We start from the raw sequence: 138,498 nt of genomic DNA on the forward strand, positions 1-138,498 counted from the left end.
CAAACTGGTTTAGACTGGTTTCTGCCTCCTACCGAACCTCCAAACCGATTTAAACCGGAATCGGAGAGACAAAATTTTGACCTGATTTTTGAAAAAACCCTAAGGCTTAGCCTTTCCGTTTTTTCGATTTTCGGGGGTCAAAAATTCAAGAAAAATCCGGTTTTCGGTGGGTTTTCACCGGAATATTCCAGTTTCAAACTGGTTTAGACCGGTTTCTGCCTCCTACCGAACCTCCAAACCGATTTAAACCGGAATCGGAGAGACAAAATTTTGACCCGATTTTTGAAAAAACCCTAAGGCTATAGCCTTTCCGTTTTTTTCGATTTTCGGGGGTCAAAAAATTCAAGAAAAATCCGGTTTTCGGTGGGTTTTCACCGGAATATTCCAGTTTCAAACTGGTTTAGACCGGTTTCTGCCTCCTAACGAACCCCCAAACCGGTTCAAACCGGAATCGGAGAGACAAAATCCTGATTTTTGAAAAAACCCTAAGGCTTATAGCCTTTCCGTTTGTTTTTTTTTCGATTTTCGTGGGTCCTCGACAAGAGAGGAGCGGTGCCGAGCACAGGCCCAGCACCGATCCTCTCGAGCAAGCCGAGAGGCCGACGCTGTGAACAGAAGCCAATTCGACTCGTCTCTTGGCTGCCGAAACATAATGCCGCTATTGCCCGGGAAAACGGCGGTAAGGCCGATTCCCGAGCCTTGACGTCACCTGTGACGGAGCTTGGCACAATATTTGGTTTATTACTACGCCAATAAACAAGGCGCTCGTAGCCCAGGTACGAGAATAAAATAATATAAAAACAAAACGAAGGACGATACCACAAAGGGTTGAAATAAGTCTCAGCTACAGAAGGGACGCAAAGACTCTAGAACACAAACAACAATAACGACACATATTGGAAAAAAATGACACACCAAAAAATGACATAACATGCAAAAATGACATACACACAATTATATACACAAAGAGACAGAATTATGCAAATGTGCAAAGTCCTGCGTGATTGGGCCGTACAGTATCCAATCAGAGGGTTGTCCGGTGAGTGACAATGGAAGATAGCGAAAAAACGCGAAATCTACGAAGTGAGGACGCTAAGTCGCGTTGGTTACATATAGTCCTGTGTGATAGTCCTGAATCAGAGGCTTATAATATCAAACAAAGGAGACGCGCATCACGGCGCATATATACAAGTTGAAAACACGACAATACGACAAGGTAAAAGTGGGTCCTATGTGATTGGCCTACGAATAGACCAATCAGAGACCATAACGCGAAACCATAGAAATATCCCAAGTATGCGCTAAAGGCGCGGGGCTGTAAACAAAACAATACGATAAAAATTGAAATTCTTCTAAAGCATCCTTGGATACATTTATTTTCTAGATCATACAGTTTCGCCGCAACACTGGTTTTCAATACAAAATACATTCGGTGAAGCACTTGCAAACTGCTGTTGGCCCACCGGTTGAAAAATGCAGATTTAGCTTATACTTTACGTATAGTATAGCAACTTAGGAATTTACTAGTAAAAAATGTTGCTGAATTCTCAGAGGAATTGCTTTTTTTCTCGGAATCAGTATGTTGGTGAGGGCTACACTAAATGCCTTGGCGGACCGGATTGTGACCCACGGGCCGCCCGTTGCACAGACTTTATACTAGACCCCTTCAGTTCGAACTCAAGTATTCCTGCTAATAAATAGAAAATAAGTGGAAAGATGGTTTTGTTGCAAGAAGTTTATTTTTTATTGGCCACATATTCGTGGGGAAAACGGCTTAGGTAGATTTGACGTAACCATTATATCAGCCAGGCAAAACCAATTTATTGCGGAACTTCGGAACTACTTTACTTGTCACACATAAGCAAATTGCAAAAAAGAGTTAAACCAGTCTCTAGTAGTGGTTTATAAAAACTTTTTAATGCGGTTCACTATATTTTGTGATAAACTTGAGGTATTATCTATTGAAAGATGGAAAAATATTAGCTGTCAATAATAATGCCACATCTTAAAATTCGGGTTTCAGAAAACGTTATTTCAAACCAAAATGCTTGTTGTTTATGATGGCAAAAATAAAATGACACTCCACTTCTTTTAATTGACTCGTCCATGGAACGAAAGGAGTGAAAGCAATTTCAAATTTGCTGGCTAAACACATCCACTTCATATCTGGTAGTGGTTTTACGAAACTACACGCTAAGTTAGCGCAACCAAATTTTGTGGTCAGCTTCGACCAACGTAAACGCGGAGCACAAAGTGCATTCCCAGACACAACACCCACAATAAGTTAGATCTCGTCACATCGCTTGCAAATTAACCAGGAATGTATCTATCTTCGGACTTAAAACTGTTTCTGTACAATAGAGTGTAACATCTTAATACCATTGACAAACTTGAGAAACATTACAGACTTGAGAAAAACATTGCTAACAAACAAGTTTGATGGCTATGTTATGTTAAAACGCGCAAAGGCATCCTAAATCTTTCACGTCCCTCCCCCAGGTAAGACAAATCGCAAACGACGAGATCTGGGCCACGCAAAACCAATGAACCGGTTGTGACGTACTAACACAACTGAAGCGTGTCCATGCTGATGTGGCGAAAAAACACATGTTTACTGTGTTTTTAATGTCTTTGTTACACAAAAATAAACATTTCAGTTTCAATGCCAACCTATTTTGAGTAAATGTAAAGTAATAGTATGATTTTTTGGTTTAAATAGGCACTTTATATTAATTGCATGTACAATCACGTGACTTTGTTTCCGCACTCTTCGAAACGGTAAACAATAATACACGTTGACTCATTGGCATTTTTGCTTTTGGACTTCGTTGTTGGCAATCTAGTTGCAATTTGCCGATAATTAACAACAGTCTGTTTTAATTTAACACAGAACCATTTTGTGTTACAAGTTCTTCAAGTGGAACTGAACTATGAACGATTATTTTCTTACTGAAATAAACTACTGGATACTAACTCCAGTCAGTCTATTTTTCCGGGCAGTGTTGATTCTGATTGTGTGCACCACTTTTCGTCGTCTATGGGTTTACAAGAAAAAGCGAAATCGCGTTTGTGTGGTTGTACTTGGCGATGTTGGAAGAAGCCCAAGAATGTCATACCATTCATTATCATTAGCACATCATGGATTCAATGTAAATTTAGTTGGATATTGTGGTACGTTTGTTTTCAACCCAAAATATTCACTACACATTCTTTGCAAATTGGTTTCTCAAAGCATCTCTTGTATATAATGAAGTAGATGTACACCCAATTGCAACCAAGTTTTAAAATCAAGGCTCACATTGTTTATTGAAGTTGTTGTGCATAATTAGATATGACAGATTTTTCTTGAACAAACTTTTATCACATTTTAGAATCCACTCCTCATAAACAGATTTTGGACTCCGAGAAGATAGAGCTTGGAGCATTAACACCTTGTCCAACAATTGGAGGTTAATACATGTATATAAGATCAATACGGTTACATGTAAACTTAATAAGTAAGAGTGTGTTAACAGGAATCCCAAGATTGGCTTCATATGTCTTTAAAGTTGTGTTCCAAAGTCTAAATTTGCTTTGGGTGATGGCGTGGAGAGTTGATGCCTCTGAATTCATTCTTGTGCAGGTTGTTATGTGAAATAGAATATTTTACAATCTTTTTCATATCCCCAGTGCTTGGACTTCACTTTAAAAAATTGATGGTGGTTGAAATATCAATGCATTTGTATTTTTACCTGACCTTTTACATTCAGAATCCTCCTTGCATTCCAACTCTTGCAGTGTGTCTTATAATGAGTGTGTTCAATGGAAGCAAACTGGTTATTGATTGGCACAATTATGGATATTCAATCCTTGCTTTGTCCCTAAACAAAAACCATTTACTTGTAAAAATCGCCAAACGGTAAGTATTTGTGATCATTGATTTGCATCACTAACACAAAACAGAAAAGTTCTTCAGTTGTAGCCAAAATGGGATTAGTTTCCTAGACAAACATGTGTAATGTTTTGCAGGTATGAAGAAATATTTGGGCAACTTTCATCTGGAAATCTTTGTGTTACCAATGCAATGAAGAATGATTTAAAAAAGCGATGGCATATATGGTAAGTTTCATAAACCTGACTGTTTCAGACACTGCCTTTCAAACACCTCCAAAATGTTAACAAATGTAAACTGCAATCAATAAAAAGCAATACTTGCTGGTCAATTAAACAGATTGCTTTTGCCCAGTACTTGGTAACACATTCTGTTTTGCAGTGCGGAAGTGATGCATGATAGACCAAGTGCAAGATTTAAGCAACTGACCAATGAAGAAAAGCACCAAGTAGACAGAATTTAATTGTAATTTTTTAGTCCTGTTTGTGTTTTAATGAAAATATTTTATTTAAAGCTCTTTACAAAGCTGATGAAGACCCACCCGCAGTTTTCCGCTTTAAGGAAGAGTGATGAACAGCAAACAAGATTTACAGTCGTTAATAGCGATGGCAGCGTATCATTTAAACATGACCGCCCTGCATTGATCATTAGCAGTACAAGTTGGACAGGTGAGATTTTGACATTTATCACCTTGTTTTCCATTCAAGTTCGCTAATAAAATCAGTGACAAAACTTTTGTAACCTGTGTGGAATATATTTGACTAACAGTAACTACTCAATTCCGCAGTAACAATGAGCTCTGACATCCTAACACTTTTCAATATTTTGTTTTCAGATGATGAAGATTTTTCTGTCCTACTACATGCATTGCAAAGTAAGTACCAACTTAAAATCGGTGGTTGTTGCATACGTATAAATTTAATGGGGTTGACCTTTTCACAGTGTATGAAGATTATGTTTGTGGTGAAAATGGCGACCTACCTGACTTACTATGTGCCATTACAGGTATTAAGTTTGTAGCATTTGCTCTTAAATGAACCCAAAAATGACAACAGACGTTAAGGAAATTGTTTGTCGTCGGACAAGTGAACATAACCAATACAATGAACAATCCATTATTTTTATGGATAGGTAAAGGACCCAACAAATCTTATTACCAGAAGATAATTGCTTCCAAGAACTGGAAACATGTACAAGTTATAACACCTTGGCTTGAAGCGGAGGATTATCCAAAACTACTTGGTACAGTGTTTAGGATTTTATCCAATGCTTTACTTTGTAAATACCCAGGCTTGCATTTTGTTTGAAAAGCAGTTGGTTCTTTTGACACATTATAACTGCTGAATTTTTTACCTCGATTTGAAGTGCCATAACCAAATTCGGCAGAGTTTGCAAGCTTTAAATTAATATAGTGGCAGTACAAATTATATTGTTGATGTTATGTTGTTGACTTCAGCTTGTGGAGATCTTGGTGTCAGCTTGCATACATCATCCAGTGGTTTGGATTTACCCATGAAAGTGGTGGATATGTTTGGTTGCTGTTTACCGGTTGCAGCTATAAATTTTTCATGGTAAGCTATGCCACATGAACTTTTTATCTGTAATTTAGGGGTATGTGCGTGACAAGCAACATGTGCTCCCTTGTCATTATTGAGTATGTTTCGAAAACCTGACAGTGGTCAAGCTTTGACAATTTAAAACAAGGCATACATTATTTGACCACTGCCAAGAAAAAAAGAAGGCTGTAGACCAGGGATGGGCAATCTTTGTTACTGTAGGGCCAATCATGAATGTCAAAATTGGATCGCGGGCCACACATGTGCATAACACAAAGTGATTTTGCTTTGTTTCTTACCAAATATGCTCAACTACAAGTATAATTCGTATTTGATTCAAGCCACATTTTGCCAGATCGCAGAAAACTAGCGCCAGGCGCATTAATCAGCTCAAAAATATGTAATATTGAACTCGTTTGCCAGTATTTTTGAAATCCAAGCATCTTTGCGGGCCGCACAACCTTTAATGAAGGGCCGCATGCGGCCCGCAGGTTGCCCACCCCTGCTGTAGACAGATTATAATATTTAATCATTAAAGGGAACACCTTCTAATAGTCTGGCCTTTTTTACAGTTTGAATGAGCTTGTCCAGGAAGGGGTAAATGGGTTTGTTTTTGAAGATTCCCTTGAACTATGTGAGCAATTCCAACAGGCATTTGCTGATTTTCCGCACAATCAAGATCTGCTTAATAAATTTCGAAGCAACATTAAACAATTTCGTGAAAGGACATGGAATAATGCTTGGGACGAAATTGTTTTACCCTTGTTTAAATGAAACAAAATTCTTGCTGTTTTGTGTGTCCACTATGCAGTTAAAAGAACAATGTTCTAAGTGCTATTTCACCTTACCTTTGGAAACATTACTACAATAAAATGATTATCATACATGTACTTTACAAATTGCACAATAAGCGATGAATACAAACACAGTTGGAACAAGTTAGAAATGCAACACATGTTACACAAATCTGTAGTTCTATTTATTGTAAAAAATTGAAACCAAGGTTCGCCTGTTACTACTAAAATTATGCTGATGAGCAAATAGTTTTAAAATGCTAAAATTCATGGGGGTGTGTGGTTAGCACCAGTGTGGTATAGTCACTAAATTATTTTAACTATACTTTTAACCAAAGACTGAGGTGCCAACCAACGTTTCACAGTTTCACACCTGAAACCTTGGTTGGCACCTCTGTGTTTGGTCAGTTATGATTTTGATGCTAGTACCACCAGCAATCAATATTACAACATAGAAATTATACTCATGCACACCAATGTATTTTTTTAATGGAAAGAAATGTAATAAGATATCTGTACAATAGTTTGAAGATCAGTTGTGATAATATCCCATATTTATTGATCCTTCTTTGCAATATCATCATACTTAGGTGGAGCCTGTGCTGGTGTGTCATAGCCTGGTGGCAAACTAGATTGTGATGCTTCCATGGCTTTTCTTCCTGTAATTGCAACAAAATAGTCAAGTTTACACTGCACAGCAATTAAAGTTGCACCCACCGATAAACCAAATTATCAAGTCATAAAATAATTATACGTTTTTGACTGAATTTACACTTTCTTACTGCAACTGGCCAGTTTTATCTTGCTAACACACCTTTTCTAAATCTACACTATTTCTTTTGAGGGATAAAACAGCCATTCACCAAGCATATAAGCTGCTTGGAACTGAACTAAGTAGAACACTGGCAGTTCTAGGTCATTTTAATATATATAATTTATGTTCCATTTACTAAATAATGCTCATAAGGGACCTGTCTGTAAACAAAATATTCGCCTGATATTTGTATTTTATATCCTTTTCAAATAAATAATATTTTTCACATGATACCTTTCTACCGATTACAATCCATTAAAACAATATTATATTATGTAACTTACTTTCATCAGGGTTCATGTTAGCATAACCTTGTTGGGGGTAAGCTGGTGGGTTAGCAGGACCAGTGGCCTGCTGCGGGTACATAGGTGGGGCAGTTGGGGGGTACATATGGGGTGGGGCAGCTCCTCCGTTTTGTGCTGGGAAGTAGTATGCATTGGATGAACCAGCAACAGGAGCACCAGGCACTGAAGCAGTTGGGTAAACTACAGTAGTGGTTTGGACTTGATACATTGGCTGGGGAGCTGCAAATACAATATTGGTTAGTCATAACCGCAATACAGTTGCCAATTTTGGTTGTTTATCCTCAAAGCTGAGGGTTGAATTGTACAACATTGGTGCACAATGATTTCTTCGTTGATGGCTGCATCACATTGGGTCTTATTTTACTAGTGACTGTCATTGTGTCTATGTTTTGGTTTATACACTGCAGTAGTTTGAAAATAGGATATTTTTCTCAAATCCATGTAAGCCCAGATTGATGTCAACCTAATAGACCTTGTAAGCAAAACTGATTATGACATACTATTTGTATTGTTATGCTTGTTGCCTGTTTATTTACCATTGTCCGCATGTGTCTACAATAAAGCTGACATACATCTACTCACCAATATATTTCCCCTAATCATTTAAAAACTAAAAACTTAGCAGTAATGGAGACAAAGTATATATATAGGTTATGGCTATGCTATACATTCTGACAGCCAAATAAACCATAAACCACATCAAGATTAATCTTTTCCAACAATGAGGTTAGTTTTGGTTTAACACACACAAAAAATGTTTTTAATTAAATCACTTACGTTTTGTTGCCAGTTTTACTAGTTGCTGTCCAATATCTATTGCTCCACCACTTTTAAACGTAATTTCAAAAAATGCAGAACCTTCCCAGCCACCTACAAAACATTCATACAGTTATTTTCATGTGGCCTACTGCAATCACTGCTACACCTTGTTTATGACTTAAATTGTGTTTGACAATATCTATTGATGCTACTTTCTTAAGTTGTAATGAAAATTTAAATTCACATTTGCATATTTATAATAGCAAAGTGCTCAAATAAATACAACTTTTCCATTTACAGTTTAAAAAGTACGTAAATATTGGCATAGAAACACATAAATGAATTTAATGTTTCAGTACCATGTTGGCATGACAATTGGACAAGCACTGTCGTAATGTTAGTGTACAAAATATCATAGTCATAAATTTGGTAAACCTAGATTTATTGTGTTTTTTTTCATATAAAATTTCCTCTCGATAACACAATACTTACCATTTTTCTCGGCCACAATTTTTCCTTGAAGAAAGTTAGCACCGAACACAGGTTGCTTGATTTCAAAATCCTTTATTTGCCGAAAAGGCATGCTCAACTCCTGCATCATGTCACTGCTCTTGCTGTTCTTGAAAATTAACTAAACAAATGCAACCAGGTTGTTAAATATGTCTTGGTATAGATAAGTTTTAGGTAACATTACCAAGACTAGAGTTCATACATTTTGTCGAATGCACCAAAACCCTTTGTTAACAGCTTGCATTTTAAATGGGAATGTATATAATGGGGATAACATAATTATCGACCCCAATATTTTACAAAGATATATGTATACTAGAGATTAACGGTAACTGCCTTTTTGTCATCGGACCGCAAATAAATGGCACCTTTGTAATTATGTTATTTTTGCTTAGCTAAAGGGTGACAAGCATTGCCCAATCACTGATTGGTTTCAAGACAAGTTGACTTCTTTGATGTGGTTTTCAATAGTTTCATTTTTACCTCGATATGTGTATGTACGTATACAAAAACACGAACCACAATTTGTTGGCAATTTGTCACACAATCACCTACTGCTTGCATTATAAACAATGTTGGAGTCCTTTGACTTTAAAAAGGTATAAATTTATGCCCTTTACAGTGAATAAAATATCGGCTTTAAATATCGGTTCATTTCTAATCAGTATAGGCCTTAAAACCCAAATCAAACTTTTTTTAGGATGTAAATGGCTTCATCATGGAAGTTTGTATTGCATGTGGCGGCAGGCATAGATTTCTAAGGTGACACGTCACAATGTTTAGTTGGAATCAATTGAAACAATAGCATGTTTCTAAAACCTGGTACGGACACCTCTAATTTTTTGCACAAATCAATGCCTGGTTGTGGTGTGATCTATTAATAATAGATAATTTAAAATTACTCTATAATTGGTGAGATAAACATTTCCAGTTTTCGATCCTTTCATGTGTTCATTTGAGTGGGTAAACTTCTTGAATGTGACATTAACATTTTCTTCTTGCCGGATAATCCTTGAAAATAAAACCAGAATGAATAAAATTCCAGTCAAACACTAAATTGTAGTTATTTTGACATATATAGCCATAAACATATATAATATACTTATTTAGTATGCAAAACATTTCTGTATCGCAAATTTCAGGTTTACGTCATCATGTTTAAAAAGGTAACATGTTTACAAAAGCCATCAAAATGTACTTGCTCAGAAACAGTGTAGGTTTAGGTGCATCAACAAATTCTTTTATAGTTCAAAATCAAATCCTGTATGAGCACAGAACATATTTTTGCTGTATGATCAGGTTTTTAAATGTTTTTAGTCAATGCTCCCTAATGTTAAAAACAGTTGCAGGTTTCAGGACATTTTCAGTATTATATGTGACAGAAAACGATTAATTATGATGTATGATGATGTTAATCATTTTTCCATTAGCTAATAAAACTATGAAAAAATTTATAGTTTTTTTGAACAACACGAGCAACACTTACATTTCTCCAGGGCTCAGGAAAAGCTGTGTCCCAGTGCACTGATTCAAAGTCATGATTGCGTTGATTTCCACAAAATTCACAAATAACAAGCAAATTTTAACACTGCAAAGCAATCTTATAAGTCACACAAATGCTAATTATGACTTTTTGAATATCACTGACTTTTGCGAGTATAAATGGTTTCTTTTTAATTTTCAAAACTGTACCTAAGCACCTGGTAGCTGTTACACAATCGCATCAGGAAAGCAAACACAAATATTATGTTCCGCTTCGCTGGCTTTGTGATCATGTGAATGTTTGTCACGTGATTTATTGTCTCTTGTCGTTGTGCGTCATTTTTTAACACATATATGTTCCCAGTCCCAAGATGGATTTCAAAATGATAGGAAAAACTATATATTTCCAAACGTAATGTGGACAAATGCATTGTCTATTTTCTTTGCTCAGAACACTTTGCTTTAATTTTTTTGTCAGTTTTTAAACCTAGACTATTTACAGACTAGGCTAAACTCTAAACAACGATTCAAAGTTTACAGCATCCAGTTTAGCAAATTTCGGCTGTTTAATTCGGCAGATCGGGATGAAATAGTGGAACTTCATCTTAGCAATAAATCAAAACGAGATAAAATATGTCCCATTCTGCTATGCGAAATCAACTACTGATAACATACAAACCGTTGCAGAGTAGGCTAGGCTACTTCAAGAATCCAGCTGGTATGGTAAGATAAATGCTTTCACAAATCTTTCTGTCGGGCTAAAGATTTTAAATAAGAATGAGATCACATTTATTGCGAAACAATAATAATAAATAAATCAGTAAATCACGTCGCACAAACGGGAAACGTACACTTTCACATTTAAGTTGAACTGCTTCATCAATGCAAATAACAGCGTAGCCCACATTGGAAACATTGTGCATGATAGGGCTTTAATGGAGTGAAATGACATCGTAGCATATAGGTTTGTGTAAAGAAGTCAAGTAGGCTAATGCCCGCCTGCTGTTAACATGGTGTTGGGCGCTAAAGTTTGACAAGCGTTGTGTATGGAAAGGCCGTTTTGCACGGTGAGCAGACAATAAACAACATTCAAAACAGCATATTACTTTTTTTGCTCTGCACGTTGGAACTTTTGACCACAGAACGCTTACTTCATTTTACATTGGAGCCATGTTTGTTTACATCATACCACTAACCCCAATTCTCTTTAACACAATTGAAATATTTCAAGCACAAAACGGTGATATTGTTGGAAAGCGGCGTTGTTGCATCCGACGCCCACCATTAAAAACTGTCGAAAGAACTTTCTCTCAAGTCTCAAATTTCCGCTTTGTTACGTGAATTCTCCTCCCGTGGATTTAAACCTTTTCAACCGTAACTCAAGACGTTGCTCGTCACCTACATATCCACCCTGGGAATGTTATATCGCACACCTCACAGTTAAGGGTGCAGCACCACTGAAACACGCAATTGCAGGGCTTTTTAACCACCACAACTGTATCCTTGTAGCCCCGGTTGCAGCACAAATAATCACACGAACCGTTGCTGGCATCGGCCCCCTCGGTACACCATCGGTCTTTTGTCCCATAAGAACCGACGTCAAGGTTTTCGTCGCAATAATCCTGCTCCCTTTTGGCTGCGTAGACCAGAAATGTTTCGTTGAGTTTGTTTTTGCCTTTTCCCCGTGGCCGCAGCTTGGTCGTCCCCTTCCGAGTTCTGCCACGAACCAGCAGCGCATTATCGTAGCGCCCTTTCAGCTGTTGGCTGATCTCTCGCAACGGCCGCATGGTGTCCCAGCAAGCTATCAAGGTACAAGAACCGCTCAGACCGTGGCACTTACATTTTCGTGTAATACTTTTTGTCACCGCCTGTAACAAAACAAACAATAAAGTTACCATTTTTTACAGAAACCTTGAAAAGATAACATAAAAATTTGTATTTTTTCACCTGTGTCAATTTTGTGTTGTACATTTAAGCAAAATCCAACATTAGAAGAGTATTATTTTCTATAAAAATAAAAAAACGTGACAGAAAAACACGATAAACAGGACAAACAAGGCTGAATCCATTCTTAACTTATTTTTATTCAGAAAAGGTAACCGGGTTATGCAACGACGTTCTCTTGCCTAATCCACCAGGTTGGGCTACTAACAAAATAACTCACGACAGACAAAGGTTGATAAATACCGATGGATGATGTAATTAACATTTTGCGAATATTGAGTTCTTACGTTACTAAAATTTCCAATGCGCCCAGCAAACTTGAACGACCAGGTTGGGAATCCCCTAAACAAACACGACAGGTTCGAATAGAAATCGTACGAAAGTCGCACGAAACGAAACCGCAAGTGTGAAGCTGAAATGAAATTCAAGTCTGTACGTGTCAAACTCTGACGTACGGAAGCGGGTAGTACTTACCAAAAAGCTAAGCATGGGGCTAAATCAGCGACCCAACAAAAACAAGGTACATGTGTAGCTCAGTATTTGGTGTCTCCCAACTAATCTGTCATTTGGTGTAAAATCTGACAACGAGTGCACGAATCGTGATGAAACATTTGTGCGATTTCTATCTTCACCGCAACACGAGAGTATGACGTATTTGTAGCTTTCATTAACGTCAAGCGAGCAGAATTTGATCCGAGTGGTTTTGTTCGAATCCACAATTGACAGGCAGCTTTGCATTTCGCTGCGAGATTGACGTGGTGGCGATGTCAGAACGAATTTTAGTCACGTGGTTAGAACTTCGCTACAGTGAGTAAAGAGTATTCTAACTTTTTCAACAAATAGCCAGCATTTGCAGTGTGATTGAAATTTCAGCTTACTTCGCAAAATCTTGAACCATCTTCCAAAATAACTGTCTCATAAATATAATTTATCGTTTGAACACTATATAACAGCGGTTAGTTACGTTTTTTGTAACATTTGCTCATTTCCTAATGAAAAAATTATACGTTATTTCTTATTGAATGCCAAAGAAGCGATATCCAAACCAAACATCTGATATGTTTAATCTTTCTGAATTTAGTTTTTAATCCGAAAAGAAAATATTTTAAGGTTTTTCTTTGTCCTCGGAGGACAGTATATATTTCTTGAAAATAAAAGATACGTTTACCAATATCATGATGATGTGCCCATGTACTAGGCAAATCAAATTAGAATCGTACATCTGACATTGCACAATTTAAAGTATTTCCTTTTTAGTTGCGTTTAAAGTCTATTTTCCAATTTTTTAACCCATACTTGGCTCAATGCAGCTAATTGGAAAAGGCATAAACGTCTACAGGAAAATACTATCTAGATTTTTTTTGATATTGCCCTAATACAAAACATCAGGAGGTCAAACTTACAAAAAGAATGTTACGGGACGCAGAAACAAACTTCGAAAACCTCGCATGCGGACAAAAATTCGAAGGTAAAGAGAAAAGCCTTTGCGGAAATGTTACATCAGCAAAAGAGCGAGCAATCGTTTCCAGAAAAGGTAATCGTAATCTTGAAACAACACTGGTCAATATCCAAGCCAAGTCACTTAATTATCCACTTGCACAACGACCAAGCAGACGTCTAAGTTATTTTGCCAACCGCTGAGTCAATGTCTCCTTACCACAACCCAAGAAATTAGACCCAAGCAATGGTTGTCTTCATTCTCAAGACATCCAGTACACAAAAGACTTGTCGAACGGCAGACAACGAGGCTGAGGACTGGCGTGCGACACGAGAGGGGTTACTCGGGGTCATGGGGACTTGACCCCGGGTCAAGTACGCCTCGTTGTGTCACCTAACAGGGTTAAATCAATTTGGGCGTAATGCCCGACAATGTGGTGTCAATCCAGGCAGCTGCACGAAGACCGGGGGCGAAATGATGTTGCATTGGGGACGGTAGCGTCACGTGATAGTGGTAATATTACTCCCATGGATTGCAGTTTGAGGAAATTCCCACTGAATAGGATTTTATGTGAGATTGTGGTATGGTTTAAATTGCTGCGATGTTTCAGGGAGAAAGAGGTTTTAAGTAGAGATAAATCTTTGATTACAAGAAGGCGCCTGGGGGTCACAAACACGTTCAGCCAAGGAATTGCAAACAATTGGTCTTAAACATGTTTTTCACACAACATGATCATTACCATACATTTTCACACCAAATAAATAGGCAAGAATTTTTGTGAGTATACGTGTAGATTCGCCATATCTTACATGTTCCTTGTGCAAAATCGATATAAGGACCGGAATTGTTAGCAACAGCACAACGCACCGGTAAAACATACTGTCGTACACTGAGTATGGGCTATCTCCACGAAAAATGTGATAGTGTATTTATCAGTTGTTAAAAGCAAAAGTTGAACTGTATTTGCTCTATAAAAGTTTCCAGTGATGTGGGCAATATAACCTTGAAACAAAATCTTGACCTTCAAATCGTCGAGTGCTGTTTACGGCATTCACGTGATTCAGTTACAACCAATCAAAAGCTTCCCACGATAAATAACCCAAGATTTCCTAAAAGTCACGAAAACTAAAACCTAAACTTCAGGTAGTAATGCGTTCGTCATGGCCAAACGATCACAATGGGTAAGTTGTGTTGTTGGGGTTTGGTGCAACCATAAACGTTTCCAAATTATTCACCTTCATAAAGCATTTCTATAGTGTTTTTCACGCCGTCTTTTTGTTCGCAATAAAAGGGGTATTAGCTATAACCAATAGACACCAAATTCAGTTTATTATATTTACCATACCCATGGGCGCCGGCACGTAGGGGCAAGAGGAGGCACTTTTACAATATTTTCTCGAAAAACGTGATGACTGAAAAACGATAGTGCTCTAAGAAAGGAAGTTAGAATAGTCAAAAGAAATGTCTAAACAAGCGACTTTAACGATGTGTGCATTGTTTACGTATCTGGTGTCGTCTCCATAGCCTCGTTTTTATTCATTTTAAACGGAAAAAATAGGTCATAGTTGCGTGGCTGTGCGGGGATTTTTCATCGTTGACGCAATTCTACTGCATATATTTTATGCCATGTGTACATAATTACTTCATATAGTAATCTATCCCTGCAAGTGTGTATTTTTATGAATCTATCCCTGCAATGTGTAAATTTGAGCCCCCTGGAAAAATTTCTGCCGGCGCCCATGACCATACGAACTGGTATGCAAAATACAAAGCGTAGCAAAATGTATAAAATCCACTTTTTCTTACCACACGCCCTGCTTTGTAGTTGTGGCGATCAAGAGCTCCCAGCAAAGTTTTCCGGGTATCTTTGAAGAACTCGCTCGCCAAGGAGTCGCCCACATTAACATTGTCACTTAACCTTGCGTCATAATAAATCTTTCCCTTGTCTTCTTTCGGTCGCCTTGGTCGCTGGGAACGCACAGGCGGTGGTTCGAATCCCGAGTTGGGAAGAAACATTCCATTTTTCTGTTTCGACAGAAAACATGAATTCACTTTAACGAAGTACAAGGTAATTTACCGACAATTTAAATCCGAGCAACAACGGCGTATTAAATATCCTTTAGGAGGCTTCTATTTCAATAAGGAAAAAAATAAATTCTATGGTGATGTGTTTTTACTTTTAAGATTTATCAAAAAAGTGGCATCAAATAGTCGCTCATAGTCTATAAAGTTAAAATGGCTTTGTGTAAACTGATGTACATTAGATACAAATCGGTACATAACTTACCGCAGTGCAAACTGAAGTTGGTAAAAGACCCTTAGTACAGGTTTTCGTGAGTTCATAGGAGACTGCAGCGGCAAGAATTGCTTGAATGTAAGCTTGTTCTCTGCCCTCTGAAAAAAAATAAAGAGATTCGGATAACAGTTGTGACAATCAGTGTATATACGACGGTTTTAACTTGTAGAAGGCAAAAGAATGTTTAATTGTCATTAGTTCGAAACCCTAGCTTATCTGATTGTAATCATATGGCTGTTGATCTTTTGAGGGACTTATTCGTTATCGAAGAACACTTAAATAGCAATACACCATTTTATAACGAGTTATACAACTGCACTCTAGTCTCCAGGTGGCGCCCAAGAACACATATCATGGAAGACGAAATACGAAACGCAAAAATGAAAACATCCCAATATGCATAAAATCTTAGCAGCAAACTTTTGTATTTTTCTATTTTTAAGGTAAATGTGTTTTCTTTCCATTAGAAACATAAAAGTGTTCAAACCAATTTTTACGGTGAAGGTTTTTATCCTGGAACAAAACGATGAAAATATGTCTCCAAACAAATGGAGTTATGCAACAAGTATAATTGGCACCAGCCAAGTGTTACGACCATATTTAAAAATTAGGGGGTTTTAATTTCGCCAATGTAACAAAGTACATTGACAATGTACATTGCTTGTCAGAAAATTTTGGATCAACTTGCACAAGTGCTCAAAATGTTGTCGTAAACGGTGCATGCGATTTTGAATGGAAACCAACGGCCATCCTTTGGCCTTTCCAGCAAATGCGCACGCACTGTTAAGCCTCCAGCTAACACTCGAAAATAACATCGAGTCCAGGTGTCCTGGCACGCCGAGACTTCCCTTCCTACGACCCGTGTCGCGTGCCAAAGCTGCCCGTGGAACTCAGGCGGAAGGATTATGAAGGTGTGGAAACATAGCTGTTGGTTACAAGCCCGACAACAAACCTGCGCCAAGAGACGGAATGCTAGGCGGTGCCTGTTTTGGGTTTGGTTTGGTTTTGGCAAACTTTTTTGCTATCGGAGAAAAGCATGGGTTCGAAGAAAACCGATTAGTTTTCCGTTTGCATACCAAAATTTGCAAGTTTTTTTATGCAATGCTACTTCTGAGCTATATGCAAACTAAACAGTTTAAGGCTTGAACATTTTCAATGCTCAGAAAAATCTATGTTGCGCATAAACCAAAGAGTGGACATTTAATGTTGCTTACTATGATCCTCGACATACTCGGAGAGCTTGTAGATGTGGCGGGAGATATGAAAATAACGTGTAAATCGAGCAATGTCACGTATGTAATTATTCCACACTGTTTCAGAACTGTGAACTCTGGATATACCACATTTGGCGGGTTTTAGTTCAAGGATTTTAACGATACAATTTCTTGGAGAAAAGTTGTTACACTTTATTGCACAAAATCACACTTGCGTTCTGGTAAAAGAGTTGTTGTTTTTTCGCTGAACTTCCGTGGGGTTCTATCAACAGACTCCTCCTGGTCCAAGACACACGACACCCGCTAATGACATTGTGTCTTTCGTCAAGGTCACAACCTCAAGCGGGGCGGTCAAGCAGCGGCGGCAGGTCGGTCAGCTCACGTTGGGAGGTTCGATAATGACCGCAAAGGGTTTTTGACCGGACCTAAAGCGTTCCCATACAAAATTCCGGCTTCAAAAACCGGATCTCCTCGATTGTGGTGTAATTTTTACTCTCAGCGAATCTGACACCGAGTAACCCCGCGATAACGTCGGGTCGCAAGTGACCCCATACGCAGAGGTCACCAAAGGCTGTCTCAATATCATAAGAGAAAGCGCTCATGGGGTTAATGATTTTACGGGGGTCTTGGTACCATACCCGGTGGGGCCTTATCCCCCCAATCCATCGCCTCTGATTATGACACCTGTTTAGGGGGTCACGGTGAGTAAGCAAAGGGTGGGTAGATTGGGGCGGCGTTCCAGGCGTTGCTGTCTGTCACCGACGCGCCAAAGAGGCCAGATCGGCAGATAGATAAGATTCTGCCGCATCGTATTGATCAAAGACGAGAAAGGCAAACCCAAAGTCTAAATCTGGTTTCGGCAGCTTCCAACGCATGAACACTGAGAATTGGGGAAGACGTTCGCGTGCGCAATATTTTGGGGTAAATCAGCGTCGACACTTGCAATGGAATCTCGTGTGTCAATGTTGGATTTTGACTGTTTACCACAGCTACACCCTGAGAGCTTCTGTTCCTGTTTTACAAACTGACGGAAGATGCTATGTACTCAACTGCATTTTTTCGCCCAAGCTTTCTTCTATTGATACATCGCGTAATTCTAAATTAGGTATCAGATTTTTTCGATGTAGTAAGATTTGTAATCACATTCCACTGCTGGTAATTGTTGCCTAATACCATGGGAATGCTTCGCGGGGCAAAACAGATGGTAGTTTGACCACATTTTATCTGCAAACAACATTAGACCTGTTGTGCTAATTTTGATGAAGTGCCATAGCCAAAACACAACAACGGAAACCAGCAAATATGGGGCGAGATTGGTTAAAAATGCAGACTTGTGACAGATTGGCACGCTTCACCTTTGACCCCGCCGTCCCGCGTGTCAAACCAAGACGCATTTCAGGAATTTAATCCACGACTTACTGTGCAGGGGTCACCGATTCAATACAACGAGGTTTCCTCTAAAGCACTCGACGGGTATTTGTGTTTTTTTGACATTTCTGTTGGAAGCAAGTTAATGAATTGGGAGTGGAGGTATCCGGACGGCAACAGTTTGCATCACGTAGCCTACTTAACCTCTAAAGAGAAACTGCCATCCTAACTCGACATGATGAATCTAATAATCAAATTACAACCACTTGGTTTCCAATTGTGTTTTTTAATTTGCATTGCGGGTGTAGAAATGTTTTTTCTTGGTTAAACAGATAAGGTCATCGTATAACTTTCAACTTTAAAACAGAACTAAAATTAATGACGTATTGCCTCGAAAAACTTTAAAATTTGCAAATGGCTAGATCAGGGGTGGCCAACCGGTCAAAGACAAAGAGCCACATTTTTTAAATTGGGTTACCACAAAGAGTCACGTTATACTCACACACACAATTTCCCTCGTACAGACCACGATCCAGTCATTTTCAACAATAAAGGGTTTGCACTATCTGACACACACGAACACTCAATTCAACGAATCGCATAAACAAAAACGTGCGATGAGCTCATGTCTGGTTTGGTACAAAAATATTTTTTCTCTGCCATTTTGAAGGCTAACTTAATAGAAATTGTTTGCTCAAAAGATCGTCCCTGATGAGAAACTTTGCGGTATTTCCGTCTAACGCGCATGCGTCCCACGCTTAGGCGTGGAATTTTACAAAAATGCAGGGTGCAGAAACTAAGTTCAATGCGACGTCACTAATGCATGCAACAGAAACAATCGCTCAATTCAGACCCAAGACCAGGAGACAAACTGCCTATAAAATATAACGTTGGTCATCACACGAAAAACAATGGATTAAAAGTTTTAATTTAGAACATTATTTATTTTGGAACACGGTGTTGCAAATATTGCTGCTGCTTTGTGTCTCATTCGCATTGTACGCAACAATGAGAAATCATTCATTGTTCAACAATTGGATATTTGTCGTCATAATCAGGCCATTTGGCAGGTTGCAGTTTCAAGGCAAGGGGTGTGGCTATGGCGATAGTAATTTTGTTCAAAAACAAAATTGTAATAGGTTTACTTTACATTTAACGAGTTTGTTCCAGATCGCCACAAACTAATCAAAAATTGACGGTGGCCCCAAACTTCGACAACAACGTAAGAGCCACATAAAACCAGGCAAAGAGCCGCATGCGGCTCGCGAGCCGCGGGTTGGCCACCCCTGGGCTAGATGTTTGTTGCATTTACGGGTACCACAGAACAGAGCATAAGGGGAACGTGGTCTCAATTTGGCCTTACGTCGGTTAACAAATGGCAGGCTTAAAGTGGAATAACAGTTACTAAAACTTTGTTTAAATTTTGAATTCAATTCGTCACATAATTTGACAACAATTACGTGTACACGGTCTAAAATGCAGAAGAAATTTCCCATTTAGCTGTGCACTATTGCACTACAGCCTTATCCCTCGACACCCTTGGTAGTTAAGAAAAAAAGAAATCACTGCTTCAAATTACAGGTCAAAAATATTCAGATTGTCTACGTGAGAAACAGTATGCCCCCAAAACGTGCGCAGTCATTCTTTGCCGTTCTCATATCATAAGTTTTCCTTACAAGCAATCTGACAAACCTGTCACAGCCCGTCAAATTTCGCATGTAGGGTCAAGATGGATCTTTTATTGGGCGGGGACTGACGGGTGTAACCCATTGTGCGTCATAATGTACTGTGTGTAAACGCGACGACGTCACCAACGTCAACGTTCTAGAACAGTGCGGAGGACAATAAGCGACGGTGGGCGACAACGCACGATGTCCAAATACCGGGACACGTAAATAGGAGGGATTCTGTGTGCGTAATGTCCAAACTCTAAACCGGTTATGGATCACCTACCAGTTTTCATACGGTCTGCGCAGGGGGTTTCCCTACAAAAAAGTGATTCATAAAATTCACTGTCAGCGGTTTGTTTGGTCGCGTGAAAGCCATTGTGTGAATATAGGTATTTAACTTGGGCGGCATGATGGTAGATTTCTAGGTAGCCAAAAAGTATTTTTTGCTTGACTAATTCGTTTTGGGTATTGGGAAACGAGTAGATTTACGCAAATTGTTCAACATTTTTTCCTATCCCGTTGCCTTCGTTTTTTTTTCTGAAGCTTTTTGGTTGAACGATTGGAGTTAGATACACAAAAAAGAAATATAACAAAAAAACTGAAACACACTAACACAACTAGTTTGTCTGAGCTGTCATATCTGGACGTAACAGAACATCAATTGTTAAGTAACTAAAGCAGGACCAATTCATACATAGTACGAAAAGAAGGGACTTTGCTTGAAAAGACGAAGACCGTCATTGCATTTTGCGGCTTTTCGTTGGTATACATATACTTTTGTGGATAAAATCGAAACGAAATGGGTAATATGCGCTCAACTAGATTATATTATTCAAATTGAATTCGGTCTATAGGATTGACAAAAACGGTCCAATCGTGCGATAGTGACGTCACTATGCAACGTTTATCATAAATTTGCTATTTCGTGCGTCACGAGGGATCTTCGAGTAAGACGCGAAATAAACTATTACTTTTGTGAAGATTTGAGCAGAGGCAATTTGATATGCTAGTGAAGGAATTTATCTTTCTATTGTCGTGCCATTGACCAAAAAGTCACGCAAAAACGAAACTACCTAAAAAAGTACAACCTGTTTGACGTCAATTTGCAATTTCTTGAGATGCAACAATCACGGTGTGCAAGAGGCGCAAAATCTGTGTAGAGCAAGAAAAACTTATGCTTCCAGAAATAAATCCACCTCATTCTGGTATTTTAATGTAAATAAAAGGCAAACAAAACTTGTTCAAAAAAACAAGAAGATTTCACTTTTTTTTAAATGGAACTTTATCGCTGATAAATGTTTTGATAGGACTGTTTTAAATTTAACGCTTGAACCAAAAAATGTCCTGTCCGATTTTGTCACGCCAATTGTTTCTGAATCAATTCTCATAATCACGGCGCCCAACGTGGGAACATAATACTAAAGCAAATACTAAACAGATAATACAACACACTCGACGGGCGGAACGGGACCACCGCACCAGACAAAGTGCGCTTCATTGCCGAACCTTCAAACGAGCCTCCAAAAATTACCTGAATCCTTTAAGCCAGACTGATCCAGTAATTGGACACCACCATCAGTCTTATACGAGATTGGGATAAAAAAATTGAATTTCAGTTTGCTAGAATCCATTTAGTAATCGACGTGCTTTTGTCGGCCATGATACATTAGTTCATTGACGTCAATAAATCGTAAAGTATATCAAAGGACGCTCAATAGCTTAGAACCTAACTTTAAAAAATCTGTGCATTCTTGGTGTTGAATTCACGTGACGTGGTATGTCAAGACGTCACACATTTTGCTCAGCAACAAAAAAAATTAATACAGTCTTTTCGTCGTCAAATAATTGAACTTTGTGACAACGAAAGATACGTAAAATCGTAACATCTGATGTTGTTTTAAATTTTTCATATCTTATCGTTTTCTGTACCAACGTTTCGAATACAAAGAGTGCTGTGTTGGAGAAGCCCTGCGGTCGTATTACGTGGCATTGCATCACAGCTTAAAGAGTGGGTCAAATTTCAATTCTCGCCATTTTGGAATTTACCATATGACAGTTTGAAGCTTCGATCAAAATTTATCCCGTATCACGTTTGCTGTTTATAACAATTGACCACATTGTCTATTGATTCTAAACGCTATTTAGGATGAATAGACATTTTTTGCACCCAAAAGGAAGAAAAGAAAAGTGACGTGAAGATATATTTTCGTTCGTAAATAAAATCGAACAATCGGAAAAAAATATCTTTCCCAAAGAAAGTATGCAAGTAAGATGGCGGATTTCGTCAAAATGCTTATGATTGGCCACCAAAGGCTTTTCTTGTACTAGTGGCATGTACACAATAATCCCCCAAACGGCCAACAATATGGTATATCCGGGCAACACGTTTAGGGGTTGAAATTGAAGTACTTGCACTTCGCAGTAAAGCCAAATGTCAGACAAAACCGCACCTCGGCAGATTCTTATCACTTCACAAAACCGCTTCATGCATCTTCTCACATTCCGGTAATCCCCACAAACCACCAAGTAGGGTGGAGTGTCGAAGCCCCGCCCTCCGCTTTGGATTGGTCGCCAAACGCCCATGATTGGCGTGCGGGCGCGTCATAGCGGTAAACAGTGGCACCAGCCGTGCCCTAATAAAGCAATTAGTCTAGTGAGTGCAGCAAATTTGTGGTGCAGCCATCTCCACCCAACATGGGTTAATTACCCATCGGGGTAATTGGCGTAAAATGGGTTTGGGGGCGCTGACATTTACGGCAGGCATCTTGGGGGGCGCAAAACCGAACATGGCCATAAAATTCAACTCATTACACCCTAGAGCAGAAAACAGGAGAAAGATAATGTTAGTAAAATGTGAAACCGATTGTGAATTAATTTTAAAATTTTCGTGGGAAACTTCGCTGCAATACTACTCCAAACAACTGGCAGCAGTACAATAGGATTAACAAAATAACGCCACTTTAAATTTAAGCAGGAAAATACAGCCAAAAGTTTTACAGATAACAATACGAAACTGAAGGTCTCACAAACCGAATTGAATCAGCAGTCAACTGACACATAATAAGCCCCTGTTAAATATATTTCAACGCCCAAACACACGCAATTCGGCTTTGGGCGACTTTAAAGTACTCGCAAGTAGTTGGAATTTGATCTTACAAAAATATCTTAAACCACAACACAGAAAAGTCTTACTTGATTTGAGCAAAGGGGCGAAGGCATGTCGACGTGCTGTGCCTTCGTACGTGGAACAATTCCATCTGTTGTATCTGCACAAAAAGAAATTCAGGTCCAAAGGGAAAACTTGGTATGCATGCAGTGCCGGATTAACCATTAGGCAAAGTAGGCACGTGCCTACAGGCTAGTCAAAAATCCAGGCCACTTTTTTGATTTGGCAACACTGATAATTCTAATTTTTTAGTTGGCAACCCTGATTTTCGGGCCACTTATAAAATGTGCCTACAGGCCAGCAGACCCTTAATCCGGCACTGCATGCATGTTTATGGGATAGTTTGGTCACGCTCGGGCTTGTATAATTTCTGGGTTGAAGTCGACTCGGGGTTTCCGTTAAAGATAACACAGCAACACACAATACAAAAATAAATAAAACGAGAATAGATTAAAAAAATAATAATCCCTGGCAACGAAAAGACGAACGTTAGAAAGGAAAATTGAAACTGTGATTTGAAAATCGATTTTTATCGGTTTAACCAAAGCTAAAATTAACGGAAACTGCAGACACGAACTTCGACAGAAGTATTGGTAACTTAATAGCCAAAATGGCTTTTTTTAACGCGTGATTCCGAAATCACAGCACTAGGAAATTTTAACCGCCGGTAGGTAATTGCAATGATTTTAATTATTTTGTTTAAATTTAAATAACAAAGTCCGGCAAATCGTTTAAAAACTAGGATTTGAACTTCAAAAAAATATAATTCACATTTTTGAAGCATTTTGGTTAACCTAGGCTAAACTTAACTGGACAACGTTCAAATATCTTTCTACATACATATGAACAAAAAGTTTGACCCAGCATTTCTAGAATAAAAGAAACAAACCCGCATTAAACAGTAAAAAAATGAAATGTTTTTTTTTTATGGGACCCTGCACGATTTTTACAATTTGTTGGTGATAAATAATGTACCTGAAGCTGTACTTGCACTCCTTGATGCCCAGCTTTATACCATCGCTTATCTTGTGCATTATGGACGGATACTTAAGACAGAATTGACGTTCATTTGTCGTCAGTGGGCCTAGTGAGTTGCAGTAAGAAGTCTGGTTCTGCCGTGGGTCGTAGGTGGGGATAGAGAGCAACCTACACAGAAATCATATAGTTTATCATTGCTCCAAATATCACCAAGTTTTAACATTACGAAATTCATAGAATATATTCATGTTTTTGTTAAAACATAGTGATACGCAAGGTAAACAAACTATCAAACAATGCTACGTAACATTAGAGATAAGCCCACCAAAATTTGAACAGAAAACAGCCATTTTTATTGAGTGAGAGAACCCTTTACAATTAAACTTTTTATGCAAACCCACTAATGCAGCAACAAAGAATGTGGCACATTTCAGTTGAGACATGTTACCTCAAGCGCATCAAACGAACTTCGTACCCCGATGGCAAACTTTCCCTGAGTCGGCATTCGATCAAGCCGCGTCTCAGACATTATTATTACGTTTGGCGGTAAACAAATGGCGGTTGCTGCGATACTGGTAAGCCCACATCTTAACTCTGACTCACTAATGCGACGATAACTACGACAAAACATAACTAGAAGACTGATCTACGACAGCTTGATGACGTCATTCTGCTGACGTCATATAGTGAATATATTTGCGTAGATTACAAAGAGAGGTAACTACACAAAAAGTGTATATTGTGCTTTACTAAAATGACATTATTGTTCGATGACGTCATTCTCCTGACGTCAGAAACTTAGTACGTAGGCTGACGTCATACACTTACATTCGCCGTAGTTAAATTAATAGGCTTCTTTACGAAAGTGGAAGGACAAGAATCATTAAATCGTCGGTTGGGTTACATGAAATTATTGTTTGAAGATGTCATTCTTTTGACGTCATATGGAATGATAATTTTTGTCGTTTAATGTTCACAATATGATAAGTAATTGTGGGAACGTCTAGTAGTGAAACATTAGATTGCCAGCATGTTGGACAACTAGCTGTTGCTGAGCCCAGATGCAACGTTAACTAAGAAAGCGATAAAGCTTTTACACCATGCGCACCGCATAAATAAATGGCGAATCCGTTCTTCACTTAAATCAAACAAAATAAAATATTTTAGGTCGGAGCTTCAATTAGGCCCGAAGACACAGTGAAACCAAAATAGAACACTTCTCTGCCTGATACCAGGGTAAACATTCCGAGGGGGGTAAAATAGAGGGTGAATTCTGACGTTCTTGGGACACAGTTAATCCCCACTGACACAGGCACATTGTGACTTAAGGAAAGGGGTCAATATTTGGGAGGCCGCATCAAGGGCCCGGAGTCGGCATTTCTGTAGCACCGGATAAAGTTTATTGGTTCGGGCATTCGGCGCTACGGAAAACCGTAAAAAGCGACGCTTTCCCACATCAAAATCGCGCAACATGAAAGGACCCGACGAGGCGTCCGGGGGGCCAGACCGGGTCATGGCGGAATTAAAAGTTTATCACCAATGCTAAGTGACCGATGGAGGTTGAGATACCGTCAACGACGGAAGCCGAATCGTCAGCTGAAAGCGAGCAGCGAATCCCACCCAACCCGCGACTCTTTGATCGCGAAACTCTTTGTGACGTCAACGCAAATAGTGATTTACGCGATCACGTGACGATCAGGTGGCAGCTCCCAGCTGAGAGTTTAAGCAGTGAATTTCCGTTCAAACACATTTTACCCTATGAAATTGTTAATGTCACACTTGTTTAAAATGCTTCATTGTTTCTCGTTTCTTTTGACAACAGAGATTGGGCTGATCCAGGTGCCGTATAAAAAGATATAGCGCTCAGTCTCGTCGACCACAACTAACAGCGTTTTCAAGTTTAAACGGCAATAAAAACAAGCTGGCATTTACCAAACCGGAACAGCACCTGTCAAATCTCGTGCGTTTTGTCTTTTACATCCCACATCAATTGAAAATGACCTCACATAAAATTAAAATAATGATCATTTTTCTTTGATCGTCTCGTTAATACACATGTTAAAGCGACATGCCGTGAGGTATTAACCCTAACCTTACATAAAAACCACTTTCAAGGATTTCGCACAAATCCCAGCCATGAATTCAGTTTAACAGGACAGTTTGAAAGAGATGACCTCGGTTACAAGGGGGTTTCGAGATTTAACTACGCTAGACGTTCACCCACGCTGGGCAATAAACTAGCCACAACCAAAGCGAATATTGTGAGATAAATATGACCCGGTGAAGATATTAAAGCTTGGGTCGGCGCCAAAGTTATTTTTGTTTCGACGCCGGGGTCGTTGTGCCCAGTTTCGGGGTTAACTAAATACAGTAAAAAAAAATCCCAAACAGTTTACGAAAAATTAAACAATCCCTGTAGCATTCAACGTGAAAATAATACAGGCAAAGTTACCTTTAAAAATTAACTATATTCCTAAACGCTTCTTTGATGACCTTGTATGGTATTTAAAAAGCGTTTTACTTCCGATTTCGAAATTTGGTTTTAGGTATAGTGACATCACAAACGCATGACTATTATTTAAGTAAAAACGTCGCAATGAATAATCAAAAGCAAATTTGCACTTCAAAATCAGGGTGTGAAATTTTGATGATGGATTAAAGTCAAAAATGCGTACGACCGCCCACACGCTCACTCTGTGATGTCACAATCGAAAATGACACGGCTCTTTAGAAGTTTACTGGCCAATAGATCAATGTCAATACACTGGCAAATCTGACCAGGAGGCCATTACCCCAAGATTCCGATTCACCAACGAGGGAAAGAGTTTCGGGAATTATTTACTTTATCCCCTCTTTTACAGCCTGGATCTTCGCCAAAATGGCCAGTTGTTGTTTGGCTATAAAGTCGACCAGTAGACGATGTCTAGCATAGGCAGACGGGAAATTTACGTGGGCAAAGACAACTGGTCAACATACAGAAGCCGACGGTAGGTTTTAAATACTGTATGACGCACAAACGCGGAAAGAACAAAGAAATCAATTTTGGAATGCATCTTTTTTGTAAAACAATAACAAAGTGTTGGTTACACGACAATAAATGAGGAAAATCCAGCCATATTGCCATTGACATTTAGGTCATATTTGCTTGTTCCTTATAATCCTTAATGTAGTCTATGGCCCCATGTTCATTTTCGTAGGAAACATTTTATTAGTGTGAAATAAAATGACATTTTTATGTTCTGTGTGACAATATGAGCAGTGAAGTTGCAGAATTAGTAATGTATTTATTCTACTTTCCTAAATGACACTTTTAAACGACGATTTTTATTGAAATGTCTCGCAATGTAACCTACCAGGAGAGCCTGTATGCAAAGCGTTGCCTAACACCAGTCTTATATAAAGTATAAAATAGTTTGTCAACTTTAACCAACTCGCAAATATACGATCCTACAACGCAGTATATCATATCCCAGTCAAAATTACGATTCCAAAACTTTTCAAAAAAAAAAAAAAGACACGTAGTGCTAACCAGTGGGAGAAAAGAAAAAAATATGATGTTTGTGCAAATAAGGCGACCAGGTGCTCAGAGGCAGGTGAACCACAGGGCGTGGGCAAAAGTTAAGGAATTCGCCGAGAATTAAATAAATGGCCACCGAAGACGGACGGCGGTTTGGGATTGACCGAAAGGCGCCAAACAGGCAAAAATAAAGATTGACGGCGCCGAAGAAGGTACGAGCCCCCGTGAGCGTATTCGGTCTGGCTGCAATCGCGTGATACCCCTAAAATGTGTATCGCAAGGATGTGCAAATGGGTAATTACGATTGATGGTGGGAAAAGGAAGCATGGATCTGGGGTCCAAACCCCACACTAATGGGGTTTTAGGGGACTGATGTTGGAGGCAGGGTGTACAAGGAAATTACAACGTAGACTGCAGGGGTTAAAGAGTGTTTAAAGTTACCTGAATTTTTTGTCTGAATTTTTAGCTCCCGTGTTTCATTTACTCAAATACATCCAGGCAATGTGGCTTTCTTGACTTGTGACCAACAAGGCAAATATGCTAATGCGGCGTTCAAAAACGTGTTCGTTAGACTGTGTGGGTTAGATATATTTTTTCGTGATATTAGTTTGTTGTACTTTTTGTTTTCAAATGACTAAATGTTGTCAACTTAAAGTCAATTTTAACAAACACTCTTGGGTCAAACATAGCAAAAAAATATTATCAGAGGAATTCGGCAATTGTGGCCAGGGGTTAAAAACATAGCATTGACTGGCCTGGGGGATCAAAGTAAAAGAGGGCTTTCAAATCCAACATGTGCTTGCACACAAATATACGAAAAAGCCTTCCCTACTCCAAAGGTTACAACCTCGCCATTAAACCAACGAATTCTTGAGATTGCACTCGCACAGGTGCTACTGGTGTCGATTTAATCGTAACACAACAGAACATGTGTACACGAAAAGACATTATGGGTTTACGACGCAAAGATTTGCACAGATGTTCTTCAGTGTTGACGGAAGGTAATCGACTTTTAAGTCACCACCAAAGTTACTCCGCGATTAAACACAGCTAAAAGCGTCACGCACTTCAAGATGTATTAGGTAAAGCTACCGCTGTTCAAGTCTTGCACATCCAACTTTGAAACTAAAATGCTGCGATTTTCGAGGGTAAGGAGTAAGAGTTTTAACAATTTTCAGGTCAAACATGAATTATTTTTTATTTTGTCAGTTAAACCGATATGCAACACAAGTATTTGAGGAATTTTGTAAACAAATTTGGAAAACCCACTGGAATTTGAATTTTTGGTGGGAAAACAGTGTCATTACGTCATTATTCAAATTCCTCAGCCACATACCTTAACTATTCCACATAAAAACGCACTAAAAGTAGCATTTGGTTAAAACATAAGAACGTGACCTGTCCTTGATGTGACCGTAAATTAGGACCACTAACCCCGTCGTAAAGCAAAAATCTTGCCGATCTCAGCATCACAAACGTCTAGACAAACATAACGGCTGTCAACACCGCATACGGACGTGCCAAGAGAAGATCAGCGGCGGCTTCCAACCAATGCACTTGTTCATGCAAAGACTTTCCCATGACTAACGCATAGGTTGGACTCTGCTATTTTAACTGCTGGGTGATTTTGACGGTTGCTTTAAGACGCGTTGACAGGTCGGATTTAGTAATAAGGCTGTATAACGGTATGGGACATAAATAATTTTTAAGCCTAAAAGCTATTGAATTTTAATGAACGCTGGATAGTAACATTACCCTACAGAAACGCAGTAAACTGTCGTTAAAGATCAAAACAAGCTACAGATGTTTGTCTAGATCGGTTTTCTGCTTATTCGATTTCAATAAGCGAAACAATGTTCAGTTTCATCTAAGACGTTACCCACTTCGTACTTTGTAGAGCAGAAAAGTATCTTGTTATGGAAGTGGGCGAATTTCAAGCCAGTTATATTAATCCATTAACGCACTTGCTATTAGTACGAACAAAAAAACAGTAAGGAACCCCGGCAGCGCTGTTTTGCTTTGTACAGGAGCACCCAATTCCCCACAACACATGTTTTTATTTCTTAAACGGCAGTAGTGTGTCCACTGAGCCAAAATAAAATGTCAACCTGGTCTTTATTTATTTAAATCCTATTTTTTCAATTCAAAAAAATAATTTTAGACCAGTTTTAAAAGCCAAATATCTAGCAAAGCAGTCTCCATAAGCATATACCTTTAGTAAACCTGTTTGGTGGCATAAATTTTATCAGCGGCCGCAGGTTGTACGCCTCTGAATTGGTTAAATTGAAAAATTGAAGAAACACGTTTCTTTGACTTCAAGATTTTTAACACATAATTTCACACACACATGCTCCTTACCACCAGTTGCTTTCCGCTGACAGGACAATGCGAATGATACTTGCAATCACCCACACTGTTCGTAGAGTCTTGCTAATGTTCATCGTTAACAATAACAGTTTTCACAGCAAAAAATACCGGCAGTAGTTTGTCTGCAAAAAATGAGAACTTTAAGAGGGACCAATAACATTTAAATCACTAAAAAGGCATATATGGATGTTTTGTGCAAATTTTGGACCCTGTGACTTCTGCTGTCTTCTGTTTCGCCAATAAATCCCGGATTGTTTGGCTATTTGCAACATTTTCCAATCCACCTTTATTTCTTCACAAATATACCAGGAAAGTTTGGACAAATATAAAACTCAACCGATTTGCATAGGATAAAACCACACGAATTTGTGGACAGATCAACAAACAAAGCTTAATAAACTATTTTATTGAGTTTGCAGCAGCCAAAATGAACAAGGACCAATTTTTTACTACAAACCCAACTTCAAGATGACAACAGGCTTTAAAAAACTGACTGGCACCATTATTTACCGCCTGGTAACTGACTGTTGATTGACACGTGGAAAGGCGTGATTGGTTAGGGGTGTGAGTTGCTTTTTTGGCGAACACAACGGAATGTTTCGTGGGGCTGTTCACTACCAATTAACACCTTACTGCTCAAAAGGTCTTGGTCTGAAAAAATCGCAATTTCGTCATGATGTTGCAGATCCTGCCTCACTAAATGACTTTATATCAAGCAAAATTATTCCAACTGCGCGCACTAACGTGAAAGGAAAACCGAAATGAAAAGACACTTCGAGCTCTATAACAAAATCAATATATTTTTCAATGCAACAATTTAAAAAGATGTGTTCAATAAAAAAATAAAAAACTATACACAGTAGACAAAAGGTTATTACTTAACACTACAGCTGGTAGCATCTGCAATCACAGACTGACATTATTCAACGCAACATTTAGGTTAAATTCAAGTGGATAAGTCAAATAAAAACTTCTAAAGTTTGTACCTTGCTCCGTGCTGTACATAAATAAAGTCCTATTTTTGCATTAGGCCCAAGTAGGCCTGGTTCGCGTCCAGTAAACCATATATACCTTTGCGCGCGATTAAACAAACACCAAACATGCTTACAGCTGTTGAAAGTAATTGGATAATCCAATAAAGAAACCAAACCCCCAGCCATTTGCTTATGAACGGAAATAAAATAATAAGGATGATAATATCTCATGTTGCAATGTGGTTTTGCTGTAAATGAAGCGAATTTTAGAAACTTGCGTTTTGAACTTTTCATCTGCTCTCTATAACGGTGGTTCCCAAACTTTTTCATATTTTTTTTAAAACGGTCCCTTTGTCATTATTTCGAGGGCTCGCGGTTAGTGGTGCACCGAAGTTTCGGTTGGCCGAAACATTTCGGCCGAATACGCTGTTTTTCGATGTTTCGGTTTCGGCCCGAACTTTTTTGGAAATTAGGCCGAAACCGAACTTTTTGATTGCATGGAATTAATGCCTAAACTATCATTTTCGCCTATGCGAAACGTAATAAATTAACTAATTGTTGTGTTTATAAAATACGAGCCTCATTGTCTACAAAATATTACAAGTTTAGTAAAACTTCCGCAGTGTGAAAGTGATTTTGATTTATCATAATTCACTTCACTCGCATCAACGACGCAAGGTTCAGTTGGAAACATTCATATAAACGGGGATTTTAGGTTCGGCCTGATTCGGCAGAAATTATTCGGCCTCGTGGCCGAATATGCGGTTTCGGCCCGAACCTTTTTAGGCGGGTTCGGTGCATCACTACTCGCGGTCCTTAAGCCTAAATGTGTATTTCATACAAACGAAAGTTGATTGCGGGATTTTAGCCAGTTATGCAAAATTGCGCATAACAATCATCCAAAACAGCATGTGACATCACAAACAGGACAAAAAAAACATTACGATTGTGCGCGAACAATTGCATTTTTTGATAGTTGTCATTCAATAAAGGCCATTGTTTAGCAATGGAGACAGTCAATTCTCAATTCTACTTTGATTTAAACTTATTTAGTGGCACAAACTGACGCCAAATAAGATTATAAAATTACTTCAACCGCTTCGCGGTCTCCCCAAAATTGCCTCACGGACCCCTAAAGGACCGCGGACCCCAGTTTGGGAACCGCTGCTCTATAACGAGCCTCTCTGAATTCCATTTTGGAAAAGGGTATCGCAATTTTGAAGCCATCATTCAACGAAAAATTTCAACAGACACAAAACGTGACAAATCTTCAGTAGCGAAGTTATTAGATCCAAAAACAATAACGTTCGTGATAATACAACCCTTGTCGTTCGTTGACTGTGTACTTGCACGTTATTGTTTTTTTACCATTTCTGCAAATGATGTACATTTCGCTTCAACATTTATACAACATCTGCATGCCACATAAAATAGAAATTTAGTAATGTTACAAATAGATGAAAAAATTAAATTGTAAAATCTCTTTCATGTTTGAAGCGACGCTTTTTGTGTTTTACATTGGCACAAAATCGCCAACCGAAAAACGAATAAACCCGAATATTACTTTACTATTCATTCACTGATACTCAAATATTACACCGATACTTAAAATATTTCGTTGTAGCTCATCGTGTTTGGTGCGTATAACGTAACTATTTTGTCAAGTTTTTGAACCCAAGAGCACTAAACCTGTCAACAAAATTATGAAAAAAAGCAACTGGAAAATAGGACGTTAAAATTCATACGCGCGTTTAAATTCAGACCAATTAGGAACAGTTTATCTTTCAAAAATCGTTTCTAAACCCTCTTAGCCATAAACGAGTACATAAAGAACATAACCTACTTTTAAGTTCGGAAGTTTAGAGTTTCGCTTGTGTTGTGGTGTGGCGAGTGAAGTGGTGTTTATGAAGACAAATTTGGGATTACCAGGCGCTTGCGTGCTTAGCTCCTGTCAACGCCTATTTCCCGGAGTCAGTCAGACAGCCAAGCGCTTGCAGCCGATTCCAACACACATGAAAAGCATTCTTTTGCCCCCAACGGCGGTTATTTATCTGTTTATGCCAAATTTTGGCAAGCTTTCGTAAATTTTGTCGACAAAGTTTTTTATCTGGACCATTTTGAACTTTAACCTATATTGTGGTCGGTACGGAATGAAACGTATAACACTACTGAAAGTAACTATAAAATATATAAGTTTTAGACAAATAGGCTGGGGTGTGAACTTTGCCAAGCGCAGTTAAAACAGCAAATCATCACAGTTTTGACGTGGGTCAATAAAAACTTCATCAAACGCCGGGTAACGTTGACTTCCGTTTAATTAGGTTGATGGTATTTGTCATGGAAAGTATTCACGGACCCCACGCAACGCCAACGCATTTTTATGACGATTAAACAAAATGACTTAAAAAAGTTGCTATCACATAAAAACTCAGAATAGTTTTATTTTTCAGAAACAAATATTTAGAAACTGATAGAAAAGAATTTTAAAAAACACACTTTTTTATTAGCTTTTCGTGTGTATCTAATGTCATTGTGTTCAACGGGTTGCGCTAAAAAAACATTTTTTCAAAGAAACAAAATTATACCATTTAGTTAGAACAAACACAAAGCGAAATTTTTCAAAAAAAAAAGCAGTCAAAAAATCGCATAACTTTGACCTAAGAGAGAGACAACGAAAGAAGAGTAGCCTAATTCAAACTTAGGAGAAACGGGTTGCTTGGGGAAAACGCTTCTATCTAACTCAAGAATATCAAACATGACCTTGAATCAACTAAACCCGAAAACAGACAAGGACAAATTGGATTATGTACGTGCAGGCCCAAGAGTTCGAGAAGTCAATGCAGGGATGTTGAAAATGTTTGTCCTAATTCGTGTTAACCAGACGAAAGTAAACAAACAGTCTACCTAAGCCAGCATGATCAAACATATTAAAACCCTTTGATCTTCCAAGGGGCCATTTTGACTGGCAAGTGTGCAGAATTAATCGTGTATATATTTTTGTGCGAGAATTGCCTTCTTTAATCTCTTTTACTGTTATACTGATAGCAAATTGTGTTGAAACTACAGTTTATGCGCAAAAATTGATTACTAGAATACTTAAAATAAGCGAAGAACAAAACTAAAACATAGTCTGAATTTTAAGCCAACATGTGCATTAAAATTCACACAAGTTAGGCTTGAGCATACAAAACTTAAAGCAACTTCTACAACAATTTCAGCTCAAAGCGATTTACATTTCAAAATACAGGCAGCAAAAAATAAACAGTTGTACATCACAAAATAATTTTACTGTATAATTGTAATATGTTGCAAAGCAAATCTGCCGCGTGTGTCAATTAAATGGAACTTATATTGTAGGCAAGTTATCAAAAAAAACGTATTTAGCGAAATCTTTGTGGACTCAATAGCAATTAAAGTCTTGTGCTGTAAATCATTTCTGTGACTGTTAAAGCTTCAACATTTACATACAGTTGCTTAACGAGCAAAGCCATAAGACAGTTTCTTAAAAGAAATAACTGACATGGACTGACTGTATTTTTTCCGTTTTTTTGAACTGTTATCCGCAAGCTATCGCATGATGCTAAAGTTGTTAGCTATAAACCCATTTTAAAACAGGCTGCCCTTTCTTGTAGCTTGAAAATATGAGAGATAACTTGCCTGTAGAATTCAGTCTCGAAGGCCTTACTTTTTCGAACATATTCGAAAATTTGTAACATACCGCGTGCAATATTACAACTTTTCCAGAAAGATGGTACTTTACCATAAAAAACTGATAATAACATACAACAAAAACCTAGCATCAGACCCCTCGCGCAGAATTTTAAAACAAAGCATTTTCAAGCTTGCTGCTCGATTTCAGCAAAGTAGAACTCCCGTGAGCCGAGCAACCGTTCAGCCATCCCGTCTCCCCGTACATCTTTAACAGATTAACTTCGTGCTAACTAGTTTCCTTCTTAACAGGCTATGTGTCATGCCAGGCTACTGTATTTGCTTGTGTCGACAGAACAAGAACGGAATCACATTCTCGCGGTTCGCCGTATTTGCCTTCGAATACGTTGGATAATAATGCCCCAGGACTACATACAAAGGCAATGCGGTGATTGGAACGCTCGTTGTGCTGTACTTTTTATTTTACGTTAAAATATCAGTCTTTGTTTGCAGTTGTACTTATAACATGTGGGCTCAAAATAAGGATGAATGAGTTTTTTGTGGAGTAGGCTACCTCGAGTGTACAAATAAGTAAAACCACAATATAGACGGCGGTAGAACAAATGTAATTTGGTCTGATTAGATGTTTCCTAAATCTTTGTGGGGTTCGAACCCACGGCTGACAGACGGTTCGTAGTAAAAGTTTTTTGAATAGGGGCAAATCCACGCAATATTACACGCTGCATGAAAAACTAACAATATCCATAAATATCGCAAATTAAATAAGATTTAAAGCATTTTGAAGAACCAAGATCCAAAAACAAATCTAGTTCAAGTCCAAGACAAATGGTTGAAACATAAAACAATGATATAACGACATATTTTTCAATACTTCATCTGCAGATTGGAAAAACCAAGCGGCAAAGAAGATTTAACTGTTCTTGCTTTCCAATGGTTTAGCAGGCAGCAACCTTGCCGCTTAATTTTTCAATTTTGTTTTTTCCATGTTTGGCGCATGCGCCACACAAGTGTCGAACGCGAGACCGATGTCGGTCAACAAACTTAGCGGGCAAACGGGCCCCGATTTACCGCACATTGCGTCACCTGGCCTTGTAATGGACTAATTATCGCCCAAGCGAAACGCATATGGCGGGTAGAGAACTAGCTTCTGTTTTGTCTAAAGCTCAAACATCGCGGGAATAATGTTTCAGCACGTAAACGGTTGATGGTTTTGAGGCTCTAAAATCTAAAAGCAACATGTTTCGTGTATAAACTGGCCACGACAATAAATTCGGTTCTTTCATCGGTAACCTTTGTTGTATCCACTTGAAAACAATCAGACAATTTTAACACAAAATAAAAATAAAATACACCAATAAAATGCTACTCTTGTTAAAAACAAGCTAAACAATTTAGGAAAACTATATAGAACGCAAACATTCTTTAATCACAGTCATAATTATTAGATACGTCTCTGCTACTAATAACACAGGTAAACTATTTTCGATTCCGCGGCAAAAACGCATCGATTTGCGGCGGCAATCGCTCATCGACCCCAAAGCGGCATAAAATGAGCAGCTCGGTAGCAAACACGCGATCTATGTTTGTCTTGGCGCTAAGTGACAGCCAGGTTGCGTGGTTCCTCGCTTGTCTTTCGTCTACCTGTTCAATTGATTTTGCGCAAGGCATTAAATACCGGAGGGCCTGGGCGATGGTGAGGGCATGAATTTTTTCTGAAGATGATTTTTTCTTCTGTGTCGAGGTTAAGACATTTCAAAAGGTTAAAAGCGGAAATTGTAAACTGATTTGAATGTGAGTAAGTGATCAACAACACGTTGGGTGTTGGCCCATATGGTATATTGTACCAAATCGTGTTCTAAATATTTAACAGGGAAAAAGCACAAGCAAATGCATTTAACGTTACTACAAAACTGCTTTTGTTTTACTTTACAGAAAGACAAATTACAAGAAACTTTTGTTGCAAGCTGTGTAATTTGTTGAATTGATTTTCAATTTACCCAAATGTAAAGCAAACGCAGTTTTAACAATTTTAGTAGTATTAAAAATTAAGTAGTATAAATAAATGAAGGATAGATTTGGTTGGGCAGAAATTAAAATACCCTACGACTATAAACAAAATCGAATATATGATATACTTTACTTAAAGGGGAATACAAATTTTAGGCCCGAACCGCCTCGTACGGAAAGAACAAGCCAAGATCCTGACCGAAACTCGAAAAACTTGTTGGTAGACACGACCAGTAAGCAAAATGTCATTTTGTCATTGACTACAGTATCTTGGAAACAATCCCTTACTCATCGTTTTTAGATGTCATAGCAAAATACGCAATCGATCGAAACTAGTATGACATAATAACGACACCAAATACGTCATTTGTCATCATCTGGTTTGATTTCGATAACAGGTTGTCGATCTGGGGAAAATACTTGAATTTGTAAAATGGTCGCCCCTTTACACGCGTTTTATCAGTCATGTAGATTGCCAAACCACTTAATCAGCAAAGATCATAGTCAGCACAACTAAACACAAGTAGTTTTCCGCTAAGTGGCGCCAACAAGGACATTTTGAATGGTTTATGCCCACGAATGAAAACCTGTCAATAACATAAGATCACTGAGGTAAATCATTTCCATAAATTATGAGGTAGCCTATACGATGTTTGCATTACATAGGAAATAAGTAATTCGAAAAAAAAAACTTCCGTTTGAACAACCCTGAAGCATTTATGTAGACCCGTGATCACGGCACATTCATTTCTAAATCATAGTGCGCCAGGCCAATATTGAAGGCGTTACAACGAATTAAGCTGGTCTCCCAAGCATATGGCAGGAAAACAACAATCTAGCCTGCGGTGGGATTTGAACCCAAGATAAGAGCCTCTCCGGGGTTAATTTAAAGTAACGTATTATATATTAGCAAAATTTTGTTCTGAATTTAACTGTGGTCGTAGATATGTCAAGAGAACTATGTTACTGAATTGATGAGGTCTATTTGAAAATCGTGACGTTCCTGTAACTAATATTACGATTTTTCTGTCGATATATAATCATCCTATTCTCGCCTGTCTATAGTGTGAGAAGCCATCATGGTATATATTTAACACTAGTTTTCGGAGCAGCGGTAGTTAAATCTATATTTTAACCCCACAAAAAAGCGCGTCAATTCTCGAAGCAAACTAAGGCACAAAAGTCGTTACTTAAACGTTTCTGATCAGCATTGTTTTCCATATTATACCACCACTCCATTCATTCAGTTAAGGTATACGGATTACGGTAAAACCCCTTTCCTTTTGAACCCTAAGCAAACAACAACATTGTCAAATCATTGTTTCAAGGTTGTCGCCACAATAAAGCTAAACACATACAAACGCCGTATTAATCGCCTTGATCTAAAAACAAATTGGACAAAAACAGATTATGACGTCACGCACTGTTGACAGAATGACGTCATCCATTAGGTTACACGTCATTACATAGCCCGCATCCGACGGCGCAAGAAAGGAGCTAATGGTTTCGTGGCAGGTAAACAAATGTGGCGACCGCATTGCTATGTAAATTCTGTGTGACTGTGTGGTGACGGACCGCTCTTGGGGGAAACAATACAGAGTGTTTAGGTCACGTCTATGAACCCGGTCTAACACTTTTCAGCTGTTAAACGTCAAGTCGAAAGTCTGTTGACAGACGCTCCATTTGCGGCGAGCAGAACGCGATATTTCCGATGTAACTTAACGCCCGGCACAATAACGCCAGGCTAAATCATATTTCTCGAACAAACTGGCCTTTGTTGGCATCGCGCGCACCTGGACAAGGAAAAAAACTGTTTGTTGCAAACTTCAAGCTGTCGACGCGGAATTTCAGTGCGGTTTTATGGTGCTTTCGATTTTTGCTCGGAGCCGGGCTTGAAACGTGTTTAGTGTTTGCATTTGAATTTCCGCCATTGTTAAAGTTCGTTTGTCGTTGTTAGTTGGCCACTGATCCCAATCCCACCACTTTCACGCATTCCGAAACGACTTATAATTTCGACTTTAACCGACAAGGCCCGATGGTATTGATTTATTTATGCGGCTTTGTGACAATTTTCTACCACGTATTTTACTGCTTGACTGTTACTGTTAAGCTGATTAATTCATTGCGACTTTAGATCTAATCTTATTTCTCACTATAAAGAAATGCAATAACAGTTGAATTTCCACGTGACAGCAGGCCATACACACTCATAACAAAACAATCACGTGAATACTTTGTATCGAAAAACATATTTATAACCGTAGAATGTCCTATTTTCGCATAACCTCAGCATGGTTACCACAACTATGCATGTACACATTTTTTTACTTGAGTGCTTCGCAGCCGGTGTGCTGCAAAAAAACTGGCTAAACTTGTCCAATGATTCATGGCGCTTTGCCCAAACATAAAAACCTGATCAGAAACTTTATAATTTCATTTTTACACCAGCAAGGAGCAATACAACGATTGTTTCCATTCTAACAAAAAATTCAAATATGTCATTAAAAACACCTCTGGTGAGTACAAAAAACGTTTGCTAAGTATTGCTTTACTTTACCTATTACATCTATAGTTGACGATTTTATGTCTGGTTTCGGGCTGTCCTCACGCAAGCATTTAAGTTCAAAAAGTCTTTAAAATTCTAAGTTGTGCAAATTTTTGTAAAGTTGCAAAGAAGCCTAGTGGTCCCGTATTTTGGTGGCAAAGTCATGTTCTCTAGCGCCAAGTAGCGGAATGTAAACACCTGTTTAGCCTTGATGTATTAAGATTTACATTGTAAGTTTTATCAGAAAAAGTTACACTAAAATGCAACTTTCCCACCGTATGTTCTTCTTTCCCAAGTGATAAGTTTCAAACGCACATTTGACATTTACAACACCAATGCAAAAAAAACTTTCGACATCTGACCTAAAGTTGAACAAATATCTTTAAAATACAGGTTAACACAAAAATTGCAATCCGAATAACTCCGATAGCCTGTTCCAGAATTCTGGACCCTCTTTCAACCTACAAGATAGCTTCAAATTGCGAGATAACACAAAAACTTCGTATACATAACTCCAATATCCACTCTAGACCTTACTTTAAACCTCCAAGTACGATATTTTGTCTGTGTTTAAAGTTATGAGAGAAAAAATATGAATTCGGGACAAAATTATCACATGAAAAGTTGAAGAAACAAAAAAGGCTTTTCATTCCGCACCTGCTTGTTAGTAAACATCTCAAGTGCCGAAAACACTGCGAACAATAGATTCCACACAGTCAATGTCAATTCGTCGTTTTTATCAAAGCACCTCGGAAAATTAGTGTCACTTTCGCCTGCTTTCTCACGCCAAGTCACGGCAAATTTACTCGCCATGTTTGGGCCCTTGTTACCAGGCGACCCGTGACCCCGTGGCCAACGGCAAATGACAAAAGCCAAGCTGTACTAACGCCAATCCATTACAGACCTCCGAAACCTCCAGGTGGTTACATCACAGTAGGATAGTGACGTTCAATGGATAAAGTTTACTATTTTGTTCAGCTAAATCTATCTCGGGGAAAACATAAAGAAATTGACAACTGGTAAATTCATATTCCAAGATTTTGGACAGTGGAATATAACAGACCTTTTTTAAATTAATCAAATTAAATGAAAGTTAAATATTAAAATTCGGGGCAGATTTATGCACACAACTCATGGTCAATTTAAACACATGGTAAGAGATGGCTGATTGCTTTAAGATTTCAATAACATTTCAAAACTTTACTTTTATTGAAGTTGCAAGGTTTACACCAGTTTGGTGATTTTCAAAGCTCGCATTATTTATTAACTCAAACTTTACCTAATTGCTAAGAGACAAACGCAGGCATAACCAACGCTAATCAAAATTTTGAGTTTCCAGGTTCAAATCAGCGAAAAATGTTGATGACTCGTCAGTTCGAATTTCAACTCTTACGAACTTTTGCGCCACGCTTACTGGGTCGCATATATACATCAGCCTCCACTAGAATATGCATAAACTAGATTTATTATTTTGTCCAATGTTAAACTGCAAATAAAAAAAACTTCTCTGAAAACAACAGAGCACAGAATTCACGACTGACAACCATCGAAATTCTGGTTTTCCGAAGTTTAACCTTTGAAGACATATTCTTTTTGAATTCTCCAGCATTTATATGCGTATCAGGAGGAAAAACGCAAAATTAAAACTAAATCATTCCAAGCGTTTCACAAAACAGCCTGGGAAAGTGTTTTGGTAAACGGGACGATCCGGATGACCCCAGGTCACGGGTCATTGCGCATCATCCAACAACACACAAACAATGCGCCGACAATTTTTAGATGGGCCGCGCTCCAAGGAGGATGTTGTATTTAAGGTTCACTCATTTCATTTGACGCCAAAATTCGGCAAAGGGTATTAAAACTCTCACGGTCACCGATGAGAATCAAGTCTGTTTTCTCATGATAAATGGTATTCGTGGGGATATTAGGCCTATTTGGCTGACGATAGATAAGTTTAAAATATAACTATGAGCAAAATTTTCGTATATGTCTAGTCTATCGGTGTCAATCAGCGGGAGTATATAATTTTACTTTATCATAAGTTTTTTTGAGGCTTTGATTGAATTATTTTTTTAAAGAGGTATATTTTTTTCTCTACTCGATATTTTTATCAAAGCGAAGCCACATTCTATGATTGTAATGTTTGGTAAACATCTGATCAATCTTATGTGTTACAATTTTTCGTGGTAAGTCATTTATTCGATATTACACTTCGCAAAAATTTAAAATTTATCTTGCTGGCCACCGGCTTTACCCGCAATCTGGAAATTTTCTGTTCACATTTGCACCAAAAAACAATTGCTTAGACTGCAGTCCCACCTTTGCTACTATGTTTCAAAGGTTTATACAACTGTTATTTCATTCATGTAACTATTACCTGAAACCCATGACAACTCCTGCAGTACAATATAATCCTTATACATTAGTTCTTTGCCAATTTCGTTTCGATCCTACTATCTTCCTTTACTAAACTTCAAAACCTATCTTCTACACTTAAAAAAACTATCTGTTTTAGTTTGAGAGAGAAAATGTGGAAGCTGATGGCTATATACTGTACATGATATATACTGTATACTGTTATCAGTGCCTAGAATATATATTTCGTGTAACCATGTGGACAAAAACATTATCTCAACTTACAGTTTGGTCTAGAGTCTGATGATGCCTTCTCGCCACGAATGCAGTGATCTTTCAGCTTCTGACTTAAACATAACAACACCATTAACTCTCTTTAAACTTATCTTTATTATTGCACCACGCCGCTAAAAATCCTTAAGCAGTAAAAAGATTTCACTTCTATTATAAATTTCATAAATTTTAGTATCCTTGTACTTATAGGTTGAAAAAACAAACAAAACAAAATGTTGTAACAAAGATCTAAAACGAATGAACAAATAGATTTAGCAAATACAGTATTAAGAATTTTACTGGTCAAACCTGTGCAGTTGTATTTTACATAATTTTCTGAAATATTACGGAAATTGGCTGCACAATACATCAGACAATTAAGAAACGTTACCTAACGCCCCTATTCTGCTCATCACACGTATTTAATCATAACCAATGATATCACCATTATAGAATGGCAGTTCTTTTACGTCAGAGCTAGTGATGTCACCAACATGTAACAACAGTTACATTATGTCATAACTAGTGATGTCACTATCATGTATGCCAACAAATTTTAATTTCAGCTTCTTCAAAGAAACCAAAAAACAAACCTTTAGTAAAGTGGGACGAGTGTTATCGTGGTTTGGGGAAAAAACGAATAAAGACGATCATGCACATAAAAGTTGCGCACACAACTGCCAGGGCAATCCACAGCCACCAGTTGGTTCCTTTCTGAAGATGTGCTTCCAACCGGGTGGATTCATGTTTGAGCTGGCCCAAGTTTTTGTCCGTTTTTCTGGTGGACTCTTCTAGAACCTGAGAAGCCACAAATACACTGTGATGTGTTTTTTTGAGGATTTTAGATAATTATTGTGGCTATAAATGTCTATGTTTCTTTAAAATTTAGACACTTTCTACTATAACAGTAAAAACAACTGTTGAAAAAAAATCTCTGGCATTTTTAAATGGTTAACAAAGCTGTCATATATCATGATAAAAAACCTAAAAAATACCAGGTCATATTACCACTAAGTGTTACATTCAACCAAGAGAAATACAACTATAAGACAATTGAAAAAGCAACTATAAGTTCAAAAAGCCTTGAAATTTAAATTTTAAGTACTGCACATTGCATGTGGGGCATATGGGTTAAATCTCCTGACATTTCCTGGTAAACATTGGTCGGACCATACTGGCATTTCCACTTAAGTGAATTCATTTGGCATTAAACGGTTATTATCACAACTACCAAGCAAATTTTAACATTATACTTTGCTTTATTTGGCTTGGGTGCCAATATGGCTATCATATCATGTAGATGGGTTTGTTTAATTTTTATATTTAGACAGTATAGAACCATTGTGCTTATTATGAGTCCAGCAGCCCACCTTAGTGTTTGTCAGTTGGATCATTTTTAATTCAATTCATTTCCGACTGTGGTAGGATTTGAACTTGGATATGTGTTTCATATTTTTTTTCGGACACAGAATACTTTATTTCCTTTCATTAGAATTTAGTTTACCTCACTGATTTCACTGGCTGGAAGGTGTGTTGCTAAAATTAGTAATCAACTTAAGCAAGGAACTTTAGGGGGTTGAGACAGGAATAGAACCCAGAACCTTTTAAGTGCAACAACACTTTTACAACAAAGGCACAAAGATTTTAGCAACGTACCTTCATATCTTCTTTGATGATTTTTCCTGCAATTTGTGTGTTGTCCTTCAAGTGTCGTGCCAACTTAACCATTTCGTTTGCTAGCTGCTCATGTTTCTCATGTTGGTGTGCGATGTTTTCTTCGATTTCTTGTGATGCAGTGCGACCTTCCACTCTGCATAAGGGAGTGGAATAATAGCTGATTGGGTAAAACCATTCTTCACATTTAAAGTGTACTTACGGGCGATGCCGAAGTTCAGTGTCTGGTGAAGCATTTGTGGACTAGAAAGAATAGTTTATTTAACAACATTGCTATGGAAGTCTTTCACAGAGTTGAAGATATCACGAGCAAGTACCTTGCTATTACATTATACATCATGAGCCAAATAATACCAAGTTAACTTATTTCAGTATTTGGCATAAAATAACCAGCTTAATTTTGACAATACTAGACACCATGAAAACAGATTGGTTTACCACTTTGTAAATTAAAATCAAATTTTTTGATAATATGAGCACATTACCTTCCAAAATAATTCTTTCTTCATTTCCCGACTTTTTGAAAAAGAATCAACTTGTTTTTGTGCCTTTTCTGAGAACAATTTTTATCTTTGAAGACAAATCATGAGATAGTTTTAATCTAGAGAAAAACGAACCTTGCATATGCATCTTGTTAAAATCATCAGAAGCTTGATTTGTTTGGCTGACTTTGCTTTCAATCTTAAGAGACTGTAAATTTTCATCAAAATGTCAAAATAATTTACATAGCCTAGTACAGAAGAAGTGTTTAAAATCAGGCTCTGTTTTTCTGATACTGTATTAATTATCATTTACATCATCCATCTTATAAAGTGCATCAATTTTCATCATTAAAATATAGTTTTTTACATTGAAAATGTCTTACTGTGGTTTTCGCCATAAGAAAATCTTTGAAATCAGAGATTTTACTTTGGTACTTGTCCATTGTTTCATCAGGTATTCTGAAAAATTAAGAAGTCTAATTTGTATTTCAAATATACACGGCAAATAAATTAAGTGCAAATGACCAAACAATCATAAACTGAAACTAGTGACAAGTCAATGCACAAAATATTCAGGCATATTTTAAAGTTTAAGGATAATGAATTACCAATTAAATAAACTAACTATGTGTTTCATTTTTCTATTGTTTCTGTTCCATTAAAATAAAAGATTTGGTTATATTTTGGCCTAAACTTATATTTTTGGCCTAAAATTACTTTCATTGATACTACTTTTACTTGAGACAACAGGCTAACACTTTTTAGTATTGAACTTGTAGGCGTACCTGTCTTCTGTCTCTTTTAAATCCACTAGTTTGTCTTCCAAGGCCTGGATGTACTAAAAAGCAATAAAAACATATTCCAATAATTGCTATTTGCACACCATGTATATCTAAAAGGATGTGGCACAGGTATTGCAAAATGCCATACAAACCAAGACTCAAATTTACAGAATAGTTTCACAACACCGAAGCATTGTTTTCACCGATTTCATTCTTTGTTCTTGATTTTCTGAATACTTGCTCATAATGTCTTCACACTTCCGAAAGATTCTCAGAAGATCTGCTTCCACAGGATTATCAGAAATTGGTGGCATGTTTAGGCAAATAGAAAATTCCCTAGTATATTCCTATGACAAAATTTACTTGCATTTGGCAATGAAAATATGCAACATTAAAAAGTTCAAAAAATCTCATGGTTGAAAAAATGTCTCAGTTTAAATTATTAAAACATTCAATTCTGTGCGAAAGCATAAGAGCAACCAGTTACTGAGGATAACATACAAAAAGCTAATCTCATAGAACAGTCCAAGAAGCAGTGCAAAAAACAAATATTTAAAATCTTTCTTGAACTTACACATTGCTTAAATACAATCAAAAATATCAAGCACCGAAAACACATAGACCGGGGATCGGCAACCTTTTAGGCGATGCATACCAATTTACATGTTATTTCAATGTTTTAATAACCTCGCGTGCTAACATTTTTCTAAATATTAGTGGTTCGTGCCAGCTGATATCAATTATAAAGAGAAAGCGGAATATTTTGTGTATGTAAGGCTGAATTTTACGACAATAATATGATAAAAACTGAAAACAAGCACTGCAACAGGTTAAATTGTTACTTCAGTATGAACACGCAAATTGGTTGGCGTGCCATGAAAAAACACCTCGCATGCCAAAGTTGGCATGCATGCCAGGGGTTGCCGACCCCTGACATACACAGATTCAGAATTTTTACACACACATACACTTTGTCATGGTTAAAGCACTGTAAAAGACAAATTTGCCATATAAGCTTGCTCTGATTTCTTAGTTCTTGTCATTGCATTTAATTACAGTTTGCACAAACTGTTCATCAACAAAATCAGTAAACACTATGTTGATTTGTTTTGCAACATCTGGCTTTTTAATCCATTCCAGGATGCCATTGTATAAACCACAATCATTCTCCCAAGACTTTAAAGTTGCCATCAAATGAAATAAACAAGTTTTCAAAACGGGTGTTAAAACACCCTGCGAAACATAACAAGCACCTTGGGTCTTTTCTGCAATTCCAGAATCTAAACACTTTACCAGTTCCCCAGTGGTTTGTACATTTGGCCATGGGTTACAAATAAGCTTTTCAGACCACAAAAACTCATTGGTGGTTTCTTTTGCATAGAACACAATAACCTGCTTTCCAGCTTTCAAAAGGCTCGACAAGCTTGTTGCATCAAAACTATTTCGTCTCTCAGCAAGTTTTGCCCCAAAGCAGTCAGTAATCATACTTATTAACTTTGAATTAGATTCTTCAGTAAAACCCAAAAGGTGATTAAAGTCAAGTATTACGACTTCAGAAGGGTGGTGGTGCAAAAACGACTTGATTTCATAAAGCACAGGTTTAATCTCATTTCCAAACAATGCATGTACAACACACAATTCCTGTGTTTCAGGGTGGGGTGCAATTCGCAGATCAAAATACCGAATACCTATGTTGAGTTGTCCTTCAAAATCCAAAGACTGTGTAATGCTCCAATTGTATACAGCCGGTTTTACAAACTGAAACATTGGTTCTTCCCCAGGTGACAATGGTCCATTGCGATCAAGATAAAATGCACCAGAATCGTGCGAGCCTGGTATGGCTAGTTGGGAAATCGGCAACTGCTTTTGGGCTTCGCTGAGGTTTTTCATCCAGTCCATGATGCAGGGAAGATGTTAATAACAGAGTTACACAATATTTACAGATTTTACAAAAAAACCTAAGTGGCAAGATCAGCTGTAAACAGAAGTTTAAATTCAAATAGTACACAATACATTCAGTCATTAGTACAATTATCGGAAAACATTTGCAATAGAAGGTAACTTAATTCAAAATGCAGTTGCACACATCAAAAAGAACAGAAAATACTTAAAAACAGTATTATGGCATAAAACTGACACCAAATAAAATGTGTTTATCATGGTAGTTTAGTTAATACACTGAAACACAACAACTGCATTCAAAGGCATTGTTTTTTTAGACAAAAATGGTCCTCCACAGATTTTCTGATTAAAAATTGTCGATTTAAATGTTGATCGGTAAACAAACACACATTAAACATTAATTTTGTGCCATACTTCAAAAATATTTTGTGTCATAAAATTGTGGTAAACAAAAAAGGCAACTTAGACACAAAAAGTTTCAATGGAACTTCTACAAAAATAAGACACCAATAAAAAAATGGCACTCTTGTGTTTAATTTTTGTTTGGGCAATCCACTTGGTTGTCTGGGCTTGCTTCTATGAAAGCTTTGTGCTCCTGTAGTGTTGCATTTATTCTTGTAATAATTGGAAAATCCTCCATTTTAACTTTAAATCTGTTTGCATTGTAAACCTGAAACAAAATGGTTTTAATAGTACAAACATTTGTCACTGCCTCATAACTTAAACTTCAGGTCTTATTACACATCCTTTGCCTTACAAAAGCTTGACAGTATGAAATGAATTTATGCTGCCATGATTTAATTAAAAGTGGTTAAGCATTTGGCCATAAAAAATTGGTCTGAATGAAATGTCACACTTTTTGTTAGACTTTAATGTGCAAACAATTTCATAAACAGGGAACTCAGAGTAGAGATGGAGAAGTTATCAACAGTTAAGAAAGATTGCCAAAACGTTCAGCTGAATTAATGGAAATAGTACGAAAACAATCTGGACTTTCAGCCACCCGTAGATGAGAGGATATGGGCTGAATCCTCTTTATTTACATTAGTAATATATTTATGAAAAAAAAACTAACTTGGGCAAGTAAATTCATACTAGGTTAATGAAAAGAAATAATATTAAACGTAGTATTGTTTTAAGAAGTACACAATAGTTAGTTTATTCACCTGAGGAACTAAACAAGCATCAGCCATAGTTATATTGTTGCCAACGCAATATGTCCCAGCAGTCATGGTTAGCATTTTCTCCAAAGCTTGAAATCCAACAGTTATCCAATGGTTAGCCCAATCAACTTTAGTTTCGCCAATCTTTTGCAGTACAGAAAGATTTTGCAAAGGCTGTATTCCAGAAGCAATGGTCTAAAATATAAAACAATTCAGTTAACATGTTGGTAACATTATCTGCACATGGTTATCCATTAAAATGCAGATAACGCAATGATTTTGCAGAAAACTTCTTTAAAGCAAAATACACAACCGCTTAGAAACTACTTGATGATGTGCCATAACAGCAGCCAGGGCATATTATCAATATTATGCTTGCTGAACAAATGTTTCAGCCTAATGTTTGTATTGTTTAACTGGTGTAATGTTATATAATGGAAAAATCTGATTAATAGCAATCTTTACCCATTTTTTTTATTGCATACTGAACACTGACATTGAAAACTTCAGTCTACAACTATCACACACCATATATAACAAGAGTTTTTTTTGTCCTTGCTTATTCATAAAACCATTCAGCAATGATGTATTTGCTGAAGTGAAAATGCAAATGAAATATGACTGACATACGGACTTAAATCTTTTTGAAAAGTTGCAGGAACAGTGTATAAAAAATAATATTACTTTGAACCAGAATATTACAAAGACATGGTTTCAAAATTATCAATTTTCAACATCTACCTCACATAGTTGTCGAACTTTTGCACGCTCTGCAAAATCATCTGGCAAAAGTGGAGGTCCCTGACTTTTAAATTTTTCCTCAATATATTCCATGATTGCCATTGACTGTGATATAACATGGTTGTCATCCACCAATGTTGGAACCTGCCCAAGGGGGTTTACATCCCTATGACAACGAGTAAATAGCTCAGTTGTGCAGTTACTGTTTTCTAATCCCATTGCTGGTGTTTACTGATTAAGAGTCACCGATGTAAATTGCCATTGAAGTATATTTCTTTTATTCTGTGTTTATATGTAAAGCCCTAATACCAAAGCACCAAAAAAGGCTTCTTGCAACTTTACTTAAAATAAGTCCTACTGCAAAAATGTAATACCATATTTTTGTTATCCCTTAGCAAACTAATCAGCTTTTCTTCATCAACTATAAAGCTATAGTTAGAACAGATAAATTAGATAAGGGTGAATCTTAATATTGAGGATACCCACAGTATTGACAATTGGACTCAACTATTGAAATAATACTAATAACAATGAGATGTTTTTGTTCTAGTTCGCAAGCTTTGCTCATGCTTTGCAGTACAGCTGTGACTTCAGGTCACAATCTGATCATTGTGAATGATGCAATAATCAAAAACATAATAGTTACGACCCAAATCTATATAAAACACAAGTTGTCCAACCCATTGTTACACGATAGAGCTCTATGAATGACATATTGTGTCCAAAATAATAAAGCAGGTATAGGGAAAAATACATAAATTTACTGATTTCTGCAAACTGGTGAGCTTTAACGTGAATTGGATAGGCCAAATTAAATAAAACTTTTGGGTTCTAACATTTAAGCATAATAACTAATAATGCTTGCTGAAGGGTCACGTCTTAATCTGCGGGCCCACTTGGCCCACCTCATGCAATAGAAAAAAACTGCGGGCCAACAGTTTTTATACTTGCGAGAGACGCGACAAGCACTGGGTTTAGTGGGCCCGCAGATTTTTCCTGCGAGAGAAGCGACAAGCACTAGATATAGTGGGCCCGCAGTTTTTATACTTGCAAAAAGTGTGCCATGCGGGCCCGCAGTTGTTTAATTGCATGAGGTGGGCCAAGTGATCCAAGTGGGCCCGCAGTTTTAGACGTGACCGCTTGCTGAATGCTAATATTTAAAGACACAAATCCTTTCTTATTATTAGACAATATTTAAAGGGAAAGTACAATTTACATTAAAACAATGGGGTCTGGTATCATTGGTGATTAATGTATGGATATCAAACCGGAAATTATGTACCACAATTCGGTCCAGGAGGTGTACCTGTATTCTGGTTTATGTTGCATTCCACCATCTTGCACAAGATGAACAGGAACAATTTCACTTTTGATTCCCTTTAGTGCCAAACAAATACGAACACGCCATGAGCAAGTGCTTCGCCAATATGAATACAATTTCAACGACATGATGACAAACGTGTTTACCTGCAAATCACAAATAAGAACACATACAAAGTTTTACACGGTAGACCACAACTTTGCTACAAATTCTTGGCCAGTTTACTTTAAGTTAACTTCGTTACTTCGGTCGCAACAACAACGTCTTTCATGTGAACGCTTCGATTGACGTTGTCATAATCGATTACTCAGCATTTTTTCCCGAGCTATATCAAAGTCTACAGAAAACACCCGACTCAATATTACAACTTAAAGGTCAAAATTGAAGTTATTGGTTATTGACACAAGTGCGTATATCTTGCAAATGTTAAAAATTTCGAGTCATGTCCATTTGCACATACATCTGTTGCAATGTGTTACATATGACGTCATTTAACACTCATACACACTTTTTACAATGGAGAGCTAATTGATGACCACGAAAATAAAAATAGTTGGGTAGTCCTGCATTATGGGGTAAATAAAATTGCTTTCTATTAGTTTTTGTAAAGAACTTTGCGATCAATCAAGAAAAGTTTGGTGAAATGCGTAAAATATTTATCACATTCACATACATGACTCAGCTAGTTTCAAAAAGTGTGGCTGCCTTGTCAACAACAGTTTCGTTTCGTTGAGAAATGAGATTAAACGTTAAGAATTGAGAAGGTTGTACGTCACAAACTATCAAGCAAAATGTCGGGAGTGGATACCCTTGTAGAAATGGGATTTCTGCAGAACAGAGCGTAAGTGAAAACCCAGTTGAATGGAACTACTTAAAAGGCATTAAAACTTGTTTGCAGTGAAAAAGCATGGGCCATCATGGGCGAACGAGGCGGTGTTCAAGCCGCAATGGAATGGTTGCTTCAGCACAATGAAGATCCAGATATAGATGAGCCATACAAACCACCAGAAGGAAATGTTCTTGGGAAAAATGAAGGCGGGGAACCATCAGGTAATATCAACATTCAGCAATACATGCTTTCTTGCAATGTCCTTCAATTGTCGCCCAACTAAAAAAACTACAGGCCCCCTTAGCCCATTGCTTATAATAAGGCAGCTTAGCCTGTATAACCTGCTTGTAGGCCTTTGGCCTAGTTTAGTCTGCTAAGCCCTCGATTAGCCCCTGTTTTGGTTTGGGGCTGTGCAGGATGTGCAGTTTTGGCTTGGCCGCTAATAAATGTAGTTCATTAGCATTTTTGATTGGTACACACTTACTCAGCAAGTAGATTGTTTGTACAAAAACTTACATTGCTTGTAGTTACTTCGGAAACATCAATAAATGTAGAAGAACAAGAACAAGCTCCCGAACAAAAAGCCTTGACTGCTGAAGAAAAAGCACAAAAGTTTCAAGAGTGAGAACTTTGCATTAAACATTTGTAGTAATTTTTAACATATAGACTATTACAGAGTACAGGAAAAGATGAAGCAAAGAAGGCTGGAGCGCGAAGAGGAGGAGAGGAAAAGGGAAATAGAAAACGAAAAAGCGAGAAGAAAACAAGGACAAGACATATCGAAAATTAAGGCAGAGTATGAAACATTGGTGATAAATATTTTGGTTTATTTAACCTACTCTGTTGGTTTGGGCTTTGATTAACTGTAGCAAAAACTTTATACTAATGATTGTGGGTCAAAAAGTCATACAAGACTTTTTTAGATGTTAAAATGTTAGTACAAAATATACAAATGCCATAAGATTTAGATTTGTATTCCCTGTCCCTGTATTAGATTTGTATTATGCCTGGCAGCAATCGTTTATAAATCTGTATTTAAGTGTAATTTTCAATGAGACAATCACTCAAGTTCTAAGGCAACCAAGGCTTGTATGACGTTGCAATCACTAGACTGTTGTATTTGGGAATCATATTAAATAAATTTGTTTCTTGAATTCCAGCATCCATTTTAAAGAAGCACAACGATTAGCAGAGATACGAAAGCGTGAAAAGAAAGAAGACCTGATTGCACGGCAAAAAATTAAAGAACAAATAGCCAGAGACCGAGCAGATAAAAAGGCCCAAGAAGAGAAAAGCAAACAGGCTAAAGTGGAACAAGCTGCATCAGTGGCAGCCTCTAGCCAACAAACTTCTTCCCCAGTCAAAAAAGACCACACACATGCCAGACTACAGGTGCTTAAAATGTTTAATTGTGGTTTCATGTATTGATTAAAAGCCACACTTAAGCCCTGCTAAACTTTTTTTGAAATTAATTTAACCTGGACCACAGAGCAATCCAAACATTCTTCTTACAAATATGTTCTTAAAACTTGTCACCCGGATGTGAAAAATATGCAATTGCCTGAATTTATTAAACTGCAATAAACATGTTTTGTTGTTAACTTTCAAATTATAAATTCTGTAATGTTAACTGATCCACATTACTTGTTTTTATAGTTTTTGAAAATAAGATTTAGTTTATATTTTTTAGATTAGTTCTATAACTTATTTGGTATGCTGGCATAACAATAAAATATAATAGAATTGTATAATGTTCTAAATTGCATATTCCTTTCCATTAGCAATTCCATAATGTTCAGGGGACAGATTTTTGTCCGGTGGTACTAAATACCGCATGTGGCCGCATGTGACCGCATGGTATACCGCATGCTACCGCATGTGACCGCATGTTATCACACGGCAGGAATCTGTGAAGGACTTAAATATGCTTTTACCAAAAAATAATTTTGCGGACTTTTGAAAGCGCTGACGGTTAGAGCTATTAGGGTTGGGTGAAGGTTTGAAATTAAAATCAATCTAGAATCTGGTCTATTTTACCCCTAATGGGGCTGGAATTCTTACATTTCACATAACATGGTGTATTTTAAGAGGAATCAGATGCGGTCACATGCGGTCACATGCGGCCACATGCGGTCACATGCGGTATTTAGTGCCACCCATTTTTGTCCACCTTGGATGACAAGCTCTGTTTCTGTAGATGCGATTACCTAATGGCTCACAGATGGTTCAGCAGTTCAATGCTCAAGAACCTCTTTCAGCCGTTCGCCTGTATGTGGAGCTAAATCGCAAAGATGGCAACACCGATCCTTTTGACCTTATGACTGCTTTTCCTAAAAAAGTGTTCACCTCCGAAGAAATGGAAATGCCTTTGTCAATGCTTGGTGAGCTGTGTCAGAAATTATTTAGCAAAAATTAAACATAATCACAGTTAATGTTTAAATTAACACACCACCAACATAGTTGGAATTTTTAAAATAAGTCTGATTTTTGCAGGTCTTTGTCCCTCCGCAGTTTTAATGGTAACGAAACCACACTGATGTCTAAAGCAGCAGTACAGTGGTGGATTTTATACAACAGCAAAGCCAAAGCAAACAAGGGCACTGCTGACAACCATTACTGGTCTTTGAATACCAGAGATATTTAAAATGCAAATCCATGATGCCATCTTATCAACATTCAAATTAGAAATGTCACCTAAACGGACCTCATGTTTCCTATTTCGTTGGTTTAGTTTACAGCTTACCTTTTAACATATACAACATGCTTGATTGTTCATTTTAAGTATGTTTTGAGGAATAAATAAGAAATTCACAATCGATAAATTTGCAGCAAACAGTGTTTTGTTGTGTGGAAATATTTCATCCACGATGCAGAGCAGGTTTCAAGTTGAGGCAGCGATTCCGATGTGCTAAAATAACTTGTCAGAAACAAAGTCAGGCGTGCTTTTTCCCATCCTGCTGACTTGCAAGGTTCAATTATCTATTGGAAATGAAAATCCAAATAGTCTAAAACAACAGCTCAGAAAGAAACACATGCCTTGCCAAACTATAACTTACCCTTTCCACTAAATCAATGAAGTAATCTCGTATCTCTTTAGTCTTATAAAGGTTGGCTGCAATGCTGACTATTCCACGAGACAATTGACGGAATAGGCTGTCACACCACGAACATAATTCTGAGGTGCTCTATGTTAAAAAAATAAGTTTATGCATTTAATTTTGAGTTGAGTTTATTTTGCTTGAAAGGTTAGTTTATTTTCGTTAACATAATGACACAATTGCACTCGACCACCAACCAGACAAAGCTATGCAACATTATAGTGTTATGGAGCCCATACATAGGAAATGCACTTGGTAAATGAGGGTTAAATGTACTGCTACCTGAACCACCATTACAAGGTTTAATGTGACTGGGGTGACAAGAAAAAAAAACTGATGTTGGTGCTTTGTGGATAAACACAGGTGGTGGGTGAAAGGGGCCTATAAATATCAACCACCCATATAAGGGAAAGAGGGTGGGTTCTAATAGAAGCTGAAACCCTTTCAGATAGGTTCAGGGGCAGGAAGAAAGAACCCACACAAACTCCCAGTGAATAAGTACATTTTTGTGAAGAAGTTGGTAGTGTTTTTCAAGTTGGTTGGGTCTGGGTATGGATATTTATGAGTACCACAAAGCAATGGCACATTTTTTGGGGTACAAAACTTACTTTTTGGATTTCTGCACTAACAGCTTGTTTGTGGCGATCAAACACCCTCTGATCTGAAATGAGAACTTTTACACCACGAAGTTCATGAAGAAAGTCTCGATCCAGTTCAATGTCCGGACAAGGTGTCTCTAAAAAGTTTGCATTATGCTGGGTAGCACAAATACATCACTTTGTACCAACCTTCTGTTGAAGCTGTCCAACTTTCAATTAGGAATTTTGAACATTGAACAAAGTCATTTAAGTTCAGCATCATTAGTTTGCGTTTGGAGCATTCAAATCTTTGACTGGACAGAAACACGATGGCAGCATAGTTCCTGTTGCAACCATATTTGTCAAAAGAGTTCACTACAAAGTATAAAAACTGTGATACCATGCTAAGTTGTTTGGCAACAAAAAATGTGTCTGGATATTTTCCACCAAGCTTCCAGATAATTCCTCCATCACCTTAAACACTCTTCTGCAGTTGTCAAACTAAAAGCACAATCTATGCACAAAAGATCAACAACTTCCACAAAATCAACAGAAAGAACATTCTAACCTGTCGTTGGCAAGATTTCAATTTTACACCAGTTTTGGAGGAGATTTCATCCAAGTCTCTTCTTGTGCCTTTGCTTAACTTTTTTCCAAGCAAATCTCGAATCACTGTTTCATCAAATTCATAATACCTGAAACCAGCTTGAGCACATTACCACTTGTTTACACACACGTACTTTATAGTTAAGTGCATATTAATCAAAAATGCCCCACAAGTTTCAATACTTCATCCTTAATGCCTTGTTCCACCAGTTGCTATTTTATTAGAATGCAGTGGTTTGTACCTAATGGTAATAAAACTTTACTAGGTCATGGCATTTAGTGTTTATTACAGGATCTTTCCCGTAAATAGTAGGCATCTTCTGTCGACGATCACTGATTAAATAGTGAATTATCTGTAAAAATAATTGACGAAGCAACAGCGCTTCCTAATGAGAATCAGTCAACAAATGTTATTTAACGATATATATTTCACCCGTAAGGGCATCATCAGTCGTCTGTCAAACAACAGGTGTAGTCAACCCTGATGATGCCCTTACGGGTGAAATATATATCGTTAAATAACATTTGTTGACTGATTCTGATTAGGAAGCGCTGTTGCTTCGTCAATTATTTTTACTTGGTCATGTGATGAATTAATTCACATTTTGCCCTGTGAATTATATTATGATGAGACAATACTACTAAAAGTCACCAGGCATTCTTGCACTGCGGGAACATTTTAAAGGGCTACTCTAAAATACACAATCTACGCAATCTACTAAAAAAACTAACTAATATGTTGACGGTTAGGGCTATTATGGTCTGGGTGAGGATTTGTAATAAAAAATACCATATAATTTAATCTCAGATACCTTTTGGGCTTAATTTTCTTACAAGTGTTAACATGCGGCACCATACGGTATTTAGTACCACTCTCAACACATATGTGAATATTAAGCCTAAACTGGGTATCTAAAACTAAATTATAGCGTTATTTTTATTGTAAACCCTCACCCAGACCCTAAAAGCCCTAACCGTCAACATTTTTAAAAGTTGCATACGTTTTATAAGTAGATTGCGTAGATTGCGTATTTTAGAGGAGCCCCATTTTAAAGTACAAAATAGTGAAGGCAGCAATAGGTAAATTAAATTGGACTGTTCCGCAGCTTTATTACCATTATGTCTACACATGTAATGTAAAGCTGTGAGGTTGACTAACTTTGTGATTAACTGTGTTTGTGAATCACTGGTAAGTTGGTAAGTAAGTTGATTAGAAAGAGTGTTTGGGTTAAACAACATTGGTTCAATCATTCCAAAGTTTCTGTACTGATCAAGAATGTAAAACATAGATTGATTTCGGCACGCAGTAGTTTTCTCCAGGCCTTTGGCTTTCAAAAAACGCGAAGTGGCGACTTCAGCTGTGGAAGTAAACAAAAATATAAGAGATTGAAAACGCATTACAAAGTATTTTATTTGCTCTTACTGACCTTCTAGCTGCTGTAGCCACAGTTTGAAGACATCAAAGTCAATATATGTGGAGTTTCCAACAAAAACATCAATATCAGGAAGACTTTCCATCGTTAAAATAATCCTTGCAAAATGCAGTAACAAATTTCGTGAAGCTGACAGTACAGGTTATTTACCGCAAGGGTATTTTGTTAATCATAAAAATCTAACAAAATCAAGGTAGTGATTTATCTTAATTAAAAACCTAATTTACGTTGTTGGGCAAAAGTACAATGGTTAATGTCTAATGCAAAGCTAATGCTGTATATTAGGTCAAAAAAGCACAATTTATTTATATATCTCCTGAATGTCTTTTAAATTTTTAAAAAGCTTCTCTTTAGCGACACCGCTTAAAACCCTTGACGACAAACATTAACAATTTTTGAAACATTAACAAATTGTTTATTTACTTAATGGTAAACTATTTATCCAGCGGCATGAGTTCTCCATTAAACAGTTTAAACAAAGTGCGAAAGTCCCCATTAGCGAACAAACAGTTTGGGTGAGTAAAACTTTTATTGTTCGGAAACCCTGGTCGAAGATGGTGTTACCTGTTGCTTTTGGCAATAATGTGATGACGTCATAGCGACTATACTGTTAGCGACTACACATAAAACTTTATTTATATTTGTCTTGTCTATGTTGTCAAAATCAATGTCAAAACACTGCTGATGTACAAGTGTTAATTTGCAAAAACATACTGCTTAGTATTACAGCCTGATGGCAAAAATACATTTGTTGCTATTTTTGGTAACCTCAAGTTATCAATCACATACATAATAACGATGTACTAATACAGAAATCGTCCTGATCCACGCATGCTCAACAGACGATTCCAGCCACATATATTGACATTAATTAGCTGACAAATTCAGCACACACTTAAATCAGTATGTGTATTTATTATTGCAAAACCTTTCGGAAATCGATTTCGCCCAAATATATGGCATCGTCAGTCCTATAAACAGGAAATAAACAGATAAATCACGATATAAAAATGTTACATGTTACAGTAATATTAAAAACAAACAACCTTTAAAAAGACTTATTTTTAGCAAACTAATAGCTACACATTTAGAATTTGTTACAACTATTGCAGAAAACCTAACATGCCATTTCGTCCAACCAATCTAATCGAAGATCAAGATTTGCTGGATGATGTTACGTCACATATATTGTCCCAACAAAGACCCAAACAATCATTGAAAGCCATGAACAGTGAAGGACTACCATCAGTCAGTTCATCTGTTGAGCGGCTTTCTCCAAGAAGATCAATGCAATCAACAAACTCTAAATCATTATCAAACCCACTGGGTCAAGTGAGAAAATCAAATCCCTCAGGTGGTTGTTTGCCTAACAACTAATATAGAAATTAAGTATTCATGTGCAAGAGGCGTGTTTAAACCTGTTTAAAGTGTTTTAAAATCTTTTTTAAGTCTTTTTATGTATAATGTTGACCAATAATGTGGAAATGTCATTATCATTTTTTTAAATTGAAGATTTAAAAAAAAATGTGGTTACGCCTAATTACAGGGCTTGTCAAATCATATTACATAATATACAGTATATACTTTAAGCTGGTCCACTTCTCTTTTTGTTAGTTTTCTTTTTTGACAATTGATTTGTATAACATCTGCTCATACAGGACCAAAGGCACCTAATGATTTGGAGTTACTTTCAACAATGATCAAGAGAATTACACAACTTGAGGGTCAGGTTTCATATTATTCTAAAGAAGTTGTGGAGAAAAACAAACAAATCAAGGTGATGGTTTTATGACTTGTGTCTGTACTGAACATAAAATGTAATTTCACTCAAATTTTACACTCTTAAAGTTATAGTGAACATAATTTTGTATCATGAATATGAATATACATACAAAACAATACCGTTAAATAAAGCAAACAAATACAAGTATTTAAATAATGTTTACAAACAAAAAAATATCATATTCCAGTTGAATGATAATTATCAAAAGATACAGTTCTTCAGAAAGTACATAAAACAACAGGAAATGATACATGTCAAATCTGCTTATTGTTTTTCAACTAAGTGTTCTGTTTTTTAGAGTCTCGAAGATCGCGTAGCTGTGTTGACACAAAGCCAAATCAGTGAAGATTCATCATCAAGTACAAGTTATGTTGACAAACTTGAGGGAAAATGTGCTGACTTGCAGGAACAAATATTTGAAATGGAGGTATGAGTTTTGGGTTATAAAATATACAACTCCTTGTGTTCAAACATATATCATGCTTTTTGTAGGCATTTCTGGCGGATTATGGTATGATTTGGGTTGGTGACAAATCGGAGACAAGTTCAGAGGGTAAGGATGAGGAAGAAAGATTGCCAGTCGCTCCCAATGGTACTTGGAAACCAGGTAGACAACATAAACAACAAAATTTAGAGGTTGTATAAAGTCTGGTAATTTGTTCTATTATATAGCGATGTCTGTGAAAGCACCAAGTTCTACTTTCAATCTGGATTATGATCTTGTCCTAAGAAACATCCAAGATTTAAACGTCATCGCCGGAGAAGGTGTTTCGAAAGTTGAAAAAACCAAAGATGGAGCTCGATTGAAGGTTAGACAATTTCTTTGTTGGTTTTAAGTGTTATTAGGAAATTTTGGCAATTTGCAGCTTCCAAGTTGAGTTTTCTTAACCTGTTTTTAATACATGTCTGTACTGAGGTTGTACAGTAAATATGATTTTTAGAATTGAACTAAATACCTTTGGCTGGTGTGATGCATTGTGTGGTACACATTGTGATTTAAATTAAACACAAATTCTAACCCTATTTTTGACATTGTAAGTTTGTTCTCCCCATAGATGCAAGAGACGGTTTCAATGACTTTGTACGCAAACGGGATATTATTATTTGATGGCCCCTTCAGGTCATTTAAGGAGCCTTCCACTCAGCGTTGTCTGTCTGATATCATGGATGGTTATTTTCCATCAGAGTTGCAAAAGCGATTTCCGGATGGTGTTCCAATAAAGGTAACTTCCAACTGTAGTTGTTTTGTTCCAAATTCCATCTTAAATAGTGTTAATAATTTCACATATTTTAACCTGAGGATTTTCTGAATTCAGGTAACAGACCGACGTACAGTGGAATACACAGACCATAGACAAGCAGGGGGTTTCCCCGGAATAGGACGTAGCTTGCAGGATCGCCGCATAGGCACAGTTCAATCACTTTTGTCTTCAAACTCAGGTATGTTGAGATGAGATGAGTTTATTTCGTTTGATCAACATAGCGACACAACAGCACTAAACAATCGACAAACTGGAAATAGCTACAACGCCTAAAACTACCTAGCCAGTGTTCTAAAAAACAAGATTAATAAAAGTTGCACCGTTGGGCATTCTGTGCCCTATAAACTGTCTGTGATGAGCTAAATACATCTTGACAAGCAATTTTTCCATTCACGTTCTCCATTAGAGGCAGTTACATTGTATGTTCGCTTGTTTCATTTTTATTCTTGATGGGCGCGCAACGCCAGAATGTGGTATACTCACAATGAGTCCGCTGTCGATCTGCAAGCAGTGGTGTAGCCAGGGGGGGGGGGGGGGGGGGGCAAAGGGGCCATGCCCCCCCCAAATTTTTTGAAATTGTACTCTTCAAAAATAAATGTGCTATATCCATTTTTTAATTGTTTGTTTATGACTGAATAACTGAGAGAATGTTAACTAAATTGCCAAACAATGATTATTATCGAACAACAATGGTCATTTACACATTGGCTTTGGCATTAATGAGTGTAAGAGTCACTTGTATTTAGTTGGCTTTGGTGATAGTCTTGTTGAAGTAATATAGCAAAACATACGAGAAATAGCAAGAAGTATAAATAGTAAATACCAAATATTATAGTTTATTGCGATGTCTAAACCAAAACAAGCAAGATTGGATGCATTTTTTTCTTCAAAAAATAAAGATCAGCAGTCCTTAGAGGAAACACCTGTAACGCCCAGTGTTAGCAGTGTTAGAGTTACTCAGGAAATAAGAACAACAGACGATCTTGGATTTATTATGAAACACCATTCGCGGTTAGCCGATGATGAGAGGTATAGACTTCTAACATCTGATGATATAAAAAACGTCCCGCTTCTTGATACTATTAGGCAAGGTCGCCGCAAGTTTCTCAAAGTTTGGCTCGATGATGATAGGTTTTCGGATTGGTTGGTCTACACTCAATGCTCTGATGGGGGCGGTTTGTGCAAGATTTGTGTTCTGATGCAAGTACGTTTAAAACATGGCAATCTCACTAACGCTGCTTTTGTTAACAAACCTTGCACTCACTTCAAAAAATTCATCGAAAAGGCTGTTGCTCATCGTGATGCTAGTTACCATCGACAAGCAACTTTAGAAGCAAAAAGTTTTCTTAGAAGCATGGAAACTAACCAAAATGTATCTGCGAGCCTGGATTCAGAATATTCCAGACAAATAAAGGAAAATCGAAACATAATGGCTTCCATCGTTAAAACGGTGATGTTCTGTGCTTCAAACAACATATCTTTGCGAGGCCATTCGGTAGACAACGGAAACTTTATGAACCTTCTTAAATTTCGCATCGACGCTGGGGACGAAACTTTAAAAAGCCATTTTACTCACATGGCTGGTAATGCTAAATACACTAGCCCGACGATACAAAATGAAATTCTGGGTTTAGCAAAAGGTCTAATTGTTCAAGACATAGTCACTGATGCCAACCAATCGTTTTTTTCTGTAATAGCCGATGAGTCTTGTGATATATCAGGAAAGGAACAGCTAAGCATTGTTTTGAGATACACGAAAGCTACAGAAGTGTATGAGAGTTTCATCGGTTTTGTTGAAATGAACTCGGTTTCAGCAGAATCGATTTCTACAAGTATTTTGTCTCACCTTACCAGCACAGGATTGGATTTACAGAAACTTGTCGGACAGGGCTATGATGGAGCGTCAACAATGGCAGGTCACGTGAGTGGTGTGCAGAAGCGGATTCGCGACAAGTACCCTCGTGCATTATTTGTTCACTGTGCTGCGCACTGTTTAAACTTGGCTATAAATGATCAAAGTAAAGTTCCAACCATCAGAAACACCTGCGACATTATTAGAGAGACCATCCGTTTTTTTAGAGAAAGTCCTAAAAGACGCACATGTTTAGGACTTAACATCCCGTTGTTCTGCCCTACCAGATGGTCTGAAAAATACAAAAGCATTCGAATCTTCAAATGTAATTTTAAACGTATACTCGAATCACTTGGCGCCTTGGAGTGTGATTCCAGCGGTGATACAAGAGCAAAAGCATTTTCGTTAAAATGTGCTCTGGAAAAGTCTGGAGTTACTTACGCCGTGTGTTTGATTGGGCGATTTTCGGCACTCATTGAACCGTTGGCGCGGAAGCTTCAGGCTGTCGGAGTATGTGTGCCAGATGTGAAAAACTTGATCACTTCTCTTCAAAACGTTCTATCTCAAAACCGCATAAACTCGGACACTGCGTTGGATATTTACAAAGAAGCTTGTGAAGTATTAAATGTACAACAGCTGACTACACCCAGAATAGCCGAGAAACAAGTTTATCGCGACAACGTCAACGCAGAATCTGGACCGCAGTATTTTTATCGTGCAGTGTATATTCCTTACATCGAAGGTCTGAGTAGTTCGCTTCACGAACGATTTAGTGACAATTCCTCATTTTTTAATTTGCTATCGATCATTCCACCCAACAAACCAACCAAGTTAGATGAGATTGAGCGTTTATATTGTTTAGATAACCTTGAGAGCGAAGTTATTTTGTGGAGATCTTCTCTAAGCTCTCAACTCAAACCCGAATGTTTTCATGAACTTCTTTTGAGCGCAAACGACTATCCAAGCGTTCGCAACATAGTCCAGATCATAATGGCGTTGCCGGCAACAACTGTTGAAGCTGAACGTTCTTTTTCGTGTATGAAGCGGGTCAAGACATGGTTGCGCTCAACGATGACTTCCGATCGCCTTTCAGATATATGTGTGCTGCATTGTCATCATGAAAAAATCAGCGAGGAAAAGATCAATCAGATTGTGTCAAATATGGCTGGTAGTAGGCGAAGAATGAACTTTTAATCATACCGTTGTGTGCAGCTAAAGCAATGAAGATAATTTTTTTGTGTTATTTGCCTCAGAAAAATTGCTGTTTGTGGGCACAACTATGTCGTTTTTCGTTTTCGTTGAATGTTATTTTACTTGTAAAAAGTCACAAAATATTGGCCCCCCCCCAAAATTTTCCGCTGTCTACGCCACTGTCTGCAAGTTTACATTGTTAGGCCGTTGACTTATTTTTATTCAATTTTTCGAGTAATGAGGATAGAATTAAAACACAAATACACGAGACGAAAATTGTGGGATTTTGTTGCGGGGAAAAAAATTGTGGGAAAAAGTTCCATGGAAAAAGCTTTTGCGTGAAGTCGCAAGTCGCCGCAATCCAAAAACCTAATCCCAACTATGGAGGGACATAACACAAAACAATTCGAAAACTATATCTGCGGATCATGTAAAATGCCGACGGTGGACGTATTTGGTCCGCGGGCCGCACTTTGGACACCCCTGCGCTAACCATTTGGCAACATTATCATGTTTGGTATTCAAACAGACAACAATGACGTCACTGGGGCACCACGTGACTCAATGAACGTCGAGAAGTTTCTTGATAAGCTTCCGAAGTCAGTGATCCGTGACAGCAAAGTGGTCGACGTTCGCTCTACGATCCGCGACGTGCTGGCGCCATCTGGTGATGAGAATGTCAGTCGCTCGACAGAGATTGTCGAAACGGAACAAGTCAAAGAAATGCAAGAGAGGTAAGTTGTCTTTTGTTTCATACCACGTTTTCGTGTAACAATCTTTAACTCCTATGAAACCTATTGTCATTAGGTTCCAACATCATTTTTTAGGTGTCTTCAATATGAATTAATTTAACTTGCAAGTGTTCTGTTTGGCCGAACACTTAACATCTCACGTTAATACCAAGTGAATGGCTATTCTGGGTAATATGGCAGAAGCCATTGTTAAATTAAACTACTGGACCCTGTACAACAACAGTACGTTACTAATTGGCTTGTATAATGTCCCCATTGCTGTAGCTTAAGATTATATTAGTTCTTCAATATTTTCTACTGAACATCATCAGAATGAATCTCCCTGAGAAAGAGCGACCGCCAAGTGCTCGTGACGTCACCACAGTGCGAATTAAGTCGGAAGACGGAAAAAAGACATTTGTGTTGAAAATGAAATTCACAGACACTATAGGAGACCTGAGGAAATACATCGATAAACAAAGGTAAGTGTTGTCGAAATAAAGTGATATGATAAAGTGAATCAGGAAAAACCTGTTTTAGTACACTATAACACGGACATAAAAAACTTAAGTCATACCCATAACTGTCAGAAACTGATGACATCAGCGATCATTGAAACATCTTCACTTTATATACAAGATCTCTTGGAGTTTCGTGTTTAATTAAACATGGTTTTATTTTCACTAGGGGTCGCCACGGACGCACTTACGACATTCTCTCGGCTTTTCCGCGACAAATCCACAAAGACAACAAAAAAACACTGCGAGAATCTAATCTCGTTCCCAACGCAACGCTTCATCTAAAGCCGCGCAAGTGATGTCACAAAATCCATGACGTAGCATGAAAGTGGACTCACAACAACTATGGATGTGACGAAACAAGGCAGTTACGTAAATGCGTCACATGGATTTCTGCAGCAATTTAGCAAACTTGGCTGGTGTATAGTATGTAGCGGGGTGTTTATGGACTGCAAATTCCATTTCGCATTTTGAAACATTTGTAGCTATCCGTGTATCTATGATGCCATATTAATATGACGGTCGCGAGTAAGCAAGTTGCTAAAAGCTTGGAAAGACAAGCATAAGTTCGTTTTTACGTCTGAAACTGAATTTTTAAATCTGCCCCATTTGTATTTTTTTTTTTCTTGTGTAAATAAACTGAGAAAGTTAGTTTCGCATAGTGCAATCATCTGGTGTAATCGAATATTTACCTTGAACCAAACAAACGTAGTACAAAATGTTTTTGTAAAAGATAACTAATTTTCGATTTTACAGATATTGTTTAAATATCAAAGCAATTATAGCCTACTCAATTTAAGTTTTTTGTCGTTTGCCTTTTTTAATGTTTGCTGTAATAAAAAAATGCTTGCAAATGGTTGTAAAAATCCTTGGTCAGTATAGTAATGGTTTTTATAGTTTGACGAAACAAAACCATGGATTTCAAAGCTCAGGCTATTTCGTAGACGTGGTGAGTTCAATCGATTATGTTTAGAAGTATTAGAACACATGAAACAATCTACAAAAACGTCAACCACGGTTGAACCTCGTCTTTAATATTGCAGTTATATATATTTCTCTTTTATTTAAAGTGATAAATAGCATAACATCTCTTGATTTCGTGCCCCAACTGTGGAAAAAAATCTTGACCTGTGCACAGTCACGCACTGATGATTGATACGCATGAGTGCGTACCATTTGGTTGTTGTTTTGGTTAGAACTTGGAATATTACTACGGCTTTTATGTTTCATTTAACTGGATAAATTATAAGTACAAAAGTCTTTCGGGAAATGAGTGGGTTAAGTAAAGAAGAGTATCTAAAGAGGTACCTAAATCCCAGTGAAGGTGGGGATACAAAAAAGAAGAAACGCAAGAAAAGACCTAAAGTTTCTGCAAGGTAAAATCAAGTTTTGGCTTTTTTGTCAGTTCACATACTGAATCTGTTACTACAATTAAGTTACAATAATAAAGTGACTATTTTCATGCATGTGTGTAACAATTTAACACTTATTTATTAACAATTTGCAAGGTTTTTTTTCAGGAATGGAATGGGAATGAAAATTTTTGATGATGATGTTTCACTGAATTCAATCGCACCCCAAGATGAAATAGATGACGTGGAAAACAAACTATTGGTTTGATTTAATCTATAGATTATTGGGCCATAAGTAATTTATTTTAGGTTTAAGGTGGTTAAGCTGGTTGCCTTGAAATGAATGCCAGGTGTATTTTTATTTGTAATTCTTATTCATTCAACGAGTTACTCCTGATTTCAAAAACTCTTGTTTTCAAATATAATTTGACATAGTGTTTCTTGTACAGGTTGAAGATGAAAAACCGTTGGTGGAAGAAATTGATAACCGCACTGAAATGGAGAGAAAGTTGGATGGATATCGCTCAAGTGGTCTTTGGAAGAAGTTGGGAGCAGATGAAGAAGATACAAATGAAAACAAAAGGACTAGTGAAGATAGTGACTTGGAATTGCCAAGGCATTCAACTAGACATGACTCTGACAGTGACGATATGGACTTACCTAGAAGGCAAGGCAATTCGAACGACTCTGATTCACAAAAAAACATTAAACCTCGCTCAAAGCATGTTAGTAAGAAACGCCGCAAAAGGCATGACACCGACAGTGGTTCAGACATACCGAGAGTACGAAGGACTGCGTCTTCTGGTAGTGACTTGGAGATTCCAAGACAGAGTAAGCGACATCATGACTCTGACAGTGATTTGGAACCACCAAGAAGAAATCGTCATGATTCAGATAGTGACCTTGATTTGACTAGGGAAAAATCTAAACGACGTCATGACTCAAGCAGTGATTTAGAGTTGCCAAGAAAATCAGCATCTTCTAAACGAAATGACTCGGACAGTGATTTAGATTTGCCAAGACCTGGACAGAAAAATAGAAAACCTGATTCAGAAGAAACACACATATCTCGAAAAAAGGTTTGAATGCTCTATGCAGTCCTGAAATTAATTTATATGTATGCACATTTGAATACTACAAACAGTTTTTAGTTGTTTAATATTGTTTAGACTAGCACGACATTTAAACAAAGTAACTTACTGCTAAAAAGTATGTACACATACTGTGCAACACTTTCACAATATCTCATGGCATATTTTGAGCTGTGATTGACTTCCGTATTTTTAGCATGGAAACATGATGAGTGGAGGGAAAGGAGGACTTACATCTGTTGACTCACTTCGTCATGAGATTAAACAATCAAAAAAGAAAGAAAGCGACCTTCAAGAACTTGCCAAACAATATAAGGATGAAAGTAAGTTATATCACTGCATTTTATCCAAATCCAGTTTCGCATTTATCGAAGTGAAAGACGTTTTAAGACAAATGGGTTGGAAACACAGGGCTTTGAATGTCATATATATTGAAATGAAAATGTTGTATTTAAGTTGAACTTTTAAACTTGATTAATGTAGAGTATATTAACCAGGCCCAATATTGGCAGTAAATTACATTGTTATGACAACACTACACTTTGTTTTGCTACTAGCTACTGTGTATCGCGAACGTGGTACTGGAAAAAAGAGGAACATTCAGAAAGAGAATGAGCAAAAACAAGAGGATGTTGAAAAAAGAAAACAGAAGGAAGAACAATATGATGCATGGGGAAAGGGGTAAGATGGTATTTTTGTGATCATGGCAAACATTTTTTGTTGATATTTGCTTTATTACCTATCTTAAAGTTCGGTCTTCACAAAGTAGCATTCTAAGTTTCATTTAAGCCATTTGGTCTAGTTTGTTGGCAACCATTAGCACTGTTTGTAAAATTGGAAAAAAACTTAACCAAGCACTTTTGTTACAACAGCATGAAGCAATCAAAACTGAGGGAATCTGCCATTGCAGAAGCTTTACATGAATCTAGCAAACCTCTTGCCCGCTACAATGATGATGAAGACTTGGATAGAATAAGAAAAGAAGCTATGCGAGATGGAGATCCGATGGCTGCCTACATTAAGAAAAAGAAGCAAGCCAAAAGCAAAACTGCTGGTACTTTATACATACAGACAAATGGTTCTTGGTTAAGCTTTTCTATGACAATTTCATTGATTGTTAATACACTTAAAGCCATGGGTTGTACCCTATACTCTTATAAGTAATTAAAAAAAAAACTTGGTTGCCAAATAAAACTTACTAAACCTAGCCACAACCTTTTGTAGAGGATGTAATGGTGTACCAAACAATGCACATACTAATCAACTAATAGATCTTAGTGTTCCTATGTGTTAAAGATCCACAATTTTGGAGGAATTATTACTATATTGTGGAGTACTGCTTATAATAACATTTTTTAAATGCCAAAGTGTCAAACAAAGGTGCATACTTCACATGTGCCAGGCACAACATTTCTATAAACCCAACTGATTTTTTATATTTCTAGACCTTCCAAAGTACAGGGGTCCTCCCGCACCTCCAAATCGATTTGGTATTCTCCCTGGATACAGGTGGGATGGTGTGGATAGGTCCACTGGATTTGAGAAGAAATACTTTGATAGCATTTCCAACAGAGAAGCGAATAAGAATGATTTCTACAAATGGAGTGTGAATGACATGTGACATACAAGATGCCTCAATGTTTTAATCAAGGTCTCAAGTTGCATCAAGCCGTCCATTGCACCTGAAAGTGGTGTGGCAATAGTTGGATTTTAAGACATTACACAAATAGAGGTCATTTGGAGATTTCTGGGATTGAGAGTATAACTTGTACATTAGTCACTGGTTATTGCTGGCTTTTATTTCAGCATTGTGAGAATATTATGAACTGGGACACAATGTAACTGTTACTTAACCCCCACAAAAAATAAATTCGAAAAATAAATAAATTCGAAAAAATATCTTATTTTTAGTGAAGATGTAATTATTACTGGAAACCTGCATTTGTGAATAAAGGGTCAATAACTAGGAATATTTGTGGAAGTGAAAGTCTCTTCACTAGACATTTAGGACTGCAGAAGTAATTATACAAACCTATAGCTTGACAACCAAAACCTGCAAATTTGTTACAGAATCCTGTTTATCAATACAGCAAGAAATAGTATTGATTTGCTAGTCAGGTATTTCTGGAATCAAGCTTTAAAACATGGAAGCTTAATGCTTTAGGCATAACCTAATGCATCACAACTAGCTTTGTCTGCAGAACACAGCTGAATAACCAAAACAACATGAACTTTAGCAAGCGGTATGTGTAGGTTATCGGAATTTATTGAGCGCGTCAAGCTTAAACTGATGCTTGGATTGGTGGTTCATAGCTGTCGCCAACAGTACGATCAACCTTTGATCCAGTGTCGTCTCCACTCTTCGTAGGTGCCGACTTGCCACTGCCTTCGCCGTGCATCTCCATAAGACGACCAACTATACGTATAAAAAAGAGTTAAATAAAGTTAATAAAAAAGGTAAAATACACCAAGTATGGATGAAGCTTGTGCCAGACCCAAACTGCAAACAGTTGGTCTGAGAAAAAAAACTCCTACATTACAATTTGTCAAACAATTCCATATAACTTGCAACAAAAATATAACAAGCATGTTAAGCAAAACAGAACATGTGCAGTTTTATCACAACCAGGCTAACCATACCAAAACATCTGACAGGCACTGGAAGATTTAACCATGCTAAAAACGTTTTCCCAATGCACAAGGGTCGAATAAATCAGCGCTCTTTAACCTGGGTGCATGGTTACCCCAGGGTACACAACAACAGTCATACAGGAGTTCACCAAAAAATCTATAAAGGTGTGTAATTTGCAGTGTTCACATGATACCAAAAATGACACCACCTTAATCAGTTTTGTTCTCTTGAATAACATCAATTTACATTTTCATTTCGGCACGATGACCAGAAAGCCCCTTGAGAGATACATTAAGCACAAGGGTAAAGGAAAGAAAAACAGTCAGTGGTGGCCGGTGGGATTCAGCCGGTTCGCACTGGTTCTATAGAACCGTCTCACAAAATTTTATGAGATCAGTGAACCGGTTAGCATTACTGGTTACTGTCAATGGACTTTTTGTAACAGAACCGGCTGACAAAACATTTGAATCCCACCACTGAAAACAGTTAAAGAGCGCTACATTATATTGCATGACAACGAAAATCTACTAATAGCAAAATAAGAACTTACTGTCAAGTTTTGGTTTCTTAAGAATCTTCACTTTGCGAATATGCACATCATGCAGGGGGTAAATTCCCTGGCAAGCCTTCTCAATGTCTTTGGCAATGGAATCAGGGATAAGTTTATTAACAAGATCGCGGAGGTCTCCCATTGAAACTTCACGAGTCATTATTTCCACCATTTTTGCACGAATGTTCATCACCTTTTTAAGAGGACATGATGTTAAAGAATAGCATCAAACAATTGCAGCCATATATGGAAAACAGACTTATAGAAATTTATTTGCAAGTCAAGGTTTACAATTAAGACTAAATGGTAAAATTCACCACATATTCAAGGGGTAGTATGTCAGCAATATAAAGGAAGCAAAATATACAATAAAAACAGTTATAATTTAAACATTTTGCCCCTATGGAACATTAAAGATGTGTTAAAAACCAACATAATTACACTACTATTGTCTATTTACTAGCATTGAAAAATGTATCTGAAAGTAAAAAATCTTAAAGGGGTATTTTATTTTAAAACTCTAGTCAAGTAGTTTCGGCGCCTTATGTGTACAGACAATCCTACAAAGGAGTAACAAAGCAAGAGTGAAAACAATGTGTGGCCTTTTTAAAATAAGATCATCTCACACCTGTGCATGCTGAGCATAGGATGTCTTTTTGATTTGGTTGTTACGCTTGTGGGTGAAACCAATGCAAAACATCCTCATCTTGTATCCATCAGTTGTAGCAACATCCACAGATGCTTCAATCAGTGTCTGCCACTTCTTAATCATGGAGCACAACTTGTCTCTGTTTTTGACATGACCATTAGACTACATATAATACATCTAAACATAGCTGGATAAAATGACATATATAGTCAACAATGTGATTTTAAGAATGCACATTTTCAATGGCATTAAAATGGTATGATTAAATTCATTTCAAAAAAACACATTATATGTAGTAACAATGTAGGTGTAGTACCACAGTACCACATTTTCCAATGGTAAAGTGTTGAAGTTACTTTTGTGTACACATCTATAGTCAAATGTCTATGGTGAAATATTGTTTTACAGATTATTTCTACAAGCTCTGTTACTCATTTTTGTGATAAACTTTGAAACAGTTTCATACCTAGTGAGAAGCATGCCATGAAAGTTAGTGAGGCAATGTTTTCCTTGAATGTCTTCGACAATCAGTCGCATCTTTCTGTATGTTGACTCGTCACCATGAAGATCAGCCTGAATGTATAGCACGTAAAAAAATAACTTGTACTGCATTTTGATAAGTCTTAGTTTTTAATTTTTTTACATAACCAAATGGTTAGTGCAACTGCCTAGTGGGTACCAATCTTAGCCTCTAATCCTCAGTCATTTGTGTTTCACTGAGCAAGAAATTTTGATCAACATTTTAAATTCCTCAAAAAACACTGTCCATTTTAAGTCACACTATATTACAGTTGTTTCTGGTTCCATACAAATACATTATTAAAATCCGCACAAAAAAAATTCAGAAAGAAACCTTGCATTGCATACCTGGTTGCATTCAAACACACGTCCCTTCAAACCATCAGCAGCGATTTTGGTTCCCACGGTCCTAGACACCAAAGTTTTGCCGATCTGGCGGTGTTTGAACATGGCAGGGGCCTTTACATCGTACCAATCCTTCTTAGAGAACGGATCGACGCTGCCAGAAACAAAAACAACACACTTGTAAAAACGTACCTTTTCAATTGAGTTAAGATGTGATGAAATTATCCAGCTAAATCGTGTATTAATATGCATCGGCGGACTATTATTTCACGAATGTCTGTTCTGAAAAGCTTTAATTTTCCAAATTGGTGAGTAAAAATCACTTACATCTTCTTCTTTCCACCCTTTTTGCCTCCCTTCGTAAGGCGCTTATTCTTTCCTACAGCCATGTTAGCCCACTTATTGAAAAAGAGCTAGCAGGAGTTAACGTGAGAATCGTCAATGTTTCAGCCAAAATCCGAAGCTACACAGTATTAGAATAAACGAGAAGTGAGAAAAGTTGAAACTTAGTACTGTTATAATTTTTATGATTGTGAGTTAATTCTTGCGAGTGAACTAAAAAATGACCTAAAATACGGCACTTTTGTTTACCAACAAAACAAAAAAGCACAAACAAGGTATTTTTTTTCGGGTGGCCTCTACCACTCGGGATAAGTTTTTTCACATGTGGGTAACAAAAACTGGTTGCAAGCTTTCCAGTTTCAACTCGTTGAAAAACGATGTAAGCGCTAAGCACTAGGCAGGGCTGGAATACTGTTTCAACTTCTGTTAGTTGACCTTATCTTTACAAATAACGACCGATTATTTTACTGCAATGGTTCAGCATCTTTTAATGGTCAAACTTTGGTAGGAAAAATATTGCTATAGTTAGAAAATTTCTTTCAAACTTATTGTCATTATGTTAAAGTTGGTTGTATGTTAGCAATAATTTGGCTATGAACACAGTTATAAAAATGTTTTTGTGTAGCTAATGTCTCAAATCGTAGAGCATTTTCAACAATAAGTTTTTTATTTTAATATTTTGCACATACTTTGCACTGTGCATGAACATATTTGTTTTCAATTAAGATCTGTGTTTCACTTTTGTATTCACCTCTTTTTTAGTTGATTTTATTAATAGCAGCAACACAAAAAATGTTTCGCTTAAATGCTGCTGGAGGACCCGGTGCTCCACCTTCCAATGAAGAAATCCGCAAAGCCAAAGAACAGGAGTTTCAGCAAGTCAAGTTTAACGTCACATTGTTCCTTTGTGTTTGTGGTTTACTGAAGACAGCAGCATTTGCGTATGACAAGGTGGCATGATTGGATATTACACAGAAGCAACAACAATATAATGCTGCAATTCTTCTTGAATGTTGTGACAATAATGCTCACAAAACGTATGTGAACTATGTCTTGTGCCAGTGTTATGTCATACACACATTTATACAAAAAATAGTAAAATAAAAATGAGTCAAAATTATGGACATTTTCTTTCAACACATGATTTTCCACCCTCCTCATACTCTAACTTAGAGATCCACATCTGTTGGAACGTCCCCAATGAAGCAAGGATTGATCCACCAATCCAAGGGGAGTACTTTCTCTCAACACTGCTGCTTGTACAGTTCACTTTTAATCTCATAGTTGGAGGGGTTTTGCTTGAAAGCTCCCAGTTTAATCTATCCGTGAAACCCTAAAAAACATTACAGGTGTTAGCAATACTTAATACTACAGTACAGTACGAATTGTTTCAAATACTGTCTGAGACTTTTAGCACTGTGTGATGACCAACCAAGGCGAATATGCCAATAGTGGTGCATTGAGGGCAAATAACCAGATGACTTTGGCTGTAGTCAGGATTTACGATTTCTATTTAATTATGAGCTTAAACAGGTTACGTTACATAGTACTTACACAAATCATTTCTTGTCATGTCTTACCTAAGTAGATATTTTTCACTGGCAATACTGCCGACCGATTAGTCATATTATGAAAGCAAATTATTTCAAATAAACAGAATAACAACAACAACAAAAATTAAACACACAAAGGGTGCCTAGTTTGTGCATCACTAGAGTACTTTTTTACCTTAATTCAAATCACACCCAAGAAATGGAATAATTCACACATGTAAAGAATATTGATACAAGTTAAATCCTAACATGTTCATTGTTCACTTACTTGTAGCAATGTGTTGCCTCCTGTCACAATGACACTGTTGTACAGCCCAGGTCTAATATCCACGTCGCACATGTTTATACAACTTGTGACCACATGAGGGACACCAAGCATTGAATTTGGTGCAGCACCCCTGACATTTATGGGGTTAAACAAGTTTTCAACAACAGACAATCGCTCGGGACCAAACTCATGGTTAAATCCATTCGGGAAGTAGTATGGCACCTTAATAAAATTGTGAAATTTTGTTGTTGATATCAATGTGCACTTCAAAACATTAAATGCACATGACATTTGACTATTCTACACAGTCACTGTCACGAACATACATTGCTTCCCCAAAATAGTTAATGCTTTGCTGACAAGTTAACTTGCAAAACATTTCATAAGTATACTTTGCTAAGTTTTTTTTTCAGTAGAATAAAAATACATAAAAAAAAAAAAACTAGTATTTTACTATACACATAACTCTCAGCTAGAATACCTTAGCCATGTTCATGCACTCCATTTCATTGTAAGTGGTGTCTGAAACTTGAAGGATTGAGGCAGCAAAATCTTTAAGTGTATGATTAAGCATGTAGCGTTTCCAAGACTCTGTTACTTCAGGAAGGTTTTTCTTCTTTTCCCACTTTGCCGGAGCATCTACTTTAACTTCCTCTTTTGATGCCACCATATAATGCGGCACAACATCGATATTCATTGATTTTAGCATCTCCCTGCATTGCATCAGTACAAAATCTCCAGCTAGTGGTGATTTAACAAAGCTTTGTTGCAATACAAATCCATCATGAACAGGCACAGCACTTGTATGGGTCGCTCCACTGTCTAGAATTACACCAGTGTATCTACCATTTGCAAATGCAGTCAACACTGGCGATTTGCAAACAAAGAAGGCTGGGGCATTGTATTTTTCAAACATCAGTTCTGCCAGTTTTTCTCTTTTTTCACGACTGTTCCATGCTGGCTCGGTGACAAGAACCGGGTGTAAATCTGAATCGCTGCGTATATAGTTTTTGTAAGTGTGATTAAGAAGTGCTTCAAATGTGTCCCAGTCCTTGATCATTCCATCTTCCAGGCAGTTTACCACCTCCGCACCCTTCTTTGGATAAAGTAACTTATTTGTGTCTATGCTGAGTTTTTTTTCAGGCTTAACTTCACCACCATCAGTATCCATTTGATCAATCATCTCCACACCAATGGCAGTTGGAAAATCAGCTTTTGGGCAGTCTTCCCCAGCGTACCCAGCACGGACAGTATGTGATCCCACATCAAACACTAAGGCTCCAACCTCATCTCCACCATACACACCACCACTCATATTTATGATTAGATGTTTACGTTACTGACTGATTCCTGAATATAACAAATAGTATGATAGTGTAACATAAAAGCAAAAATTATAGTTTTGACCAAAACGGGGAACACCAAACCGCGGCCTGTAATTTCAGTTCATTAAGCCCATGGTACTTGAACTTTAAAATAGTAAAACATATACAATATTTTGTTGAAACTGTTCATCGATGTTTTCATATGAAACATTAACACTTACAGAGATCTCCTGATTACTTTCTTTCTTTGGACTAATTAGATTTTTGGGTTGAATTATTGTAGATGAACTAGTTTTTTTGGTTTTTTCCGCGAGCCTATGTTGAGTCTCTTTATACAAGCTTGTGTTACCAACTGCAGGTTTATATTTAATTGATGAATTGTTGTTTACTAAACGTAACTTAGCACAACATGCACAATTAGTTTCACCTGATGGTTTTGCGGAATTACCACACTTGAATTGAAAGCTATTTACTTAAGCAAGAAGGACAAAAAGGGCCGATTTAACGTCAACTGTGGTTACGCGTTTATTTTTATTGTAACACTTCCATATGTCGAACAATTTAAGCAGTATGTTATGCTTAACTTTCACGTACAGATTTCAGACAAACAATAGCAGTTGTTTATAAATGAAAGTTAGTTATTTAAACCTCTCTTCAAACTTCAAATGCTACAAAAATACACTACTTCGTCATTTCACACACCTCTCATCCGACTGCTTTATTTCCCGCGCAATCGCTGTTGTGCCCAAAATTCTGCCAAATGCTTATGTTGAGTTGAGTTTATTTTTCTCAGTGAAAAAATCGTAGCAACACAATTGCACTAAATTATTCACCTTGCCGGAGATAGCTGCGCAACGCCGAGATGTTAAAGAGCGCGACAAAGTGGAGGGCACATTTGGTGGAGAGATGAGAAGAGCGCTTTATATGCAAACTATTGCCGTAATTTTCATGTCACCACAAATATCCAAAGCACTTTTATTGTTAAAAAAACGAGTTCGGTACATCTTATAAATCTCATGAACAAACTCATTAACATAAGATCGCGTAAATTAAAATAGACGATGCGCACAAAACTTATCGATGGAGACAAACGTCTTATTAAGGCGGTGTTGGCCTAGTACATGTATTTGCTGAGGATAAAACTGTCATTGCACATTTAGTACAATAAAGTTAGTACATTGAACAAGGGAGTTGCTAGGGAAACAACAGCCATTGCACACTTGGCACAATGAAATTAGTGCATTGAACAAAGGAGAGGTACATGCGAACATGCGGATACCATGTAGTCGCTGGACATGCGTCGTCCTATTATGGCAGTGGTTCTCAACTTGTTTCAGGCCATGGACCACCAGTTAGTTAAATAACTATCGTGGACCAGTTCATTATTTATTAAGGATAAAGTAAGCATCCACAACAAGCATATTTGCTTGAAAAATATTTTTTCAATACAGAATTTTGAGAAGTGATATCAAACAACTGACAGATGTCAATAAAAGGCCAATAATTTGGTTAAGCTTTTTATCATACTGAATATTAAATAAACTATATGCAATTATTTTCAATTTATCACCAAATAATATTAACATAATGTGGACACCCCAAAATGTCATCATGGACCATCAGTTGAGAACCACTGCTTTAAGATTAAGAGTTGAGACTAGGGTTCCTCTATTTCCCGGATTTTTTTATTCCCGGGAATCGGGAAATAATTTTTTCATTTCCCGGGAATTCCCGACCGAAAAAGTGCCTATTTTTTCGTGAATAATTACGTCATTGCAACTGCTAAAATTAGTTTATTTTTACTAGGGGCATCTAATTAGTCATGATTTTGTCGTTTAAAACTATATTTGCAAGCTTCTTTAACGTTAACAAGATTAGAAAATTACGAAAAATAAATTCGTTATTTCTAGTACCGCTAGGTAGCGCATTTTCGCGAAAATAGTTTACCACCTCGTATAAAAACGTTTACTTACTTTGTGATTAAAATTACAAAACGCCATATTTTGGTAACAGTTAGCAGAAATTTGAACATTTACGTTATTATTTCACAAAATTAACACGTTTTTGCTTAATTGTCTGTTTCCCGGGAATTCAAAACAAATTTCCCGGGATTCGGGAACGTAACTTTGCCGGGAAATCCCGGGAATTTCCCGTCGAGACATTCCCGGGAAGGAACCCTAGTTGAGACTTGTCAAATTTAAAACAGTGCTTTTTGGCATTTAAAATGACACATATAGTCTGAAGGAGAGATACATGTGAATGTGAAAATACATCATGTAGCAGCTGTACATGCATTATATCATTGAGGTATTAGGCCTGGAACTTGGCAAATAAATACATACCCACAGTATAAATAAAACAACCATGAGACTCGCAATATTCAAAGTAAATGTGGAAAAAAAGCCTTTCTTTTTGGAGGATAACTTGAAAATGTTTCCTTATACCAAGCATGTGATATCATAGCCATGTTAGCATGAACTACTGTATTGTATGCCAACAAGGCCAACCAAGAATGGCACTGAGGAAAAATTATTATTGCTGTAAAAAGGTAAATCAATACTTCTGCAAAGTAGTGTGGACAAGAAACATATTCAAACATTCCTTTTTGTGGAATTCCATGTGAATCCTGTTTGCATCCGCCTAAAGCAAAGGTATTTATTAAATTTATCACAATTCCTTTTGTGCAAAGTACCATCAATATAACCTAATCATATGCTGAGGTCCATTAAGTGATGGTTCAATTGATAGAGCATCAAATAGGTAACAATATTCAAACAAAATGTATAGTTTTTTCTGACACTAGTTCTGAGGTATAGATGCTCATTTGTAACACCAAACAATGAAGATGTGTACTTATTCAATGTAACCAAGTACTTATTTAATCTATCACCTCAATTGTATACATATATATACGACACAAAGTTTTGTGTATAACACAGTGTAGTTAAGGTGATAGTGTATATAAACTACAGCAAATTACATTTGTAAACATTCAGTATTAATCCTCCTACCTTTCTTCCTCAAGTTAGCTAGTATAACATGACTATTGTGGTGTATGTAGGATGCTATGCAAAATCCAACAATAGCAATATAATGGCGAACTTGGAAGGAGCCATTTGGCAGCTTATGTAGTGGCAAGCATTCAGCAATGAGTGTTGGAGGCTAAAACATTTTTTTGTTAACATAGGTTAAAAATTAAAGTAAAGTTAACATGGTCAATTGATATAGATAATTTTTCCACATTTCATTTACTGAAACTAGAATAAACACACTAAGCATAGATTTTGATATATGTCTCTTGACCCAACTAAATGCCTTATGAATATTACTGCATATCATATGGCTCATAAAATCAAACTAACAAATTAAAACATTGTATTAAACTTACTATCAGAAGATAATAAACAAATCCCCACAAATAGTGAATTGGTGTCATCTTTGCATTTTTGGAGAATACACTAACAAACAAACATTCATACAGTCTCTTTGATGTATGAATTGTCAGCAAAACCATTACCATGATCACTGAAAGTTGATCACCTTTTAACAAAAAATAAGATGTAACAAAATATCTTTACAGTAAGATTTTAAAAGTTTTAAAAACAAAACTACCTGACGAACCATCAAAATCTACAGGCCCTTAACCATTTTTATGCACATTTCTAAAGCTATTACCATAGGCAGCGAGTTTTGCAAAAATGCAAGGTGGCGGACTTGAAATATGACGTCACTAATGCGTGCCACCACATGAGCTCAAACTCAAAGCCCAACAAACTTCCCATAGAATGCAACGTTTCTTAAAATCATAAAAATGAAATTTTTGAAATAGTATTTATTTGGAACACTTTGCTGTGTAACGTTTATCATTGGTTTGGCAGCGTTTAAAAAAATGTTTTGTCATGTTGTTTTTGCTTTGTATCGCCTAAAACAGTGGTTCTCAACCTTTTTTCCTTTGTGGCCCACTTTCATTGCACGAAAATTCTGTGGCCCAGTAAATTTTTATGAATGAAAGAAAACAACTACAAAATAGGTTCAGCACAAAAAAACTGCAGAACATATTTCAAACAGATCATAAGTTCAAAATAACTTAATTAAAAAAATCATAAAACAGCACTTTCCCTTCTTTAATCAAGCACGTTCAGTTATGACTGAGTAATTGGACAATGGATATGCTGCTGGCTTTATTGTAATCACAAAGTAGTTTATTACCACACAAACATACAGGGTTGCAGAAACTCAAAGTAACTTTATGCCGTAAATTAATTAATTTAAATTCATTTACATTCCTTTTCAATTCCTCCCCAAGCCATTACTCTTGTAAAATTGAGTGTAGTGACACAAAGTAAATTCTTAAAAAAGCTTTCTATTTAATTGGTCTGTGGCCCAATCAAAATGCTTCCATGGCCCACCAGTGGGCCATGGCCCACTGGTTGAGAACCGCTGGCCTAAAATAACCATTTATTACAGCACAATCGAATTGTACACAATAATGGCCAAATATTCACTGGCAACAATTGTGTGTTTGACCTCATAAACAAGGCCCTAATCGAAACAGGTTGCAGTTTTTTGCTGCTTTTTCGCCATCGCGCTTGTTAAGTAGCAAAATCGTTCCTGATTTTTCTCATATTTTACAATGTCTCGTACGATACCGCTACAAACAAACCAAAATATCCACGGTGGCCGCCTATGGCTATTACTTTAAGTGTCAAGTTTTGAGTTGGGCTAAATCTTTGCACTGACTGTTTTGCTCAGGGAAACATACTAAAAACATGGTTAGGTTATGTACCTTGCAAATACATGGCTTTAGGGTATACCTATTTATTCATCTTAGCAACAATAAATAGGGGTTAAATAATGTATAAACCATAATATAGATTATTTTTGGTTTATCATGATTTTTTATTATTAAAAGCACCAACCTGTTTGCTGATTTGTATCATGCAGAAAAAATACATTTGCAATCCAGTTATGTGACCACCAGTTTTGACATAATCCAAATAATGTGACAAGGCACACCAGGTTGTAAATAACTGCTAGAATGTAGAAATGAACAAAAAATCTGCGGATTTACAAAAAAATAAAACACTTTTTTACTGTCCTTTTTTAAAAGGATTACTACACAGTCTCAAAGAAATGCAGTTCAGTTTTTTGCCTGACTAACAATTATTAATGAAAACTATGTTACTACTTCAATGAGAAGCAAGATGTCACAATAGTTTCATCACAAAAAGCGAGGTTTTTGATACTTCAAGGTGCTTACAATGGAATAAATACGCTTTTAATGTTTGCCTACCTTTTGGGGACGTCTGTTGGTTGGGGAACTGGTTTAGCTTTACCGTACTGCATTAAATACTTCGCAAGGATACCAAGCCAGTTTCTTTCGTCTGGTTTTATCACATGGTTTACAAGGTAGGCTAAACCTAGTAAACAACTCATAATGAACCAAATTCCGTTCATCAAAGTGACTGGCAGCCCTGCTACGTAGTCATATCCAGTTTCCATGTTGTTGTTTTATTTTACATTCACAGCTTCACACAACACAAGTACGAAATCAAGTTTTTCTTCACGGCGAAAAGAAAATTTGTCCAGCTGGAATTACTCATGTGTGACCCTTTTTTGCGTCATATATATCGTAAAAAATACTTCTATTATATCTTGGTGAAATTACATGCGTCATTGGCAAAGGCTGAGGTCTTGAAAAAACAATGCTAGCCCCTTCCATTTTTCCAAATAATGGGCTTTATGATGATGACAACAGCGACTGTTGAAACTTCTACACTAACATGTTTTTTGTATTGTGTTTTGTTCGCGTACACCTTGACGCAACACACACAGTAAAACGTTGGCACGAAAAATATGGCATGTGAAAACACAGCCACAGCTGCGATAGCAGAACTTTAAAACAGATATACTTTGACGTTCTGCATATCAATACAGAAAGGCTCTGTCAGTAATGTTTTTAACTAAATGGCTTTTTTTAAAGAAACTTGTTTGCAAGCAGTGCAGACTTATCGAAAATCAACGTTCATTGCTGGTAAATCATTTTTAGACATTGTGAGGGTGACAAACTTTAACTATCCTGAATCAGGCCTTTGCTTTGGGCGTACGACCCTATGTCCTATTTTCTTTCATCTGTTAATAATTGACCCGCGATTAAGGCAATTTCAAAAGCGCTGTGTAAAACGGTCAAAGTCAGCCCGCAGCGCCGGTTATAGGAGACATCTAGTAGTGAAATTCAGTGGCTGCTTATTTGGTGACGAGTTCATATTTTTTCGACAAAACACTGAAGCTAATAAAGTGAACAGCAAAAAAGCAAGTTGCACTGTTAATTATTTCATAAAGTAGTCGTTTGGAACTTACTGATAAAAGATTAAAATGCCGACTAGGTATTTGAAAGCAAGTGAAAAAGATGGACTGTTGACCATCACCATCATACATTTGGGATAGTGTATTTAGGAAATTGTGATGTTTGTAGAACGTATGGCTATCGAGCGGTACAAGCAAATTATGTACGCGAAAAAGAAAACCTAAAGGAGCATTAATCTGTTTTGTTTTCTATTCCAGGTAAGACTACACGTGTTGCGCAATGTCTGATTTGAAGAACTATTCTAATATGTTTGGAATACCTGTTACTATTCCCAATGTTATTTGGATGGCAATTACCGTTCTACTGGTTATCAGCTACCTTTTCAATTACGTCATAGATAACGACGGGACGTTAGGGAAAGCTTTTAAGTATTTCATACAGTACGGGAAAGCTAAGTCTTCAACAAACGCCTTTGACTTACCGAAAAGGTAAATATATATACAACAGTGGATTTTTTGCTACGCAGTGGAACGCTATTAAATAAATTTTTTAATAAGATTTAACCCCTTTATTAAAATTTGAGTAGTTTGTAAGCGTAATTGCCTACGTCAAAACAATTTCTTTCAAACACTTATTCTAAGCGGTTGTTTTACATTTTTTCTTTCTTTAGGTTCTTTACACATTACTATGTTCTTGCTACCTTATGGAATTCGGCGTGCTTGTTGAACGTTTTCAGCCTTTGTTATGGCTTTACTTCAAACAACTGGTTAACTTCCGTTTTTAGACTTCGTGAAACGACAAATTTAAATGGTAGGCTAAGTTGACAATTTTTGTTCGTACACTTAAAACAAAGATGAGCCAAAAGCAATGACACTTTTTTCACAGGAGACCAGATCTCTATCATGCTCGTGATGGTCATGATAACTATTCACTCCATGAAAAGACTTTATGAATGTCTGGCTGTTAGCGTTTTTTCGAGCAAAGCAAAAATCAACATTGTCCAATACATATGGGGATTCGTCTATTACATTATTTTGGTAAGAAAAATCAACTTTTCGCATTTAAAGGCTTCAAACCAAACTCATTTTGCTTTAGGCCCCGACGCTAATTTCAGAAAGTTTGCCATTAGGGGAATTACCCTTCGGATCGATTCAGCCCTGTCACGTGATCGGAATACTCGTTTTTGTTGCAGCTTCGTACATTCATCACCACACACATATAATATTTGCTGACATGCGCAAAAAAGGTAACTAACCTATCTTTTAAGACGACTCCATTAAGTTTAAAACGTGTATTACGTAACGGCGAAATAACCTGTTTCGCACTGTCGCTTATTTAGTCCATAATGTTACCTTTCCTTTAATCCACAATAAAATTCCTAACACTTTCCTTTAAACCTCGCTTTATCCATGCAGGCAAAGTAAAGCAGGATTCGCACGGTGTTCCGCAGGGCGGTATGTTTTCATTTGTATCCTGTCCACACTATTTTGCTGAAGTTCTCATCTATGTTGCAACCCTGATCATCGTCAGCGCACAGTGTCGGTCATGGTGGCTTGTGCTCGTGTATAATCTTATCGCTCACGCAAATATGGGCATGGGCGCCCACTTGTGGTACAAGCGGACTTTTCCCGCCTATCCGACCGAAAGGAAGGTTTTCGTACCTTTTGTGTTTTAAATTTTAAATCGATTGTAATTCCCAACAAAAAACACTACCCCATACGTACGATGTCTTGTCACCAGCTGCACTGATGGTACCTAACCAGCCCAAACAGTGTGCACCTTCTGTGGCTTACTTATCACCATAATGGCTCATTGCTGTCGTAAATCATTTTGAGCACTGCTGGTATAGTTCACTCGTTATTTTCAACCTCGGTGCTTTAATTTCTATGCAATGTATTTTAATTTGGAGCAAAAAATAAGCTGTGGAATATTTTAAATTTGACGTTCTTCAAAAAAACAAATTCAGGGTGTATATAAGATACACACTATGGTGTTACTAAGTAAAAAAAAAGGCGGTATCAGTCAAAATCAGTGATACTGTCTGTAACAAGGCCAATTTATTGACAAGTAATACAGTCAAAAACAACATCAACAAAGTTGCCACAAAATTGAATATATTCCTGCGGCATTGTTGTCGAAGCACGTGTGATTGATGCAAATAAATTCATCGAAAAGGGCGTGTTCACCAGACCGGAACTCCGAACCGGTTCATGACGCTGCTTTGGGCTCCTAAATCAATCTGAACTTTTTTCCTCATGTAGAATATCGGACAGTCGCGACTAAACAAAAAAAATATCTCTTTTTTCATAACCAAAAAATGCTATTTATCTGGCTTAAAACGAAGACATTTCATGTTTTAGTCAATCTATTACTTTAGTCCGTGCTTTGTGTGTGTTATACAACCTATCATCCGGCTTTTCCAAAATTAAACTTCTTACCTTGTACAAATGACATCTTCATGCAACGAGCCCTGGCATCTTTGGCATTGAGTCCACAAGCGAGAAAACTTTTCCTCCAGCGCTGAGAGCTTCGCGATCTGCAAAAATCAAATAGAAATTTTATTAACATGTCTACAAGTCTCGCAAAAATAACACAATGCCTATGTCACGGTGGACCCTTTATGTAACGCAAACAATTAACAGGATTGTACAGTAGTTTTTCGATCAAAATGAATCTCTTGAAAAAAAACAGCAAAAAGCTGACACTCATGTTATAAGCCGAAATATACGAAATGCGCACGGCAACACTACAACCACGTTTTTATTTTAGCAGATTTAACTATTGCATTGGAACACTATATACGGATCTGTTCATAAGTTTAATGGTGAAAATAACCGCCCAAATAGACGTAAAAAGCGACTTGCTTTATTTTTCAAACGTTTTGGCAAATGCTCATGCCATCATCAGTGATATTAAGGTCACATTAGTTACACCCGTTTATATATGCACTTGATTCTCTTTACGTCTGTTTGGGCCGTTATTTTCACCATCAAACCTATTGCATTAAGTTAGCACATTGGTTTCATTTTTTTCTATTTTATTACTGCAAAGGGTATCGAAAAACACTATACTTTGCGGCAGGCCTCAAAGTACAACAACAAATGGGCTAAAAAATCATACCCACCTCTTTCTGATAAATCTGCGACTCCCGCGGTTCACAATGTGAGCAAACAGCGCCATCGTGTGGCAGAAGAGCTTTGCACCCGATACAGGTGCTTCGTTTCTTCGCAAACGCCATTAGACCACCGATTTTCGACGCTACGACTTTCTTAACACGAGTGTGATCGCCCTCTGGAAAAGAAAACATCACCAACGTGTAAATATGTCACAATGTGTAATCATATTCAACTTTCAGCACTATAAAGACGATTCCGGTTTAACTGCACACTGAATTGCAAACCACTGATGAGTTTAAGAAAAAAATAAGTTAATTGCATTATCCAGTTATTTGCAAGAAAAGCATTATCCAGTTAAGAATCATCAGAAAATTTTTATTTACCAGCTGTTAGATATGGGTTGAGGCCTGCCAATATTCGATTCTAATACATGTCGACAGGAACGGATTAAAACTTATTTAATATTTCTGTCAGCAATTAGTGTTTTACCAACACACCCTTTTCAAACATGAATAGAGGATGCGAGTTGCAAAAAACGGCGATTAACTTTTGTTATACCATATTTACCGGTACCTATCAACAGAAATACTTGAACGCTATTTTATGACTGTGTATTTTGGCAAATTGTGTGTTTCAGAGATGGTGTATGTACAGCAACGTGACGGAATAAGTATGCGCTGTCCATACGGCAAACCAAGGCCCAACTTTGCACTCTGCTTGCGTAGTTAAAAATATGTATATTACCTAGCTAGTTGCCAGACTTAACCTAATGCCTAACAGCCCTAAAACGCCTTATTTAAGCCAGCTTATTTATGATATTTTATACAGACGTAATTTTTGTAGACTTTCATGTATGGACCTGTCAATCAAACTTTACACGGGCTTATCAACAACAACTATGGTTTGGGCCTGTCTTGGCTTGGAGAAAATCATGCAGCTATAACACAAATCTGTATAGTGGACTACGTACTTAGCAGCACCGATTGAGCTTTGGCTTCTCCAAGCACGGGTTCGAATATCCTCAGCAGTGGTTGACTCAACTGGTGCTTTAGGTAATGCTCAGTGTCAATTTGCAAGTTGTTTTCCAGTACGTAGATCGGATCTTCAGACCTTTAAAGCATAACCATTAAAGTTCTTCGACTTCAGCAAGTTTTAAGCCTTAGTTTCAAACAATAAAGTTTTCGACTTTTTAATTTAGGGATTCGCTAAAAATCCACCCTTAACTTTCACACAACCAAAAACTTCCTCCAAAACTCAAATTTGATGACAGAAATAAATAATTTTAATTCACACTGAACTAACAGACGTTTACAAATGTCATTTTGAAAGCCAATTCGTTCTGAAAGCACACACACCTCAGTACAATGGGAAAAAAAGATATTTCACAACAAACGTGGTTTCGATTTGGAAAGGTTACATTTGTTTAGTAACAATTTAAATCACACGGTTTAAAGTTTCCTTTTAAGCGGATTTTAATAAAACTTTGTCCTACGTTACGGCAAACCAATACATCGGTACATCACATACTCCTACAACTATACACGAATTCAGTTAATCGCATATTACGTTTAACTACATATGAGCTACAAGTCCCAAATAACCTGTGCTGTTAAGGAATATTATAGCACTTCAACTTTATGTTATTATGAGTTATTACTTGAGGTAGGCGGCTTGTCCTTTTGCACCACACACTATAACGAAAGGAACTCGGTCGCCAAGCTGTGGTGCACTCCCAGCATCACGTTTCTTCATGCGTTCCGCCAATTCCACATGTGCCTGTTAAATATACAAAAATGAAAAAAAGTTGGCCCTTTTTTGGAGATGTGTTTAATTGAAACGAAAAGGGAACAACATCGAAAGCATTTATGTGTGTCATGTTTTCTGTTGTTGCATGTTTAGCTGCTGAACTCGGAACATAAAAAACTTTATTCAAACAGAATTTATTCTTTTCTAAAAGTTTTCGTTTTTTTTTTCAGCCCTGAAACGTGGGTTCGAATCCCACCTCGGACTATTTCGCAGACACGCCTCAAAGTAAAGCTTAACGGCTTTAGGAATTTTAAAACGTGTGTACGCCGGCGCTATAAAGGGCGACCGAAGCATAAATGAGCTTGTAGCACCACTTTTTTCTTCACTAAATTATACCTAAGTACTAAGCATAAAAAATAAGGGCAACTGAGTCACCAGGTCAGAGTGGCTCAATCTACTCTATAAAACAGCTGCCAGTAAGGCAAATTGCCCACCTGTTTAGCGGCATATTCTTCTTTCGTTTTAGTGAGTTCTTTGGTGATAATCAGTTGTGAGATGTCGATTCTGTTGCACAAGAGATCAGAAATCACTTCTTTTGCGTGCGATATCGCCCCGTCGGGATCTCTGTAAAAAAAGTCAAAACGTGATCAATTTAAACCTCTGATGAGAATTACATACATAAAAGAAAACCTTTTACGGACTTTCGAATTCGCGGATTTGGGTTTGAAAACACTGTCAGAAGGAGAAAATAGCAAAGCAATGTTGACATGACTTATAACAATCTCTAAAAACTGAGCCACAACTGTTTATGTGGCAACGAATTTCAGACTCAACACTTTGGTTCGTTAATAACTTCACAATTTTGTTCTCACCAGATATTTTTTGACACTAGCAACATACGTTTAGTAAAACATTTGACTGCCTAGAAACAAACCTAAAACCAGTGCGTTGAAACAAATCAAAAAAGTCTTAATGACCCCCAAAAATGACCTAATGCGATCACAATGATAAAAATTAAAACAAGTTTGAACCTGTCAATGAGCAGCTTCTGTAGACATGTGTTGATGAGGTTCGCTGTTAGGGGGGCATTGTCTCTACGTACAGTTTCGATTCCTTTGCAATCCATTTTATCGTGGACATCAGCATTAGACGAGAAGTACAAACCAGCGTATCGCTTCTTGTTGATCAGAAGATAGGGAAAATATACCTGTGATTGTGAGTATATTGAATTGGAATGTTGGACACAATTCTGCAGTCAATGAGTATGAACAAGAACGCATTCCACATTTAGTTTGTTATGAGATGTCTTTTCCAAAACCAATGTGATCACGCACATTTAAATAGAAAGTTGAATCAGTCAACATTTTATTACTAATGATGACATGGGCATACGCTGAAACGTTGCACTTAAAGCTGGTCGGTTTGTCTGCCTATTTTGGCCATTTTATTCCCAACGTCTTTGTGTTTATCCCAATAGAATTCGAATACGCCAGCAAAATTATTCGTAACTTAAAAGGTTCGGGCTCCAATTTCAGGCCCGTTTATAACTCTGATACACAGACTTCTCTCTGATACACAGATTCTAAATTATTTTACAAACGCAACTAAAAAGTTCACCTTTTCGAATTCCAACTTGATCGGCTTGACAAACTTTTCCGACACAAACTTTGCCGCTTCCTGGCCGAGTTTCATGCTTTCGGCGACAGTTGGGACGCCAAACTTGACCATGACCGAATCGGTGTCACCGTATATGACCTTTGCATTATGCTCGTATCCTTTCTCGACCGTGTATTGGTCTTCTACGTGTTGTTTTGTCTGGTCGATCATAAGACGGCCAAATGCTGTAACACTCTACAAATGGAAGTACACGTAATGTATTACTGAAACACAAATCGTTGCTTTATTTAAAACACAATTCTAGCAATAGGTTTGAGGAGGAACAAACATTCTATGATGCGCATTGATTGTCGCGTGGCCACAGCGTGCACATCTTATGTGGCTCACAATGACCTCTAGTGTAGTCCGGGAGCTAAAATAAATTCAAGGAAACAATCGTTGAGCCCGATTCGTTTTTTACATATTTTTTGACAAAAAGACAAAATAATGAGTTTAGAATAAAAGCGAACAAAAATATAGCACTCAGCAATGAAAGTGACTTAAACGGGTTTAATTTAGAGGGATTGGTGGCTAATACCTAATTAGTTTTGGTATTTATTTCTAATGCTTAAAGCATGCACTATTTGTGAAAACAGCATCGTTTTTAAATTGCGCCCCTCATGTAACCAGCTACATAATTGTCAGGTCCTCGACTAAAAACAAACCAAGAAATTGCGACCCACTGCATCTGAAGGAAAGACCGCATCAGACATTATAAATTTGACTGCTATTCTCCACAAGCAAATGCCTTTGTAGCCAAATTTTGTGTTGTTAGTTACACCAGAGTCTTGTAGCTTACCCCTGATATTTCCAGACATGGTAACTTGCCAATCTGTGCTCCAGTGAACCCATATACTGAATTGCAACTCATTTTTAAGGCGAGTTGACGACCGTCCAGAACACTTCGCTTGAATGGATCCGTTTCAACTTTCATCATTGCTTTGGCGCTGCAAAGTAAAAAATGGCATCTATGCTGTTCTAGCTATTACTATCAAGTGAATTAATGCTGATTATGGTGTTTTGCATTAAAATATTTTACACAAAAAAGCATGGAAATATAGATAAAACACATAAATTGCTGAAGATCCAAGATAAAACCATTTTTTACACACATTCATTTTTTTAAACAATGTAAAACGGATGGGGACTTGAACCTTCTTTGTAAATCGTTAAAAGCCTTTTGGTCTACTGCAAAGATCGTTAGTAAACCGATCGGGCACATTAATGGCTTACCTTCTTCGAGCAGTGAGCAAGCTTTCCAGGATTTCGGGTAACAAGCCTTTCCTTACGCTCGATTTCACGAAATGATCACCAGAAGGTGTTTTGATGTAGTCAGTCGGGTCTAGTTTCTCTCGCTCTTTGCAGTTCTGGAAAAAATGAATGTTTTTGCAATCATTTTGTCAAGTATAGGTGCTTTTTCAGAGGTGTGTTCCCACTGTTTTATAAATAAAGTAATGGGCAGTTGGGCACATTAAAAAATATATAGTGCATATATACACTACATCAGTGGTTCTCAACCATATATTGATCGTGTACCACCTGACTACCCTTTATCACTGCATACCACCTTAACCCTGTTTGAATAGGTAGACTAATGGTTGGCCTATTTTTCTCGACCACGCTAGCATATTTCTAAAACCAGCAAGGTTAGCGATTCCAAAAGAACGTCCAAGACACATTCGTACCTCAAACTTAAAAAGTTATTAACTATGTAACTGCTTGTTGTACCTTCATCAACAATGTAGTGTAGCAGAGATTATGAGCTTGCATGATGGACGGGTAAAGTGACGAGAAATCGAGGGTCGCTATCGGCATGTTGTAGTAGCCCTTGATCGGTTCAATAACAGTAGCTCCAGTGAATTCATCATTGTTACTTGTGGGAATAACCGGCATCAGAAGGTCAGCTGTACTGGTCTGTTGCATATTGTTGTGTTTTTTAAGGATGAATATACCAGTTACAGAATTCAAGTAAGTGATAAACTTTAATAAGTGTAACGCACACCGTTGCTTTTCAGTCTAATTCAGACTATTATTATTTCAGTTGAGTTTAATTTGCTTGGTGAAAGAACACATAGCTACCTAAACTTATTGAACAATCACCAAGTCGGAAAAAGCTGCGCAACGTTAAAAGATTATGGAACGCAAAACAGTTTATGGCACAATTGGTGGATCATAAACAAACGCGCAGCAGCTACACCGTAAAATTGGTTAGGGTTTGGCCTGGGTGTCGGACCTGAAAGTTGGACCCACTTTATAATCTCCTACAAAACCTGGAAGTAAAATTTACTTTTCAAGCAAGGCATTTTTTAACAAATTGGTTGGTACATTTTTTCGAAAGTAGGTGCGGTATAAGGCGGATAGCTCAAAAACCAAACATATTTATATTGCCTGATAATATGTAGCATTCGGAGCGTTTATATGTACAAACGTTTTATAAACCTAAAAAACATCCTTTTTTAGTTAAAAACACCATAGATGCCTTGGTGATCACTAAGCCGATGTCTTTACCCCACTTCATAATGACAAAAAATACGAACCTTTCTGAGCAGCTGGGAGATGACCTTGATGCTCTGACCTCTAGTGAGAAGATAGGAGAGTGGAACTCCAGTTACTCGAGCCATCTCCATGTAATTGATGATAAACATGAGTTTGTCGAGCAACCGAATAGGCAGGAGTGCATCTTTCAGACAGTAGACCGCAAGTCTTCGACGTGACTGTTAATACACAATTTATAAGTTCAAGTGACCGTTGGTGATCTGACATCACATATTGATAACAGAGAACGCAAAACAATTCAACATTTTCCCTCTAACTGGAGAAAATAACCATAATAGGCCGCTCGATCAACTTAAACGCAACATTTGCATTTATTTGGTAATTTTCACAATTTTTTTTACGTAGCCCCAATTAATATAACCAACATTATCTGCGCCAAACAAACTAAGGGAGTAAGACAGTCATTACATTTGTAGAATATAAACTGTGTGTAGTATTTTATATAATCACGAGTCACCAGAGATTCAGTACAAGAGATGGAGACAACAGTCGGGTACAATAACAAACTGAAATTTGTAATAAGTCCAAAGTTATCCACCGTACCTTTGCTGAGAACTATTTGACTAGGCCAGGTTTAAAGGAAAATTAATGCAAAAAAATGGCACCAAGATTGAGTTAAATGTCTTTTGTTTTCACTCACCTGAGCATTTCCGTTTTGCAACTCAGTGATGATTGAGTGATGCACATCCTCCTTTTGCTCCCCCAGAAAATGAAAACTGACAGCGTTTAAGGTGTAAGAACGAAGTTTCTGCTCTCGAAGTAAAGCCTAAAAAGTCAATATGGTTTTGTATATTGATGCTGTGGCATACATTATACAAATCACAACACTGTCTAGAACAGGGACACTTCCAAAATACAGTACGAGATGTCAGTTTTGTCTGTATTTGCAAAAGTGCTGTATCTCTACTCTTAGCAATTAAGTACACCCTATTTTCTCATTTTGCACTAAAAAAATTTAAAAACAGAAAATAAAACATTTTTTGTACATTACCACACAACTTTTGGACAGAGCTTTTTTGTAAAATGTACTTGTGTCGATTTTTTAGCAGTAAACTGTTGCAAGCACAATTTCTTACCACCAACACATCGAACTGAACTCTCCCTTCCATGTTAATCTGCTTTAATTCCCGACTTCCCATTTGTTTCGACTGGAACTTTGCTTCCTTTATCTTAGTCACACTTGACTTAATTCTGCAAGCATTTCAAAAATTTTAACACAAAAACATAACCCGTAAGGTTGTAAATAATAAACATTTGAGCATTATGCATTTTCTTAAAAGGTAAGATAAAAGTGGAAACTAGATTGTGGTAAACAGCGATTCACTGAGCAAATAATTCAATGCTTCTGGGGGGCAAAACCCTGACGTAACAGACACATCTTTATAACATTTTAAAATACACCAGACAAATGAAACCTTCAACCAAACTTACATGAGTGCGGCTGTTTATAAAGTATTGACTTTATAGGCTAGTGTGGCACATTATGGCGTTTTGTTTTTTGGGAGCGACAGGCTGAAAAATCCGGCGTCACAAAATAAAAATTTACCAATTACTAAATGTTATTTGTTAAAATGTCTACAGTACACGATGTATTCTATATATACAGCACTTTGACAGTAATGTTCATGATTAAACTACTTTTCAAGTCAGTGTATAGTGTTCCTAACTAAATTTACTCCTTTTTACAATAGTTATTTTGATGTAATTAAATGGTGCTGAAAATTGCTAAAATGTTACAAATAAATGCCATTTCGATGCACCCATCATATATAACTATGCTTGTGTTGGTTAATTTCTTACCGGCCCAGGTATGGAAATCCATTTACTTTAAGGTGACTTGCTCTGTTTATGAGATATGGCAAATCAAAGTTTTGTATGTTATATCCTGTAACCACATCAGGGTCTACAGCAGTAAGAAAATCACAGAAAGCCTAAAATCAAATAAAATGTGTTGTTTAATATTAGCAATTGGTGTTAACTTTGCTTGTTTTGGGTTAGACCTGGTTAGTTTTGACTTTGAAATAAAAATGTAGCTTTGTAACCTATAGTGAATATTGACAAAAACCTCTATCTTTCTTAACCAAACAGGTCTTTTAAAAACAGTATATATTAGTCATTAGATATTCGCCAAAATGGTTTTTAGTTAAACATATATAGCACAGGTGCCAATACAAATATTTTCATTTTAAACAGTATTTGCACAACCACATAAAATTGAATGTGAAACCATGTGCAGCCAAACCGTGGCTGTGTACACCTGCTCTGCAATAACGGATTTGCGCTATTTTAAATTTTTATTGTTTTACCTGCAACAAATCCCCCTCATTTTTGAATGAGAAGACTTGAGACCCAACAATCGTTGAACAACTGTTCAGTGTAAATATTACGCGGATAAACGGTTCACCTTTGCTCCCCTGACATTTCACCATTGAGGCAATTTGAATTACAGGGTCAATCTCGGGCACTGGAAATATGCCTGAAAAAAAAACACACTTTGTATCAATGACCGTTTACACTTATACTTGTTTTAAAATGATTCTCTTTCTGGTATGTACAGGCTATATGTATATATATCTATATATAAGTTCAAAAAACAAAAAAAAAGTTTTATTGCTGGTCAAAAAATACCTAAAGCAAATTAAGTTGGCGTGTGAAATCCAGAACTTAACATTCATTAATTTTTATTCTTTTAACTTAACTGATTTCTGTCAGATTTAAAAAAAATGTTTTAATTATAGTAGCAACTAAACCGTATTGACCAACATGCTATAAAAGGGCGTATTATATATATTTGAACTTTTTTTACATTAAAAATTGTTGTTGATTTAATAGACTTGGTGTTGACAGATTTGAAATCACACAAAAAAAAATTGTTTACAATTTGAATTTTTAGACATTGACATTGTTCTTTTCAGAAAAAAAATCACAGCATTACCAGTATGTGCACAAGCAAGAGTATTAATTTTGAAAACATGAAAAATTATGAATCAAAAGTCTTCAAGCAACAATTATAACACTAACCTTTTCTTCCAGCACACTCAATGTCAAAACTCATTATCCTGAGAGGTGCAATTTTTTGCCAGTCGCCATCTGGAGAATGACTCATGAATTCATTCCAAACTAAATCAACTTCAATTTGAGAAGTTGAAGTTTTGTCTTTGTCCTGTCTCACTTTATATTTGCCAGGATTCAATTCAATCCAGTTGCAACCCACGACACCAGTATCAGTCATAAATCTGAATGACAATCAAGGATTAGATAGGTTTGTTTCCTTAGTTCCGGCCATATTAGCAAATGCAACATGTTTTTTTTTCTTCTTGCCATTTATTGCAATAAAATCAGTTGAGAAAATATGTTTTATTGAAATTGCATTTTCATTGAAATGCATATTAAAAAGATTCAAAGGAAATATTACTATTTGCAAGCTTTCTTCAAAATGGCATAGTTCTTACCTAATTTCAAAGTCAATGAAGCTTTCGAAAGCACTATAACTATGTTCAGGATATGTCGGTGTTCGAAATCCAGTCTCCAGCATTCTCTTTGTTGTGGCAACCAGTCTTGGTACAGCTACAGTTATTTTGAGGAAAGTGGACAAACCCAAACTGCTGTAGCCATACATGTCTGCAAAAAGTGTCACATTGTTGAGCAATCTGTTATGATCCAGTATATTATGTTAAAACCGTACAAAAAATACTTTAGTGTTCAATTTTATAAAAAAAAATTCTAAAAATATTAATCTTACAATTTTTCTTAAATTTCTGAATTTTTTTTGTTACACTGGTTATAAGTTTAGTTCAGTGGTTCCCAAACTATGCGAGATGCCATTAGGTGTGCCGCAAAAAATATTGAAATTAAAGTCAATCAAGTAGAGTAGTAGTATCAGGTGCTTAGACCACTAGGCCAACATGCTCCACGTCTCTGAGATGTTCAACTAGGCTATTTAACAATGAGAGTGACCTGTATAGCGGCTTTATGACCTCATAGTTAGTGCCTTTGTCAGCTAATTTGCTGTGCCATTTTAAACTCAAATGTTCGAAGTGCGCCAATTAATTTTTGTTTTTTTCTAAAATGCGCCTTAAAAGAAAAAAGTTTGGTAACCACTGGTTTAGTTAATCATTCTAACTTTGCTTTTGGCAGCATTCGACTTTAAATACAGCTTTCGTAACCTCCTTGTTTCCCCTCATTTCTTTCAGCACAAGATCATTTAGGCAAGCTCTAAACTCTTCACAATGTTTTTCCTACAATGCAAAACACAATGTTACAACACCATTGCACAAACTTGTAAGCAAGGGGAAGATTCATAATTTGACATAAATTTATTGTGGATCCAGTTCCTCAGTGGTTCATGCCCAGCCATGACACAAAATAGGTTTTGGGATACATGGCTTTTGTGTATCTACTCCTGGAGTGCTGTAATGCGGCTACACTAGCCTTTACAATTAATATATTATCACCAGCTAAACTAATCCTTATTATTTGAAGGCTGACTAATGACAAATTATTTCTATAAAGGACATTCTTTGATCATTTATGATTACAAATACTCTGGGCCAGTTACACAGGTACACTGAAAAAGTTTTATTTAAGCAGATGTAGAAGCAGTGTATGTCAAGATTACATATCAATTAAACAAAACAGCAGTATTTCTACTGACAAAAGTTCCCACCTGAAACCCATTCATTGCCTTTACAAAGAAATATGGCAAAAATCCATGCACATGGCACAGAACACTATGGCCCTCCATAGTCAGGCCAAACATTCTAAGAACTGGTGCTGTTCCTCCCTGGATTGGTGGCATTTCTGGAATTTGTTGTTCACTGAGATAGTGATCAACATCTAATTGTTGGAAAACAATTGACTGGTTTGAAGGTTCCATGTCTTCGACTTTTGGCCGTTTCCATTGCTGCAAATCCTCCGAAGAAAGAGAACTGACCAAAGTAATATTATCTAGAAGAAAAAATAAACACTTTCCTTCGAAAAATACACTGCACTAAAATAAATGCTGAAAGTAGCTGCAAAATATTAGAGGATAAATGGAAAATAAAAGTAAAGGGCTAAGGGCACAATTAGTAGATAACACTGGGCAACAAAAAAATATTTTTTACTGGTGTCTGTAATGTTTTAACTGATTTTGACTAATTCTAGTGCCCTGATTTCAAAAATGCAATTGGTTTATCTGTATCACGTCTAGTTTTCCTGTTATGGTACATCCATGTTTGAAAAACAATCTATAAATTATGTAGGCTATACACTATAGTGAAACTGGTTTTGAGTATTTTATTTGGAATTAACGTTGCTGCAAGAACATAATTTCGAATTTAATTTTAAATGTAACAGGTGGACGCTCCTGACAAACAAAATTCAACACACAAAAAACAAAAAAATGTTTAAAATTTGTAAGTTATCAGGTATAGGTCTACACATGTACTTTGGTAACTTTCGGAACTGACTGGCAGCAATATCGTCCCGTTTAATTGACCAACAGCAGTTAGCCAGAACCACATTATTCCCTCTTCCCTGACACGTTTCGTTTTACTGATATCCTGTTGGAACCTTTCAGCTTAATTTTCATCATTTATATCCCCTACGTTTTAAGGGAAGTGTAGCTTTATACTCATTTTCGTACCGAATTTTTCAGACCGCTTAATAACTTAGTTATGTACTCTTTCTAATAATTTCAGTCCCTCTCTACTGTTTTTGTTCTTTCTTTGCAGTATTCCAGTCAACATTAGGTAAGTGGAGCCCATTGCTTGTCCTAAACCCCTAAAGCCACATCGAAGTGTGCAAGATGTGCACATTTGATACAGATCTTTTTTTTTCTTTTTAGTTGTGTTGTATGGGTATTCACCAGTAATGTAGCATAAAACATCTTGGTAATTCATGCAACACCTTATATATGACCTAGCCACTATTAATTTTAGTTTTACCACCTTGCTTTACTAAAATCACTCCATAAAACATGTATAGTTTAAAGTTACCGCTAGCCTGCACCAACCATTTTTAGACAGAGCATAAGCATAGAACGCATATTCATGCTATGAAACTGACTGGACTGTAGGAAATTAATGTGTATAATGTAACAAAACTTTAACAAACACATAAAAGCATGATTTTCAAGTCATTGAATCAATATGGTCATAAATTTTGATTTTGTAAATAACTTAAAAAGTTGATCTGATTGAAGAAAACCGTAATGATTTTTGAAATCAGCACCCCAAAATTAGTCAATATCAGTTTTAACATTAAAGACACCAAAAATTGTGTTGGCCAGTGTAATGATTGGATGCATTGTAGTTACGTGTTAGAAGCATCTAAAATATAAAGTATTGCTTAGATTGCTTGGTGCATTATTATCACTGCTAGTATTGCTTAGATTGCTTGGTGCATTATTATCACTGCTTGGCTCAATGTTATAACACATGCACATGGCGCACCTTAATATCGTTTGGTGCACATTTACATCGCTTGGTGCACTTTAATTTTGTTTGGTGCACATTTACATCACTTGGCGCACTTTAATTTTGTTTGATGCACATTTACATCGCTTGGTGCACCTTACCATCGCTTGGTTCACATTTACATAGTTTGGTGCACTTTAATTTTGTTTGGTGCACATTTACATCGCTTGGCACACTTTAATTTTGTTTGGTGCACATTTACATCGCTTGGCACACTTTAATTTTGTTTGGTGCACATTTACATCGCTTGGCACACTTTAATTTTGTTTGATGCACATTTACATCGCTTGGTTCACATTTACATAGTTTGGTGCACTTTAATTTTGTTTGGTGGACATTTACATTGCTTGGTTTACATCGCTTGGTGACATTTACACTGCTTGGTTTACATCGCTTGGTGCACATTTACATCACTTGGTTCACTTTTATATTGCTTGGTGCACCTTAATACAGCTTGGTGCACCTTAATACAGCTTGGTGCACCTCTTGGTGCACCTTAATACAGCTTATATCTCTTGGTGTGCTATAAGTGATATTAAGGTGCACTAAGCGATCCCAGCAATCCTGTATATGTTAGAAGCACCATTAAAAGAAGTAGTGGGCATTCTTTGATTAAACATGATTTTCGAAGGAAATAGGAGAAAAATGTTTCATGCAGATAATAATTTTAATCTTCTTGGAACAAAACACTTCTGTTTGGATTCTCAGTTTACCTTTTCTGGCTTCAATTGAGGTGCACATCTTTTTGCTAGGTTCATCTGAATTCGACGTCTTCTTTTTTCGTTTCTCCATCTTTTTGACAAGTATTTCAACACAGAGCACACCAACAGAAACAACACAGAAGTCAGTAGTTATTTTATTACGTGCGAAAGTCTGAGGGAAAAAAGGTAACTTAAAGATTTCCCGCCAAACTTTTCACCCAAGAGTCGGTGCTTTCCCCAAATCACGATAGTTCTTAAAATTGCGGAAACTGTACAAACCAAATATTTGGTGTATTTTATTATATTTTACGCTGGGTGAAGCAAACTTTTAATTTCTCGTTTGTGAATACAACAGATTTTTAAAATATTACTATAGTTTATGAGCTATTTATTTATAACACTGAACAGTGATCAGTGATGCATAATAACTTCCCGCGTGTTTTGGAAAATGTTTTGATATTTTGTGGCACTTTTTATGTTGTAGTTGTAGCATTAGTATTGTAGCAATCAAACACAAGATTTTGCCAGTTCAGCATTATATTGTTTGCTTATGGGTTAAATAAATAAAAATAGGAAATTTCAGTTTTTGCTTAATTTTGTATGCTACTTTATTTTTAAGAAAAATGGCTCAAGATTCGGATTTACAAGACGTCTCTGCCAATGATGTCAATGAACTTTTTGGTGCGTTTCGCAAAGAACTTGATGCTAGATATGACCTCCATGAAAAGGTTGTAAAAATTAGCAGGGATGTTACAATCGAAAGTAAACGATTGATATTTTTACTGCATCGAATTGATTTCACAGCGGAAAAGCTTGAAAATTCTTTGCAGCAAGCAAAAGAAAAACACCTATTCATTTTAGAAAAACTGAAAAAAGTTGCTGTCTTGTTGAAAGATGTGGACACATTTCAGTTTGTTCGAGCTTTCTCTGCGGGTTTACAAGAATTTATCGAAGCAACTGCATTTATGTTCTTTATTGAGAAGTGCAATGAGGTAAACTGTGAAAATATCTGCTCGATCATTTTGTCAATGCATCAAGTTACTGATTTTTTGTCATTTTCTGATGAGACTGACAGTAGTAAAACAGTTCGTCTTGAATTTCCTGTTGAGGAATATCTTCTTGGAATTGCTGATGTCACAGGGGAAATGATGAGACTCTGCATTAATTCCTCTGCCTCTTCATTAGGACAAAAGGACTTGTCCAAAAGTTTGTCATTTAAACTCACTGCTTATGTGCAGGCATTGCACAACGCATTTTCAATTTTTGTCCATATTGTGGATGTGTCTCAAGGGCTACGGAAACATTTTGACGAAAAGTTACGGACCATGACAGCAAATGTCAAGAAATGTGAAGATGTCTGCTATACATTAAGACTACGTGGTCATGAAATGCCGCATGATATACTGAAAGCAACCTTGATGGAAGCAACTGAGAAATAAACAAAACTTACAGGTAACAGCACTTTTGACTAATTAAGATAAATTTCACTTACTTGATGTGTTACATAAGCACACAGGGTAAAGGTACTGATATATAAATGAGCTTGTAAAATAGAGTCATTTGTATTCAAACATTCTTAAATGGGCCTTTAACATTATTCTAGAATACACGTTCAACAACATTAAAATGCTAGAATATAATCATTTTTATATTAATTAATTACCCATAATACTTAACTCTGTTCCTTACTGTTTTTAATAGTCTAATGTAAGGGTGCGGCTGCTGCATCTTTAAATATGATGTCCTGTTTATGTAAGTATTCTTACATTGGTGTATTTTCAACTGCGAAGTTTTTGCAGCTGTTTCTGTACTATTATGTACCATTTTTATGCTTTGTCCCAAAATTAATACAATACATTAATATATCTTCATGCTAGGCCTGCAATAGATATCCTATCCTTTATAGAGCATGATAATGTCATGACACTTATAGTTGGTTTGCACTTATTTTTGTGTCAACAAACAGAAAATTCTGAACAAGCATGATTGGTTTCTTTAAGTTTAACTTTGACACAAGATACAAAAACTAGTTCACTTTTTGTAGTATTGTATTTTTTATTTTAAGATTTTTCTTCAAGGGGAAAAGTTCTTGAACAAAATGAAATGATTGCTTTGCTCAAGTCAGCCAAGTTTGTGGTTGTTAGATATGGAGTATTTTAAGTTCAAACATCATGTCGTGATATATATAGTAAAAATGAACTGTGTATAGCTGTACCACCTTGTTGAATGGCGAATAAAAATAAAACAAGTTTGTTTATCCATGTTGAATCCCAACACAAAACATTGTTCTGGCATATCACCCCATCTTGTCTCCTTCGCTAAGGCAACCTTAGCAGTCGTTGAGTCTGATATGAAAACTAAACTGAAATCAGCAACTCCATGAAACCAAATCGTTAAATACAAATCGCTCCAGCTGCACTTGTATCCAACTTCAACCCTCTGGTTTGAATGCATGGGACGGCGTTTGAGCAGCTCTGTTATGTTGAGGGTTAAAATGTTCAGATTTGCAAAACCGACTATTGCACTTTGTCATACCCGGACAATACTTCGGTTTTCACTTGTCGTGATAGGTGTTCGGAAGGTGGATTTCCAGTAGGCCTTTCGAAATTTGGTGGAATATAAACATTGCAGAATGGGAATCAGTATGCACGCACAGCATATCAGAACTGTACCAATAAATCGTAGGCTATTAGGATTGTTTTCCTCCAATGTGCGGTATGACCCTGTGTCCGTTGCTCCCTTTAACCCGAGCACATGAACGGGAAGCCATTGCAGAACGAAGGTTACGATTTGTAAACCTGTGCAAATAAAGTTTTTTGCCAAATCTTCATACTATATAGTATTTTGCATTGAACGTTGGAAACCAAATATTTTCTTTTACTTTTTTTACATATATGTAGCGATTTACCTAATTGTGACAACAAACATTCAGCCGGTTCGCATCGGTTCTGTACAACCGTCTCACGAAATTTTATGAGATTAGCGAACCGGTTAGTATTACTGGTTACTGTCAATAAAAAAATATGACTTTTGTGATACAAACGGCTGACAAAAAACTTGAATCTTACCATTGCCTAGAGGTGCCAAAATTTGGGCCTAAACGGCACCCAGTCTGCAGAACATGGCAGTTCCCGACGAGATCTCGTGCGTGCAGGACCTACATGTCCCGCGTGCGCGCGTGCACGACCCGTAAGTTCGCGTGCAAGACCAATTTCAGCAGGCGCAAAGCAAGTAAAAGAGGTCAATACAATTAAATGCCTTTGGTGCAAAATTTGCGCGTGCAAACCCCAAAACTTGGCGTGCAAAAATTTTTTTTCAAAAAAAACTCGCGCGTGCAGCTGCCACACTCTGCTGACTGGAACGGCACTAAACCGTTGCAAAAAAGTACCAACCTAGATTTTTGACAGCTTTCATTCGAATCCTCCACAGCCACGTTGGTCTGTTTGCACTTTTTGGTGAAGGCGGATGCCGTTTTTGAGTTATTTTTCGAACCGATTCGACGTCAACGGTTTGCTCGTAGGTTGCATACGGAAACAAAGCAAGAAAGCATTTGTTGTTCACGCTTCGATTCATGCTGTTGACTTTTTGTGACACTCGATGTCGTCCCTGAGTATACAAGGCCAACATCATATTTCACACGTGCAATTAAAACATTTCAGAGTTACGTGAGTTTTGAAATTACTTTTTGAAACATGATTGTTGCAACAGTGGTCTTCACGTTTTTTTTTATGTGCGTGGCTACGTCAAGACCAACCAAACGGTTCTACTTTCCAAATATATTGCTCACTTTTGCACTCCGCGTTGATGAAATGTTGTCATTGTTTTGTTGGTCGTATTGTCTCGAAAAATTTTTTGACGCCTGTTTGGTTCGGTGCGACGAAGTCCTTGTTGGCTCGCCAGGGACTTTCATGCGCAGACGACGCACAATGCCCAAGAACATTGCCACATTTATGGCCAGGGGAACAAAAAACAGAAAGCTAAACCGCAGTAGGAAGAAGTGTTTGTGATATTCACAGAATATCCAACTTTTTGGGCCGTTCAACATTAGTCCTGCAAACAAAACTTTATAAGTTATAATTAATAAAATGTTTTCTGTAAAAATAAAAACTTTTTGCCATAAAACAAAGAGCTCAATGGCGTCTGTTTAATTAACATGCGACTTGCTTTTTGCAGTTAAAATTTAATACGTCAAAGCTAAATGAAACAAACAAAGCTCATACACAAGATGACATCTTTAACCGTTGGTATTTTGAACGGCGTGTTTTTAATGCCCAATTATTTTTGGTCTTGTACCCCTGGCGTTTTGAACCAAATAATCGACCTACCTGTCAAGTTGTTGGCAGAGACGCTGACGTCAGTTGTCAAATTTGTAAGGTTATGAAACGTTGCCGTTGACGCATTATTCTGTACAGTTACAAGGCTTCTGTAACGAAAACATATTTAGTGTAGCTGTTTGTCAAGTTTATTTTTATTGCAAAAAACTACATGGAACTGCTGTCTCAATTTTCTTTACCAAAATACGTTTGTGAAAAGCATTCGCAAAGAAAACACTAGAATGAAAGCAAACTGTTAATTTATTGTATATTTTAGGTGGTATGACGTACATTAGAGTCACATAAGAAATAAAGCCACATTTCTTGCAAAGTAAATATTGGAACATGTTGCTTACAAGACCTCTGCCTTGTCTTTACGTGTCTTTGTTTCAAAAAAGCACTTTTGGTAAGCTTAACACATGTCCTAAATTTTGTTAGGATATCACTTATTCCATGTTCAATTGAATAGGTGCATACTTTAATCCCAATTATACCTATAGGACTCACCCGTCAATCTCGTTCGAAAGTGGGAATATATGTTGTTGGCACATTGCAGCTAATGCAGAAGCGGGAATTGATACAACCCAACTTAATAAGATGTTGCATTTGGTTGTCTGCTTGTTGGATTTCGTCCTAGATTTTAGTGGGCGACAGAGTCCGTAATACCTAAACACATTTGCCGATTGAAACACATAGGAGTAAGCAAACAATTGGTACATTAAGAAATAAGCCCCATTTTAAATTAGATAAGAAGATTAAAAACCAACAGGGCAACCGAAATGCAATTTTCCATGTAATATACAAACTTTTACAGCGCCTGTGATTTTCATGTAAGCCACAGCCACAGGTGCCATATACTGACCTTTCATAGCCCTGAATGAGCATGTTGCACGCCACTCCGCACATAAGAATGTTTTCGCAAAATGATGAAATTAGCGAACTGATTGAAAGGTGAAGTTTGGTTAAGGACAGAACTTGGGCGCTCACCATCATACCCAGAGTGAGAAAGACATAAACCGATATATTCTGTTGAAGAAAAATGTCACATACTCATTGTAAATTATTACTGGACGCAGTGAAAGCGAAAAGTAAGAGTTGGCTTATTGTTACAAAATATTATGGGTTGTACTTGTATGGTGTAAATCAGTGGTTCTAAAACTGGGGTCCGTGGTCCGGTCCGTCAGACAATTTTGGGGAGACCGCGAAAAGGTTGAAGTACTTCTATAATCTTATTTGGCGTCAGTTTGTGACATTAAATAAGTTTAAATCAAATTAGAATTGAGAATCAACTGTCTTCATTGCTAAACAATTAGCCTTTTACTGCATGACAATTAACAAAAATACAATTGTTCGCGCACAATCGTAATGTTTTTTTTGTCTTGTCTGTGATGTCACATGCTGTGTTTGGATCATTATTTTGCGCAATTTTGCATAATAAGCTAAAATTCTGCGAATCAACTTTCGTTTTTCTGAAATAAACAATCAGGCTTAAGGACCGCGAGCCCTCAAAATAATGGCAAAGGGACCGCTTGAATAAACAACGAAAAAGTTTGAGAAACACAGGTGTAAACGAAGTTCTACGGGAAGCATTCTCAACTATTTTTCCTTCACAGTTTTATATCACACAGCATTTTTTGTGAGCATGTTTTTGGGATTTTTGTTTTTTGAGATTTTTGTCTTAACTATAGTTTCTGTCTATATACAAGATAATATTACTTAGATCAGTGGTTCTCAACTCGTTTCGGGCCATGGACCACCGGCCCAGTAAAAATAATGCCGTGGCGTGGACCATTCTTTTTGGAGCAAGATTGAAGTACTTATACGAAACAACCATTTGGACTTGAAACATAATTCTTTAAAACCGATTTTCAAGAAGTTAGATACAATTATTAACAGCTAACATTTTAAAGCTATATATTATATGCAATCATCTTTCGTTTATCCAACGAACTTTCGTTCGTTTGGTCCATGGACCACCAGTTGAGAACCACTGACTTAGATGGTTAACATTTAATCGTTACTACCACTGTTTTCATTTCGTTGATAATTAAATGCATCTTACCAGTTGGTATAAGGTGGCTTTAGCTCTGAAAAGTTTTTGTCCAACAAGAACACGGATTGAAATACAATTCGTCAAACAACCAAATAAGCAACAAACGAGCAAAATTGTCGAGCAAAGTTGAGAGTCGTCCATGTTAGTCCGTGGCTTCACAGTAAGCGTCAATTCACTTTTCCAAACTCAAACCATAAAGTTAATATATTCTCCTGGCAAAGCAAAAACATGCAATACTGAAATTTGTCAGTCTTTACCTGTGTTTTGTTTCAGTGATTTTAGGCTTAGAATCTAACACTGACACCTTCCTAATGCACATATACGATCCAAGGTATTTTGTAGAAGTCTGACATTCCGTGTCTGCTAGTTTTCCAGAACAAGAGCAAAAACCGTGTCACGATTTTCGCCTTTACAAACAAACTATTCGTCTTATCGTTGAATTTTTATTAACTGGGCAAAAACATCGGTCTATACCTTTCTTCTGCAAACCTGTCACCCATTCTCTTGTCCCTGGTTAAGTATTGATTTCTTGTGGGCAACTGCCGCTGCATTCATTTTCATGACTGGTTGGTGGTTTTTAATTGCCATCGTTCCAAAGCGAAAAACGGTGTCGGTACACGTTTAGCAATTAGTGAAGTGTGGCAACAAGGCTTGAAGTCAATATAACAAATTAAAAACAGGATGAATTCGATTCCAAAAGTTAACACATTGATTATTTATTTTGACACTTTACCAGTCAAATCAAAATTACATTTTTTGCCGACTACTGGTCTAAACCGTTCAAACTTTTGCTAGATCACTCTGTCTTGTACTTCTGTCTTAAATACCGGTCGCAGATCACCAAGATTACTTTTTATTAAAACAAGCACAAACGCACGCTAGTCATAATAGCAAAATGGCAAGTATTTTGGCAAAGTTTATAAAAGGCTCTACAGTGGCGTTGAAGCGGTCGGCAGCAGGTTAGAAAAGAAAAAAAAAACTTCTTTAATTTCGCGATATAAAATTATGGATTGGTCAATATTAGACAGTTTTGAAACAGCAGCTAGAGTGTGACGTCACTGGTCGTCATTGATGACATCATAGTTCGTCGGTGATGCTCTCGACAATCGACGACAAGCAGACAAGACTTGAATTCCGCTTGGTGTCGCTGTTGACGCTTGTTGTCGGGGAAGTGTGATCTGTTGATAAAATAGGAGATTTTTTTTAAGACCTGTTTGTCGATAATTATCTTGTTGTACATTTTATGTCCGAAAACGGCCTTTGTTTGTGTGTTTTTGCGAGGTCTACCTATCGCCTGAGTCAGACGCGTGTTTTTGAGAAACGTTCAGACAGTATAATCGTTTTAGAATTAGGTAAGCTTGGTTGTGTAAGCGCAAATTTGGGCTTGTGTAAGCTTGGTTGTGTAAGCGCAAATTTGAAATTAGCTTAGAATTTTTGCATAACAGTTTACGCTGGTCCACACATCGTTTTATATTATGTTTAAAACCAGAATTTTAAATCTCCAAAATATTTGTAAATATTACACAAACGTACAACTTTCCGAAAATAGTTTTACTGTAATTCTCAAAAATACTTTTACTGTAAAAAGTATTTTGTCGCAATACTAAAATATTATTTGATGACTTGTACGCTTATGCTGTACGAAATGTCACAAACTTTATCGTTTGGCTGTGAGAAGCCATTTCGATGTACAAGCCGCCACATAGTTGCTAATCCCCCGGCCTACATGTAAGGCCTTGATGTGCAGGCGCTGACAGGACGACACGAATTGTAATTGGCAAATTCTTAAGCTCGACGTCATAGTTATTTAACGCTTTCGTCAGCGAAGCATTCGAGAATTTACTTTTCTGGATTAGCTTTCTGGACAGCAGTTTTTGTGTAAACCTAATCAATAGTAATCTCTGGGTGGTAGAAGGGTCCAATTTTGCTTGCCAATTATTTATTTAATGAAGTCATAACTTACCGACTGAGTCTTCGGAAAAGCACATCACTCCGGGTGGTGATGTCAGACTTACGTCATCGCCGCGCTGTAGCATTGAGAGCTGCTCCTGCAAAATACAACAAACAATGTTAGTTTTTTTTTCATGTTGAGGGCACTGCTGCAAAGAAATCGCTCATACTGCTGCTGGTCGTTTAAAGGGTCGACATCATTTCTATGTGTTCTGAGGCAGCGTTCCCATAACGAATTCGCTAAAACATTAGAAGTTGGCAAGAGCCGAATTGGCTGACCGCAAAGAGCAGGCCCCAAGTGGCGGAGAGGCACGCGCTACAAGCTGCCTGGCCTTCTCTTATATTTCCGGCACGTCGTGGCATGCCGCTATCACGAGTAATATTACTGCAAATTCTTGTAAGCCCCCGGGACGCCTAGGCACGAGCCAAGATTTCAACGCGGTTATAAGGAGGCTGGTCTAAAGCGTTTACTTTGCTCTGCTGGTTTATTAGCCTCAATGTGATATTAAAAGGAACGGCGTGAGTGGAGCATTCACAACAAAGGCGTAGCCATCATTAAAACTTAATCCAGCAACAAACATTAGGTTAATTTGAAACTTACATTTAATGCGTCGGTGCAGCCTTCGGTGTTCACTGGCGACACGGGCGTTGAAGGTGACGTCATCGCCAGCCTGATGACGTCATTGCCGTTGCAAAAGTTGGGCGACATGCTCGCCGGGCTGGAGAAGGCCGACAATGCTTCGGCGTGGGTCGTGGATGCCAAGGAGTTTCCTGTTTTATCTGCTTGCTCTTCCGGTTGTTGATGGTCGCCGTACAGGATCCGTTGAAGATTGCAGATGTAGGTTATGGCGTTGCGAAGTATCTCGACCTTGGGGAGACGCTGGTTCGGGTTCGCGCATGCGCACCGTTTCAGAGTTTCGTACGCTTGATTGACTCGCTTGAGACGCCGACGTTCGCGCAGGGTGGCCGCGCGGCGACGGTCATGAGGTCCGCTTTTGCGTTTGCAGGCTTTGCACGCCCAGGCAAGGCACTGGTGGCCGTTAGGATGGCTTGTGTGGTGAAATGAGGACAAACTGTTTTCTTCATCGCCCTGATCGAACATTCCGTCGCTACCTGACAGACTGTTGCTGATTTGGAGTCCTGGGATTTTGGCGAAATGCACTCGCTCGGTGTTGGAATGAGCGTCAAAATCAAGTGCGTCCTCCGAAAAATTTGTCATGGCATCCGACTTGAAGATCAACTGTTCCGAGTTGGTAAATGCACTGGTGCGCATGTCGATTTTGTTTGAGGGAAACACTGCACTGGTAACCGGATTTGGAACCTTGTGGCTGGGTTTGAAGTCGCGTGACTTTTCCGAGGATGAAGAAAGTGAAAGCAGCTCCTCGACACTTGGTAGCGCTGTATCAATTGACAAGTGAGGTCGTTTTGCTGGTGTACCTTCGGTAAAATATTGCATCATAGCCTTGATGGCGTCCTCATTCTCTTCGCAGTTACCAAAGGTCAGAGTGGGTTCAATGCTGGAAATAGGTGGGGCCGCTGCTTCCTCGTCAAATGACGTCACAACGGGATAGTGCAACTTTGGTTCGCTGGCGATGACGTAATCGCTTTCAAGAAGGTTCTCCAGTGCGAGTTCAAAGTTTGCAGAATTGTCAATCTGTTCCTTTTTGATTGGTTTTTCCAGAGTAACCTGGCCCTGAGTTTTAAGGCCTTGGACTGGGCCAAGTTGTGGGCTCACGACGTACTGGTCCGTTTGGGTAGGAAACACCGGCTCCGGTGACGTAAACATGACGTCACTATGTGTGGTAGATGACGTAAAATTGGTGAGCTCCTCCAGGATCGAAAGATCGCTCTTCATCGCAATTTCGTCCATTCGTTTTTGTTCCTCCTCTTTGGTCTTTGCATCACGTGACTCTGATACCTCCCGTTCTGAAATGGATTCTGAGAGCAGGACGTCGTGGCTGCTGCGCTTTCTGCGTGGCGACTGCGTCACAAAACGTAACTGTGACGTCATCTCTGGGGTTGCCATCAGCGACTGCAGGCAAACGCTGCCATTGCTGAACATGTAGGAAGCGAAGTCCAACTCTTCGAATGGTAGGCAAGTCATACTTTAAATATTTTGTTCTGTTAAACAACAAACAAATGGTTTGACAAAGTTTCGCTCAATTTGTCCAACAAAAAAACCTTTCATAGATTGCTAACTGTTCTGCATAAAATGGTTCCTTTCTATGCTATCGAAAATAGTTGCTAATTTTATCACGAATTATTTTAAAATTTTGATTTTATTTGCATCGCCCCAATAAGATAAATTAAAACAGTTAATAATTTTAACAACTAAATTTCGAAAACACACGCATTTCTACCTCGATACACTTTTGAAATAAAACGTAAACGTATTTATCAAATATTTCACCCGGTTTAAAACCCCCATTTCAAAAACGTGTATAAATCTTCTAACATTGTTTTATGTCTAAAACATTTTGGAACGAGTAAATTTTCTGAGATGATACTGATACGTTTGTTCTTTGCTTTGTCTTATTGTCGAAGCGACTCGACTGCTAAACTGATTCGACTGTAGCTCATCACCGATCAGTGCCTTCCATTTATTGCAGTTCAATTATCACGTCACAATCGACTTCGGCAAACTTCTTCGCGTCACCGCTGAACGAGTTCAGTCTCCCGGGATGCCCCTGCGTCACGTGACCCGGCTTTGAAGTCGTCGCAACTCACTCGTACCCGTGCGCAGCGCCGGTCTTGCCAACCTTCGCTGGACCAATCGGCGTGAAATGCGTGCGCTAAGCGTTTAACGTCAGACAAGGAGCGAATTCCATGCGAACTTTTCCAAATGCATGGAGCCGTATTAGTTGGTGACATCATTAATAGTTTTCCAACTTTGATGTACTTCTTTGACCTTTTGCTAGTGGTAGTTGTTATAGTGGTAAACAGTGTACATTTTTGCGTATCTTTCCATCACCGAAAGTCAAATTTTTGAGTATTACAAGACAAAAAATGGGCACACTTTTAACTGCGCATTTTTGTACTCTTACGACTTATTAATCGACCTTGTTATGGGCAAAAGTGTCTTTATTTGTTTTTATTAAGTCAAAATCTTCATTTACAATTGTTACTTTGCGACTTCTAACGGTTAAGCCAGTGAAACTATCACGCTATTTATACACTGGCCACTTCATAAAAATCAGCTTTACTCATACAGACACAAACTAATATTGCAAGAAGCTCATTTAGAAACATTACGTAAACAGAGATTCACTTGCTGTCTTGTGGGACCAAGTTACATATAACCACAAGTGAATCATAATATCAATGTGCATTAGTTTCGAAGGTCATGCAAGTTAACGAGACAGACTTGTGACTACGAAAGTAAATGTCATAGCCCGGGAATACAGGACGTTATTTGGCGACTTTGCAATGACGAGATAAATTAAATTATTATTGTTGTTTATTGTTCACTGATCAATTTGGGTTTGGAAATCAGAGTTACAATGTAGCAGAGTTAAAAAGTAGCTGTATCCAAAATCAAATTGCCAAACATTCGAAAGATATGCTTTGATTCTAAATTAAAGATTTGTTCTAAAAATGGTAATGCAAAAATGCTATTAGGAATTGATTTTGCTTTTAGTACGTAAATGTGTTTTTTTATTGCACATAAATATAGATGTAGTTAAAAAAAATAGTTTGTGGATTTTGTTATGAATTACAGAACTATAAGCTTAAATTTTGGCATATTTGAAACTGAGTTAAATCAATGTCAGCTAAATTGTACAGATCAAACAATTTGAAAACTTCCGTTCTGACACATAATAGCAATGTTTGAATCTTCAGACACTTTCACATTTAACGCCATGGTCAAATCTGTCATATCCGACCAGGAGGAAAACATATGCTGGTTTTACGATCGCGTGGTACGATACCTATTGTTATGTGCTACCTCTACAACTTCCATATCCTTTGTCGCACGGCACGCGACCGCTATTTTATTAGGCAACAATCACTGCGTGCGCGCGTCATCGCGTTACTGAAACTGCGGTCGGGAGATTTTTAATGCATTGGCTTGATTTTTTTAAAGATTAATTGTCTTATTGAAACTGTTTGGACTGCTTTTGATTAAAACACTGACCTTAAGTAAAAACATAACTTGGTACATAGTAGTCGCAGTTTGTGATTTTTATCGTGAAATGCAAATGACATTTTAACATGTGATAAATATGTATTAAACTAAAGATTTTTCCCAACATTTTATAAGAACAATTGAGAATGACCATGACTTGTTTGTATAAAGCAGGAGGGCGAATTTAAAACAGCAACTTTGGTGCATCTAAATCTAATCACTAAAACTTTGTCTTTTGTATACTTTGTTATTGATTGTGGTGCTTACTAATGGTGCTTTGATTATGTAAAATCGAATGTAAATATGTTACATATTGGATTTTTGGTTCCACGCTTAGGTTTCTTCGGTTAAAAAATATAATTGTCACCAATGTTCGAGAAAATTACTTTCAAACCTAATAGTTAGAAACGAAAACAAACAAATAAACTCGGCACCACGTCTCAAACCGAATTGCGGTCCTAATGAGCAAAGGGGGCAAAAACGACAGATGTCCTTAGATGATAACCTGCGAAAACGAATAGAGGCGAAACTTTTCGTACGCGCTTCGTTGGAAGGTGAAAGACTGGATGAGATGCGACGTTGGTGAGAAATAACTAAGAACGGTTTGATTTCGTTAATTTAGACCTAGTTCGAAACGCTAATTAGAAAGGTCAATATCACCCGTCAGCGAATGATAGAATCTGTATTAATACACGGTAATATATGTAAAAGTGTTAAATTAAACCATTAATTCGTGTGAAAGAATTGTTGAACTTATATAGAGTGTTTGAACTAAGCGAGACCAAACCCTTCATCAGGCAGACGATTATATGATTCAATAACTATAGAAAAGAAAAATATTTTCCTAAATATATATATCGCCTAATGCAGGCATCTTCAGTTTCCTGTACAAATAAAATTAGGTGTAATAATAGCGAAAAATCAAATGTAAAATCGAAATTCTGTTATACAACATTCCAAGAATGTATGACACATTCATATATCATGCTGCATTAATGTTTTATGCATTAACAACCACCGCATTAGCTTAACATTTCAGAAATACTTGGGCACATTTACCTACATTGCGTGGAGTTTCCTCTTTAGATAAAATCAATAATTAGTTTTGTGATGTGATGTTGTGAAGTTATTAATGTTGTGGATTCAAAATTTAACGCATTAAACTGTAGTCCAAGTACAGTAAAAATAGAAACTCGACATGTAAACTCGACATGTAAACCTTCCATGAGACATTTTGTCACTGCTGGGCCGCACAGAAATAGTATTATTATGTGCATTAAACACAATTTTGTGGTTTTTGGCCATTATCATACATAGGGGAGCACACCCTATCAAAACGAAAGCCATCATTAAAGAAACCAAGGTATGTTGCTTGTAGTCACTTTTGGATGTTGTTGTGCCAAAGTAGTGTTTACATTGGCGGTTTGTACGTAAAACACTACAACGGCCTAAACTTGGTATTCTAAGGTGACCCCAGTTGAGGCACAATACTTGCCAATGCCGGAGTATGCAATACTATACTTATACAATACTTGCCAATGCCGGAGTATGCAATACTATACTGAACTGCTGTTGCTGATGTTACTTGTGTTTTAAACGACTTTTTTTACTCTACTATATCAAGTTACCTAAAAACCGAATCGTGGTGATCGTTAAATTTGCTGATTCGGCAAATCGTTCTTCTGGCACGTTTCATTTGTCTTCAAAGTTGCAAAAACTATACAGGCTATATCACGTTTATCACGTTTACTGGTTTCAAAAAGTTTAGTCCGATACTGTGAAAGTATCCGGTATCTGCGACAACTTGCAATAATGTATGCGTTAACCTGGCACCGAAAGCAAAACAAATGGCAACATTTTTGAAATTTTTGAAACACACCAAGCTAAAACTTTTTGTCAAAAAACAAATATTTACCCTTCTTCAACAGATGTGTGTTGTTGCAAACATAGCAGTAGAAACCTGAAACGGCAAAGTCAACCATTATTTGTTAATAGTTAATATCCTAAGCTTTCATTTTGCTAAAATTTATATTTATGGACCGCTCCTCCTCCAAAAAGGACCCATATGATACAGTAATGGAAAGTCTGAGAACCCCCGGATTATGGGGTCCGTGAACACAGACTTTGCAGCATTTTAAAGTACTTTAAACATTTTTTTAAAATGCCTCACTGAACATTGAAGTCACATTTTTTGAAACACCAAAACAAAACCGCTTCTTAGTCCTTTTTATGTAACAACTGGGTAATTTTGAAGTGTTCGACCCCCAAAGTTGATGCTAGTTACAACCATAGTGGTGGGATTCAGCCGGTTCGCACCCTTTGCAACAGAACGGGCTGAAAAATATGACTTTTGTGATAGAACCGGCTGGCAAAAAAATGAATCCCACCACTGGTTACAACACAAAATGGAAACTGGGTAAGCAGATCACTTTAAGGCCGAAAACGAAGATGATCAAACATTCGAGGTATACGTGATCACATCACCAAAACCGGTTTGAACCGGTTTAAACGCATTAACATCTCAGTGGCTTCGCAAGACTTCTTTCAAGTACTTAAGGTATGTGATCGTGGTTTTGAAGTCAGTATGTTCAGCCAAAGACCCCGTTACAAATGTTGCGGCATGATAATTAAGTTTCATTGTCGATTCAATTGCATTCCCATGGGACCACATTTCAAAGCACTGAATGCATTACCGACTGTCAAACACTGACACAGCAGCCCTTTGGTGAACCAGTTGATTCTAGTTAAACAGGCGCTCACCTGGTAATGACTCCCAAAAACCGTAGTGCTTAGTCTCGCCTGTGTATAATATTTAGCAGAAAAACATTGCGTCACACAATGGTTTTGAAAATTTGTTTGTGAACATCATGAAGAGTTTTTACAAGAGAGCAACCATTACAACATGATATGCTTTTTTTTCAGTTCAAGCCATTGACCTGTCCTTGCTGTTGTTTTTGTTGGTCATTTATTTAATAGTTTTTACTAAGTTGGTATAACGAATCTCACATAATCCAAACGCACATTAATGAACGTTTTTTTTTTCAATGACCTTTACTCACAGTATACTTGCGCGGATGCCCATTACTCCAATTAACTCTCAGGGCCACGAAAACATCTGGAGTCTTTTATATCACGTGGTTCCGCTTGGAATGCCCGGCATCTCATATTAAATGCCCGGTTATATAAATTCCCATGCGACTTCGCGGGAATTGTTGGTGCAACTTCGGGGCTCCTAACTCTTTTTCTCTTATCAGCGACTTCTGTCATCGCTCTTAGCGAGATTTAAAGCTCTGTCATCGGCAAACGGAAATTATCGTAAGACGTTTTTGTCCACAACATAACAGCTTTAATGCTATACAAAAGTGCTTGTCAACCTTTTTTGAAATACACACTTATAACGTTACCCTAAAATTTCCACACCCACTCAAAAAATTATTTACCCTTTTATCCACTGAATCTGTGGTCCTAAGATAAGGATGGACTCAATGTAAATCCATAGTCATTTATTTTACGGCAAACAACTTAGTGGAAGCTGTAACTTGTAATTCACTTAACTTGTGATACATGTTGTAAACTACTATGTATTGTACACTGCAGTCAGTCTGGACTACAATATAAAGCTGCCGATTGCGATGGCCCTAGTATAAAAGTTTAGATTACATATCTGAAAAAAGGGCTGTACAAAAATTCTTTCAGATTTTCTGTTTAGTTTCTAGAGTTTTATTTTGTGTAAAATATATTTACATTGACAATACTATTATGTTTTGATTGATATTTACATCTTTGATGGTCGACGTCACAAAACCTTTAAGTCAATAAGTTCACGTGACTCACCATAAACATATGACGTTGTTTGCACCTTTTATCGTGTTGGTAGGTGACGTACAAGTTATTATTGTCTACTCAACTTTCCACAACCAATGGTGTCCATAAGAAAAGCGTCAATCTAAGTCATTATAAATACAATTTATGTCTTTAAAAGCAGTGCAGGCAACTCAAAACCTTTATTTACTTTTTTACTTGCTTTAAAGTGCACCAATCTTTAAAGAACTTTTAGTTTTTCCTTATGTTGGGGTTCGTAAATGACAACAAGATATCAATATAAGTATGAAGGGAACACTTTTTTTAGTAAACAAAGCTAAGTAACTGTTTTAAATATTAAAACTGGGTAATTTCGAATCTTTTAAATATTAAATAAACCAGTAAAGTGTTATAAAAAAGTGAATTAGTAAACGTGATGAGTGATTTAAAACGATTTATTACACTCAAAAACATCATGATTGTATATGTAGGTCTTCACAACATTCGTATGCCAACAAATTCTCTTGCAATTGTATTTTTATACCGACGTTTTGACGTCCTATGCAAGGGTAAATAACACTGAATGCGCGGAATACAGTGCACGATAAACAAAAGAGAAAAGACTTAAACGCCAGCGCGTCACAACGCAACTTATAATTTACGAACAATTTATATACTAACCTTTTCGCATTATAGTCCCACCAAGCGGACTCAATTACAGGTGCGTTCCTTTTTTCACTTTTCCACGGGGATTCGCGATGAGATGCTGGTGCCACGCGCCTGGTTCCACCACCTGTTTGCTGATGCACTTCTGTGGCAGCTGAATTTAAATACTCAGACGCACCGGCATTTAATAAATTTAAACCACCATCGAGCGAATAGAGAAGAGGCGTTTCTTAACCCGGTGTCGATGGTGCAATGGTCCAATGGGAGTTGCTAGTCTTATCACGTGACAGTATATCTCCAAGTCTTTGTAGAGTTTGCGTATGAGAATTTTTTTATGATACATTTCATTGCGTCTAACGCTGCATCATACCGAAAGTTGTACAAACTAAAAGAGCAGAATGCACACGGTTATTTAGGCTAATAAACTTGCCAAACCAATCCTAATAGGGAAAAGGACAGATATAGCAATGGTTTTAATCAACCGTGTATTTTTCAAAGATAACTTGCAAAATCCTTCTGAAATAATTTCAATCTTAACTGTTTTTGTTTGATGCTGTTTTACTATTTTCTGAAGAAACCAAGCGTTACCAATTTTTGTTTCTGTGTCCTTACGCACCTTTTTACCATTTAAAACACATTCCCTTATTTCAACACTACGTGGTAGCCTAAAATATCGTTACCGTGCACTTTTTTGCCTACCGGGATTAATTTCAGCTATTTAATGCCGTTAGGTGGCAGTAACAGACAACAAAGCATAAAAAAAAGCCTATAGGGTTGTCAGGGGGTCCGAGGTTGCATTTGCAAGTTGTACAAAGAGATTTCGAATACTACACTACAACTGCAACCTCTTAATCTTAAAACAAAACATATTTCTGACTTTTTATCTTTCTTATGTTACACCCATTTTTATTTGAAGAAATGTAAAACCTATGGTTTCTCCAAGGAGTTTTAGATACAATTGTTTGGTATTGACATTTCACAGCCACACAACTTACGAGATAAAGAAAATCACTTATCTAAAAACAAATAGGAAACATTTTTGCCATTTCCTGTAGATGCATATCGAATTTTTTTATTCACACAATATGAATCTTATTTGTGTTGACGTGTCGACGAAGAATGTACACAAAAGCATCTTGGGGCTAAATCACTGGCGTAAGTTTAGCCACAACCCCCACACTAATATACGACTGATGTAAGCCAAAATACAAAAAAACAAAACAACAACAACTAATTCAAATAATTCTGATCAGTTGGAGGTTGAAGGTTGAAGGTTGGGTTTTCTGCATTAAATTCTTCCAGGTCCGTTGCAGCCACAACAGCAATTTTATGTATAAGAAAACCAAGCATAATATTACGTGGATACCGTAAACAAGGAAAACCAATAAAGTAAGACTTCAAAACATCATCGTGCAAAGGGCTTTTTAAAACACGACTTTGGAATTGTATGTGAATACGTAACAACGATATTTTTCTCAGTTGTCGATTTTATAAAATAAAAGTAAGCTGACCTGAAAAGTGAGCGATGTTCACCATCATGTATATTGCAATCACTGGAAGAATTGAAAATACTGCCAACTTTGTCATGTTCACTTTTACGTCTCGTATCTTCTCAACGAGCTGATTGAGGATCGGCCATCCCACATAGGGAAGCATGCCATGGTAAAACGCCCACGCCACGACCGATACAGTGATCTTGGATATCTGATCTGTAGAAAAAACAGATTGAAAATTGTTTAATCGCACTTCACTGCCTGCAGAAAAACGAATCAAGCCCCCGATAATGATAACAAGCAAAATGTAAAACCTGAAAACTGCAAACATTATTTCCAGTGCTAAATAGCTTTTTACACTTTTGTAATTGACGTAAACTAACGAGTAAGCAAGAAAACATGAGAAGAGATTGCAGCTTCGGGATGGTGACACCCTTCTCTTATCATTATTATGTACACATACCTTCCAAACACCAACAAAACTGACACCTTGACCAGGTTGTTATGAAAAGTTTGTCCACGCGTAGAGGACCCAAGCGGCGCACCGCAGGCCAGCTTAAAGGTATTGTAATCGACCCATGATGCTCCCAATGTAATACCCACATCACAGTAGCAAGAAGGCGGCATTAAAGCCACGATACCACATGATTGGACTTAAACCTACGTTCCCAAGCATGTTTCTTAGTAGTCCAACTGTAAACATAAAAATACCAGTTTCCATCATGGATCCAGTACAGTTATTGCAACGCCGGCAATGAAACCGATCCGCTTTTTTCATTTCAAACTCTTCTTGCGGTTGTCCAAACGCAACTTTCAGTTTCCTATTGTCGCTAAATTCCTAAAAACACACGGTCTTGCCTATAACTAAACCTTCAGCGAGCCAAAATTTTAACTTTTTGTACAAATTTTTCATTGCTTGTGCTGTAGGCTACTGTTGAATGTTGATGCGGTAAATCTAACCTCGTAGCTTTAATCCCAACATTAATGTTAAATATCGCTTATGCCCAGCAGCTATATGTAGGATGTTTCCTCCTGAAGCAGTGTAGGCAAACAACAATTGGCGATCGTTGCAAACAACCCACAGCTTACTTGGGGTCTGTTGCTGCCCTGTGTGCACTGTAGCTTCTTCAGCCATTGAAAAGTTAATCGAAGTATGTTAGTGATATCTAAAAAACCACTGGTGGCCAACTGCTGAGCAATCGTTTTCTGTTTTGGCATAAAAACGATTCTCAATTGCATTGGACCATTGCGTGCAGGCAAAACAAGCCCAAGACTTCGTTATCCTTATGAAATCTACATACAGAGACGTACAGAAAAGGCAACGTTAAAGATGCAGTTCATATACTTATTTCACAAGAGGTCATAGTGTATGTATGCGAATACTAATTAGGCCAAAGTTGCTCGTTTAATTTAAATGTCGAAATATTTTACTTGCATAAAAACAATTTTATTTGTCTCTTTGCGTAAAGTTGCGTTTCGGTCATTGGACAAAGGAGCGTTAATTGTTTTTGTGGCAAATAAAACGAAAATCAAATAAGCTTTGGACCTTTATTAAGTAAATTGACATAATTGGACTAAATTTGTTTGTTGGATTAATGTAACTGCTCACGTATGTTAAAATAGCAGTGGAGGGATGTTCCGTGGTCAACATAGATGATAAATGGTAAGCGTAAAAATGAAAGCTAAAAGTCTAAAAACATGATAAAGCTTCTTAGCTTCCTTTGTCTTCTAAAAACATTTTGGTAAAATGTTGTGAAATGTGAAGTACACTGATCACAAAAAGGAACTTTATGTTGCAGGTATTTTACAAGTGCATGCATGTTTTAAGGAAAACTGTTGCTATCAAGCAATACAATATTATTTTATGTTAACAAGCATATTTTTATATTATTCTTTGAACAACAAACAGAAGGTATATTATTGTTAAATGGCACAAGACATTTAATTCTAGCAGTAAAAGTTATGTGTGGTCTGTGGATGCCTTTAAACATTTGCAATGTGTATCACCAATTATACCTCCTCAGTAAAATTATTGTTTTGAGAGTTTTTTTGTAGACTGTTATAGTGGTTTAACAAAGCTAATTAATATCACTTATAATGGTGAAGCTAATAGACTTACATGTACTAATCTGATCACAAATCATCATTGCCTGCATGTTTTAGTTGCAATCTTAGTGATATCTTGCATCGTGAAAATCTGATTTTCAAGTTATGATTTTCGGTGGATTGTTTTATGTATTGTAAATCTTTGGTTGTATGATATGCTTTAGTCATGACCACTTTGGTTTACATACATTTCTGGTTACTTGCAATTTCAATATGCTAGTCTTTTCCATGTAATTAACTTAACGATGCAAGTAATCAGATTGTTTAACGATGATGGTCTACAGTTTTGGATATAACATGTGGTAAAATGGCATTTGTAACTGAATTTATATCAAGCAAAAACACTTAAACACAATAAATGCAAAGTTAGTGCTGGATTGTAGAGGTTTTTGCTGTTTTCGATTGTACTAACGTAATGGTCTTCTAGCAGATAATATAATATATATAAAACAGGTAAAAACTTAATGGTTTTGAGACAATAAAAATAGGTACAATCAAGCAAGCTTAAGTGCTAAACAGATTTTGTCACAGATTTTTATCAGTTGCTTGGTCATAGTGTTTCTGTGTTATATTTTAATTCCATTTGAGATGCATTAGGTAACAATGCTTGACATATTGTGCTAAAGTTGCTTGTTGCTGGCGAACACAATTCGTTGTTACCATGGTTTCAATTTAAGGTAAACTAATATTATTTGTGTAAAGAGTTTTAATTTAAGTTCACTTGGTTTGAACTTTACTGACTTTTCCAGTGTTACTATTCAGAACAATTTTGTTTGCATAAAAATATTAATGGTTAGTACCTGAAGAAAATTCAGTGTGAAAAACCACTAAATCTGTCCCTGTGTTTTATTTGTTTGTCAACATAAATGCATTTCACTTTTATAAGCATCATCAGTGTCTAAAAACAAAATAAAAAGATTAGTGCCTGGTTATTTTTGTCAAAATTAAATCAACCGGTTTTTAACTAGGGGATGATATGTGTGGATAAGTGTACGAGTGTGGGCACATATTGTTAGTAAATAGACTTGTCTTGTATTTCAGCAAAAGTGAAACTAACAATAATTGTGTTTTGATTTGAGGGGTCTTCCTTATTCAATAGTTTGATTTTCAGAGGCAAACAGTCCTTTTGAACAGTCTTGTTGTCTTTTTTCACTAACATGAAATTCAATATTCTCTGGTCAAAGGTCTATCGATTGACCATGCCTAATTGTTGTGATAGTCTATTTGCTGAGCTACGCTGGTATTATGTTCTGTTACTTTCAAGTAAACAAGCGACAACGAAGTAAAAAGAGGTCTTTGTGTGGCCACCATCGTAACATGTGAACAAAACCATTAGCCTCAGTGTTTTTCGTGGCTCTGCGTCTCAGGTTGCAGTTACCTCATCTATGGAAAGTGGCCCAACACAAAATCAGTTTGCAACCTGAGCCGATGCTCCTTAGGTGCAGGTCAGTTCAGTGTTTCGCAGAATAAAAAGCTGCTTGGAGCGCTCAGACATTGTGTTGTTCGGTAAAATCGGCAACGCCCTGACGTGGGCCAGGTTTTCTTTACACGAAACCAAGCGTACAAGAGCCTGAATGGCCTTCGTGTAATTGGTAAGAATGTAAACAGTAGCTTTACAATGACAACGACTCTAGTCCATTGTGTGGTTCGGCGTCTTTCTCCCGTTGTGCGAAAACCTGCTTTCCCAAGCCCTGTTGTTCGTCTTCTGGCAGCTTTTAGTCGATTGGCATGAAATATTTAAGGCAATGAAAGGTGTTGATAAACATAACGCAACCTTGTAAGCGTTGTAACTACATTTTAAAATGGGTTTTAGGCCCGATTGGCTCAAAGGAGTTTTACTACTTGACCCAGTTTTTGAGTAAACGCTTTGGTATAGATTAGTTTTCACCTGAGAAAGAATTAGTAATATATTACATGCAGACGTACAATGAAAATGACCCATAACTCTATTGCAGCTTAATGCGCTTAAAAAAGGCGCCTGTAGAAAAAAAAACGTTTGCAAGTTAAGAAAATCAGAGTGATTTCACATTTAGAAGAAGACGTTTAGACAAACCTCGTGAAAATGAAATCGTTACTTCAGTTTTAGCACTGGCGTTTGATAGACTGCATGAAACCCACCTTGTGTTCTATTTGCTAAAGGTTTTAGTGTATCCGCAATCGTAGTGGGCAATCAGGCCACCTCCCACGCGGCTAATATCATTCTTTCCCACGATGTAAATTGTCACAGTATCTTGTCGTATTCTCGGCTTGTCTGAATGGAGTGAACGTCATCGTTTGCGCAGGGGATGATTGCTGTTGATTCAGGGGCACTTTCGAAAAGCAATCCGTCCGATTGAGCATGTGTATTTGTGCAACTGTCGGATGCTAGGGCTTGAGTGATTTGTAAGCATTTAAATAGCACGTTTTGCTTAAAGAAAAGCATCGGACGTGTGATGTAGATATTCGATCGATGTGAAGTAGATGAAACACAAGGTTTAGCTCCGCAAATATGTAAATAAAATCTTATTGTTATCTTTATACTAAAGGGTACTGTTGCATCAGTTCGCAATTGTCGTCTGCCCTAAGCTATTTAGTACGAATCTTATGTTCGACTTTTGTGCAAATTAATAACTCAATCGCCCCATGTCAGATTAACAGCTAGCACCCAATTATTTGTTTCTGCCTAGAGCGGCTTTGTTTGTATGCCGTTTTGCTTAAGGAAAAGTAGTCTGAATTTTCTAATTTTATCCCTGCTGAATAGCTATCTTGTGCGTTGGTAACAGCCCAGTATAGAAATGATTAACACAGGGCCCCCAAATTAGTAAAATTTAAATTTTCATTGCCAGAGCGTAAAATCCCCAACACTTCAAACCACCATAGCAACATGACAAATACCTTTATGATTCATGCTTCGGTAACTGTTCAAAGCTCTTCATGGCCAAGTGGCTCTTCCCAGGGCCTATGTAACATCTCTACGCACCTGTATTATCAATTAAAAGCCTACCATAGCATTTCAACCAACCTCCCTTTTCTTTACATACACACTAGTGACACGCATCTATTAGCACGTTTACAAATCAACGGAAGTTCGCTTAGCATCACTGGTTATCCCTTTGTAGTTGCACCGCTGAGTTTGCTCTTGCGGATAAATACAAGCTAATAATCAGCTTGTCTTTGCCCCCAACGGTTACCCCGATTTTAACGACGCGATTCGAACTATGACACTGCGCACCTGGCATTTCGGTCATGCGGCTCAACAGCAGATAAGTTGCTAATAAATTTGTTTCTCCTGGCAACTTTAAGGACCCTTTTCCGTCGTTCATGCGATTTAACGTGATTTTGTATCGAATGCCGTTGTCCAATGCTTAATAAAATAAGGCTGATCGAACTCGGTAGCGTACATGTTTGGTCACAGTTATAACTACTGTAGGTACATCTTTTAGGAAAACAAACGCATTTTTGGCCCAAAAAGTCCGTCGTGTGCACACCTTGCTTCAAGCGTGTGAAGGTATAACCAGCGCCATAGTTCTTCAGATATATGAGTTTGTCAACGTTGCGAAATAGCACTCGACCAGGTATTATTATTTGTTGCCTCATTTGACCACTCCAGAGACTCGAACTATATGTCATATTATTTGTCCACAAGAGATACATACAGCTTGCGGATGCTTCCGTCAAAATCCCCGCTTCTTCTTCAGTGACATCTGCTCCATCTCAAACCATCTGCGTTCTTTGTTTGTTATGGCAATGAGACTGGTAGATTGGAATGTCGTTGAAGGGTCCTTTACTAGTCAACGACTCGCTCCTCCAGTCGAAAGTTGGGCTATTAGAATCATGGACTCTTGTGGCAGAGAGAAAAGGAGTACGGCTAAGATTTTTTATTGCTGTACGTGTTTTACTTCAATAGTTTCAGCTTTTCAGAGAAGACAGCTGCTCAAATTAGGAGCAGTTGTTCTCGGGATTATTAGGTTTTGCCCCACTGCAATTGCAAACAAGAACGCTCTTGTAAAGCATTTTAAAGACATACTAACATTACATTTGATTTAAGACACAATGAAAAATTTACTGAACTTTTTTGTGTACAATCTTTTTAATTTGTCCCACATTAAACGTACAGCTTAAAACTAAAAAGCTAAAACTTTTAGCTTTTAAACTATATTTAGCCGATGGTTCATAATTAGGGCTATTGCGTCTTGTCGGTTTCCATTAAACTACAGGAAAAGATGCAGACGTAAAAAATGCTGATTTGTTCTCTAATTCGAAGACGATTTTGCTTTTGAGCATAGGGGCTTAATTTGTAAACTGCGTACGTGAAATAGCGAACAGTATTTTAAAAAGGCTAATGCATTTGCTGCTTTGTCCTTGTTTCATGCCCTTGGCTTGCAAACCAACGATAAGCAAAACACGCCTCTTAGCTTTTCCACTGATAGGCAGCACGTTCCAATAAGTAGTCACAAGTGCCAAGGTAAAGTGCAGAGTGCCCACGCCGAGGACCAGCCAGCAGTGCTATCAACAAACACCGAGCAAGTGCAATCGTTATGTCAAGCACCAGTCAATGATTGCAAGGTTGTCGTTACGTTGCTCGTTCAGCTCTGTGTAGGCGTTGGAGTCGTAATACACTGGAAATAGGCTTGGGTTTAAGCCCAAAGCTTGTTTGGTTTAACTTATGCGAGTTGAGAAAATAGGTATGTTCACGTAAAAACGAAAGTGTGTGTGTTTTTGTTTATATGTTTGTACAGTTGCTAACAATAGGTTACAAATGCAAATTCATAAAAGCTTGTTACTGTGGAGATACAAATACTCTAATCTTGCAAAGTGAAAATCTTTTCTGGCGTTTCCGTAATAGAATGTTTATTAGACAAATTGACATGGTTGCGTGGTGGCTTTGTTTAGTGTGCGATATGTAATTGCTCGAACTGATTTTTTCTTCTGCACGTGAAGCTACATATTGCTTTTCAGCAAAAATGCATTTTTTTCCGAAAAGCATTATATTGCCTTCTAAATACGTTATTTTGTTGATTTTTTGTTAAAGTGCACCCTTAGTGGCGTTCGTTATCTACACTATAAGGTTTTCCAAACTAGTTTAGTTACCTGCTCTTAGCTTGTATGCTACTGTTTCTTGAAATTAGCAATTAGCCACGGAGAATATTGTGTTTTTACCACAAACCCATATTTGTTAAAGAGTAGCGAAATCCGATTACCTTCCGATTTTTAGCGTTGGTTATCAGGGTTCGTCGCGTCGCTTCATAGCTCATTAATAGAACTCGGCTTCAGTTCCACAAAGGGGGCATATGGGGCCTCACCCAGCTTTTGGGGTTTACCACGTCTGTCGTCAAGCCCAAACCCACCGAAAGGAACGTGAATAAAATACTACAGGATGTTGTAATGATTTCTCGCCCCATTTGCTTTCTCTTCCGTTTCGTCCATGTTTACCTTCTGAGTTGTTACCACACGGTGTAAATTTGTTTAGTACTTTCCTTTTTACCTACTGCAGGTCCGCGGCCCTTGGTTGCTTTGTAAGTATAGTTTTGAAACACCTTAAAATCGGAAGTTATTGCATATTAATTGCCGGTTTAGGGAAGTACTTGAATACGTTAACAACTACCTCAATGCAAAATGCTGTGTGTTGGTGATTTGTAAGACGCGCATCTTGGTACTTATTTCGACTTTTGGGGTCAACTTAAAAGATTCCCCGTGAAGTTTAGTTAAAATTGCAAGTTTGGTATTTATTTATAAATCATGATACCATTAACCTATTTAATTGACCTCAGTTATTTGAACAAATGAATCCAAGGGCGTCAATGGACAAATTATTCTGTGCTTGACGTGATTCGGATTCCCCATGGGGACGGTAGGAAAGTGGCGACGGATGTATAAAAGAATCCTAATCCAAACAGTGGAGATTTCCTGATGCGCTCGAGTTCTCTGTGAATTGATTACCAGTCGCTCTATCAACGCGACGAAAGCCTGCTTCTCGTCTTCATTCGGAAGTCGTACGTATGTACGTTTATGATGCGTGACACTGTTCTGAGCGCAACTTAAGTGAGCCGTGAAGCTCTGGTCGTGCCTTGTCGTCGGTCTCCCACCGTGCTTGCTGAATAGACTTCGTCGCCACTTGGTCTGGCTGCTTGAATGGTTTACCTGTGCTCAAAGTGGGGTCATTTTCAAGTGGAAGGTTCAGTTCTGTGTAATTCGCTATTTCACATTGTAGTCATCAGTCAGACTGCTGGTGGTGGTTGTTTAGTAGATTATGGTGTCTGTAGGGAGTTCGTTGGCGTGTATTTGGTGTTGGTGGTTTGCTATCGTGTAAAGAGAATTTTATAGTCTGCTTGGTTTTTACCCACCACATGTGGGTATGTACAATACCGTAGTCGAAAGGACTGTCATTTACGTTCCAGAACGCTCTTTCGGATGCTAAAAGTTATCCTATTCTGAAATATATTTTAGGGTTCGAGCGTGAGGGTTTCTAACAAACGTTGGTAAAAAACAGCCCAGAGATTTGTATCATCAAGAACAACAAAGTTCCATTTAGACTTCAAATGATTGCAGTTCTTTTAAATCAGTGATAGTTTTTGTTGTGGCTGTTTTGCGATGCTAAGACATTTCTACTTTCTACTATGTTTATGCAAGCGTGTTAAAATGGCTCCAAAGCTGTTGTTTTTTGACACGTATGATGATTTCTTATGTATATTAGGCTCAAACAACCCAACTGCCGAATTGATGCACGTGCCTACTTTTTGTGGCTATTTTGTCAGATATACGGAGTATTTTATATATAATCTACTATACCCACCCTGATCTAAATCACGTTACATAGAGTGATAGACCACATACCACAAGCCTTATGACAACAAAAACAGTTAAAGTGTCATTTGAAGTTGTGCCACCTGCGCATACAATGCTTCATGCAGTGAATTTGGCTTTATGTCTTTAGCCCTTTCGAGTAGGCAATCGTGTGCAAACGCTTCACAAACAGTAGCTAGATTTCTTTATCACAACATTCGTCCCTCCACGGTGACTGGGCCCATTGTACACACTTGAATCTTAGCCTCCCGTGGTGTTACGGGGTGAACACAACCCATTGAGGTCGTGAAGTTTAGATAGCGTCCAAACTTGCCTGCTTATGACCACTCGAAAACTGGCTCATGCTTTTGGAGTGCTCCTCAATATTTCGCCTTGTTGACACAGCATTTGGGCAGGATTAAAAATCAACTGCGAGAGGCATTGTCGTAAATAAGGTGTCCAGAATTTTACGTGCTGGACGATGTTTGCTGCTGCTTACAGCGGACGAAATTTTTTGTATGTGTAAGCTTGGTTACCCAGGACTATTGTGTTTCTTTTTATGGGTTTGGACCTAACTTGGTTTACATTATTGTTGCTATCCTTGTGCTTGTGTTTTCTCGTCAATGAATTTTGTAAGTGAACTTTTCCCAGTTTTATTTCTGGCTTGTTGCTTTTTTTCTTCAGATACGTAACACAATTGAATGAAGTGTTTTTTTAGTTTTCGTAACATCAGAATGAAATCTAAATTGAAACACGCTGCCATTGGTGAACGAAGAGAAATACCAATACTTGGCCCAAAATTCTGTATGTCTTTACTGTTTGCCATGTGTGCTACAATATGGTGTAAATGCGACAAAGGGCAACGTAATGTGACCATAACAAAACAAGCAATTTTCTGGTTACGACGTATTGCAACCATTTCTAAACATAAACAGTTGTGTGATTGCATTTACATTGTTTGACGTCAAAAGTTCTGGTTTAAAGATGCAGAATGAAAATAAAAATATGTTTTGATTTGCAGCCGTTACTTTTCAATTATCAAGTTTTTTGCGACAGTCGGCTGCGAAGACTAGGATCTTGAAACAGTCTGGCACCACTAATGCTGTGATAATGTTGATCTCATTTTGATCATTTTCATTCATTTTACTTACTTCAGTTACGCCTATAACCGCCCACACAAATGAGGCAATTGTTAAGCTGATCTTCGTTCTCTCTATTGGTTAAAACCTGCAATTCGCTCAAATTCGCCACTTTCGAGCACTTCTTCTCTCCGCGAAGGGCTGCTTCCAAATCGCCCAGAGGTTTTACTTAACCAGCCAATTCAGCCACCTGCTCATTCCGTAGACACATCAAAGTGCCCCGCATCGTTATTTTCCATATCTGCGTGGTTTATATCAGTTTCGTGGAAGTCATACGTCGCGAAGCAAGCCTGTGCATTGTCTCGTGGTTTCTTCAGATGTGGATTTGACGAGCCGGCGAGAAGAGCTCAATTTTTCTTGCGTTATCCACCACTTTGCGTGGGTTATGGTCCAAAGTATTGAAATATGTGTCTTTTTTTGTTAATCTGTTATGTTTCTGCATGGCTTAGGCCTTAGGGAATCGTGTTGCTTTTCAGTAACACTCTTCGCAATTTGATAAACGTCATTGCTTGTGTCAAGAACAATTTCTCATAATTTTTTTCTTTGGGACACGGGAAAGAGCATTGTTGAAGTTTATGTGCATTTCCAGCAAAACAAAATGCTTGCAACTTTTCAGCCTTTTGGGGAAATACTTTTGTTTGTAAATTTTAATAAAGGTCCATTTTGTTAAAGCGGGTTTTCCTACATTTGTGCATCCAACCATGGTTAAGCTGTTAAGTGGCTTAGAATGCGATTTCCGCGGACTTATGCTTCATTGTAGGATTATAAATCACGCTTTGAAGTAAAGAAAATGAGGTTTTAGTTTTCACCAAAGAAATATTAAAGATAACTTGGCAATCCGGTTGTGGCGTTTTAGTTAAATCACTAGGCTGGGTGTTATTCCTTATTGTGTCTTTTGTAATGAGGCCAACAGTTAGCTCTTTTAGGCAGGCTTTTAAGGTGTGTGTGTGTGTTTAAACTACAACCTACTATCGACTAATAGCTGGGCAGGTTTTAGCATGTGGTGTACCAATGTGTGTAGTAACATCACGAATTGGTGGTTTCCATAATTTACTTTGCCTAGATAAAGGTTCTAGAACTCCTAATTAACATCAGTGTATTGGGATTCCATCAATTATTTGCGCGGTTTTGTTATGATTAGTAGTTGACCCGCTAACATCGTTTTTTTGGTGTTAGTATGCGTGTTTAACCTTGTAAGGTACTTTGTACACCACAAGGTCAAAGACGTGATTTCTGGATTGCTTTAGAAACGTGCGTTCTGCATGTTTTTGGATTTTCTGATTTAATCTACTAATTCAGCTTAGAAAACTTTTGCACTTAACAGTTTTAATTACTTTTATGCATTTTACGCGACTGTAGATGGAAGCAAGCTTTCATATTCAGAGGTAAACGTTCTACGCGCCACTGTGAGGTCACAAAACGGTGGAAAACAAACATAAGCACAGAGCAGAAGAGAAGCTTAGCAAACAAAGGCCCACTGCTGCCTTGCTACACCACTGAAGGCTTCGTCGCAAGACAATGGTCAGAGGAAGACAACTAAAAGTCGCCCTTTGCTTTGTGTGCGCGTAAAAGAGAAAAGTCCCATTTCTAATCGGTTGCTCTTCACTTTTGTTGACGCACGCCCTCCTGGGCTCCTGCTGGTTTCAAGCAGGAAACTTTAAACTCTGTGAATTTGTATTTTCTTCCGCATAACGCCGAAGGATTAGTGCTGGTTTTCTCCACTGGCAGAAAAGTTGACTTAGCGACTGCAAACGCTAAAGGTCGTTTCCGGAATACGCGATAAAGTGATAGTTTTATGTGTACGGAAGTCATACACTGATAAAGGCACGGAAGCCACTGAAACCAAAAGAATTTGCAGCAAAGATAAAATTGGCGCGAGGTTTAGAGTTTGAAATTACGAACGACAAAATTACTTTTTCTGTACATAAATATTTGTTTTGTTGAGCTTTTTAAAACGTAATCAACTTGACTGGTTTTGGGGTTGCGAATGCCTTGTCATAGCATGAGGATGAGTGTTTTCCTTGTCTTGTTGGTATAAAGCATACTGGCAAATTAAGTCTCATATTTTTGATTGGTTAGCTTCTAGGTGAGTCGTGATATTACAGATCTTGTGATTGGACAATCGACAACCAACAAGTGGCCAGAATGCTATTACGGGTCTTCATTGCCAAGTCCACCACCGGCGGCATGTTTTTCGCAAGGAGAATGTAGCTTGTGTTAGCGATATTTAAAGATGAAAAAGAGGCGCGTTTCGCTTGAACTCCACTGACAGGTGCACTAGTTGAGTTAGAGTAGTTTGTTATTACAGTCATTTTAATCCACGGACTGTAAACGGTACACGGCAATTTTGCGGCCTGGAGTTTGTTTTGTAAATGCCATATGCAGTGATATACTCCGAAAAAGGTTTTGCTTTAGAAAATCTGTAGAGCTACTAAGAGAGAAACTCACACCACAAAAGGTTTGCTAAATACCGATAGATGGCGTAAAGAGTGCAGTTATTTAAATTAACAGGGAGACTGTGATACAGTTAGGGACTAAATTTAACATAAGGAACTGTTTTTTTGGTTGATTTTATTGTTATTATTATTATAAACCTCAGATCAACCCTAATAGTCCTAACCGCCAGCATTTTTTTTACACAAACTGCGTTTAAATTGTTTCTGTGTGCGCCACCTACCGGAAGTTAGCAAACCTGTGGTGTGAATTCCTGTGTTAGTAGCTCTAGGTAGAAAATCACGCTAGTGTGTCAATTTTCGGTCATGTATATTTATCCTCACACGATTTTCGGCTCGTCTCTGCGTCATGCCTCCATATAGTCCCGTGTCAATAAATTATCCAGGGCAATTGCGTTAAGATCGGCCTTCGCCCACATTTGCGCACGCCAATTTACCCTCTCGGGACCATTCCAACTTATCCACAAGGTGATGTCTCGTTCACTGAGGTGCATTCTTCATGGTGCTGGCCTCTCGCCTACTTACAGCTGCTTTCAATCATCTCAAGCACTTTTCAAGGTAAATTGTTTAGAACCCGCGCGCTTAGGCACAGGCCCTTGTGTTTCTCGTGGTCGTAATTGCCAGTTCGAGGTTCATTCTCAAGTTTTGCGACCCGTTCACGAGGCGCAGACTTTAGTGTTTGATTACAGTTTACGCCCATCGCGAACGTGTCCCTTTCTGCGTCTTTTGGTGGTTCTTAAAACGCTTAAAACGCGTTTTGTGAATAGTTTTGCGCTTTGGCATCAATTGCTGCTTTGATATTGCGATAGTTAATGGCGGACAAATCTAAACCACTTTGCCTTTGCTGACGTTGCCCAAATTTTCACAGTGACAAGTTACACGAAATAAAGCTCATTACGACTGCCTCAGTGGCTTAAAAATCTACCAAAGCCACATGTAAGTCTGGTTGTAAAGCCGCTTTGTTTAGTTGTGGTTCATGCCGTCCTTGTTTTCTTCACATCGTTGGCGTAAAATCGAATATGAGGCACTTAAATCACTTGCAGATATTTGTTTCATCTTGACGAGTAATGTGTTACTGTTACCAAAATAAAACTATGCATTTGCCTTTTCTGCTGGTGCTTACATAAGTTTCCTACACCGCCTCTTGTGGCCAAAGAGTGACACTTACAGCGATTATAAATGTCAACATCCATAGAGGAAAAGTCGTTCATTAGCCTTGGTTGGTAAATGTTATAAGAGATTTTGTCCTGTAATTAACAGACAATTGGGAGAATATTTTTGTCTAAATGCTCTTTGTTAATCGTGAGTTTGGCAAATTATGGTGTAATTGGAGATAGAGTTTTAGTGTTGCTTTGCGGGAACCTTTTGACAAAGATCTGGTGTAGAAATACCAAATAGGAAAGTAATGGGCTTAGTAGATAACAGTTGTGACTTGTCTTAAGTATTTTTTTATCAATTTTGTTGTGTTATGTAAGTACAAGTTAGTTCTGTGTAAATTTGCAGTTTTTCTGTGCCGTGTCAAAGCCCTGAAGGTGTTTGTGCAACCAGCGATTTACTTAAAATAGCCCAAATTGCTATCAAAATGAAATGAATCTATTGCTTGTGGCCTTGTTTAAACACAGGCGTTTTCAATTGCGCTTTCAAACCATAAAAAGGTTATTTTGAAACTTAATCACGTCTGTTGGTTTCTGAAGATTTGACCCGCGCTTTTTTTCCGTCTGTCTGTCGGCGACTCAACGCAAGAAAACTGGTACGAACCAGTCCAAACCGGTTTCTGCCTACTCGCGGCTTTGGCATTTTCCTATTTTTATCTTGTTGTCTAATTTTTTTGATTGTTTTTATATTGTTTTGTTTTGATGTACAACTAATCCGCACAAAAAGTCTAGGGATCGTATGACATCGGCGACACACTTGATACGCATAATACCCTTGTATACCTTATGCGACTAGCCCCGACCTAAAAGCATTAGCTTGTGGTTACATTTAATCCGTATACTTTATCTAGACTGTTGACCGTTCGCTACTTGACACCTAAACACTACAATAGACTTCGTCGGTGGGCTAAAATGCGACCCTGTGGAACACCTTTTATACCCGCGCCTGGCTACAAAACCATGCGTTGATAACTGATCCATGATTGAGACTGATAGATCGTTATAAGCGCAAGTATAAAGGGTATTCGTGCCCTGCTTACGCGGCTTTATGTCACAGTATTACCAGGATCATCGCTTCAGCCAAAGATCTCTCTGTTCTTTCATGTTGGCTGATCCTGCAACTACATCAGGGGCTTTCTTCGCAAAATCCCGTGACGTCACAATCCCGTCAGACTGCTTGTGGGTTCGTGACGATCCGGATTATTAATGTAATGGGAGAAGTTATGTAGCCTTGAGATTTTTTGAAAATATGCTGCTTTATGAAGTTGTATGTGCATGCAATGATGTTCAGACTTTTAATAGGTAACATTAGCCCAGTTGTTGACTGCGATACTGAAAAGTTTCATATTTTGACATGTTGTTTGTTTTACAGAGATTTTAGGGCATGTAAAATATTTTGTGCTGATTGTTATGGTACTTTTAAAGTGAAAGGGGCTCCGAGACCTTACTAAAGTACTGGGAAACCGTAAGTCCTTTTAATGTTTCATAAATTAGGTTACTTATCAAATTAAGCTGCAACTTCGACCACACTTTATTGAAAAGCCATTTATGTTCGCTGTAAAACTATGATATAAATCACACATTGGCAAAGATGTACAGATCATAAAAAAGTTATGTTATGCGTCTGTAACAGCGATTTATCTTTGATGGGCAAACATACTCTAAAAGTCTATCGTATCAAGAAAAGATTAACATAGCTAAAAACTCATTGTATGAAAGCATATTTTCCTTAATAATTCAAAAATGCATGCGCTTATTTTGGTGGTGTGGGGTAACAAAGCACCAAATAGGCGTTTTTCGATTCAGTTTAGTTGGAACTTTCAACAAAAACACAAATTTCCTTGGAAAGGCTTGCCGTTTGGCGCCTATTCTTGCACCACGTTGGTTAGTGTTGTGTTTACACGTGGAAGCACACTGAACAACTTCCCATGAGGAACAATGACCGGCGGATTTGCCATGAAGCGAAAAACGCCGGGCTTGGAGCCATTTTGTAAAATTGTCTTCCCATGCGTGTGTTTCTAATTTATACTCACTCTCTTGCCTGAAGCTTGAGTTAAAGTTAATTTTTCCCGCCCATACTATTTCTCCCTCAACAATATTACGGAAGTCAAACGTTTTGTACCTTTTGCTAATTGTGCATTCAAAAAAACACTTTTTTATCCTCTTTGGCGTTAAAACGAAAGTCGCAGTCGACAACACAGGTCAAGAGGAATTGTTAATTATCTTCCTGAAACCGCGTCTTAAACATCGAGCAAAAATTCCACCAACACCAAACCTCGTATCGGAAAAGGCGCCACAATGCACCAAAGTTGTGGCAATGAGGTCAAAGAAGGCTGGTGCCGAATATAGACCATAATACCCAGGCTTTAGGCTTCCACGAGCAGAGACAGACCAGACACTGTCGGTGTAATTGCCGGAAAGGTATCTCGCCTGCGTTTCATTTGTTTTTCGTTCTTGTCTTTCGCTGAAGGGTTGACAGGTGGTGAACCTCGGAATGTGGTGTTAAGTGCTAGTGTCCCGGTATGACATTTTGCCCTCTTTAAATGGTTTAGAAAAAAGACCTCGTGTTACCTTTTTAATTGTTTTTAATTTTCTTATTTAGCAAAACAAATTCATATGTTACTGAACACACACAGTGCGATACATTTTAAAGCGGGCGACTCTTTGTTTCTTTTTTTTTCGGACAGTAAAATTCATCTGTTTTTCCATTAAAGCTGTTGATTTGTGCCAGCCATGGACAGTGTTTTTTTAAGGTGTTTTTTTCACCTTAAATTTCTCCAGCGGTTTCCCAAAATTTGGACGGCTATTTTTTGCAAATATGGCTATTTTTTGGTATTTAAATGAAACACTTGCGGTCTCTTAAAACTACTTAGCGGTCACCCAAACCAAACCTTAAAAAAAACCTGGCCATGGACGTCACACAGGAGTTTTGTACAAACCAGCGGTGGACAGGTATAGTCGTGCACTAGCGTTCAACCCAGTTGGCCTTTTGATTTATCCTCAGGCCGCAACACGCAAAACAGTTTTAACGACTACATGTGTTGAAGAAAGTCACGCAGGAATTTTGTGCAAAGGTTAGTACAATGCGGCGTTTCTAATTTGTATAGCATACGCACAATGTCTCATTCGTCACGTCAAGCCACAATTTTACTTTCCACCCTAAATACCACACCCATTAGTGGCTGCGAGCAGTCGAAAGTGTTCCCTACGTTGGCCTAAAACAAACAATTAGCAAAGGTGGCCGACGCCGAAGCTGTCAGCGCTATTCAGAAATTGAACATTTTCCTTTTGCTGGAATTGTCTCTTGTATTCTACTTCGGGATGACCTTAAGTGACCTGTGATGACCCCGTTTTGACGAGGCGTGAAAAGGCGAGAGCACTCCCGAAGGTTTCGCTCGAAAGCAGCTCTGTAATTCGATTTAAAGCAGTGCTGATTGACGTGGCTCGTTCGGTTAATGTAAGACAACCTATGCTGGTAGTTAAATACATCGTTTAAGAAAAACACGACATGTTTATTGGCATGTGCTTTCAAAATCTCAGAGAAAAATTTTCTCCACCGCGTTGCATTTTAACAGTTTCGTTTAGCCTGTAAAAAAGGACAAAACTCGTTTTCTTTCCATTTTGTGCAGCATTTGCCTGATGAACGAAAAATTTGAAGTGAATTAAATAAACATGCACAAATATTTTAAAAATGGGGAAAGAGACAACAAACGCACACGTCACAACCTAATACTCCCTTTTTTGTACATATTATAAATTGCAAGGAGTTTCAGATTCTCGATAATTTGCGCGGTTTTTCAGTATTCGATCCAATCTCGGTGTTAAAATTTTTTTAATCGAACTCCAAAAGCCGTATTCACAAATCTACACGGCAATCAGCTACAATGCATGTGAACTTCGATATCCCAAAGACCCATACCAATTCCCACGAGCCAGTAGAGGCAGCCAAATCAGCCGCTTGTACAACTTAACGAACGTTTAACTAACCACTATAACCGCACGGTGACCTTGTTCTCTACGCATTGCCGCGCATGTATTTGACGTGCAGCGTACCAAATGTGCATCACGTTTATTTTTGCACAGAGCTGTAGTAAAACGCATTCAATTAAGGGCATGTTCCTATAGCAAGATGATTTACAGCTACCTCTTAAATTATGGCGTTGTTTTTGTGCATTTAAAATGAACTAATTTGAAACCTTTTCTCTTTCTTGCTTTCCTCCAAATGCCATGTAAGGATCGAAACGAAAGTGTGCACAAAATTTATCGCGAACTTTTTGCATTTGAACATAGTGAAGTGGGTTTAATTTACGTTTTATGTTAACAAACAACACTACAATTGTGAAATTTAGATTTGAAAAGCATCGCATGTAAGTTTGACGCTTGATGTAATGCACTTGACACAAAGCTTTAATATCCGGTTTCTATTTTAGAATATCGCCACGCTACTTAAATTCCCATGCAATCGCATAATGTGCATTTTCGCGTATCTTCCAAAGCGCAGCTATAAATTAGGGTCTTAACGAAAACTCGCCATGCCTGTGAAGGCCTAGCCAAGCGGCTCTAGTCCTAACGCATTATACGACCAGTAGGCGTTTCATGTCTTAATTGCCTCCCCCCTCTGGGAATGCCAACTCGAAATACTTCTCATGGTTGATTTTGCTTGCTAACGCGGCTCACAGGGTCAGCATGTAAATTTCCGGGGTTAGTTTGGTCGATTGTTGCCTGCTGCTAAAAGCTTTTTCGGCTATAGGTTGCAGTACCCTTTTTAATACTTTTTGTCTTCTAATTTTTGTAGCTCAACTGCAATTAAAAATTGAGTAAAATGCTTTTATTTTTTAGCTTGTTGATCAGTTTTGTAATTTGTTTAAAATATAGTGTAAAACATTGTTTTTTCGGGGTCAAAAACCCTTGTTGCAACGTTTAGGAGCAGAAGAACATTTAAAATGTGTTCTGTGTCCTTTGTTGTTAGTTGTCTAGCTTGTTTTGCATTTAAAAGTGTACGCATAGGTCAGTGGAGCGTTCGAAATGTCGATGCTGTAACAAGATTCGATTAAAGTGCATTGGCGTAACAAGCACGGAGAGTGTTTTGATTCAGTGAACTTTTTACCACCTTGTGTACTTTCCGCTCTCTTGGCCTTGGAAGAGCGCCTGTAGTTAATTTCCGGATTCAAGAACGATCGCAAGCATTTATGAGTTTAATTATGAGGCTTTAGACGCAAATGGCATCATTCTAAACGAAAAAAAGATTAAACATGTGTGTGTAAAAAAGATAGCGCATGTTTGATGCAGTCAGGATTTGCAAAGTGGACATCAGAGTAAACCTCATTAAGTATGGTAATTTCCATCTTTATCGGTATTTAAAGGTCACTGTTGCTTCTGTGCACTGCACGTGAAGGGGCAAACATTTAATTTCGCGATTTCTTCAAATTGAGTTTCTGAGCCTTTGACAAACAAATCAATAAAACCTGCAATTTTAGCTCTTTACCTTGCAGTGATCCTGCAAAAAACGACTATTGCCGCGCGAATCAATTTTTCACCTTCTGTTCAAACTACGGAGCTGTCTTAGGCTCTAGCGGCCAACTGATCGGCGATCTGTCAGCCAACATCCAGAAGCAGAACCAGGCGCTGCTTAAATATTTGCCAAACTTCGACTCACCCCGTTATTTAATTAAACCTGCTGACTAACAATGCCCAGCGCTGATGCTGACGTCATGTGATAGATGACTTGGGACTGTCGACTTTTCACGTGCGGGACCGTCTCATGTGGTCGACTCTTTCATCCGCCTGTTGAACCACGCGAGGACAATGGTCGGTTTGTGTGTTTGTAGACTTTTGTGTGCAGTAAACTGAGCGAAGGTGATGGTGTGAGTTTACGTTGAAGACCCGGGAATCGAACCCACGATCTCGAGATCAAGTTACGCATAGAGATATTTTGAAAGTTCTGGGAATGGTAGTTAAGTTTTTGTTGAAGTTTTGCCATTTTACTATCAGACAAGTTTTATAACAAGGTTTCCAGTTATGGCAAAGTGAGCAAACAAAAAAGCCTTTTTGTTAGGACAAATAGATTTTTTATCGTATTCTTCAAAATTTCTCTATGGTTGAATTTGTTTTAGCTATATAATGTTGGAAACGGCTTGCTAGGGTGAAACATACCGACTGGGCCGGACAGAAAAACTCGATAAACACCATTAGGCAAAACTTTGTAGTTTTGAAACCGCCTTTTTCTATAGTTCAACCAGTAACTTTAGTTGCAAAAGCTTACCATTGTGCAGTGGCGTAAGATTGTCAACAAACCCAAGTGTTGAATTGCCCCATGCGCTCGTAAAACCTTAGGCCGCTATATTTGCTTTCCATAGACTCCGAAAGGCAAACGCGATCGTAAACACGTTGATAAATTAACGGTAGCTCGGTGCGGGATCTTGTTTGCTGAGCTTTTTACTCCATCAAACCTTTCCAGCGCGGGCGCGATTAATTGCCCCATTGTCGCTTTGTTTGAACACGGTGAAAGCGATCTCTTTACCTTCTGTGGATCCTCAGGCAGGGCGGATCACGTGACTTGGATTAAACCGCGCAAAGTAGAAATTTGTTTTTTTGTAAATGTTTTCTTTTAGAATTGGAACATGTATTGTTTTTTTTACTCTGCTGTTTTATAATTATTTTTCCGAATGTAGTTTTCTGCGGTTTACGGTTCAAACTATCGTAACTGTTTGTGTGAATTCCATTTAGCGCGTGGTTTGCCCCAAAGTGTATAACGAGTCAGAAACGGATATTTTCTAGAACGTGTAATTTTTAAGGGTGGTTACAAGTCACAGTTCAACTTGCAAGAAATTAAATTGTTGTGTTTGAAGAACAACACATTGTCTAATAGTGGATGCTCGTGTTATCCTGTGCCAGCAGCAATGCGTGAACAGCGTCTTTGACACCCAGCATCTACAATAAATGGCGCCAAACCGTTTTAACCGCTTTTCAATTTTCCGAACAAACAGGTATACAACAAACATAGAAGTATCGTACCCCGTTTTAGCCTTAACGACGTGACGTAAACTTCGTTTCACAGCAACCGATTTCCTTATGCTTCCAGGTTTCCATTTCAAAAAACGTTGTCTGTGCCAGTGTTTGTATTGTTTAATATGCAGAGTACCACAATCCCGCTGCAATAACATACACGGTCGCCCTGGGACATTGTACGCAGTGTGTGATGAAATTATGTGGCTTGGCGGCATTGGACATGAAAGCATGTGTCACAATATGCATTGCAATTACACTGGTATCTCTATCATGTTATAGGAAAGTACCCCAGTCCCGAAATAACCGGAATCCCACAGGCAGCAAGCATCTCGCGTTGTATGAGGTTTGTTCCAACGTGCGTGTTTGTGTTGTTATGGAAGGTTTATATCTTGCTAATTAAGGTTAGTTGGACAATAGTCTGGCGCTGGTTGTGGTTACTAGTTGCAAACGGCGTTTTACTTTTTTATTCCGCCGACAAGATTTACTGTACCTTTGATTTATTGCAAATAGTGCTTGAAGGTGAAGTATCAAAGAGAAAAAAACGAGGACTTTTGAAAAGTGCGCTGTTATTCGAGTTATCAAACGCCCTTTGCTCGCTGTTAATATTCCGCTTCGCCATCAAAGCCACAAAATGTCATTTATCAAACCCTAGCGCCATTAAATTCAGCAAATCCACACATCTTTTATTTTCCCGCGCAGTACTGAGTCAAGAAAAATGCCATTCGTCTTGCGTGGACTCCCTCATGTTGATGGAAGATCCAGTTTCAGAGCCTTAATGACGTAACAGTTTACGCGTGAATGCGCACAGAGGCTCCCCTGTGTCATTATCGGTTTAGCAAAGAGCCGGGCTCGTTTCTTCCTCTTTGCCTTTGCACCTGCATCAACAGCAAGCCAACACCTTTGTTTGTGTAGGTTTTTTGGCAAAATGGCAGCTTCTTGACCGTTTTTAAGCGTGGGTGAATCTCAGAGGTGTTATGATAGATAAAGTCTAAATTCGGAACAGTAGTTTTGGCAACTATTCGACACTTTCATCAGTTTTTGTATAAAGGCACCGCCCTGCGCAGTATTGGGAGGTTTAGGCTTATTACTGTGGAATACATAGTTTTATATTTTGCTTGCGTTAAAAAAATCGTTTTAATCCAAGTAACAATAATAAATGTTTAATAGTTATCACATACAGCTCTCGTTTACTGCTTAAAACATAGTTAGGTTAATCACATACCGCTTTGGTTTACTACTTAGGTTTAGGAGATACTCAATATATCCATTTACTTACGTTACTCAAAACTAATATTCTTGTGAGCTATATTTGACAATTTCATGTATATCAGGAGAACTCAAAAAAGCAGAAAAAACTTATCGAGAAAAAAAATTGGCCCAAAACTTTCCATTCCTTTTCCCCATTGTTTCATATTTATCTCAACCGCGCACCCTACTGTTATCGCTGACGTTATCAGGCAGATAGAGAAGAGTTTGACAAAGAACGTGACTGTGCACCGCATTCCCCTGTCTGTGTGGATTCTGTCGAAGAGCGTACTTCTGCTCTTGTTTATTTATCATCGATCGATACCAAGATCTTCGGACATATGTCATTATGTCGGTCACGCATCACTTGAAAGGCGTTCCACCTCGCCGCACACACCCTTTGTGTGTCCATTTTACGGTGGGTGCCATTGTAAAGCGGCCCGGTCCTTGTCAATCGGCGCTACGTAAATGTTGCTCCGCGGCAACACAATGGAAACGATTTCCATGAAACTGAAACGATGTTTGGCGTGTTTGTACGATGATATCATGATCAATGTTTCATCCAACTTTTTATATGTCGAGGCGTACACAAAACACAAGGTTCCCAAGTGCATTTAGGACTACAAAGCAAGCTAGTGATCTGAAAAATGTACCGTTTTTTATGTGCAGCAGAATATGCGATTCCGCAAGATTTACATGAAAATCATGGCACCGTTGCGCGGTTTGTTATGTGGGAAGTCAGCAGGGCTCACGAAAGAACCATGGTACGCCAACACGAATGTTTCATTTTTTGGCAATGTAATGAACTATTAATCCCTTCACACTTCCGATTTTTAATTGTTTTTTTTTTCGTGGTTAATGGAATACCTCCTTTTTCGTTTTGGAGTTTTTAAAGCCAAGTTTGGGAAATAAATATATTTTTTTCGTCAGAGCTGTTTTTTTCGTACAGCTTATAGGAGCCATAGACTGGCATTGTAACAATTTCCAAGTGGTACTTCCTCTTTAGAAACGTACGTTTCCTGGTCGCACAGAGTCGAGCCAAAACGTTGGTTTATTTTCTGTTTCAAAGTACCCCAAACCCAAATTGGCAACATACACAACATGTTACCCAAACTTTGACCTTTTAAAACCGCTGGAATGGTGCACACCTGGTTCTTATTTGGTTTTCACAACAAAGCCATGGCTTGCTTGCACAACCTTTTCAATGCATAACGACTCGGATCTTAGGCCAACGACCGCCCAGTG

General features: G+C 37.6%; 18 protein-coding genes and 1 long non-coding RNA gene across 27 annotated transcripts in view; 7 read left to right on the top strand and 12 right to left on the bottom strand.

The window, feature by feature from the left end:
* Positions 1-2,788: 2,788 nt before the first annotated feature.
* On the top strand, positions 2,789-6,317 carry LOC145238794 (chitobiosyldiphosphodolichol beta-mannosyltransferase-like). 2 transcript variants are annotated; one of them, XM_080102059.1, is made up of 12 exons: positions 2,789-3,171; positions 3,372-3,449; positions 3,516-3,622; positions 3,750-3,898; positions 4,009-4,098; positions 4,253-4,319; positions 4,386-4,539; positions 4,707-4,745; positions 4,814-4,876; positions 5,003-5,113; positions 5,328-5,442; positions 6,000-6,317. In XM_080102059.1, the coding sequence occupies exons 1-12, from the start codon at positions 2,931-2,933 to the stop codon at positions 6,199-6,201; spliced, it is 1,416 nt and encodes a 471-aa protein (XP_079958185.1). In that variant the 5' UTR covers positions 2,789-2,930; the 3' UTR covers positions 6,202-6,317. The 2 variants fall into 2 exon arrangements, with proteins under 2 accessions (XP_079958185.1, XP_079958186.1); XM_080102060.1 differs by lacking the exon at positions 4,814-4,876.
* On the bottom strand, positions 6,301-10,325 carry LOC145238795 (WW domain-binding protein 2-like). The gene is made up of 6 exons (XM_080102061.1): positions 10,096-10,325; positions 9,512-9,620; positions 8,592-8,730; positions 8,118-8,210; positions 7,320-7,559; positions 6,301-6,880 (listed from the first exon to the last, which is right to left on the bottom strand). Exons 1-6 carry the CDS (start codon positions 10,146-10,148, stop codon positions 6,777-6,779), a joined length of 738 nt encoding a protein of 245 aa, XP_079958187.1. The 5' UTR covers positions 10,149-10,325; the 3' UTR covers positions 6,301-6,776.
* A 544-nt stretch (positions 10,326-10,869) lies between these two features.
* LOC145202733 (protein Wnt-3a-like) lies at positions 10,870-41,943 on the bottom strand. The gene is made up of 7 exons (XM_080075780.1): positions 41,885-41,943; positions 30,041-30,171; positions 24,163-24,333; positions 23,214-23,287; positions 15,761-15,867; positions 15,280-15,498; positions 10,870-11,959 (listed from the first exon to the last, which is right to left on the bottom strand). Exons 2-7 carry the CDS (start codon positions 30,121-30,123, stop codon positions 11,486-11,488), a joined length of 1,128 nt encoding a protein of 375 aa, XP_079931906.1. The 5' UTR covers positions 30,124-30,171; positions 41,885-41,943; the 3' UTR covers positions 10,870-11,485.
* Positions 41,944-41,970: 27 nt separating this feature from the next.
* LOC145202738 (vesicle transport protein USE1-like) lies at positions 41,971-45,169 on the bottom strand. Of its 2 annotated transcripts, none has more exons than XM_080075786.1 (8): positions 45,014-45,169; positions 44,814-44,866; positions 44,412-44,487; positions 44,164-44,227; positions 44,032-44,099; positions 43,749-43,789; positions 43,529-43,682; positions 41,971-42,670 (listed from the first exon to the last, which is right to left on the bottom strand). In XM_080075786.1, exons 1-8 carry the CDS (start codon positions 45,122-45,124, stop codon positions 42,488-42,490), a joined length of 750 nt encoding a protein of 249 aa, XP_079931912.1. In that variant the 5' UTR covers positions 45,125-45,169; the 3' UTR covers positions 41,971-42,487. The 2 variants fall into 2 exon arrangements, with proteins under 2 accessions (XP_079931912.1, XP_079931911.1); XM_080075785.1 differs by having other exon boundaries at positions 44,164-44,236.
* On the bottom strand, positions 45,155-46,793 carry LOC145202737 (PI-PLC X domain-containing protein 2-like). The gene has a single exon (XM_080075783.1). The coding sequence runs from the start codon at positions 46,707-46,709 to the stop codon at positions 45,840-45,842; it is 870 nt and encodes a 289-aa protein (XP_079931909.1). The 5' UTR covers positions 46,710-46,793; the 3' UTR covers positions 45,155-45,839.
* LOC145202739 (putative maleylacetoacetate isomerase 2) lies at positions 46,786-50,245 on the bottom strand. Its single transcript, XM_080075787.1, has 5 exons — positions 50,163-50,245; positions 49,923-50,083; positions 48,617-48,782; positions 47,879-48,070; positions 46,786-47,382 (listed from the first exon to the last, which is right to left on the bottom strand). Exons 2-5 carry the CDS (start codon positions 50,063-50,065, stop codon positions 47,245-47,247), a joined length of 639 nt encoding a protein of 212 aa, XP_079931913.1. The 5' UTR covers positions 50,066-50,083; positions 50,163-50,245; the 3' UTR covers positions 46,786-47,244.
* A 374-nt stretch (positions 50,246-50,619) lies between these two features.
* Positions 50,620-53,588, top strand: LOC145202736 (UBX domain-containing protein 1-like). Its single transcript, XM_080075782.1, has 7 exons — positions 50,620-50,778; positions 50,836-50,987; positions 51,294-51,387; positions 51,443-51,562; positions 51,927-52,158; positions 52,964-53,147; positions 53,260-53,588. Exons 1-7 carry the CDS (start codon positions 50,729-50,731, stop codon positions 53,301-53,303), a joined length of 876 nt encoding a protein of 291 aa, XP_079931908.1. The 5' UTR covers positions 50,620-50,728; the 3' UTR covers positions 53,304-53,588.
* LOC145202735 (acidic fibroblast growth factor intracellular-binding protein-like) lies at positions 53,531-56,566 on the bottom strand. The gene is made up of 8 exons (XM_080075781.1): positions 56,476-56,566; positions 56,208-56,406; positions 55,011-55,137; positions 54,843-54,943; positions 54,653-54,786; positions 54,473-54,600; positions 53,823-53,951; positions 53,531-53,745 (listed from the first exon to the last, which is right to left on the bottom strand). The coding sequence occupies exons 1-8, from the start codon at positions 56,564-56,566 to the stop codon at positions 53,575-53,577; spliced, it is 1,080 nt and encodes a 359-aa protein (XP_079931907.1). The 3' UTR covers positions 53,531-53,574.
* Positions 56,562-64,443, top strand: LOC145202732 (UBX domain-containing protein 11-like). Of its 5 annotated transcripts, none has more exons than XM_080075779.1 (11): positions 56,562-56,622; positions 57,594-57,835; positions 58,140-58,258; positions 58,563-58,691; positions 58,757-58,871; positions 58,937-59,073; positions 59,320-59,487; positions 59,581-59,704; positions 63,099-63,303; positions 63,633-63,782; positions 63,988-64,443. In XM_080075779.1, exons 2-11 carry the CDS (start codon positions 57,604-57,606, stop codon positions 64,115-64,117), a joined length of 1,509 nt encoding a protein of 502 aa, XP_079931905.1. In that variant the 5' UTR covers positions 56,562-56,622; positions 57,594-57,603; the 3' UTR covers positions 64,118-64,443. The 5 variants fall into 5 exon arrangements, with proteins under 5 accessions (XP_079931905.1, XP_079931902.1, XP_079931901.1 ...); XM_080075776.1 differs by lacking the exon at positions 56,562-56,622 and adding an exon at positions 56,826-56,996 and having other exon boundaries at positions 57,594-57,808; XM_080075775.1 differs by lacking the exon at positions 56,562-56,622 and adding an exon at positions 56,827-56,996.
* A 527-nt stretch (positions 64,444-64,970) lies between these two features.
* Positions 64,971-68,231, top strand: LOC145239466 (uncharacterized). 2 transcript variants are annotated; one of them, XM_080102789.1, is made up of 7 exons: positions 64,971-65,194; positions 65,339-65,432; positions 65,620-66,249; positions 66,458-66,584; positions 66,819-66,942; positions 67,134-67,315; positions 67,707-68,231. In XM_080102789.1, exons 1-7 carry the CDS (start codon positions 65,088-65,090, stop codon positions 67,880-67,882), a joined length of 1,440 nt encoding a protein of 479 aa, XP_079958915.1. In that variant the 5' UTR covers positions 64,971-65,087; the 3' UTR covers positions 67,883-68,231. The 2 variants fall into 2 exon arrangements, with proteins under 2 accessions (XP_079958915.1, XP_079958914.1); XM_080102788.1 differs by having other exon boundaries at positions 64,982-65,194; positions 65,327-65,432.
* Positions 68,232-68,509: 278 nt separating this feature from the next.
* LOC145239472 (small ribosomal subunit protein eS1-like) lies at positions 68,510-71,400 on the bottom strand. The gene is made up of 6 exons (XM_080102796.1): positions 71,284-71,400; positions 70,960-71,110; positions 70,559-70,665; positions 70,072-70,231; positions 69,444-69,636; positions 68,510-68,677 (listed from the first exon to the last, which is right to left on the bottom strand). Exons 1-6 carry the CDS (start codon positions 71,343-71,345, stop codon positions 68,544-68,546), a joined length of 807 nt encoding a protein of 268 aa, XP_079958922.1. The 5' UTR covers positions 71,346-71,400; the 3' UTR covers positions 68,510-68,543.
* Positions 71,401-71,973: 573 nt separating this feature from the next.
* LOC145239468 (actin-like protein 6B) lies at positions 71,974-74,491 on the bottom strand. The gene is made up of 3 exons (XM_080102791.1): positions 73,601-74,491; positions 73,120-73,341; positions 71,974-72,631 (listed from the first exon to the last, which is right to left on the bottom strand). The coding sequence occupies exons 1-3, from the start codon at positions 74,432-74,434 to the stop codon at positions 72,416-72,418; spliced, it is 1,272 nt and encodes a 423-aa protein (XP_079958917.1). The 5' UTR covers positions 74,435-74,491; the 3' UTR covers positions 71,974-72,415.
* Positions 74,492-75,208: 717 nt separating this feature from the next.
* Positions 75,209-80,063, bottom strand: LOC145239469 (polyprenal reductase-like). Its single transcript, XM_080102793.1, has 5 exons — positions 79,738-80,063; positions 79,364-79,503; positions 77,833-77,984; positions 77,456-77,606; positions 75,209-77,084 (listed from the first exon to the last, which is right to left on the bottom strand). Exons 1-5 carry the CDS (start codon positions 79,944-79,946, stop codon positions 76,825-76,827), a joined length of 912 nt encoding a protein of 303 aa, XP_079958919.1. The 5' UTR covers positions 79,947-80,063; the 3' UTR covers positions 75,209-76,824.
* LOC145239470 (polyprenal reductase-like) lies at positions 77,035-82,710 on the top strand. The gene is made up of 6 exons (XM_080102794.1): positions 77,035-77,095; positions 81,009-81,239; positions 81,422-81,561; positions 81,637-81,788; positions 81,847-81,997; positions 82,167-82,710. Exons 2-6 carry the CDS (start codon positions 81,031-81,033, stop codon positions 82,424-82,426), a joined length of 912 nt encoding a protein of 303 aa, XP_079958920.1. The 5' UTR covers positions 77,035-77,095; positions 81,009-81,030; the 3' UTR covers positions 82,427-82,710.
* Positions 82,711-82,786: 76 nt separating this feature from the next.
* On the bottom strand, positions 82,787-97,202 carry LOC145239465 (DNA polymerase delta catalytic subunit-like). Its single transcript, XM_080102787.1, has 21 exons — positions 96,997-97,202; positions 94,492-94,772; positions 93,949-94,063; positions 93,278-93,446; positions 92,847-93,061; positions 92,132-92,301; positions 91,626-91,756; positions 90,902-91,016; positions 90,466-90,591; positions 89,807-89,983; positions 88,998-89,183; positions 88,503-88,636; positions 88,069-88,216; positions 87,231-87,464; positions 86,645-86,820; positions 86,108-86,237; positions 85,525-85,643; positions 84,838-84,977; positions 83,876-84,042; positions 83,190-83,287; positions 82,787-83,030 (listed from the first exon to the last, which is right to left on the bottom strand). Exons 1-21 carry the CDS (start codon positions 97,073-97,075, stop codon positions 82,934-82,936), a joined length of 3,207 nt encoding a protein of 1,068 aa, XP_079958913.1. The 5' UTR covers positions 97,076-97,202; the 3' UTR covers positions 82,787-82,933.
* A 318-nt stretch (positions 97,203-97,520) lies between these two features.
* LOC145239471 (translin-associated protein X-like) lies at positions 97,521-99,241 on the top strand. Of its 2 annotated transcripts, XR_013862313.1 has the most exons (3): positions 97,521-98,436; positions 98,686-98,736; positions 99,050-99,241. XR_013862313.1 is itself a non-coding variant. In XM_080102795.1 (2 exons), the coding sequence occupies exon 1, from the start codon at positions 97,608-97,610 to the stop codon at positions 98,421-98,423; it is 816 nt and encodes a 271-aa protein (XP_079958921.1). In that variant the 5' UTR covers positions 97,524-97,607; the 3' UTR covers positions 98,424-98,436; positions 99,050-99,241. The 2 variants fall into 2 exon arrangements, 1 of the variants encoding a protein (XP_079958921.1); XM_080102795.1 differs by lacking the exon at positions 98,686-98,736 and having other exon boundaries at positions 97,524-98,436.
* LOC145239467 (uncharacterized) lies at positions 99,015-103,557 on the bottom strand. The gene is made up of 8 exons (XM_080102790.1): positions 103,360-103,557; positions 102,160-102,323; positions 101,805-101,963; positions 101,310-101,407; positions 100,772-101,034; positions 100,377-100,590; positions 99,520-99,782; positions 99,015-99,458 (listed from the first exon to the last, which is right to left on the bottom strand). The coding sequence occupies exons 1-8, from the start codon at positions 103,489-103,491 to the stop codon at positions 99,378-99,380; spliced, it is 1,374 nt and encodes a 457-aa protein (XP_079958916.1). The 5' UTR covers positions 103,492-103,557; the 3' UTR covers positions 99,015-99,377.
* A 630-nt stretch (positions 103,558-104,187) lies between these two features.
* Positions 104,188-107,802, bottom strand: LOC145238968 (uncharacterized). The gene is made up of 3 exons (XM_080102264.1): positions 105,902-107,802; positions 105,314-105,398; positions 104,188-104,528 (listed from the first exon to the last, which is right to left on the bottom strand). The coding sequence occupies exons 1-3, from the start codon at positions 107,402-107,404 to the stop codon at positions 104,428-104,430; spliced, it is 1,689 nt and encodes a 562-aa protein (XP_079958390.1). The 5' UTR covers positions 107,405-107,802; the 3' UTR covers positions 104,188-104,427.
* Positions 107,803-127,973: 20,171 nt separating this feature from the next.
* Positions 127,974-138,498, top strand: part of LOC145237819 (uncharacterized) — a 13,385-nt gene continuing 2,860 nt past the window's right edge. The window contains exon 1 of the long non-coding RNA XR_013862040.1: positions 127,974-130,465. This is a non-coding gene — a long non-coding RNA (uncharacterized LOC145237819). The remainder of the gene's footprint in view (positions 130,466-138,498) is intronic.

This window comes from Phallusia mammillata, chromosome 7 (assembly GCF_965637545.1).
Source record: "Phallusia mammillata chromosome 7, kaPhaMamm4.hap1.1, whole genome shotgun sequence".
Taxonomy (NCBI): Eukaryota; Metazoa; Chordata; class Ascidiacea; order Phlebobranchia; family Ascidiidae; genus Phallusia; species Phallusia mammillata.

Excerpts from the sequence above, each read along its gene's own strand:
- LOC145202738 (XM_080075785.1), bottom strand. The coding sequence starts at position 45,124 with ATGCCACCAATTTCTGATAATCCTGTGGAAGCAGATCTTCTGAGAATC. Across the intron at positions 44,100-44,163 it reads TAACAAGATGCATATGCAAG|AAAAGGCACAAAAACAAGTT; the intron begins GTTCGTTTTTCT and ends AATTGTTCTCAG. Across the intron at positions 43,790-44,031 it reads AGAAAGAATTATTTTGGAAG|TCCACAAATGCTTCACCAGA; the intron begins GTAATGTGCTCA and ends TATTCTTTCTAG.
- LOC145239469 (XM_080102793.1), bottom strand. The coding sequence starts at position 79,946 with ATGGAAACTGGATATGACTACGTAGCAGGGCTGCCAGTCACTTTGATG. Across the intron at positions 79,504-79,737 it reads CCAACAGACGTCCCCAAAAG|ATTTTTTGTTCATTTCTACA; the intron begins GTAGGCAAACAT and ends GTAAATCCGCAG. Across the intron at positions 77,607-77,832 it reads TTGTTTATTATCTTCTGATA|CCTCCAACACTCATTGCTGA; the intron begins GTAAGTTTAATA and ends AAAATGTTTTAG.
- LOC145238794 (XM_080102059.1), top strand. The coding sequence starts at position 2,931 with ATGAACGATTATTTTCTTACTGAAATAAACTACTGGATACTAACTCCA. Across the intron at positions 4,320-4,385 it reads CCAATGAAGAAAAGCACCAA|CTCTTTACAAAGCTGATGAA; the intron begins GTAGACAGAATT and ends TTTTATTTAAAG. Across the intron at positions 4,877-5,002 it reads CTTACTATGTGCCATTACAG|GTAAAGGACCCAACAAATCT; the intron begins GTATTAAGTTTG and ends TTTTATGGATAG.
- LOC145239466 (XM_080102788.1), top strand. The coding sequence starts at position 65,088 with ATGAGTGGGTTAAGTAAAGAAGAGTATCTAAAGAGGTACCTAAATCCC. Across the intron at positions 66,943-67,133 it reads TATGATGCATGGGGAAAGGG|CATGAAGCAATCAAAACTGA; the intron begins GTAAGATGGTAT and ends TTGTTACAACAG. Across the intron at positions 67,316-67,706 it reads AGCCAAAAGCAAAACTGCTG|ACCTTCCAAAGTACAGGGGT; the intron begins GTACTTTATACA and ends TTATATTTCTAG.
- LOC145239472 (XM_080102796.1), bottom strand. The coding sequence starts at position 71,345 with ATGGCTGTAGGAAAGAATAAGCGCCTTACGAAGGGAGGCAAAAAGGGT. Across the intron at positions 71,111-71,283 it reads AAGGGTGGAAAGAAGAAGAT|CGTCGATCCGTTCTCTAAGA; the intron begins GTAAGTGATTTT and ends TGTTTCTGGCAG. Across the intron at positions 70,666-70,959 it reads GTGTGTTTGAATGCAACCAG|GCTGATCTTCATGGTGACGA; the intron begins GTATGCAATGCA and ends CTATACATTCAG.
- LOC145238968 (XM_080102264.1), bottom strand. The coding sequence starts at position 107,404 with ATGACTTGCCTACCATTCGAAGAGTTGGACTTCGCTTCCTACATGTTC. Across the intron at positions 105,399-105,901 it reads GCTGCACCGACGCATTAAAT|GAGCAGCTCTCAATGCTACA; the intron begins GTAAGTTTCAAA and ends TGTATTTTGCAG. Across the intron at positions 104,529-105,313 it reads CTTTTCCGAAGACTCAGTCG|ATCACACTTCCCCGACAACA; the intron begins GTAAGTTATGAC and ends TTTTATCAACAG.
- LOC145202739 (XM_080075787.1), bottom strand. The coding sequence starts at position 50,065 with ATGTCGTTGAAATTGTATTCATATTGGCGAAGCACTTGCTCATGGCGT. Across the intron at positions 48,071-48,616 it reads AAGTTCGACAACTATGTGAG|ACCATTGCTTCTGGAATACA; the intron begins GTAGATGTTGAA and ends TTTATATTTTAG. Across the intron at positions 47,383-47,878 it reads ATGCTTGTTTAGTTCCTCAG|GTTTACAATGCAAACAGATT; the intron begins GTGAATAAACTA and ends ATTTTGTTTCAG.
- LOC145202733 (XM_080075780.1), bottom strand. The coding sequence starts at position 30,123 with ATGAACATTAGCAAGACTCTACGAACAGTGTGGGTGATTGCAAGTATC. Across the intron at positions 23,288-24,162 it reads GAGTGCAAGTACAGCTTCAG|ATACAACAGATGGAATTGTT; the intron begins GTACATTATTTA and ends CTTTTTGTGCAG. Across the intron at positions 15,499-15,760 it reads CAACTTCAGTTTGCACTGCG|AAAAATGGAATGTTTCTTCC; the intron begins GTAAGTTATGTA and ends CTGTCGAAACAG.
- LOC145202735 (XM_080075781.1), bottom strand. The coding sequence starts at position 56,566 with ATGGAAAGTCTTCCTGATATTGATGTTTTTGTTGGAAACTCCACATAT. Across the intron at positions 56,407-56,475 it reads GTGGCTACAGCAGCTAGAAG|CTGAAGTCGCCACTTCGCGT; the intron begins GTCAGTAAGAGC and ends TTACTTCCACAG. Across the intron at positions 54,601-54,652 it reads TTGGACAGCTTCAACAGAAG|AGACACCTTGTCCGGACATT; the intron begins GTTGGTACAAAG and ends CAAACTTTTTAG.
- LOC145238795 (XM_080102061.1), bottom strand. The coding sequence starts at position 10,148 with ATGACTTTGAATCAGTGCACTGGGACACAGCTTTTCCTGAGCCCTGGA. Across the intron at positions 7,560-8,117 it reads AGTAAAACTGGCAACAAAAC|CTCCCCAGCCAATGTATCAA; the intron begins GTAAGTGATTTA and ends TTGTATTTGCAG. Across the intron at positions 6,881-7,319 it reads TAACATGAACCCTGATGAAA|GAAGAAAAGCCATGGAAGCA; the intron begins GTAAGTTACATA and ends TTGCAATTACAG.
- LOC145239465 (XM_080102787.1), bottom strand. The coding sequence starts at position 97,075 with ATGGAGAAACGAAAAAAGAAGACGTCGAATTCAGATGAACCTAGCAAA. Across the intron at positions 92,302-92,846 it reads TGAGTGTGCTGGAAGAAAAG|GCATATTTCCAGTGCCCGAG; the intron begins GTTAGTGTTATA and ends TTTTTTTTTCAG. Across the intron at positions 88,637-88,997 it reads ACACTACATTGTTGATGAAG|AACTGCAAAGAGCGAGAGAA; the intron begins GTACAACAAGCA and ends CATTTTTTCCAG.
- LOC145202736 (XM_080075782.1), top strand. The coding sequence starts at position 50,729 with ATGTCGGGAGTGGATACCCTTGTAGAAATGGGATTTCTGCAGAACAGA. Across the intron at positions 51,563-51,926 it reads ATATCGAAAATTAAGGCAGA|CATCCATTTTAAAGAAGCAC; the intron begins GTATGAAACATT and ends CTTGAATTCCAG. Across the intron at positions 52,159-52,963 it reads ACACACATGCCAGACTACAG|ATGCGATTACCTAATGGCTC; the intron begins GTGCTTAAAATG and ends CTGTTTCTGTAG.
- LOC145239468 (XM_080102791.1), bottom strand. The coding sequence starts at position 74,434 with ATGAGTGGTGGTGTGTATGGTGGAGATGAGGTTGGAGCCTTAGTGTTT. Across the intron at positions 73,342-73,600 it reads AGTGCATGAACATGGCTAAG|GTGCCATACTACTTCCCGAA; the intron begins GTATTCTAGCTG and ends AATTTTATTAAG. Across the intron at positions 72,632-73,119 it reads GAGGCAACACATTGCTACAA|GGTTTCACGGATAGATTAAA; the intron begins GTAAGTGAACAA and ends AATGTTTTTTAG.
- LOC145239471 (XM_080102795.1), top strand. The coding sequence starts at position 97,608 with ATGGCTCAAGATTCGGATTTACAAGACGTCTCTGCCAATGATGTCAAT.
- LOC145202732 (XM_080075775.1), top strand. The coding sequence starts at position 56,908 with ATGGTAAACTATTTATCCAGCGGCATGAGTTCTCCATTAAACAGTTTA. Across the intron at positions 58,872-58,936 it reads CAATGGTACTTGGAAACCAG|CGATGTCTGTGAAAGCACCA; the intron begins GTAGACAACATA and ends TCTATTATATAG. Across the intron at positions 59,074-59,319 it reads AAGATGGAGCTCGATTGAAG|ATGCAAGAGACGGTTTCAAT; the intron begins GTTAGACAATTT and ends TTCTCCCCATAG.
- LOC145239470 (XM_080102794.1), top strand. The coding sequence starts at position 81,031 with ATGTCTGATTTGAAGAACTATTCTAATATGTTTGGAATACCTGTTACT. Across the intron at positions 81,562-81,636 it reads TGAAACGACAAATTTAAATG|GAGACCAGATCTCTATCATG; the intron begins GTAGGCTAAGTT and ends CTTTTTTCACAG. Across the intron at positions 81,789-81,846 it reads TCGTCTATTACATTATTTTG|GCCCCGACGCTAATTTCAGA; the intron begins GTAAGAAAAATC and ends ATTTTGCTTTAG.
- LOC145202737 (XM_080075783.1), bottom strand. The coding sequence starts at position 46,709 with ATGGACTGGATGAAAAACCTCAGCGAAGCCCAAAAGCAGTTGCCGATT.
- LOC145239467 (XM_080102790.1), bottom strand. The coding sequence starts at position 103,491 with ATGGACGACTCTCAACTTTGCTCGACAATTTTGCTCGTTTGTTGCTTA. Across the intron at positions 101,408-101,804 it reads CTTTCGAACGAGATTGACGG|AAGCCTTGTAACTGTACAGA; the intron begins GTGAGTCCTATA and ends TTTTCGTTACAG. Across the intron at positions 100,591-100,771 it reads CATCAACGCGGAGTGCAAAA|GGACGACATCGAGTGTCACA; the intron begins GTGAGCAATATA and ends TTGTATACTCAG.